The sequence below is a fragment of the Alosa alosa genome, chromosome 1 (assembly GCF_017589495.1).
Source record: "Alosa alosa isolate M-15738 ecotype Scorff River chromosome 1, AALO_Geno_1.1, whole genome shotgun sequence".
Taxonomy (NCBI): domain Eukaryota; kingdom Metazoa; phylum Chordata; class Actinopteri; order Clupeiformes; family Clupeidae; genus Alosa; species Alosa alosa.
In genome coordinates, this window is record NC_063189.1 from 8,204,856 (window position 1) to 8,321,011 (window position 116,156).

The following is a 116,156-nucleotide window of genomic DNA, read 5'->3' on the forward strand; positions in this document are numbered from 1 at the left end:
AACTTTGAGGTTCAGTTGAAACAGTTGAAATGAATTGTGAAAGACCATGCTTTCCAACCATCAGAATTACACCGTTTAATGTATAGGCCTACAGGTGAGATCAGAAATATATGGTCTTACCATATGATCCTGGTGTCACTGTAACATTTCCTGTGTACTTTTCAAAGGGCCAAGGCAAAGGAGGTTGAATCACAGAAACAAAAGGAACGACACATCTCTCTTAGATCCTGATCCTGAATCTGTTGGCCTCAGTAAAAGGGATTAACAGAATTAGTATTTAACCAAATGCTGCCAGATGTCACTAAGCTTGGAATTCCCAAAAGACGCTTTTTATGTTCATATGCTTATGCATACCGCGTATTGTGCCATCCAGCTTGCTATACTGAGAGATGCATGGGAGTCAAACTAGTCACTTCCACCCATGAAAGTAGTCTGTGAGTCAGACTCCTTTGATATTCTGTCAAATTCAGTGGTATTCTCTTCACAGTCCTCCAACTGTCGGTTTACACACTGTATAGTTCTGTAAAGTGTAAACAAACACAGACTCAGACCAACTCATAAACAAATTCAGCCAATCAACACGTTTCAGCAACACAGAAAGAATGAGTGTAATTTATTTGGCTGTTGTACTCAAAACACCCTTTCATCGGAATTGTGGACTACACTTTTAATAGTGGGCTTGTGGAGGTGAATAGGACGAGCTGCATTTTACATCCCTCATCAGTTATTTCAAGGAAAGTTTTGAAACAGGAAGGATTTCTGAAACATCTATCAAAATGAATTAAATGTGTGTGTGTGTGTGTGTGTGTGTGTGTGTGTGTATGTGTATTAACATACATATTTATTTATTTATGTAACTATTGGCACAGTGTGAAACATAACAGGCTCTTTGTGAATATTTGGATGCTGTGTTGTGTTTATCAGTACTGGTTACACCAAATAAAATAATCAATATTTCTCTAATAATATAATATATTTAAATTATTTCTCTCTCTCTCTCACACTATGTGTGTGTGTGTGTGTGTGTATTTGTAAGCAGCACATGAACCTCATGACACACTAAAACACATCGGGATGCAAATGAGGAGTTTGCAATTATAATTTTGTGGGTTTTTTGCCATCATCGGTAGAAGATGGACAGCAATGCACACATTCCCCTTCAGTTTCTTATTAGTGACCCCCAGCTCATTAAAATGTGCCCTTTTCTCAAAGCCTTGACCCAGAAAATAGTCGTCTCGGCCTGCTAATCAGAAACAGCCAAGAGCCTAGCCAGGCCTGGGCTCAGCTAACCCCATTCCCACCTGTTTTTTATAACTGGCTTATCTTCAGCGCTGCATACCTGTGCCAGACTCATGTAAAGGTAAACCACAAAAGACCACATCATGAGTGGGCACAGCATCTCCTCTGAATTAGGTCTGAAAGGATATTCAATCCATGGCTGAAACATCAACCTAATAGGCTGAAATATATCGTCACGACTGATTCTTGATTGCCTTGACGTTTTGACAGTGTGCTGTCACTTGTAAAGTGTATTGCATGAGTTAAATATATGCAAGTATGTGATAGAACATGGTAACCTATTAAACAATAAGTGTGTGAAATTTCTGTCCTTTGCTGGTTAGTATGGCCTATGAGATTACTGAGGCCAGGGCTGGATTTGAAGATACTCTCAGAGATGGCAATGTGCCTTGTTTCATTCTAAACCACAGGAAGCCTTGGCTCCACACACAGCCAGGGATATGTTGTTGATGTTGTTGTCGTTTAGCGCTTAACAGTGTTCGCTTACGAACGCCAACCAGTTTATTGATGAGCTGATGTTTTGATCAGTTTGGATCTGTGTTGCAGTTGCACTATTTTTCTTTTTCATACTTAGCTGCACTTTGTGAAATAGCTAGCAGCACCTGCAGTGTAACTTATCAAGGTGTGACGTCTTCTTTATACTTTGTGAGATGTTACAGTTGACAGAAGTTATTTTTTGTTGCTGTTCAACAGTTAGATACATTATAAGAAAGATATCAATCCAGGCACTCCCAATATGGTGACAGCGAAGAAGGGATGTGGATAATTTTAAAAAGCCTTTCTTGTAACTGGCTACTTCATATTATAAAGCCAACATCTTTCGACTTAACTCAGAGGTCTTAATCAGGGCTTAGTATTCACAACTGAGGGCAGAGAGTCTTTCTGGATACATCACGTAAATGTTATGGAGTATCCTGGTCTAAATACCTGTTGAGCTATGGTGTTTACTCTATGGGGAGGGCACCATGGTGTGATGCGTACCTTTAGAATCATGTATTAAGGTCATGTGACCTCATGTCACTAGGTGAGGCCTATGCCCTTATGAAGAACTCCATGTTGGCTTTTTAATATGACGTAGATTATCCATACCCTGCACTGTCACCGTATTTGGAGTGCCTGGATTGATATCTTTCTTATAATGGACTGATCCCCCTTATCCAAGAGCACCCAATACCGTAGATACGTCTACAACTAGAGCTACCAGCCATCTTTTCTGAATAGATATATACATGTTATAAAAACCATTCACATTGAAGCAATTTTTTGTTTCCTGTCTAAATGTGTCCTTCCACTGCAGCTACTCCAAAGTATAATTTGAATGTTTTAAGGATGAATGTATCCATTCTGAAACCTTTTGTAAACCCAGTATAAAAATGCACTGAAATGTTTACCATTCTATAAGGGGATGGGGATATAGATGACATTATAAATGTGGAAACACTTATTTATCTTTGCATCCAATCATGATTTTTTTTTTCTTGTGCCAGTGCCAGACAATGCAGTCTTGTTCAGGTCATGGTCCTCACCTGGTTCTCCAATAAGACATGGACAAGGCTTGCACAAATGAAGAAAACACGTGGTCTCCCTGAAACCCTACGGGCTCCCCACTTCCTTTTCCATCTTCCAACTGTTTTTGTGGTCGCTCGCTCGCCGTGTGCAGGCTCTGCGCTAGAATAGAGACACCCACCCTTACTTACGCTCCTTTGAAAGCGAATGCGAACTTCAACGGGAGAGAGTATACACGTCACCTAAATAGAAGTTTAGTTTTTAATTATAGCCTAGTATTTTTGTAGGTATCCATTTACTCCCTATTCTTCCAGGCTCCCCTTTTTCAAGTCCGGGAGGTCAAAGAAAGCGAATGCTTCAGGTGGGTGGCTGGCATCCATCTGTTTCCCCCTAAGTTTTTGGGACATTTTCTAAGGTGTGCCACTGCATGAACAAGGAGACAGTGGTCTGAGAGTGTATCTGCGCTCTTGTGACACTCTTGAGCCAATGCTATTGCTATGCAATAGATGTGACGACGGACCCAAGTGTCGCTCAGAAACGGTGCATCTCTGTGAAACACGATGAAAGGTAAGGGGTGACGCTGTTTATAAAATTATGCCAGTATCACTTACATTTTGAAAACAGGACTGAAAGTGCCTCACAACTCTGTTCAAACTAGTAGGTTTGTCAATGGAATACTCTTTTCTTTCTCTTGAGACATGAGTACAACTCCTGTGTGTGTGTGACATCTGGATGCGATTAAACGCTCGTGGGGACAAGGTTGTGGAATTGTTTGCATTTTTAATGGAGCTAGAAGACATTTTGAGGAAGAGAAGTTTAAAGGAACAAGTTAGCTTGTGCATAACAATTCTGGATTAAAAATGTTTGTGTTACTCCAAACATTTTTGCATTTGGAATTATTATCAAATCTCCGTATTGTTATGCCCTGAAAACTTAATTCTAGCCTAACTTACCTTGCAGTTGCTTACGCCTATTGTTAAATTGAACGTGCTTGTTCGCCGAAATATTTGTAACCGCGGAGTAGGCCTACGAGGCTATTTGAAATGCTTCGATACCGTTAGTTGTAGGATGAATTCAGAGAGACCAGAAGCGTAAGAGGTGCATGCGAAGGGCCGGGAAATATTGAGTCAGGATTATATAATTAAAAGAAAAGCTCCACTGTATTCACGACCTCTGATGCAAGTCTCGAAGATGCTGACACTGACATTTCCAAGTGAAGTTCGTCTGGTACAATTGGTCGATAGAAAAGTAGCCTTATGCTAAAAGAGCCATGATCTGACCTGAAACCTGAAGCCAAAAAGTGCATAATTTCCAAGCAAACTTTGATAGGTAGCGCGTAATGTTATCGAAAAATCCACGTGTAGACCTAAAGAGTTAAGTGTTAACCCCCACGCATGAAGATGAGACGACAGTGGAATTCGATTATTTCCATGTGGCATTCCAAGAAGGCTGACTTGGGTTGTGTTGTCCATTTTTAAGGAGTTGACAAACGAATAACATTCCCATCGCTCTGAAGTAAAAATATTATTGTGTGACCTAAATGGAAAGAATGTAATAATTTTCAAAATAACGCGTCACCCGACAACACACAGATAGGTTAAGTTTGTCTTCTTCCATAATGTTGGTAGATGTAGGCCTATGACTATGCTGCCATCTGGTGGAAAATGAAGTGTTTTTTTACCCAAGAAACATGGAATTTTAGCAAGTATTAAAATACCTTTACATTGTAATGGCACATTATACAGTAGGCCTATTTATTTGCTTCAAGTGTGATTCCTGCCTCAAAAAGCTCTCATTTTGTTATTTTTAATACTTTTAGATGATATACACATAAAGTTCAATAAAGACAAAACATGATGTGATTATCAGATGAGCATTCGCATACAGATGCGGTTGTAAATAATTGCCAGATAAAGTCATTTCTAACTTAGGAAAGAAGACAAAGAGCCTTGAAATGTCATTTGTCACCCAGGGATGAGTGCTGAAATAGGACTACCAAAATTAGTTTCAGATGGAGAACTACATTTAGTCAGCATTTCTTGTTTAAATTTCTCTCAAATGAGAGCAAATAATCTGTCTAAGATTATGATATAAGGATATATCAAAAAGAAAAGATATAGTTTTTATATATAAGTATATTTTTAGCAGTTGGAATTATGCATATATATCAGTAGCACAATATTTTAAGGCATGTCATAGGTCACCATGTTGCCTATAACCTACCTACTAACAACACTCTTGCATTAACCACAAAGTTTAATTTTCAAGTGATTATACTTAGTCTTACATCTGATAGGCAAGTAGCATTGTGATATTTCTAACTGATAAGGATAGACTTTATTAGTTACAGTAACTGAAAGTTGATTTCAAATGTTATGTTGGTGTACCCTCCAGTTCCCCTATACAGAAATGCATCTTGGTTGTACAACTGCTTGATGGCTTGATGGTTAATATGAATAGATCCTGTGACAAAAGCAACCTGGGAGTTAGTGCCTTGTTTAGAATTTTCCTGAAGAAACCTCTAAAGTACACATTCTTCTCAAAAGATCAAGATGGAAAGATTACAGACTCCATGAACAGAGCCAGATGGTGAGGAGAGAGAGTCCTGATTAATGCTAACATTATCCCTCCATTCCTTGGCCTTGGATCTCAACAAGCTCCTCAGAGCTCCTACAGTTTCCATTTCCAGAATCTTGCTGTTTGTTCTCGGTTGAGATGAACCTTAGAGCTTGTCTAGTTGGTGGGACAGCAAGACCTCTGGTCGGTCACTGTTGGGGTTCTCTCTGGTGCCGTGTACCCCCTCGGTTTAGTATTGGGGAGGGGGCTTGTATTGGCCTGGAACTTGAGAAACATGTGTGCTCTCTTTATTTTCTCTGGCCACGGACAATGACACATAAAACCTCCTGAAGTCACCCCTGTCCTTTCCCATGAGCTGCCTAGCCACATGAAAGGCGCCTATTGGCTGACAGCGAGGCCAAGAGATGGAGTCCCAAAAAGCAAGGAGCCTTGCTTTTCCTACAGAGGATGTGGTGATGCTGTGGTTTCGTTAACCTGCAGAGGGACAATGTCCACTCTTCTTAGTGTTATTTTGATCTGCAGAACTGTTACAAGCGACCACATGCGCGAACAAAGAATTATGACCTCTGAATAATAACATCCTGTACCATATATTTTGATAGTTTCCAGACTGCTGGCACCAACTGAAGACTCTGAAAACTTGCCCTGCAGTTAAACAACTCTTAAGTGAGATTGTAAAATCACAGTATTGATTTTTGACCATCTCTTGTCCCCAGTTCTTAAAATGATCCACAATACAGAGTTGCTTTCCGTTCAAAAAGTTATTATATGTCTTATATAACATGTGCTATTACAAACAATATTACTCAAATGTTTGCAAATTCGCAAAGACCATTTACTATTAGTAAGTAAGTAAGTCCCTATTTATATAGCATATTTTTTATGCACAGAGAGTGCAACCCAGAGTGCTCCAATGTATTTATTAAGGTATCTAACAGGCCTGTTACTGTCATCATTTTTACAGACGACTTTGCAGATGAGGAGGAAGTGCAGTCTTTTGGCTACAAGAGGTTTGGTGAGTAAACAGCTACGCAGACTGGGGACACAAAAGCACTTAAGCAGTATTGTTGATGACAACATATTGAACTTATTAGGAGAAAAAACAAAAGATTTATTATGCCAAAAGGATAGAACAGGCTAAAAGTAGCAAGAGGTCATGTCCTGACCACCATTGCAGCTGTTTGAAGGAGCACATGCTAACATCATCAGGGAGATAAGTGCGCCAAAGAATGAAGAAGGGATTTTACTCATGCATTTCTCTCTCCTGCTTTGTTTTGAATTTACCTCTAGCATTGTTCAGTTTGCGTTTACAACACTGACAGATTTATCTGCTGTGTGTGCGTGCCTATAACTTGAATTTACATCAAAGCAGTATGAAGTGCTTCTTTTGCCAGAGGTCTTAACACACACACTCAAGGGCCCAGGCCCTATTTGTCTCACCATGATGAAGAGTTGAAGCGCTGCAGTTTGCAGACTGTAGTCTGAATGAAGGCTTATCTTCAGACTGATCTCTCTAAGTCAGTGCTCTGTCCCACAGATAGCTGAAGCTGATTGTTTGGGCTAATCCTGGTTCTGGACAAAGTAACACCTGGCAAATGTGAAGAGTCTGATCCAATGAGACAGGCTTTAGCCTCAGCCAACTAGCTGCCTTGAGGTTGAACTTGTGAAGCAGAAAGCCATCCACAAATCTCTGTTTAAAACTGTTTCCTTATATGAAATTTCACACTCTGATGTTTTTCACACATCATTTGAATATCCTAGATTTTTTCACACACACACACACACACACACACACACACACACACACACACACACTGAATGGAATGAAGCGTCACTATGGCTTAACCAAACAAAATGTATGGTGGAAGCATACAACAGTTCAAAAATTCAAAAAGAACCATCAAAATATTCTGAGGTTTCTATAGCCCAATCATTAGTTTGGGGGTAACAATGCCATTGTCATTGACATTCCTGGTCAGTGAACAACAATAGTGGCCATTTCTGTACTTTTCTGAACTGTTTTCTGTTTGACTGAAAACTAAAACCACCAAACCAAAATCAACAGCTAAGTGAAAAAGGAAAGCAACACATGGCTTTGCTCATGTTTGAACTCAGCTTATTACAATACATGTGCCTGTTCTGCATGGATCCATGTTTTATTTCTTTCTTTCCTTATGGCCTGTTGACGTGCTCTGCTGAAATGGGGTGCAGGGTCCCTCTTGGTGTGCAGTTCTCCTAAGACTGAATTCATACAGTACCATGGCTGTGTGTGGCGCTTGATTATTTTGTTATTTTGTTATTTTTCTTAAAAGGCATTCAGAGTTGTGCTCATTCATGTCAACCCAGATCATAGTGAAGTTCCACAGAAGGAATGTTCATACACTGGCGCAAAACACACTACCACCTGGCGCAAAACACACCGACGGTCACCATTCAGAATGTCTTCTCAAAATAAAGACTTGTCTTTATCACTAGGTCTGTCATCCATGGCACAACAGCAATAATCAGAACCGCGTGTCTGGAAACACCTGTCATGCAAGCGCCTTAAAAACCCTGTCAACTAGTGGTGTGGACATGTATACACCCTTCATTTGCTCAGAGAGCACGTCAGGCAGCACCTCATTCACCTCGCACGTAACTGGCACTGCCTCCTCGCACATGCTCTGCACGATAGAAGAAGTCATGAGAGATTGCACCTCCGGGTTCTCCGATAGGTACGTTCCGCGAGTGAGGATATCACCGTCGTGCAGGGAGAGCTGCGTCTCTGTTCCCCAGCAGTGAAGAAGTGGGCTGAGTGTGAGCGGATGATGTCCATTTGGTGGGAAGACGAAGGGAGGGCCCAGTCTCAGGAGAGGCCAGATCTTGGAGGCCCAGCTGAGTCAGCACAGAGGCTGTGCGGAGAGGAAGTGGTGAGGCGAGGGGCGTCTGCCCGAAGGGTGGGTACCCTGCCAGTGGAAACAAGGTGTCCCATAGCACCTCTCGACTGCTACCCCCCTCCCACCACCACCACTACTACGCATGGTGTTGTGCAGGGCTATGAGAAAGTGGAATGGAAAAATTCAAATCCTGTTCTACTCAGGCAAAAAAAAAAAATCATAAAAAAAAAAAAAAAATCAAGGGAACTCTGGACAAACTTGTCATTCTAGTCAGCTCTTTTAGTTTTCCAGATTTCACTGTGTGCTCTGAGTTTAAAGTCTCACCACTGTGCCTGGCACGGAGAGGCTATAAGCAAGTGGATTTTGTGGTCGGGGGAGCTGGAACAGAGTGTACCTTTACAGCGTTTGGCTCCGGGGGTCTCGGCAAGTTTGATTGGAAAATGATTACGAAATGATTAGCAGATGAACGTGTGTGGGTGGAAGGCGTTAGCCGCAGGCCTTGTGATGGCCAGATAGGGGTTTGAGTTCCCTGGGGGTTCTGTTCCAGGCGACATCTCGGAGGCAGCTCTTGCACCGCGCTGCCATTTTTAGTCCGCCAGGGTCTGCCAGACAAACAAACAGCAAGTGGTTTTAATTTGAGACAAGTTTATTACTGGAGGAGAATGTTTTCAGAATGCTTATTGTACCACCCCCGGGCTCTTCATGCACTTTTGTGCTCAATCGTTCCGATGAAATACTACATGCTTGTGTTTTCAATATGGAGGGGAGACATAGGGAGATAGATTAAGAAGGAAAAAGATAGAGGAGAAAGACAGGCAGACAGAGAAAGAGAAAATGAGCAGAACATTCGTTTATCTCAAATGCCACCATGGTCCCCCAGGTTAAGCTCCCCATCTGTCTGAAGGGCTCTTTAGCCTTATCTGGGCCATCTGTCTTAATGATCAGGAGAGTGGTACTGGCGGGTCTGGGAGAGGACAGGGTGTTCTTTATGAACACAGATCCAGGCCCAGCCAGGGCACAAATCACAGCATCCCAGCAGGAGGTTTGCCGAGCAGACCATGAAGATTCTGGGGAGAATGTTAGAGGGAATGGCCAGGGTCAGAGCCAGGTCAAACTGGTGGAATTTGAGTCCTTAAAAGCCCATTTGAGCCAATGAGTGAAGGCTCATGAAAAAAGGGGGGGGGGAACAAATATTAGCCCCAACAAACAGATGTTTGGATCCTGGCTAAAGCAGGACTTCACGCTAACAACTGTAGGCTTTTCAGAAGACCTGAAAGAATGCAGGCTCAAAAGCAATAGGCCGCACAGATTCGTGCCGATGACCAGCTCTAACATCTGGCCACTTGACCAGAGAGAGACGCTCTAAGGCTCTGGTCACAGATACGGCTGAAGAGGGATCAGTTACACTAGTAGGTGGTCGTAATGCATCAGAGGCAACCCAAACGTCACTAAACATCTCATGTTAAGCTCACATCGGACGAGTATAAATACAGGCCATAAAGCGCCCCCATCTGTAACCCAGTATGTCCGTCGAGGATTACCAGGGCCGCCATCGGCTTGCCGGGCCACTGTAGTGTGGGGTGAAGGCAGTGTTTCCTTGACCGTTCCTCCACCGTGCATGCGCCCCCCAGGGGATGCTCTCACCCACAAACATCACCCCTGTAACAAGGCGTCATGCGATAGGGTGTCTTGCTCGCATGATGGATGTCCCGAGCACCTCTCCTGCTCAGCAGGACTTGGCTCCGGTTCAAGAACAACACACATGTTAGTGATGGAGCTAGGGCCTTTTTCTTTTTCGGCCGTACCAATAAAAGGCTGCCCCGAAAGTGCTGCACTGTGTCTGATATATTAATGAAAGTCTTTTGGCACACGAGACGTCCAAAATCAACTCTCTGCTTCCTGTGCTGAAAAAAAAAAAAAAAAAAAAACGGAGCAAAAGAAAGATGCGTATATGTATTTTTTCTTCCCTCTGTGCACTGCTCTGATTCAAAGCCCCTGCTGGCGATCACATTTTCGGAGCTGGCCAGCACAGAGGCATGGTGCCTTTGTCTCTGAAGCTTTGATTATTTTGGCTGTCAGTCAGGAGGCCTCACAGTATTTTTCTAGCTTGTGTTTTGTTTTTTCCCTATTGAAAGAGAAGTACATTAATGGAGGTGCAAGAGTGCGGAGAATAATTAGACCACACTCACGGTTTGTTTGTTCAGCTTTTGGAAGATCTACACAGTATGCATATCACCAGCATTTCATTTGTCAGGCCGCTCACTCGCATGCCTAGATACATAACAGACTGCAAGTCCAACGCTGGTCATTATCTTCATCACGTTCATTTGATATCCATTGACACCCCCCGAGTTCAAATGTCTGTAAGCCAGAGAGAGAGAGAATAATCAGACCTAAGCTTCAGTCACTAGTTTTATGTAGTTCTATCAAGACATTTGCGTTTGCGTGCCCGAGTTAGATAAGGGAAGTCCAAGCTCAACTCTGTCTTGATCTCTGCATCAGTGAATGGAGCTGGCCAGGGCTCTTGATTAGCCTCTGGGGGCTGTGCTTGTAATGATTTATTAAAGTGTCCCACTGTTTACATTAAGACTAAACTCCCTGTTTGGATGTTACATTCCAGTGACATCCAAAGCCCAGATGGAAAGGTTTTGTTTTGTACTCTTTTTCTGTACAGTCATCATTGGTGGTGTTTGTAAACTGAGATGGACATGGGCACTAGGGCTGGTAGATTAGCATGGTGCTCTGCCGCCAAGCTCTCGGTTAGGAGTCCTGTCTGTCTGTCTGTCTGTCTGTCTGAGGGAGAAGGGGAGAGGGAGAGGGAGAGAGAGAGGGAGAAGGGGAGAGGGAGAGAGAGAGGCTTAAGTCCTGTGGTTTTATTGGCTGCACGAGGTGATGATGCCTGGTGAGTGCTCTCTGGTGGCTCTGGCTTTTGTCAGGGTGGGCCTCTTCTACTCTCTCTCCCTCTCTCTCTCTCTCTCTCTCTCGCTCCATCTCCATCTTTCTCCATCTCTCCGTCTTCCTCTTGAAGACAGACCTCCAGCGAGATGGCTATTGATTGCGTCGGAACTCCGTCTCTGCGGTGGTGGGCCACCCACCAGCTGAGGCTCTGCTAGCCGCAGCACAGTCCCGCTCTGGCCCACAGCAGCTGGACCAAACACTGCCAGGCGGCGGCCAGCAAAGGGGCTCAAGGACTCCAAACACTATTGGTGGTTTTTAGCCTTAGATGTCAACAATGTATTGTGGAACTGGAACATATACACTTCTATTTTTTTTATTTTTTTTGGTCCCTGTAAAAATGTTTTATTTTCCGCAGCTGCTTTTTGGTTGCTGCAAGCAGCAGTGCTGTTTCCATTTGACTCGTGTGTAGAAACAACATTCATTTCAGTAATCGCACACCGCCGCCATGGTGTTTGTGTTCTTTAGTGTTTATGTGCAGTCGGGGAGAGGGCTGATGCAGCTTAGGGCAAATCCTCCTTCTCCACAGCACCAAACTTGAGACAAATAAAACAAATTTAGTTGAGAATAGCAGCCATGGTAACACAAAGCTTGCCAGTGTTTTTTTATTTTTTTATTTTTGTTCTGTGGTGATGGTTGTGGGGGTGTGAGGGATACATGAAAGTGCTTCAATTCAAAGTGACTCATGGTTAGCAGTTCCAGCGCTCTTACTGTAACAGGCCTGACCCTTTTGTGTTCCTGGTATGTGTTGGGCCAAGCCGAGCTGCAGGGTGTTAAACCAGATGTGGAAAACTGATCACTTAACGGTTACTTAACAAAGCCATCGATGGCGTAAAAGTCTATTGACAGAAAACATGATTTACTCCTATTAGTGAGCCCTCAGAGCTAGCTCATGCAACAGACGCCCCCTATTGTTGTCCTCTCTTGTGTAACGAAGCCCAATATGCTCCCTTTCGGTGAGGTAAGTTGAATTTTTCTTTGACTCAGTGTCAAAAATGAACTTTTACCCCCGACTCTGCAGAAGTGTGGCCTTCTTTTCTTACTTCGTAAGCTGTTGATGCTGGACTGACATAGCATGCTCTGTAAGGAGACCAGGTGCGAGCTTACAGTATTTGTATTTTGTCCAGTTTGAATGAAAGGAGCACATCGCTGGATGAAGCCTTTTAGTCCTCCCAGTGGAACCTGTGTAATTACGCCAGTATGCAACCCCGGCCTCATCAGCTCTCTAGTATGAGGTACCGTAGCCTCATTTATGTGTGTGTGTGTGTGGGGGGGGGTGCTGGGGGCAGGCATGTGTTCCTGCTTTCCTGGAAATGACCTCACTCTATACATGCCAGCCCTGAAAACACGCCGGGGTGGAGCCACTGCTGGCCCTGTTTCCTGCAGGCCAATAAAGTGAGTTTATGGCCCCGCACACTGTTGTTCGCAGTGCATGGAACGTGAATGATGGTGGCACGGCAGAGGATTTCTCATCGAGCAAACTCTCCCCGCCGAGGCCCTCGCTGCCTTCACCACGGCGGGGGGAGACGCGCGGGGGGCCTGGGGGTGCGTGGGCTGGGACGGGCGCCACGGCAGCACTGCCAAGCTGATCCCCCGCGCACCCTTTTGTTAGCGGTCGAGCATGGGGGTGTCATCAGCCGTCATCACATATTGCCGTTGCCTGTTATGTCTCTCTTTCTTTCTCTCTCTCTCTCTGGAGCCATTGAGGTCTCCAGCGATGACGAAAGCGCTGAGCTAGGCCATTGCGGAGTCCCCAGGGCCTGGTCCTGGCTTCCAGGCTGGTGCTAATGAGGGTATGAACTACTCTGATCTGCCCCTCACCCCCCCCCCCTCTCTTTCTCTATCGGCCAAAGTCAAAGAGGTCAAGATACAGGGGTCATGTGCTTACTCAACATCTCTCTCTAGCCTGGGCTGCGTTCAAATGCTTATCAGTAATGCACTCGAAGGACATCTGTTTGCGACTGGTAGTACTTGAGTATGACATAAGTGATAGCTAATAGTGGTATGTGGTTGTGTGTGTGCGTGTGCATGTTTGAGTGTTTGAAGAGTTTGTGTGTGTGTGTGTGTGTGTGTGTGTGTTTGTGTGCTTGCATGCACACTATTTGTTTGTATGTTTAGGTGCGTGTGCATGTGTTTATGTGTCTGTGTGTGTTTTATGCATCCCACTGTCAAGTCCGACTGTGCACCTCCGACTCTGTTGATGCAGGTGCTTGGAGAGCAGCGTTTAGCAACTGTGTTGTTTTGCAGTGTGTTGTCAACGTTGTGTGCTGTGTGAAATGGGCTCTTGAGTTGTGTTTGGGATTAACTTGGAATGTTCATTGTGTAATTGGCAAAGTATGTTTATTAGTGATCGTCATCAACAGCTCTGTGGGAGGCCTACTCCACACAAAGCTATGTGTGTAATCTGTGTGAACATTTGAAGCACTGCAGAGGATGTACACAGCCACATATAACAGTGTCATGTTTATGTGGATCATTCTAAATGTTTATGTATCTTGTCAATGCTCTTACCTTGTGTAGCCTCTATTTAGAGTGACATGTTTGTCCAACTTTGTGTATGTTTGTGCTTCACTTCTGCAGTCATAGCAACATAGAGAAAGTGTTCTGGTAGCTGCTGGTTGACTGCCACCCTCTCTCTCTCTCTCTCTCTCCTTCTGTCTGTCTTTTGCCAGATTTAGACAAATGATCCATTTGGTGCTTTTTGTCTTAAGATAACACGGGGCAGAGACACACAGTCCCCCTCCACTATGACTGCATCATATGTGGCCTCTTTGTCTGTCCAAACGGTTGTATCTGACACCAAGAGTCTTACAGAACCTCGCTCACTTTTGAACAGTTATCGAGCCTGAATGCCTGACGCCTGACACCGAATGCGTTTATCTCCCTTCCAAATGAACAAAGCCACTTTCAGCTGTCATGGTGCTGTTGTGGTTTCTCTGTGGATGGCCTGTCATGAACCCAAGAACTTTTAGCCGTCTGATTCCTAACAAGGATTTTTTTAAAGACTTCTTTCATTCTCGTTTTTTATTTTTTGGCGCATGGCCTCCTCTATCACATCATGAAACAATTGTAGCCTAAAACAGGCCACACGTGGGCCGGTGACTGTGCCAGGGTCCCTATTGCTACACACACGAGAGGCGGCTTTTATTTTTCCCCATCCGCCTGATGTCACCAGGAATAGTTGCAGGCTATGAGAGGGAGGGAGTGAGTGAGTGATGTTTGTGCAGTGGTGGTCTGACACGGTCCCACATCGGGGTTTGAATGAATACAAAAACGTTTTGTGGTGTTTAGCTGAAATGTTGAATACAAAAAGTCCATGTTTTTCATTCCTATCCACTAAAGCCTGTGTTTTCTTATATGCAATATGGGTTTGAGACTTAAGACATAACACTAAGAAAAAGCAACAAGATTGCTCATTGGAGTAGTTCAGTTCTACTAGACTACAGGAATAGAAGTTTGAAGTGTGCTGGTTAGTTATTATTATTATTATTATTACATTACATTTAGCAGACACTTCTTGACCAAAGTTGACCTAGTTAGTAACAGATCCATCTAAGCTATTTATGGCTATGTTTTGAAGTGGTCTAGAACCCACTTGCTGAGTCAATGTGCATTTCCACATCTTTCCATATTACCACAAGCATTTAGCTTACTCAGCTTCTGAACTAGCTCAGAGCCTCCATGGGAGACGACACACAGCATGCAAAAACAGGACTACAATAGAAAGAAGTCTCCTGACTAGACACAAGGTCATGCGCGTTATTAGTACCCCAAGCAACAGCGACCCCCTACCCCGTCTCCACAAATCTGGGTTTTTTCTGCATGCTGAGGAAGTCATTTCTACAAAGGCCCCATTAACCAAAGCATTCCCCCAGCATCCAAATTGTAAAACGAGCTGACATTTTAGATGTTTGTTCTTGCATGCCTGGCATAGAGGGTGATGTATCAAATGTTCTCATACACTCTTTGATTTCCCCCCTCCTTAATAAGCACCAGATGGGCCAGGGACCATGCCTATTTAAAGTGTCATAAACCTGTAAGCATGTAAAAAAAAAAAGATGTTAGCCTTGCATGCTATCCGTGCTCAGCAGTTTTGCAGACAGGGTTTTAGGAATGTGTTGTAATGTGGCTGTTTGCCTCTGTGACCTGTCTACCCCTCTGGGAGTGCTCACTTGTTAACATTCCTTGGAGACGTTGTTAATGGACGAGTTTGATTGGGCCCGTTAGGGTGAACTCTGTATGGGAGGTTGCATAGGGTGCTCGCGCTGCGTGTTACTTGTGTAACTGCGGCATCGCTCCATGAGGCACTCGAGGCTTATCCGCGAGTATCCCCGTATCCGCGGCTGATGTGGAGGTGCAACTGAATGAATGTTTTGGCAGCGTATGTGCCCTGTTTAATTTCACTCTGCTGCGTGAGCTCCCTGGGGAGAGGGTTTGTGTTTCTGTTCAACACGAGAGGGCGAAAAGGTCCTGTTGTTACTAAGCAACCCAGCTCATGAAAGGCCCTTGTGCTGATTTGTGCTGATACTGTGTCTCTGAACCCTGCTGGACTGTCCTGACTAATATCCACAGGCCTCGGATGCCAGGGAGGGTGTTTCATTTGCTTCTAGTTTATCTTCCACCACTGCTCAGGCCTCTCAGCTATTTGTGTTTGCATAGTCTTTGTCAGATCATCCTTCAAATCATCTCATCACTCCTCACTGATTGAACAGTCAAAATGGATGTATATGTTTCTCCATAGCTGTGCTTCATTAAACCCACTGCACTCTTCCTTAGTTTTTGCTCATTGGATTGTTTGTTCTGTTGAATGTTTTGGCAAGAAGTCATATAGTAGTTGCAGCTTTTGATGTAATTGGAACTTTTATAGTGTAATTACATCGGAGGTGGCCATAGATTTGAAACTATATCCATGAAGTTGTAAACAGGGGGGATTTGTAGCTTTTCTGTCATCTGCGACTGTGTGTCTGTTTATTCGGTGTGTCAGCTTGGAGTAATGCATTGCACTTTTTCGTCTGTATGCGTTCAGAGACACTGTCTATAAGTCATCCAGACTTTTTTATGAGCAAAAACTGTCCCTTGGTTGCCATGGAAATTTCCACCACCGGCGGTTTGTCCGACCTGGCCAGGCGAGAAAGGGTCTTATTCCAGGTACACGAAGAGACGAGGATGAAGAAAAAGCACAGAGGAGAAGTACAGGAATTTTCTTTGACCGACTTCCTGAGCTCCAAATGAAACACAGCTGTTTTACAGGCATCAGTGTTGGCCTCTGCTGAGCTGAGCTCCACTCCCCCCTGGCTGCTCACCCACTCACCCATCCCCACTCCCCTCTCCCCATCTCCCATGAGCCCAGCAGAGCTCTCTCCCTACCTCATCTCAAAATAACACCCCACATCAGGCAATGTTGAAAAATTTTTACACAATACACCCCCTTCCACCCCCCCACCCCCTGTTGTGCATACCACCCACCTACCCACAAACACCCACCCACACACACACACACACATAACAAACAAATATTATTAGAACGGTCCTAACCACAAACAGATACTTTCCCAAAATCCCTCCATTCTATCCGGGTCCAAAACTCTGTCTATTCGCTCTCCATCTGTTCTGTTTTTTTTTTTTTTTTTGTGTAGTCATGCGACAGTGAGTCAGTGAGTTGTGTTTCACCATAGCTCAGCTCCTTGGAGGCGCAGGACCTGTTTATTTACTCGCGGGGAACTTCCTGGCCTCAGCCCAGCCACTGCAAGCTGGTTGACTGGGACACCCTGGCAGCATTCCACCCTTGCCGTTGTTCAACTCCATGCCTCATTGTAAAAGGTTGAGGTATGACCGTCCACGGCAGGAGACCACATGTGGCTCTCTATGCAGGCTTTGTTTAATAGGTGAAGGCCATGAAATGTGTGTGTGTGTGTGTGTGTGTGTGTGTGTGAGAGAGAGAGAGAGAGAGAGAGAGAGTGTGAGATTCCTTTTAATTTTCTTACCTCTAATTAACTCTGAGGTTTAGTCAGTCACATAGAACACATACATTGCCACACAGCATTGTCACATATAGAATAGATTTTACCTCTTGTTTTCTGAGAAGTTCTGCTCAAATACATTTCCTTTCTCAGAATTTTGAGTACACGGAAAGCTTCTGGCTAAGTGGATTTGATGACTACTCTCTGCTGCCAAGAAAACCTATGTTGGAGTTGTGCACCATGACAGCTGGCTGATGTGTTATATCTCAACCATTATGGGGAGTATGTGCTTAGGAACCAACATTTGCTGCTTATTGATTAGATAAATGGTCACTAGACCCACAAACTTGACCGTTAATGTATCCCTGAAAAAAAGAAAGCAAAAAACGTATGGGCCTCAACTGAAGTAAACAATTACATCAGCACACAAATCTGATAATGAAGCCAAATTGGTTGATTTTTTTAGCGATTAAAGTTCTCTCTCTCTCTTTCTCTCTCTCTCGCTCTCTCTCTCTTTTAGCTAGATGAAAGCACACTGTACTTAACATGTATACAATTGCCCCGTAGCTTGAGGGCCACCCCTGCTTGTTTATGTCCTGTGTGTTTGGTTTTAAGCAGCATATAGATTAGTACCCCATGGTTTGGAGGTGGGAGTGGGTCTCTGAGCCCCCACATAGCTCCCCATGCTGACTAAGTTGGTGGAAACTAGGCTGCTGACTGCCCACCGCCAGTGTGCTGACTATAGGGGGGGGGGGGCATGTTCCATGTCCGGGGCTACGGCTGAGCCCTTTGAGGTGACTTGACCACGGTGTTTACACAGATGTGAAGGGTCCAAGGAGGGGCTCCCCTTCTGACCTGTCCCCTTCGATCCCCCTTTCTCCAACCCCCCATCTCTCCTGTGGCTTTCATTTGCGCCATGCTGGATACCATGACTGCCATAGCGGCCATCTGGTGATAAAGTCCCTGCAGCCTGATAAAGTTAGGTACGAGGAAGTCATGTGAGGATGTGATCCCAGCTGTGGAATGTCTGGCTCTCGTTCGGAAAGATAGTGGGGTCTGCTCGCGTTTGTTTACCAAATCCTAACCGAATTACCCACAGAGCCATGGGGGTACGTCTTTGCTCACTGCTGGATGGAGTCTCATTGGATTCAGCTGAAAGACATTTCAGTCCTGACCCGGAACAAAATGTCAGCCCCCAGGACCGTTCCAAGTTTTTCTCCTCACAAAACCAATTTTTCCATGCTCTCAGTCTTTTAAAAATAAACATTATTGAGTTTTTTTTCCCTATTGTGCATCGCAGCGCTTTTGGCAAATCAAGGCTGCAACCACCTTTTGTGCGTAGTGTAGGAGTAATACATAACTGGCTCAGTTCAAGTAGATGCACTGAAGTCATGGATGTTGGATTACTCTGCCATCACCATAGAGATCCCCTTGACTAAGCAAAACAAGTGAAGGGCCCCTTTACCGGAATCATTACACTATTTCACAAAAGAGAAGGAGAATGCTACTCAAAATGACCTCCTCTTAGTTTAGTGTAATTGCTGTTGCTATGTTGCCCCTCTGTCAAGTGCATTTTCAGCATGTTGTTTTGACTCTTCACACAATTGATAGCTGAAATGCAACTTAAGATACTAATAACAAAAAAATAAAAATTAAGACAAAGTTCCTGAATGTGTTTGTATGGGTGCTGTTTTGTTTTAGGAATCCAAGAAGGAACTGAATGCACTAAATGTAAAAATGACTGGGCCCTGAGGGCAGCGATTGCTCTTCTATACGTGCTGTGTGCTCTGCTTACCATCGCCGTAGCAGTGCTGGGATACAAAGGTAAGGACAGATAACCCATCAATCTTTCTTTTCTTTGTTTCTTCTCTTATGCTCCCTACGTTATCAATTAATCTGTCCTTTTCGACTTCAAAGTCTCGTAGAAATTCAACAATGAGGAGAATGTAAGCAAGAGACTGTGGCAGAAATGTTCCAGTGATTCGTGAAATGTTATGTTTTGATAGCAGAAGGAGAATGTGCTGTATGTTTATCCTCCGGCAGCTGATATGTATCGGAGATGAACTCTGGTTTGTCAGCAGAAGTGCTTTCTTAATGTCCGATTTCCACCCACTCATCCCTCTGCATGTTTGAGCCAGGACAACACAACATACAACAGAGTCACAAAGTATGTCTTACAACATACAACAGAGTCACAAAGTATGTAATTACAATGGCACAGTAGGATGTATTTTGACTTTAAAGGTTAAGCACATACACTATATATGTCCTCTAGAATTACAACACCTACAAACATGCTCCACATAACAACTGCATATCATATGTGTTGCATTGTGTGCTTGAGCAGAAGAAGATTCTCAGTCTGAAACATATTTAGACAGTGGTGCGTTCATCAGAAGGGAAGTCCACTCTCACACACTCTCTGTGATGTGATCACTTAACATTTCGACCAGGATTTCACTCTGTCTCTGAATCCATATGCTTTTGCCTAGAGATTATCAGCATTGAGCTCTGAGCTGAGCTCCACCGTCCACATCATGTCCTTGATTTAAATCCAACACACATGTTTCCAGTGGTTTCTGTAGGCCCTAATTTCTACCAGATGACCCAGTCAAACAGACTCAGTAAGCTCGGCATGGCAAACCCGCTGAAGTGCGGATTTTATGCCTTGGCAGCAATTTGTTGTCCCCAGGAACCACAGGTTGACTGACAAATGGGGCATCTGTCCAAGTGGTTTTGTGTAATCTGTTTTTTATGTGATCTGATGGTTGGCATATGCCCTTGTGTTCTCTGACTGAGATCTGAGACGGGATTTTTCAGATCATCACTGTCATCCTTGATACCCTCGGCTTTAGAGGAACTAGTGAGCATGCTAACATTAGACACGAGGTATTAGCGCTACATGTAGTATATGTGTCATGGATAGGCAATCACTGACATACATAAAATGTAGAAATAATAGACAAGGTGGTTATACATGACTGCTAATGGGTTGTGATTGCAATTGTGTAACTATGTATTGAGTTGGATTGTTTTGGCCTGATTGTTTTCTACACTCAACTCCCTTCCAAATACCACTTACTTTGTATTATAAAATGCTGTATTACTGAGAGAGAGAGGGCTGGGGGAGGTAGTCTCCCACTGTCTCTTCCCCAGGGGAAGGCTGAGCATCCAGTCTTTGAAATGTACCTCGGTGTTATGTTTCTCCTCACTGCATGTTATTATTGTTTTGTGTTTGGTTACACAAGTCTTGTCCAGAACAAAAACACTTGGGGCCTTGCTTGGATGTCTGTAATCACTGTCTGTATTTTCTAAAAAGATGTCAAAACAACAAAATGAGAGGACCAAGAGGAAATAGATTAGGGAATACATCTATTTAGACTTTGTGTAATGTCTTATAGAACATGATTGTCCGTAAGAGACTCTATCAAGGTACAGAAGGTGGCTTTAAGGTTCAGGAACGCCTGATATGTACAGTAGTGCATGCCTAAAGAGCTATTTTTAGTCTTGGGTCTTTGTGTTAGTAGAACCCAATACACTGATGTGCTAATCTTAGAATCAAAGTAAGAAACTCCACAGTTCTAGTGCCCTCTAGTGTTCATGTTATGGTGTTGTTATTTCCAATCAGTTAATAGCATACAGAAACATTTGTTCAGACTCATAGTGTCAGAGTTGAATCTTGCCTTGAACATCACAGCTGCAATCCATAAAAATAGAGCTGCTATCAGCAGAAAGGGCCTAAGAGCTGAAGTAACATTCCATCCTGTAGATTGCTTTGAGGTATGACTTCCATGTTGGCAGAAAAATGCATATAAAGCAGCGGTGGTGCCAGCAAGACTGGCGGGAATCACCACTGTGGGCTCAGGAGACAGGCAGACGGTCACAGACCCCTCAGGACCCACTCTGCATTCCAGAGGAAATGAAGTGTCGTCTATTTCCTGTGTGTGTGTGTGTGTGTGTGTGTGTGTGTGTGTGTGTGTGTGTGTGTGTCAGAGGTGTGTGCAAATGGACAAATCCTTTTCATTTTGGTATGAGCGCTTGCTCCTACTTTATTCTCCAACTATTTTGACTTAAATGATGATGCCTGTTCTCCTCAGTGGTGGAAAGGATGGACAACGTCACAGAAGGGATGAAGAGCTATGGAGGGAAGATTACAGATGTGGAGACAGACCTAAAGAAACTGGGTGAATATAATCAAACTGTCTACATAACACTGATGTTTTACATGCCTACGGTTTGGAACGTTTTTTTTTTTTTTTTTTTTCAAATGTGTTTTTTTTTTACCATTTTATTTATCCCCCAATCAGATGCCCAAACAGGTAAGAAATCTGAAAACGCCACCAGTGAATTAATGTCCTTTAAGTCGGACATTCAGATGTTGCAGCGCCAAGTGCATGACATTGCCAATAAGGCGAACATTAACCAGGCAGCTTTGGATGAACTACGGGAAGTGGGAGAGGACATGCATAGTGGCCACATCACCCTGCGGGGGCTGCTGGACAGCAATGCCAACACCATCCGCAGCGTGAACAGCACGCTGACCATGTACAGCACCCTGATCAATGGGCTGAAAGCAGACACGGAGCGTCTGCACTCGGGCTTGCTGGTCCAGACCACGGACCAGAGCCGCGCCTTGGTCAGCATCAGTGCCCTCAACATCACGCAGGCCCAGCAGCGGAACCTGATCGGCATCCTGCAGCGGTCGGTGGAGGACACCAGCCAGGCCGTGCAGAAGCTGAAGAACGACTACCAGGGCCTGCAGCAGACGGCCCGACAGACCAAGGCCGACGCCGACTGGCTGAGGGACAAGGTTCAGAACCTCCAAGTGCTGGCCGCCAATAACTCTGCCCTCGCACGATCCAACGGCGAGGCCCTGGATGACATGGGCTCACAACTCGGTACCTTGTCCGAGCAGGTGCAGAACGCCTCGTCTGTGTCTGAGGGTCACGACCAGAGCTTGCGCGAGCTCATGGACCGGCAGCGGGACCATGACAACGCCACTGCGGTCAAGTTCGACCGGCTGGAGGCACGCCTGGACGGCCTGGAGAGTGACATGGACCGCGTAACGGGCAACGTGAGCTTCACCACACAGCTGCTCGGCGCCATCAGCACGGATCTGAATGGCCTGAGGTCCTGCACCGAGACGGTCACCCGTCACTCGGACCTGCTGCTGGGGCTGAACAGCAGCGTGGCCGAAGCCAGGGCCGACGGCACCGAGCTCCGGACCCAGCAGGACGAGCTGGCGGCCAGGCTGGACAAGGAGGTGAGCAGTCTCTCCTTGGTCATGGAGGAGATGAAACTGGTGGACACCAAGCACTCGCAGATCATCACCAACTTCACCATTCTTCAAGGTGAGGAACGTGATGCCAGTTATGAGTATCTGAAATGTGTAATGTACATGTGAGATATAGTGGTATTCAGTAACTTTCATTTCATTCATTTCAGTAGTGTATTAAGCATACATATTTTTTTTTATTTCAGGGCCTCCTGGACCAAGGGGCCCTCGGGGTGATAAGGGACCCACAGGCCCAGCAGGGAAGCAAGGCCCTAAAGGTGACCCTGGGGACAAGGGAATGACAGGCGCACCCGGTGCCAAAGGAGAAAGAGGTCCCCCTGGACTTCCAGGGATACCAGGACTCAAAGGGTCGGCTGGATCCAGGGGATCGCCCGGATCCAAGGGTTCCAGAGGGTCAGGAGGTCGCGCTGGTCCACCTGGTGAGAAGGGTGAGCCGGGTGCACCGGGTCTGCCAGGGAGAGATGGACAGCCTGGCCCCCAGGGGCCACAAGGCCCACAGGGACCCAGGGGACCAGCTGGGGCTGAAGGTGCAGAAGGTCCACGCGGGCAGGTTGGCCCCATTGGCCCTCCTGGACCACCCGGGCTGCCAGGGTTACCTGGTCAGACAATAACAGGCCCGGTAGTACCGCAGCAAGTCAAGGCCCCAGAGCCCACACCATTCCCCGGTAAGAGTAGAAATAGGACTGGTGATTATGTAGCTCTTCATTACAACACTCAAGTCACAGTGCTGTAGTAGTTTTGGGCTATTTAGTGCTAGATTACTTATACATGTGCACATTGATTCCAGGTATTCTACCTGTGACCTAGTATTTACAGCTGCATCAAAGGATTATTTAGAGTTCTATAACTCTCTCATGAAGCTCAAGTTCTTCAACTTGCCTCATCCTCCTTATTACTTATGCAATCAAAGTAATGTGTGTATTGCTTAGCTCCAACTAATGTTCCACTTCTGCTCATTTTCTGAAATTGTCTCAAAAAACACCAGAAATGCATTTGTTAAAGCATTTATTGGAAAAAAAAAAGCATTTATTTACTTATTTATTATATTATTAATTCAAATGTATGTATTTATTTTTTCTTTTAAATGAGAGGGTTGCTATTACAACATCTCAACATTTGTTTGACTTATTTTGCTACTGAATACACAAAAGTCACTTCAGAACAACCAAGTGTAAAAAGCATCTATTTTTGACAGGTTGCCCACTACAGTGGAGGAACTTCGGAGACCAATGCTACTATTTCTCATCTGGAGCAGAGAGACTAAATTTTGATGAAACAAAAGAACTCTGCAGTAACAAGTCAGCCACCATGCTCATTATTAATGACAACACTGAGCAGGTACACCAAAACTCAACGTCAGATTGATGAATACATGATTAAATAATATGTTTATTTTAATAACGTTTATCAATAAGGTCTCTGACGTATGTAGACTCTTACACCATTGTGCAATAAACACACATTGTACCACATTTGGGCAATCATAAACATCTCATCTGTTTGCACACACGCAACTGTAACATTGGTGATACTCTCTTTTAGCAATGGATACGAAAGCAAATTGTAGGGAAAGGCTACTTTTGGCTCGGCTTGACTGACAGCGAAGAAGAAAACATCTGGAGATGGGTTGATGGGAGCCTGCCAGCTTTCACGTGAGTTATCATTACTGAGATCTGATCTGCCAGCTTTCACGTGAGTTATCATTACTGAGATCTGATCTGCCAGCTTTCACGTGAGTTATCATTACTGAGATCTGATCTGCCAGCTTTCACGTGAGTTATCATTACTGAGATCTGATCTGATAGTACTGATCAGTGAGTTATCATTACTGATATCTGATCTGCCAGCTTTCACGTGAGTTATCATTACTGATATCTGATCTGCCAGCTTTCACGTGAGTTATCATTACTGATATCTGATCTGCCAGCTTTCACGTGAGTTACTGAACATTACTGAGATCTGATCTGCCAGCTTTCACGTGAGTTATCATTACTGAGATCTGATCTGCCAGCTTTCACGTGAGTTATCATTACTGATATCTGATCTGCCAGCTTTCACGTGAGTTACTGAACATTACTGATATCTGATCTGACAGTACTGATCAGTGAGTTAACATTACTGATATCTGATCTGACAGCTTTCACGTGAGTTATTGAACATTACTGATATCTGATCTGCCAGCTTTCACGTGAGTTATCATTACTGATATCTGATCTGCCAGCTTTCACGTGAGTTACTGAACATTACTGATATCTGATCTGATAGTACTGATCAGTGAGTTAACATTACTGATATCTGATCTGATAGTACTGATCAGTGAGTTAACATTACTGATATCTGATCTGACAGTACTGATCAGTGAGTTAACATTACTGATATCTGATCTGACAGTACTGATCAGTGAGTTAACATTACTGATATCTGATCTGACAGTACTGATCAGTGAGTTAACATTACTGATATCTGATCTGACAGTACTGATCAGTGAGTTAACATTACTGATATCTGATCTGACAGTACTGATCAGTGAAAACAAGTTGCTTTATATAGCTTTCACTTGAGTTAACATTACTGATATCTGATCTGCTAGTACTGATCAGTGAAAACAAGTTGCTTTATATAGCTGTATTGGATTGCAGTTGTTATTACTTTGGATTTGAGAAGGTGTGAATTCAGTTGTTCCATTGGGCTATCCTGACATGTGATAATGACATTACATATACAAACATCTCCAGTGCACTCTGCATTGATATCATGTTTGTTGAATCTCATCTCCAGAAAATGGAAACCAGGCCAGCCTGACAACTGGAGCCATGGGCATGAGGAGGGAGAGGACTGCGCAGGGCTGATCCATGAAGCTAGTTGGAACGATTTCTTCTGCACTGACCGGATTGGCTTCATCTGTGAAAAGGGCATTGAGAGTAGGTTGTGTTAAATGATGGGGATAATAATGACACTGTTGTATAGCCTATGTTGTGGTGAACATCACTCAATATTATTGTCATGTGACACAATGACAGAAACACAAATGCCTCTTTTTCTTTCTTTCTTTCTTTATTCTTCCTCATCTTCTTCCTCTTATTGTTATTATTATTAAGGTAATATTTTAATAATTGGTTGCATAATTATTGGCATTGCAGGACTTATTTTGTTTTCATTTACTTTCCACAGCGGAAGTTCCCGTTTTATAGCATCTGTTCCAGAGTGAGGATGACATGGGATGTGGCAATTACAGAGACTGAATTCCCAAGATGTCTCTCATCACTTTCCTTCCAGAGCAAGTGCCAGTGTTACTGTGCCAAAAGACACTTTTAACCTGACAGACAGGATTGCGAGCACCTCAGCAAAACTCCTATATTTTTATATGTGCAGACAAAATGTATCATGCTGCCTGTCATAGGTACACTGACAACTAACTGGTCATGTAAAATGTTCAATTCATTTTAAAAGATTTTTAAAGTGAAAAAAAGCTGAAATGTACTGTAATCATATGAGTGTAAATACTTTACAAACATACAGTCTATCCTATTTCATAGGTATATCATATTTAGCAATCAGGTTTCACACTCCTGTGCAATAATGAGGCTTTGCAGTGTATTTAATGACATACATAAAGCTAAGCTGTTGATGCCATAAGCTATAAACCACCATGATTTCAACAATATAAATGTGATCTAATCAAGATGAGCAGACTTGCTGTTCTGCTGAAAGTAGGCTACATTGTTGATTTTTTGGAATTCAAGATGACATATAGTGGCCAAAGTAGGCCTTTTAAAATAACCATATCTCCTGACACATTTACCTACAGGCTTATATGTCACCATACTGAAAGGTTGTTTGTTTAATCTTAAATAGTTGTCATTTTCTCAATATTTTTCTATGTCTCTGATTTACAATATTTTGGTTTATGTAGCTCTAATTACTTTAGATAAGATGGTATAATTTACCTTTTCAAACCCTTCGATAATGTTGGCCTCAGGTACATTTCTGTGTGCTTTAGAGTTGTCCTTTTGTCAGAAGTTAATCAGGTACAAATGGATGAATTCATTCTACATCAGTTTATAAATAAAATGAAAACTGGTCTGGTCCTTGTGTTTTTACATTAATTCGCCGAAACCCATCAAACAGGGTAGAAAATGGACGGATACTCAAGTTTTTATAGCCTAATAGCAGAGCCCGTTTATTAGACATTCTCTGCTAATAGTAATGCAATTGTGTAAGCTAATACTTTGGCTAAGTGAGGACTATGTCATATGATCAGTCACCTGATTATCATGAGATTCTAGTTGTTATTTACCGTTCATCACAGGCCACGAGAAATGAGTAAATTAGATTAATAATAATAATAATAATAATAAGAGACATAATCACTGAGAGACTTGAATTAAGTACATTTTCCTACCACAATAGACTACAATATTCTACAATACACCCACATTTCCCAGGATACAGTGCTGTTTACTGCTGACGGAGTGACAGTGTTCGTGTTATCAGGGACAGGCTCTGGTGGTGCTGAAGATAGCTTTCCTCTGTGGATGTAGCGGCACTGTTATACTATGTAACTGTATGCATTTATTGTCAAGAACTGACGGTGAAAAGGCCACAGTAAGAACAGGATAAACTTGCTTGTTTTCATTTCGGCAATGCCTCTGTTCACGTCTAACCCCTTTGACCAAGATGTTGGTAAGTTCAGAGTTTGCTAGCCAGTTTGCTAACATAATGCTAAAATGCAATGGTAGATGCTTTCGACCCAGTGACGTTAACGTTATCTGAGTGAATAATGCTGTGTACATGCAAACTACATGTCAGACTATGTATGGTTTCCGGAACGATGGACTGGTCCTGTATAATTACACATTCAATGCAAAGCCTCTAACGCCATGCTAAGAATACGTATTTAGCCTGAGCTAACGTTAGCCTCAGTTGAAATACAAACACGTCAAGCTTGCTGTGTCTGAATTGTCTAGTGAGCCATTAAAGCACTTATTGAAATTTAATTAAAGGGAATTGTAAGGGTTTCTCTCCAGATGTTTATTTTTAGTCTCCAATAATCAATTCAGCCGCGTTTGAGTGAATTAGAAGTGCTAAAGCAGATGGACACAATGACGCTGCACTTGTCTCTATGAGACAACAAAGCTAGTTAGCATTAAGCTATCCTGTATTGGTACAGTCACCCTCTCAATCTATTAACTTGGGGAATTAACGATGACTAGTTCTAGGTGTCGTAGTGCAAAACCTATGTCTACCAGCGAACTAAGTGGTGGTGTCTGGCTTCAGTTGTCTATCCTACATTATGTCTCGTTGTAGTTAGCGGCGGCACAAGAAGGCATGATAACAGTAGCTTATAACTAGCTAGCCAACAAGCCAGCTGTTTAACGTTATGGTTTCATTATATCGTTCGCTTGGAGAAATCAGCAGATATATTTGATTATTTGATTGTACGTATAGTCTAACGTTACATTGTCCATTCAACAAACACTGCTATTTATCACGCAGAACATGGAATATGTGGAACTATGTATATCAACCATATATTGTAACGTTATATTGTCTATATGAAATGATAATAATATCACAATTTGATACATCATCATAGCTTCATAATTGCTTAATGTATGATTGCCCTCGTTCTCGCCCCAGAAATAGCTTTTTAATTTATCTTCATGGAGGACTGAGTCTGTGAAGGCAACAGTTATCTGTACCATGTTTTCATCTTATACATGGATTTTTTGAAAGAACGAGGCTATTTGTTTATTTTGTTAGCCTAATGTTCAGTAAAGTTTGATGAGCATGAGTGACGCCTCCTCTGCGAATCTGTCCCTTCTCCTGTTGCCTTATCAATTACAGTTTAAGTTAGAGTTTAAACTAAGCATGGTCCAATACCGAATGGATCTTTTCTCCTGCAGAGAAAGCAACCAGTGAGATGAACACAGCAGAGGACTGGGGTCTCATATTGGACATATGTGATAAGATCGGACAGTCGCGCACAGGGTAAGTATAGGGTCATGCAGTCAGCGTGCTAAATTGTAGGGATTCAGCACTGACTTCTTGTTCTCTCTGAAGGCCAAAAGAATGCCTGCGGTCTATAATGAGACGAGTCAACCACAAGGATCCTCATGTAGCCATGCAAGCATTGACGGTAATGAAACTGAAATATTACAGTAGTTGATAAAGCTTTTTGAGTCAGGATCATGCATTATTTATAGAGTCATGTTATCGCACAGACACAAACAATTAACATTCAGAGAGTGGTTTGAATTGTGTGTAATGAGACCACGTGGTGATTTAGTCAAGTAGTCTATAATGTCTTGTAATGGACATATCTCAGTAAATGGTACTATATTGTCCTGTTTGAGTAGACAAAAAGCTGCCCCTGCTAAGGAATTCATTTCAACATAGACAATAGGGTCTGTTATGGTTTATTTATTGTATTTACATTTTGTATATTGTCATCCTACTGTGTCTACAGAATATTTAAAATAACAAACCATGCATTTCCCACACAGCTACTAGGTGCGTGTGTGTCAAATTGTGGCAAAATATTCCACTTGGAGGTCTGCTCTAGGGAGTTTGCTAGTGAAGTCAGCAATGTCTTGAACAAGGTACGAATCTCTCTCTTTCTCTCTCACTCACTCACTCACTTACTCACTTACATGCACCAAATATTCACAGTTTTGTCATCAGTGGAACTGTTTTGCCACTTCTTCTGCAGGGCCACCCTAAGGTGTGTGAGAAGCTAAAGGCCCTCATGGTGGAGTGGGCGGAGGACTTCCGTAACGATCCTCAGCTCAGCCTGGTCTCAGCCATGATCAAGAACCTGAGGGAGCAGGGTGTCACCTTCCCTGCTGTGGGCTCACAGGTGAGAGGCTCATGCAATACCACAGTGAGCCTGTTGGCTTCCTGGATTCAGACTGGCTCTGTCTGTTTAGATGGTCATTTTAGATGCTAGATTGCAACTCGTATGATGAAATGGTCTTTATGGTAGTTACACTGATAAATCTGGGCTTGGCGGAAACGTGAAATCCCCTTCGTTAAAGTTGTGCTTTTGCATTTGTGTGGTTCTTTACTGAAGGCTGCGGAGCAAGCTAAAGCCAGCCCTGCATTAGTGGCCAAAGATCCTTCCACATCAACAAACAAAAAAGAGGAGGAGGACCTTGCTAAAGGTAAACGCTGCATGCAAACATTACTTAAGTACTAAATCAATCATGATGTTACCGGGAATGAAGGCACGAAAAATCAATTCCCTAACAACTTCCTGCAATGTAGTAACACGTCAGACTGTTTTTTTTACCCACGAATAAGCAGCTCAAGCATGTGTTATACAGAATGGACTTCCATAAATGGATATAATTGAGGTACAGCTGACATGACTTATGCTACCAGAGACTGTGTTTGGGTACCCTGGAAATCCAGAGTTCTCGTGAGAGCACAATGGTATTGTCTCTGCGAGACACTCTGGCAATGAGCAATGATGCACGTTACTTTTACCCCAACATTCCGGGGAACCAGCTAAACTGATGAAGACAGCGCTGCAACATTGGAGGACATTACACATTGGTCGTAGTGTTATCCAATTGTGTCGATGTCCGAAATCATTCAGAGTAAACATGGTCTAGTGTTCTCCAATTGCGTGCAGTGAGATTTTTAAATGCATGCTTGTTGCCGCCCCTCGAGTTGGGCCATTACATTGTTCTTGGCCAGACCCTTAATCTTTCTAGATTATCAGGGTCTGGATTTTCCAGGCTAGTGTTTGGGTCACATCGTTGCAAATTTCATATGATGATGATGCATCATTCCACAAAATGGTTTGTCTTCTATCATGAAGTAATTCAATAGGCTTAACAATAAACATTTAGCCTTAACTCCAAAAAACAGCTGTTAGGCTTATGTCATTTTGATCTGTAAAAAATGTCACATGCAGCCATGCCTAAATTCTGCTCACTGCACATTTAGTATAGGCTACTGTATTATAATATAATATTCAATATCCATTATTGAATGCTTAGCTGGAATGATTTTTTTCCCCTTTCATCCTACTTTTAAAGCAGGCCTACTTGTGGGCATGTAATTGGGCTACAGGTTTTCTACAGGAATAGCACGCACTGCACTAGTGGATATAATTGAGGAACAGCTGTTGAGCCTTATTCAGCCCCTCTTTTTGTTCATTTATGTGAAATAGCCATAGCCCACTCTAATGACTCACCTGCCCCTCTCAGCCATCGAGCTCTCCCTTAAGGAGCAGCGTCTGCAGACCCAGACGTCGCTCTCCAGCCTCTACCCCAGTGCCAGCAGCCTGCTCTCCTCCACCAGCAAGCCGGAGGGGCGCAAGGTGCGTGCCATCTATGACTTCGAGGCTGCCGAGGACAACGAGCTCACCTTCAAATCTGGAGAGATCATCACCATTTTGGATGACAGGTACTGACCTCGCACCATGGCTCGTCATGGTGTTTGTACAAAGGCTCAGTTTCCTTTACACATGTTTATCATCCCCACATTTAGCATGCCTATGCTATGGCAGTCCTATGTGACAAAAAGGTGCAACTGTTCTCTTGCATTTCTCAATAGGAGGCAGGTTGCCTCTCATTGCTTTTTTGGCACTCTTGAAAGTAAATGTAGCCTCTGATACTGAAAAGGAGCATGCAGTTTGGAGATCATGTCAAATTCATGTTCAGTAATGTCATTTTTCTTTCAACACAAATGGAGGCCTTGAGTTTGTAAGCTACCAAACTATGTTGTTGTCCAGGCATTATTTAACTACCAAGTCAGTAAGTCATACTTGGTCGCATTATTAACAAAACAAACAGAAAGGAGCTAATGCTATTACTAAACATCTTTTACACTATCCCTATGTGATGTGAATATGTAGTAATAGAACCTACTGTGTGTGAATGGGTGTGTGTATGGACCCTTTCAAGAGAGTTCCATTATCAGCATCATAATTGGCCCCACAAGACTTCCTTTTTAACATTCCATATGTTATCTTAATGCAGAGGAAGTAGATTGGGGCCCAAATAGAACGTTCAAGCATTGTTTTTGTTTTTATTGTTGAAAGGGTCTATATGTGTCAGGTTGGTTGAGCACTTACCTGCTGGTGGCTTGGTCTCCCTCCCTGCCAGGTGGCTCTGTATGTCTTAGTTCATATCTCGGCTCAAGCACTTAGTTGTTGGAGTTCAAATGTTTGTTATCTTGGTGGTGGAAATCTCAACAGTAGGCCTCCGCTGCCACACAGAGCCTAAGTAATTGTGTGTCATAATGACAGGGTGGTCTGCTTTTAGAAATTACTCACTGGAAGTGACATCACTGATGCCCTGCCTTATAGTCTGTGCTTTACCTACCTTGTGATCTAACCTACCCTACAACTGTGCTTTTTATTTCTATGCCGTAACTGTTTATTAATAAACCAATGAAAGAAACTTGAGGCTGCAAAGTTGAGTTGTCTCACTTTTGCGCTCCTATATTTCAAACGTCGTCAGTAATGAGCACCAAGACAAATGTGTGAAACCCCATTTTAACGAGCTCTCTCTGCCGTCTTCACCTCACAGCGACCCCAACTGGTGGAGGGGCGAGACGTACCAGGGAGTGGGCCTGTTCCCTTCCAACTTTGTGACCGCAGACCTGACGGCGGAGCCCGAAATGAGTTGAGTGGCAGATTTCTGTTCTCCTCCCTTTCGAACGCCTCTCTGTGTAAATCCTGTCTCCTCTCCCGTGCCCCTAACACACCCTTAAGCAATTTGCCTAAGTGTCTTGGCTTGGAAAAAGACGTGGAATCATGTTAGAGAATACATTGAGCTAATACGTTGGACATTGTCTGAAGTGCCCCACCTTTATTTGCGTGCTTGGTTTCATAATCATCATCTTTTCCGTCTTTGTGATCTCAGTGAAGACAGAGAAGAAGACGGTACAGTTCAGCGAGGACATCCAAGTAGAGACTATGGAGCCAGAGCCAGAACCAGTCTACATTGATGAGGTGAGCTAACAGTCGGCAGCATGGCACTACAGTCTACATTGATGAGGTGAGCTAACAGTCGGCAGCATGGCACTACAGTCTACATTGATGAGGTGAGCTAACAGTCGGCAGCATGGCACTACAGTCTACATTGATGAGGTGAGCTAACAGTCGGCAGCACCTGTGGTCCTTCAATGTGTGCATTGAAGGACCGCGGCAGCACCTGCAGTCCTTCAATGTGTGCAGCAAGCTCCTCAGGATGTTCTACCAGTCTGTTGTTGCCAGCGTCCTCTTCTATGCGGGGCAGCCGTGGCCTACTGGTTAGCACTTCGGACCTGTAACCGGAGGGTTGCCGGTTCGAACCCCGACCAGTAGGCACGGCTGAAGTGCCCTTGAGCAAGGCACCTAACCCCTTACTGCTCCCTGAGCGCCGCTGTTGCAGGCAGCTCACTGCGCCGGGATTAGTGTGTGCTTCACCTCACTGTGTGTACACTGTGTGCTTTCACTAATTCACGGATTGGGATAAATGCAGAGACCAAATTTCCCTCACGGGATCAAAAGAGTATATATACTTATACTTATACTTACTTAAATGGATTCTTGTGTAAAACCGCAGCCGTTTTAGGTGGCAGATGCAAAAGCAGTGTGCACAAGAGGACCTACGTGTCCAACTGTGTTATTGATGTTCAACTGTGCTTTCCAGGAGAAGATGGACCAGCTGTTGCAGATGATCCAGAGTGCAGATCCAACAGATAACCAGTCGGATCCTGTGGAGCTTCTGCAGCTGGAGGGTAAGAGAAAAAGCCTCCAGGCTCTCAATGGAGAAGTATAGTTTTTGTCAGAAATGAAAAGTGCTCCTGTAGGTATTTACTTTGTTCATCCATTCATTCAGCCCTGTGTATTGTTGTTTTTGTTTTACGTGTATGTTTATGACATGCTAAAGGTGACCTTTTTGCTTTGCTAGGTGCTTGTAACCAGATGGGGCCGCTTATTGATCAGAAACTGGAGGACATTGACAGGTGCTGTGTTCTAAGAGAGCAGAATTTGTAATCAGACATCACATCAATTGGAGTCAAAGTGCTATTGACATGACCGTGTTGACTGTGTTGTGGTGTGATTGTGTGTTTACAGGAAGCACTCTGAGCTGTCCGACCTGAACGTGAAGCTGATGGAGGCTCTGTCGCTGTACGCCAAACTCATGAATGAGGACCCAGTATACGCCATGTACGCTAAACTCCAGAGTCAACAGTACTACATGCAGCAGCCGGCCAATGCTTCCCAACAGGTACAAATACAGTGCCTAACAACCCAGTTTGATAATCTAGGTTTAGGCCCATCATTGATTGATAGAGGGCGGGCGTTCATTTGTCAAGAACTTTGCCAAAGTACAAAGTACTTGTTTGTAAAGTTTTTGCCCGCCAGTGACTACACTGAGCTGGTTATGCATTCCTGTGCTTTGTTTGCTATGTGTAGGTGTACCCAGGCCAGGCCCCAGCAGGCTCGTATGCCATGAGCGGCACAGCAGTGCAGGGCTACAGCGTGCCACTGGAACAGCACGCCTCCATGAACCAGGCCGGAGGCCCCATGCCAGGCCAGCCAAATCCCAGGTACTCGCCACGCCTCACCGCAGCCAGCCACAACTGAGCCAGTAAAGGGCCGTTCACACCAAGAACGATAATTATAAAGATAACTATAATAATAAAAGCGTCCACACTGACCAACGATAAGAAAAGTCCTTGTGTTGATCAACAATTTGATGGATTCTGATTGGCAAAATCGCACTAAAAGTGATTCCCAACGATATCGTTCTTTATGTCATTAATATTAGCTGAATGATACTTTTTTTTGTCGTTATCGCTGTGTACAGCCCTTAAATGTGCGTTTGCAGTCTGTGTTGCTGTTTGTTGCAAAAGTTGTATGTAGTTCTCCAGCAATTGACAAACTTTTGTTTTGTGTACTGCTTGTTTGGTGTACTGCACTTCTGTTGGCTTAAGACTATTTAGCAAAATGAACTTTAGCAAATTGCTGACAAAGGGTTTGGTATATTTTGTCACCATTCTATTTGTCCAGGGTTTCCCGCAGCATTTTGCAGTTAAGGCGGCCGCCTTAGCAAGAGACACCTGCTGCCTTAACTAGTCTATGTAGTCAAAAAAAATAAATAATAATAAATACAGTATATAGGTAGGCCTATACGAGCGATGTCCGCCGTGTTGAGCTAGGCTAGGCTACTGTTTTCTCCCTTTCATTTCAGACCGTGACCAACGCCAGTCTCCCTCTGCAGAACGCATACAAAACTAATAATAAAAAAACGTGCCATGAATTGGACATTTCTACAATTTTTAAATGCAGTAAATCCTCAAATTATGACAGGGTTCTATTATTTACTTAGGCTGCACAAAGCACAGGGCTTTATTTGGGGCAGGCTTAATCGGGGCAGGTCTTTATTTCTACGTTTTTGGAGCGGCATGCAGTGGTAGGCTATCAAAAGCATACGATTTTCGGTTTGGTTTGGGATTCAATTTACTTTTTTGGACTGTTTGATTATATTGCTAAATGTTGGGACTGATAGACACTGAAATCTGGGGGGTATTTGATGGTTGACTATTAAGTTTCATGTAGGCCTAGTTGAAAAAGTGTCGGGAATTCCACCCGCTGTGGATTTATTGCAGGACAGGCAGTCGCTTTAATTCGGTCGTAGAACGTGCGCTGCGCTGTGCTGTGCTGTGCTGTAATGGAAACCTTACTGTGTATAGCCAAGTAGGCCTGTAGCCTAAATTGAGTTATTTTTTTTTAATTGTGCATGATTTGGCCTACTTTTTTTATTTTATTAAATTCGTAGGCTGGAATGTCTCGGGGCAACAATTGTGTTTTAAATGTAGTGGCTTCAGCCTCTGGCAAGCTCAGAAGGGGAAGGCAAGCGACTGGTAGCTTGAGAGCGACGTGTTGAGACCCATTAGGACAACAACTTTTCATTGGCAACAGTATTAAACCAACCAACAATATAAAATATTAAGAAGAGCTCTTTAATTTCATTAAGTTAAATCGAAACAATGTCTTTTAGTGCTCGTGGACTGATAGCCATAGGCTACTGGCAATTATCATCCCGGCCATAATTTAAGGAATTTACGGGTAGGATATGCCTCCGAATCGTGTGATGCGTCCGAACAGCAACATCTGCTGGTTGAATGTCATTGCGCTATCTATCATTGTTCGCCAAACATTCTAATCAAAATTGTAAATCTTACACAAAAGTATAAAATACTCTCAGCTTCATTCACTCTCCGCTCTCCGGGTATAGATCAACACAGACTTGCGGAACAGGCTGCAGGGCAACAGTCTGACAGCCTGCATAAAAATAAGCATTTAATGGTCGGCTCTTGCAAAAGAGCGCAATTAGGCTTTGTTGTTTTGCACTTTCTTTTACACTTCAGTGTTGTATAGTTTGCATAGCCTAGTGTTCTAGTGTCCTAGTGTTGTTCTGTTGTTAAACACTTTTTAACACACATATTTGTATAGTGTTGTATAGGCCTATATGGTGTTTTATGCACATTGCAACAGTTATTTTGCTAAATAATTGTTAAACGTAATTTTATAAATAATTGTAATATGGCACAACCTGCTGGAATAGCTGTTGTCTTGTGCTATCATGTACCCAGAACAGTGACTGTAAACTGTGAAACAAAAACAGCAGTGCTGCCTTTGCCAATCTCCCTTCTTTTGGTTTCAGTGACGTGCACATGTACATGGGCCAGCCTGGCATCTACGGCCCCAACCAAGGAACCATGGGGCCCGGCGAGGTGCCCTCCTATCAGAACCCCTCCAGTGTGCCAGCCGGAATGGGCCAGCCCCCTAGCTACAATGCCCACACCACCCAGAGCCTTCCAGCCCCCTCCGAGGGACAGCAGGTCCCTTACCCTGCTGAGAAGGCCTTGCTCTAAGGCCGGCACAGACAGACTGAGACCCACCCGGCCCCCTTTTCCCCCGTTTCTGTCTGACACACAAGGCGCACATGTATATGCAGTCACATGCAAATTATGCAGATTCCCTAGCCCGGTTATGCACATAAATAGACTTACAAAATCTTTCAGAACACTAACTTTTAGTTCAACATACACATACATACAGTATGTTCACACTACACACACACACACACACACACACAGTCCAAATATGTAGGTGTATAGTTCTCTGACCGTTGTTACCACTGAGTTTACAGTCAGTGGTGAAGAGGCAATGAGCATCTTTTTACATTTTTCATTTCTTTTTAAGACTGGACATTTGTCAGAAAGGAGCACTCGGCCATTTCATGTGACGCATCTTTAATTTTTAGTATCACTAAAGACTGGAAACCAAGTTGAGGAAGGCTGAGAGGACAGTGCCAGATGAAGGAACAGGAATAAGCATGCATACTTTGTACATAGCATACTGCCTGCCTGCCTGCACAGGTGGCCGTAGCATCATGGCTGCTGTGGCAGAGCCCTGAAGGACAGCAGGGGCCCACTCCCTCCTACAGGGTCTACCAAACTCCTCAAAGTCCTCATAACGTAAGCTGCCTCCGAAGACCCGCGGAGGAGAGATCAAACACTCACACACACATAGACATGTATACACACACTCACACACACATAGACATACACACACACACACACACACACAGACATACATATATGCATACATATACATACATACATACATACATACACACATACACACACACATACATACCTACTCCGCTACAGGTGCTGGCTGGTGTTCTGGTCAGTGTCCCATGGTGTCTATAGGCATCAGTTTTGCTCAGTGTTAAATTTATACCATGCATTTTTTTTGTAGCGTGATTTTTAATTTATAATTTCTGAATTATTGTTATTGCTATTTTTAATGCACAGTTGTGTGTGTATAAGAGGAAACAAAAAAGGACAGAAATATTCTACCTGTTGTAAGAGGCTTGGGACTCCCCATTTTAGTTTGATTCTGTAGACTCAGAATGGCTGCCTGCTCTGAGAGATGGAGCCCGACACTGCACGTCAGGTAGTGATTATTACTGTACATCCATGCACTTTTGATTTTACCCTGACATCTCGGAATGTTTCTGTTTCAACACTAGAGACCACCCTGACTGAATCCTTAAAACTCCCAGAAATGCAAAACTGGTCCGCTCATCTCAAGCCAGACTAGATTTCAAAACTCTAAAGATGCACTCCTTAAAAGCAAACAAGAGATGGCTCTCATGATTTCAGTTGATTAACTGATCATTCATTCTTGAAGACAGAATATGAAGTCCATCTTAGAGATATAGGTCACTGGATAAATGGCAGGCCCCTGCTTACCAAAGCCAGAGTCTCTCCTGTGCTGGATGGTGCTCAGCTCAGATTGGAGACTAAATGTGCTTGTGGACGTGGATGCTGAGTGGGACTAGAGTGGTGGACACTGATATTCTCACTGGGTTTCATCCAGTGGTGGACTGAGTGACTGTCCTGCTCCAGTCTCTCCCTTTGATGCCCCACTGTGTAGATGAAATGTGAAGGATAGGAAACATGTTTTTGGGAAATTCTACCCTGGGACCACAAGCCAGTCTTAAATAAGCACTCCTTTTGCACATGGAGTTGGGAGGTAGATGTCCCAGATCGAAACTTTGTCCACAGGGAAACGTGACTGGTTTTATGTTTTGAAAAAAAAGTGGTCGATTCTTGTGTCAGTTTTGCGGTTATGTTCCAATGTAGCCAGCTGTTTGTATGTACAAATTTAATCATCTTAATTATAATTAGTATTCACAATAAAACTAGGTCAAATGTATATAACATTTTGCTTTGTCTTGTTCTTCCATGTCATAATTTGACATCAAGTTGTTTCAGTATTAGTGATAAGGCTTACCCTGTTCAGGTCATTCAGGTGTTGGAGGGAGCACTATAACACAATGGAAACAGGGGGAAGACATACATTTGTGGGCTGATCAGGTGTAGGGCCACAGCTGGGTAGTCAAACCAAAAATCATAATTTATCTGCCACTAGGTGGAGACGAGCTGTTAAGATTTAACCAGCTTAAAGACCTCTCTCCCTTTCTCCCTCCCTCTCCCTCGCAGTATTTGTGACTCGATCACTTGACTTGTTCTAAGCTCCCACAAAGTCCTTATTATTACCCTGGTTTCGCTTAGTTTTGTATTTTGTACAGCTGCTCAAATGATTCAAGGATTCATGGATTATTATTTGTCACATACATAGAGATATATACTGAAACAGATGTATACTTTTGTAAAACATGTAGTGAAATAGCATTTAGCTGCTCAACTTTCATGTACATAGATGTCTATTTATAAGCATAAAGAAAAAGATTTAGAAGAATTGAATAAATAGATTGAGAGAGAAGTGGGTAAAAGTGTGATGTGTGTGAGTGCAGTATGGCAAGTCCATGTAATGTAGTTTAAAGAGTTTTATGTGAGTCAATATGCGAATGGCTTAAGGAAAGAAACTCCTCAATCTTTCTGTTTAGTGGGAACAGGCATCTGCCTGACCTCAGTGGTTTAAACAGTCCATTTCCACAACACGTCCATTTAAACAGTCCATGGTGGCACAACACCAGTGAGCCAAGAGCAACAATATGTAGTTGACACACTACACAAGTACAACAGGCTTCAAGTTCTCATAAAGAGTGGCGTGACCACAGCATCAATGTAGCCATAAAAGTATACAGCGAGTGCGTTGTAAGCAAAGCCAGTGTTCAGAGTCCAGAGCAGGATGTGCTAAACCGTGTGAAGACCGTGTCAGTGGATGAGTGTGCTCTGTTCTGTCGCTCTCCACATTTGGAAGCCTTTCGAAGTCAGTCAGGATGCTGTCAGGGAAAACGATCAAACTTGTCCTTTTCGAGGTTGTCCAGTTTGCATGCCTCAGTGTGCCTCTGTTCGTGATCATGGAGCGGTTTGCCTCCCTGATGCGCCACGTCCGAGGAGGTGACCTGACGGCATATTGGCTGGTGGTGGCTGCCTCGATTGCCTATGTGACTACAGTGTCCTTACTGGTATGGGTGCCTCTGAAATACTTTATTCTGACGTCCAGGAGATTCATCTCTGAAATAACAGCTTGGTGAGTGTGGTGTGAAATTTTGCCTTAAGGCAACAAAGTGTAGAAACAATGGGAAACTAGTAGAGCTGGGTAAATGTTGCCCTGCTTAAATATTTAAGAAATGTGCTTTATTTGTACTATTTCAAGGATGAATACAGAAGCCACATGGCCATAAACATAATCTATAGACGTAAATTCCCAGTTGTGGTTTGCATATGAAAGATATTAGTTCAAATGCCAAGAAGGATTATCTTCACTAAATACAATGGCTTTGCAGCTGTCAATCTATGGTTGTCATGGGACCCATCTAGGGTCATAGGGTCAACGTTTGGAGGGCAAATGTTCAGTATGCTTTGATTGTGCATACAAACTCTTAAGTCAGACTTGAAATATGCTCTTTTCCAGGAGACCAATAACACTGGCTTACGTGATTGTGTGTCCATTGCCATGCTTTGGCATTCTCCTGGCTGGCAGCAAGGTACAAATAAGTAATGTACAACACATGTATGTCAATCATAATGTTAACTGGCTGCAAATGTTATGAAGCGGAAGAGCTGTAACAAATTGCTATGGTTTTAAACAGTATTACTGGCACAACTGCCCAGGGAAAGTCCAAATATCAGACCTGAGGTATTCAGTAACTCACCAAGAAGACAACAGATTGTCCATTAACCTGTAACCTGTGCTTAATGACAGGAATGCCAAGCCTGATGTGACAGGTTTTACTACTTTGATCATAAAAACAGATTAGACTTTGTCATATCCATCTGGTTTGTATCAAATCAGTCTAGGTGTTATCAATAATTCATATCTTAATAGTGCTTAAAGTACTAGACAATCCTGTCCTGTGTCACTTTTTACATTCTCAAAGGTGCAAGTAGATGGTGGTCACCGTTTGGATCGTTTCACAGAGTTGGCTGTGTCCTTGGTATTACTATCTCTGATCATTTTGGATGTTGTCGAAAGAATCCGGCCTCTCCGCCTCACTGGTCAAGGTAATGAGACCTTTGATCCAATCACCGTTATTTACATGGGTTCAATTTACCGGTGTGACCTTAAACTGGACAGTGTCTGAATCCTCTGTAGCTCAGTAGTATTCTTGTGATTATTCTTTTCACGTCTCCTGGTGACTGGAAGCTGAGGGTCTGGAGCTTGACTTCGAGCTGCCCACACCCGTCCTCACACACCTGGAGCAGGTGACCACGGTGTCGTCCCAGGTCGGCGCCGAGCGAGGCCAGAACGGCTCGGCACATCAGACAGAGTCAGGGAACGTCTCATCAGGGAGTCACTGGAGGGACAACGAGGGCTACAGCTCACGGGCCACCAGGAGGTCCTACCTGTACTCCTCGTCTAGCTCTTCTCGCTTCTTCTCGGGACGCCTGCACTCCATATGCGTCAGAGACCCGAGGGTGGACGCACTGGTGGAGAGCTTCCTCTTCTGGATGGACACCACAGAGATGGTCCGGGCGGCAGAGGTTTCCGCCGTGTATTACACAAACTGGGTCTTTCCCATCTATATACTGGCCTATCTCTCCACACTGCGGCTAGTCCTCACCCCCAGTAGCCCACTGCTGCCGTTTTTAGGGGTCGTCCTGCAGGACCTGCCCTTCCTGGTCATCAGGCTATGCCTGGTTGGTGTGTTTGGCTATGTCACACCCCTGTTGTATATCATGAAGAACCTATTTGTGTGCCTAACTTATGTTTATTTCATCTTCATGACCAAGCTTAAGGTCTTCAACAGGACAAGCATGTTTTGAGCACTATGGACACACTGTATGACATTAACAATCTTTGGATTGTCGAATATTCTGTAAGTGTGTGTGTGTGGGGGGGATGTGCTTACTGATACCTATACCTATACATGCTCCATTGGGACGTAATTATGGGGCGTGTTTCAACTGATACAGGGGGGGAATGCCTCTGCACTCAATTGGATAGACCTAACCAATCAGAGCAACCAAATAGCTTACTGTGAGGTGCAGGAAGTAAATACACGAACCATCCTTCTTCTCCTTTATCCCCTCCGTTTTTAAAAATAATTCTGTTGAACAGTGATATGCTACAAACATGTTAAACAGCTGGGAAAGGCTGTCGCAAATCTCTGGAACAGGTGGTCAATCAGAGATTTCAAACGAACGAGGGAACATGTCGCAATGCAACAGCGCTGTTTTCCCTTGATGAAAGTGAAACTACGAGTTTTCCCACATCTCAATTTTGGCCAAAGTTTTCAGAAATAATCGTTTTCAGTGATACAAACTCATTAAATAATATGAATTTTCCATATGGGGTCTTAAAAGCCATATATCCTTCTAGCCACAGCGTTTTTGTTTCAAACATAAGCCTAATCTAAGCGTGCTCAGATGATGTGACAGACCAGGCGCTGTTGCTCACCTGTCCATCATCGTAAAGCCTGATTTGATTGGTCCGCCAGACATATCCATATATACCACAATGGAGCAATGCCAGACCGAACTTCCCGACCTCAAATGTTGTGGGCGGGACTAAGTTCGGAATGGCACCCAGGCTAGAGCTTGGCATCAATATCTTAAATCCAGTGGACCATTGGAGTCATTGTCACACCAGCCACCTAGATCAATACAACTAGCACGAGACGCATGATATTTAGACCCATTGATTTGCTAGGCATGGGTAGAAAAACAGCTACCTACAAAAGCTTATTAGTACATCAGGAAATGTTTCTATAGGCCTATTCAGATCATTCATACTGACTGACCATATGAGTTGAAATGTATATTTTGTCACGTCTTGTTTCTTTGAGAGAGCTTTTATATGAGCTTTGCATATTTATAATACAGTGTACATACTGGAATATTTTGAAAATACCTATACCTGACACACGTTTGATTGTTGTAATATGGTTGTCTTTATTCAAAAGTTATGTTTACATTTTTGTATGTGTACACAGAGCATTTAGTGGCTAAATGGGGAAAAAATATTTTGGCCTGGTACAAATGACATGAAGGCAGATTTTTAGGCTTTTTTTGTCTCACTGTCAGTTGTGTGAGTAATACTTTTGATTCATCTACTGTGACACAGTTCACATCTTCCTTGTTTTGTTTTTTACTTCTACTTTTGTATTTATTTTTTAACCTAGCAACAGTTCCACTAATGTAAATAGAGTTTAACAAACAACGTAGTCCAAACAACAAAGACATAAAATGAACACTGCATTTAATGTTTTTTTTTGTCTCATCTTCAAAATTACACATGTAAGGGCATAGAGGCTTTTTTAAGTATTTGTCAACAAGAAAACTGCATATGGCATTCAACACGTCATGCGTCAAGTATTTGTCAACAAGAAAACTTCCTATGGCATTCAACATGTCATGTCATGCCACTATCAGATGATGGGTAATGCAAAAAATGTCTCAGATCTGAATCCACTGGTTCTGGGCCAGAGCAACTAATCTGCCAGGGCTTGACCAGTCAAAGCAGCAGAGATAACCATATGACCTCTAGTTTACCAGGAATTCAAGACACAGTGGTCGAGAAGTGTTGGTGTGCTATAGCATAAAACAGCTGCACAGCATAAAACAATATACAACACCAGCAAATGCAATTAATCAGTCGTGTTGCTATTACAGTACACAAATTAATATTATGAGTGCTGAATAGATAATGATCAGGATCCCATCTGCACGATTATATTATTCTGAGACCTCTGCAGCATCGTTTGGTTCCTCTTTGTGTTAAACCTGCGATGAATAATTTATGTGAACGCAACCTTGGAGCTTCTGGGTGCGAGATAGGAGCAGTCGGATTCAGATGAATGTTTGTGCGCTATCTCCAGTCGCCTGACAGCATGACACATCCAGCAAGAGTTATGCCCCCCAGGATGGTTGTTGTATGAAGTATTGCCCAAACCCACATAATAGGCACTGCAACAGAACTCACAGTGAATAACCTGAAATATATATATATCACAGTCCTCTCTGAGGTGGATTCCATTTATGTCTATTAATTAGTGAGAAACACTGTTTTTCATTTGGAAAATTCTTTTGACTTTGACTATATTCAAAGGAAGTGTTTACATTAATTTGTCTGTATATATATATATATATATATATATATATATATATATATATATATATATATATATATATATATTACATTAAGGGTAGGAAAGATGCAGATGCAGTTTGATTGTTTGCCTTAATTCGTTCAGATTTAGTTTCAGAACCAGCATATTAAGCAGGCTTTGTAAATTGAATTATACATGCTATCCTCTTCCTGGACACAAGGCAGCAATCACAAAGGAAAGGAGACAGAAAGGGCGCACACAAAGACAACCTGATAACAGGAGACAAAAGGATAGATTGATTATGGAGCAAGATAGATGGATAGATGGATAGGTTTCCACCACTGAGGGGGATTGATCTGTGTTTGAGATGTACGGTCTATACATGTCCATGTCTGAGACTGTATATGAGGAGGAGACGGACAGGAAGGGAGAATAATGTGGTTGAACCAGAGAAGCATATTTGAATTCTGGCAGGGAATATTTTGCGCCAGCGTCTCACTACCTGCCCTCGCATACAGAATAGCAAGCATGTGGGAGAGAGAGAGAGAGAGAGAGAGAGAGAGAGAGAGAAAGAAATAAAGAGAGAGATGGCAGACAGGCAGAAGAAACAGCTCCCCTCCCTCTGTTTACCCCATCCCCCCACCACTTCCCCCAGCAACACAGGAAGGACAGCAGTGACTCAGGTAATTAGTAGCAGTAGCACCCGTGACAGAACAGCACTCACACTCAAGGAGTGTGACAGGGAGCCAGGGATCAAAGCCTCCTTAACATGGGGTGGTGGGAGAGAGACAGAGAGAGAGAGAGAGAGAGAGAGAGAGAGAGACAGGGAGGAGCTCCAGGGAGAGGGAGCCGAGACAGACAGAAGCGGCGCACGCAGCGGCTGACTGAGCCAGCGAGGCTGGACCCTGCCTTCTGCCCGGTGTGGACTGGAGACAGGGAATGCACACACAGACGTGGCTCTCGCGCTGCTTTCTGATTGGACGCACCACGAGAGGGTTAAAAAAGAGAACGCTGACGCAGGAAGGAGTGCATGAGAGAAGAAAATGACATTTATGCTGTGTATCAATCCCACATTCTGGGCTCGTTGCTGAGCTTGGTGAAGGGAGGTGGGCGGGTGGAGGGGGGCGGTGGCTGTGGTAGTGCCGGTGGTGGTGGGGGGTGGTGATGGTAGTGGCGCGGGAGGTGCTGAACGGGGGAGAGAGCAGTAAATAAATAAAAAGCAGAGGAGGAGAGTAGGTGAAGTGCACCCCTGCAGGGATGGGGGAAACAATCGCACACCTGGAGGCGCCCGTGTGACAGAGCGCGCTGGAAGCACGGTTACGGGATTTTGTCTAATTTTGCTGGAGGGGGGTGGGACAGGGTGTGGGAGGGAATAGCAGCTGCTTCGTATGATTTTTTTGAAAGTCGCCTCACACAAAAAAACAAGAAGCCTTTTTCGTCTCTCTATGGCGCTCTCAGAGGACTCCGAACGTCTGCAAACTCGTGTGCAAAGTGCCAGTCCTGTGGCCGGGCGCTCCTATTGCACTGAGTGATTCTACAGGCTGCTGCCGCGACAGCTGCGGAGCGGTGGCGGACGCTCGGCCGCGGTGAGGTGATGGCTCGGCCAGGTTGAAGACAACCCCCGCGGCTCCCTCAACGCCTCTCCTCGGCTGCGCTCTGGACTCGACCCCCTGGATGTCCTCTTGATGTATTGCTGTGGGTTGGGACACTGGCGGAAAGTACAGTCCACCTATGTGAGTAGCCTATCACCATTAAATGTAGAATGTCAAGGAAATGAGACAGGTGAAGAGGAGGTGTGTTTGTGTATGGGGGTTTGAGGGACTGGACCAAGCAACTGTTACAGAAATCAAGATACATGTCATGTTAATGTGGCTGTATATAGATAGGTGTTTTTTATGTGTTAAATGTGTTTATGTGTTAATCTGTACCACCATGTGTAGAAAACAAATTGGTCACAGTAACCTTGACATTCTAGTTATACATGTATTTTTGTGTGGTCCCTTCCATAGCATAGGACACATCAATCAGGACAGTAATCCTCATTCTTGAATCTACTTCAGTTGTTACAGGTGTAACAGTTGTCTGTGGGGTCAAGATTGAGCTGCTCTTCCCCTCCTCTAGCCTCTACCTGTGGTTCTATCTGTTTTAGAGATATAGATTTCCTCATTAGCGATTTCCCTAATACTTGAATGCAGTGGTGTTTTGGGTGGCTTTATTTAGAGCCATGTATGTCCTGTTAAGTGGAACTGAATGAGTCCAGATGTTCTTCATCAGCTAAATCAATGTCACCTGATCAGGTTATCTGCAGTGGCAACAGCACACTTGCTGGGTAATTCACACTGTCCAATGAACAATAGCTAAGGGGTGTTTTCATCTCTCAGCGAGGGTTGTGAATTTGTACATGCTCCTGAACGGAGGCGAACATCTTACAGCTTTGTCACATAGAAAACATTCGACTTGGTTCTTGTGAGTTGTCTGTGTGTGTGTGTGTGTGTGTGTGTGTGTGTGTGTTCAAGCATTGCATGTGCAAGGAGGCAGAAAGATTGAAAGTGTCGGCTCGCCTTAAATGCTCCAAAATTGTCTCTCTACGGCCCTGTCCCTGGTGTAGCAGGTGAATGGATTCATGAAATACTCTAGCTATGTTTCACTGCTGCATCCGCTGCAGTCGAAAAGAACAGTATGACTCATCTGCTGTGGACATTCTGCTAAATTCTGTCACTGTAAAAACAAGATCATGGTCACAGTGTGGGGGCATCATCCCCTAACACTCTCACACACACACAAACACACACAATGATGTGAATCGAGCTCCTGGTGTGAGCACATCACTGCTGAGTCAGTGAGCACATGTGCACGTGCAAAAATAGGAGAGAGGAACAAAATATGAGTTGTAGTAAACGTGTCCTTGAGCATCTCTGTGCCCATACACACACACACTCTCACACACACACACACTCTCACACACAGACGCCGGGGATTCAACAGGTTCTCGGACGCTAACCTGTGAGTGCCTGGGTATCTGTGCGCATACATTTACATACAGCCCTGTCTCATTAGCATAATACAGTGCATGCAAATGACTAGGGAAGTGGCGGCCCAGAGCACTGCACATTTCTCAAGCAGTCATGGCTAATGCATTCATATTCCCCCACCCCGCACTGTCCTTCCCCCATCCACCCTCCTCTCTTAGCTAGTGTACCAAACGCCCTCTGAGAAGTCATTCATGAATGCACCCGAATAATCTATAAAGCTGTATGTGTGTGTGTGTGTGTGTGTGTGTGTGTGTGTGTGTTTCTCGAGGGTGGGTGGGATTTGATTGATTGACATTATGTGACCATTCTTTTTTGTAATGTGATTCTACATTTAGTGTTTGCTTTGTTGTCCTAAGCCTGCTGTTTTTATGTCCAGGTGCGTGTGTCAGGGTTCCATTCTACCCTATCATCATCCCTCCTATCACTACAGGTCCTGACTTCCTCTTTGGCTCTGGCTGACATTTAGCCACAGCACTGGTTGCTTTATGACCCTGTCGATTTTGCTGCCTCAGCTCATTTGTCTTTGGTGGATGTTACTGTTTGAACGGTTGTTAACAAGTCTTATGACAAGACAATAACATTTTCAGTGGGCAAGTAGGATATCAGTCTCACTTAAAAAAAAAAAACATTTTGTTGTCATACAAGCTATACAGTGTTTGTATTTAGATGGAAGTGGGGATATTTCAGCTGTTTTTGTCCAGGCCTCCTTTGGACTGTACTTTTGGCTGAGACATGGATTGAATTACATTAAGTGTCTTTCTGGCTTTTAATGGCTGGCCTTAGACTGAGTGCCCTATGGAGCTGAAGCTCTTTTAATGGCTGGCCTTAGACTGAGTGCCCTATGGAGCTGAAGCTCTTCAACCAGGAGGAAACTGGAGAAGGGCAGAGCTGCGTTGTGGAAATATCTCCCTACTCTTGACAGAACACGAACCCATCCTACACACAAACAAACAAACAAACAAACAAACAAACACACACACACACACACACACACACACACACACACACTTCTGCCACCCACTCTGTCCCCTTCAGAACATCTTTTTTCTTTATGGTGACTCAGATGACGTGATATTTTCAAAGACAATTTTATAGATAACATTGTATAGAATCTGGAGAATCTAATCAAATGTGTTGAGTCATTAAATTCTAAAACAAGTTCTGGAATATAGCCTAAATCTACTTAGCACCATTGTCAAAGTCATCAATGCGATTAGTTGTTTATCTAGAGAGACATAAATCAATTCCCAGGTCAAAATATCAGTTCATGAGTAGTAGACATGTTATAAGTATAAGTAAGTATATAAGTATATATACTCTTTTGATCCCGTGAGGGAAATTTGGTCTCTGCATTTATCCCAATCCATGAATTAGTGAAATACACACAGCACACAGTGACTACACAGTGAGGTGAAGCACACACTAATCCCGGCGCAGTGAGCTGCCTGCATCAACAGCGGCGCTCGGGGAGCAATGAGGGTTTAGGTGCCTTGCTCAAGGACACTTCAGCCGTGCCTACTGGTCAGGGTTCAAACCGGCAACCCTCCGGTTACAGGTCCGAAGTGCTAACCAGCAGGCCACGGCTGCCCCCAAATATATTATACCCCTCTCAGAAGTTAGATCCGATAGTGCTTCATTACCTTATAGACTTGTCATGTTACATGGATGTTTGATGGATGCTCATGAGCCGGTCAACAGGGGCTTGATCTGCCCATCAATACAGAATCATCCCCTCCTCCCACTCTCTTCTGCTGACCCTCCCTCTCCCTCTCTCTCTCTCTCTCTTGCTCGCTCTCATCTAAAGCTCTTCCTGCAGCTGTTGAGTGGGCAGGATTGGCCATTCGTTGGTGCCAGCCTCCAGCCTAATGTGGGGGGGAGGGGCATCAGCCAGATGTTGGGTTGTGTTCCCATGCAGGGTTTGAGTGCACGCTCGGTCCGCAAGAGAGTGCGAAACCAAGAGACGCTGTGAAGGGGGACTAACAGGGGGAGGGAGGAACAATGAGGGGAGGAGGAGGAAACTTTCTTCTCCTTCCCTGCCCACTGGTGACCCCGCGCTGAGGAGTGGACGTGAAGTGGCTTTGTGTGCGGCGCCCCGGGACGCTTGGCCGCTTGGGGGGGGTCCCCCGCATCGAGGCTAAGTGGATGGTAGTGGACGCGGAGCTGCTGATCTCCAGGCGAATGTGGGGTTTGAGCCGCTGACCCGGGGGAGTGGGGGCAGGACGCGTCAGAGGAAACCGCTTGCCGGGGCCACCGGTCCACCCTCATGGCCCTCGGGGGCAAGTAGTTGAACAGGAGTGAGCCGAGAGAGAGTGTGTTCGCCCAGAGAGTGTGTTCGCAGAGAGAGAGTGTGTGTGGAAGCCAGAGGAAAAAAAGGGAAGAGGAGGGACTTGTGCTCCTCCACCTAATCATGCCCAAATCCATCCCCAAGAACAAAAACGTCTCCTGGGTGAGTAGCAGCGAAAGCTGTGTGTGTGTGTGGGGGGGGGCAGAGTCGATCATTTTACAGGGGGAGGGGAGCCTGGCACACTGACAAGAGGTGCTGTTATGTAGGATATTTGATTTTATTAGTTTGTGGGTTTCTATGTTTTTGACCTCCTCGGGTTTTGTTTTGAAAAGCTCATGGGAGGTCTATTATATAGTGTGTCCACTGGGTCACTTCCGTCTCTTCCGTCTGTTGACTTTTCTTGTGAGTGATTGTACCCTCTTATCATTCTGCCCATTGTGTCCTGTCAGGAAGTTGCTCCAACCCCATAGTAGAACACAAACTCCTCTGAGGCAATGTGTGTCTTCCGAGGTTGCTCTGAGAGCAGAAGTAGTAACTCTTTGTTGTGACAGGCACCACAACAAATATGCCCCCCCCCCCCCACACACACATACAAATACCACATATAAAGTGTTGACTCTTTGAACAGTGTCCTCTCATGTCACGGAGTGGAGACCTACTTACCAACCTCAGATTAGGCGCTTTCTCTGTTGTCCTTGAGGGCTCTTAACAGATGTGCATCCCGGGAGGCTGTAAACCCTGCTCTGCCACTGCTGTACACATCCCTGTCCACATAATAACTGAGCCGCACGCTGCCACCACCGCTGCTGCTGCTGGAAATACGGATTACTCCAAACCCACCAAATGAAGCTTTCCTGGATGAAGCCGGGCTGGCGAAACACAAGAGCAAGGTGCAGCAACAACACATGGCTGCTGCTGCTGACGCCACTCTGCTCGGGCTTGGCCTATATGTCAGGCAGCCGGAGTGACCCTGCCACCTCCTGAGTGCAACATTTCCAAATGGGATGACATGTTGTCGGATAAGAGGAGGACAGGATTCGAAGAGAGAATCAGCCCAAGGGGATAAGCCATGGTAGAATTTGCCTGCTTTTCTCTGCGAGGGCTGGTATTATTTCTGGAACATTGTTTTTTTTTTTAGGTCAGGCAGATGTTTCTTTTCCAGCTGGCTTGTGTGTAGAGCAGAGGGATGTGATGTAGGGAAGGGTAGAGGAGAGGAGACAGAAGCAGCAACTCTGCCTGCAGCCTGCGTGCTTGCTTGCCTGCCCTACCTGTCTGCCTGCGCACCCAACTCCACTCACCACTGAGCAGGCTTTGTGCTGCGCATGCTTCTGCATAAGAGGCTTAAAGACAGATGTGTGTGTGTGTGTGTGTGTGTGTGTCTGTGTGTGTGATGTTGTGGGGGGAGGGGCTTATATGGGTGATTTGGTGTATGTTCAATCTGGTATATTCATGTTTGTTTCTTTGGCTTTAACCTACCATGTTCATGTGTGAGTCCATAGAACTGCATGTGTGTCCTCAATATCAGTCCATCTGTGTGTGCCTTACAGCAGAGTGGAGCAGTATATAGCCTAGTAGTTGCATCAAAGTGGGAGCACTCACAAACCCTCCTTTGCTGTTTTATGTATTATTAAAATAGCCTCTGATTTTAAAATCTGATTTTAACTAATGACAAACCATCATCATTAAATCAAAACCACTGCTACTCTATATGTAGATGTGACATGCAGTATTCACTTTTTTCTGTTTAATCTCTGTATCGTACCGGGAGGTGTCACTGCAAGTTTTCAATGTGCACCCGGTTTACTAAACTGTGTGCTAACTGTATTAAATTGTGTGCTCATTTTACTAAATTGTATCTCATTTTACTAGATTGTGCACTCATTTTAGTAAGTTGCGCTCATTTTACTAAATAGTGTGCTCGTTTTACTAAATTGTCCGCTCATTTTACGTTTTACTTAGCCTACTTGCATGCTCATTTTAGTCAATTAAAACATTTTTTATTAGGACTAGGCTAAAACGAGCAAACGGTTTACTAAATTAAACGCACAATTTAATATTAGCACACCACACCACCATGAGTGCACGATTTGGTAAAATGAGCACACGATTTATCGGTAGGCCTATAGCCTACAACATAAAAAAAAAAAAAAACTCTTAGTGCAGGCTCCGGCAATAAACATTTCCTCCTGAAGACTACGTCTGTTCCTTTAAATCAGATAAAGTTGCATAAACGTATTTTCATCGAGCTGGGAAGACGGCTTTTTTTGTTTTTGTAGCAAAGACTTGTTTCATCATGGTGGTGACATTAATAGTGTGATGATGTCCACCAGCCCGGTCTGAATAGGATATTAATAGTGATGAATAAAGGTTAGTGCTCCAGATGTTTCAGTCTGGCCAGAGTTCAGACGCCATGCTCCCCAGCCTCGGCTGCCACCCACCCCTCCCCCTCTCTTATGTAAGCTGCATGAGGCCGGATCGCTTTCCCTCTGCACCATCAGGGTCTCATTCTCATGAGACTTTTTAGTAGGCGTATAGTGACGGAAATACTCCCCCCCCCCTCCATCTGCTGTCCCCTGAGTGTCTGGGTGCGCAAACACTGAGCAGTGACGAGGCCGAGGGGTCCTCCGAATATCCGAATATCAAACTAACTTCACCTCGGTCTCATGTAAGCCCATATGCAATGCATATGTGCATGTGGCATGGACGGTCCGAATCATTTGAACTTAAGCATGCACCATCGTTTGAGAGCAATACCTGAGTTCCGCCTTGTCATTTCGCACACGGGCGTAGCAAGGGGTGTCCCAAAATGCTCCCAATTTTGTCATGATACAAAACAGTACAATAGGTCATCAATTACTTATTAAAAGACTCGCTACAGCCCTGCACATCCATGTGCGTTTAATGATTTATTATCTGGTTGATTTTGTAGTCTATTTAGAAAAAAAGACCTTAGGGTTTGTCCTCAATTACCATGGAAAATCGTGCACAGCATTGGCAGTTGAACCTGAAGAACTGCATGACGATGATAGCAGCTTTATTTATGTAGCTTTAGGTTACATCACTAAAACACTCATTTAGGCCTACCAATTATTCAACATTGTTGTTACTCCTTGTGTCCCCTGAGTGGTTAAAAATGGTTGTTACAGTGTAATGAGAAAACTGTTAAATGCAATGACATAACATGGCACTTATAAGTCAATAATCATCCCAGCCTACTCTATGGCTACAGCGTGACTTCCCGCTGTCCTCAAGCGAATCGAACGTATCGGTCGAAACAAGGGCAGTTTCGCTCTGCAATTATGCCAGGGGCAGTCTTTGCATTATTTCGTGAAATTAATTTGTTTAAAAAAGTTTTGTTATAAGACAGTTTATGTGAATGCGAGATCGTAGCCTAATGGCAGGTTGGAGGAGAGTGAGTCGAGCAACAGATGCCGCACTGTGAAATAAGCCCTTAATTCCGCTAAGTCTCAGGAGGGGTAACAACACAGTAATACAGACTGTGTGTGAGGACCAGTCGGATGAGCGCTTCGTTGCTGATGCCGTCACTAGTTTGCCTTCGAAGCTGACTATGCACGATCGTTGACAGTCCTGTCTGGGAGTTGGGAGGCACAGCCAATAGTCTACGTAAAAATAATAACGATGTAATTTCCACGCAATTTCGTCTTGATTTAGAAATCGACAACCAGGCATTTGACAGTCACCACAAGGATTTTTAACGGACCTGCGAATCTCCGTGACTCTTTTTGGACCGGTCAAATTAAACCTTTGATTTACTTAAGTAATTCCAGTCGTGGAGGGACGGAAGGCAATCCGACTTTGCCGGCATGCCGCCCAAGAAAAAGGTAAAATACCCTTCCAAATCTTCATTATGTGTATCTTTTGCGGATGCAACTTACGCGCATGTGTGTGTGTGTGCGCGCGTAGCCGCGCGTGTGTGTTTGTGTGTGTTTGGATAGGATGGTGCCATTGGAAGAGAGTGCCATCTGTTGCGTTGAGCTGTAATCCATGAGGTTGAGCCTTTCTGCCTCACTGCATTCGTTTATTGGACACTACACACAGCGGCGGACAATAATGGACTTTTCTATGTGGGTAGTAATTTTAGCCTTGGTAGAGAAGCAAAACATATTTCTCGTTTTATTAGAATATCCAATACTTGTTGCCTGTTCATGGGATCACCACATATCCTTGATTATGAAAGTACAGTTCAACCACTCTGCAACACAAGGATTGTTGTGCTCTCTGAAATATAGTATTGTGTGATAGGCCTATCGAAGAAAGTGTTTCTGATGCAGAATACTTTGGATTGCAGTTATGCACTGCACAAGCACAATCAGACAGGTTGCTCTTAACTGGGAAAGCTCCTTAGTTGCCAATATGATGTTGTTTCCTGTGCTATAGGCAAACTGGGGGGTGGGGCGTTCTAGCAATGGAACTTGCTAGAACATGTTAGAATCCAATTTAACTGGATTATTTCTCAGAAATTCTCCACCGCACTGTGAATGCACAGCCTCTAGGCCTACCATGAAAACCAAACATGAGTCTTGTCAATAATTAACGTTACCCATTTGCTTGTCTTGATTGCTGGACATAGTTACTGGAGGCATCACAGGATATGCAAAGAGCCAAACTGAACAATTGGCACTGGTTCATGTTGCAAGGTGTACTAGCAAAGAAGACACAGCTTGTGTGTTTTGTCCTAACATTGCTGACTGCCTAAAGGGAGTTTGCATTTGTCTCTTTTTCTCCAAATCCTGGATTGACGCATGCAGTCCTAATCTCCTTACAGAGAAGCAATCATGACCAAGAGCAATAGGACAGAGAGAGAGAGAGGGAGAGAGAGAGAGAGAGAGAGATAGGGTGAGAGTGAGAGTGTATACTTTTGTTGTTTGCTCTGTACCAAACATTTAATAGACGTTTCTCAGACTTCTGTAACATCATCAAACTCCCCCCTTTGATTAGACTGCACGGCTCATGTACTGTACTCCCCCCTTGACTGCATGGCCCATGCACTGTACTCCCCTATTTGATTAGACTGCATGGCCCATGCACTGTACTCCCCTATTTGATTAGACTGCATGGCCCATGCACTGTACTCCCCTATTTGATTAGACTGCATGGCCCATGCACTGTACTCCCCTATTTGATTAGACTGCATGGCCCATTCACTGTACTCCCCTATTTGATTAGACTGCATGGCCCATGCACTGTACTCCATCTTCTGTGTTTACCTCAAGGGTCTTGCTGTTGTGGCAGCCTATGGCTGCTCAAATGATTTATTGATTGAACCTTTCAAAAGCAGTCAGTGTAATGCAGTGCTGTAGACACAAGCTGATGAAAAGGTGTCGCAACCCGGTGCAGGTCTAATGACCACAGACATGGTTACTCTATAGAGAGTCCTGTCATGAGTCACATTGGGAGCACAGGAGGGCTCTCATCACTGCCATCAACTGCACTATTGTGTACCGGAAGTCTTTCAGTCAGGATACTATATTAACAGCCTCAAACGTTAAAAGGATATCCTTTGCTGAAAATAACTCAAGAAGGTCCACAGAAGACAGGTGGATGACATTGTCTGGATTGTCTGGTCCTAAATGATTTTGAATCTCAGAAGGAGACAGGATGCAAAAATGTGCCACTTTTTTGAAGCATGCTTGTATAAGCAACTGATATCATCCTTAAAGTGGAGGTTCAGTATTTTTGGATGATATTGAGTGTAAATTTTCATGTGTGACTAAAATGATGTTATTGGGAGTAGTTTTTAGTAAGATTGTATGCATTTGCAACTTCATTTAGCTCTGAGGAGGTATACCTAATGAAAACTAATTGTTAAATCAAACAAAACTTCTTTGTTGCTTTAATAGGAGAGGTGGGTAGGACACACAGTCATACAGGGACATTGACATTATGGAGAAATAGTGTAGGAACACCTTAGCTAAGGCCAGAGCACACTTAACTGCATACAGAGAATTAATCTTAATTAGATTACTGACCTGCTCCACATAGCATAGTGCTGATTCCTGAGTTCTAAAGAGGTTAATGTGCACTTAAGTCCTGCTTCTAGGTGTATCCATGTACAAACACGGAAAGAAAAGACTGACCTGCTGTTTAAAAATATGTACTGGTTGAGTGCACAAACGTCACAAGGGAAAAATATATTTCTACAAACCAACCTTTTCACTTCACTTACTTATGTTCAGTGATAGTCATTATATTGTAGACTGTGCTTTTAATACTTAATTAATAAATGTGTTTTATTTTATTGCATGCTTTATCAGGAGGTGAATACTGAAGTTCTGATAGTCATTGTATTGTAGACTGTCCTTTTAATACTTAATTAATAAATGTATTTTATTTTATTGCATGCTTTATCAGGAGGTGAATACTGAAGTTCTGATAGTCATTGTATTGTAGACTGTGCTTTTAATACTTAATAAATGTGTTTTATTTTATTGCATGCTTTATCAGGAGGTGAAAAGTATATACTTAATTTTAGACTTAGAATTAACTTGCAATGCTATTTATGTACCGGTACTTGCATTAACGTGTAAGGTAACTCTGAGAGGTTTGTCTGTTGGCTGTTATCATTCAGTTGTATGAGCAGCTCTGGGAACTCAGTACAGTGTCTGAGTCCCAGACCCTCCCTGTCAAAGTGCTGCCTGCTGGGGTAGCAAAAAGTGTAGGAGAACAAGACTTGACCCCATAATTGTGAAACGTTCTCTGGTGCAGTAAGTCAGTGGCTGTCCTTCTTGCATTGATTTCTAGCTGCTCTATACAACCAGGATTAAACTGGTTAATAGAGGCAAAAGTTCACTTTATTGCTGCTCGTAATTCTGTTCAGTTTGAACATTCTTTTAAAATGCATAAACACTATTCTTCTAGACAGGCAGAAGGATATTGTTCTGTATGTGTATTTCATCTGGAACCATCAGAATTGCACATATATTATATTACTATTTTACCCATACATACATCACATCTAGTGTGCAACATCCAGTTAAAACAACACAACTGTTTATCAGCCAATGGTTATGGTGTACCCTTTGACACCATTTCATGCCTTATCGACTCAGGGTGCAGATAAGGCCATCTCCAGGAAAAACTCATCCTCTTGTGTTCTATCCCATAACACGTGCTTGTCAATCAATGGTGTAAAACAGCTAGCCAACAATTCCTACCACCTGAATCCATTTCTTCAGAGCGCAATGCTATTAACCCTTGTCTACAGTAATCCAGCTTCCAGGGGTCACGATTTGCCTGGGTTTCTACTTAGTCTACTTAAACAGCCTGTAGTCTGCAACTTCCATAAAAACAGAGCACAGACTATGTAAAACACTGTTTGGCATTAAGTATTAAAGTCAGCCAAAAGCTATTAATTAGTCTTAGTTAAAGATCTCCAGATCAGTGATTTATGCATGATCTGACCCAGCCATTTACCATTCACACAAGCTGGTATTGTGTCTCCTGAATCCTTACATTCAGGCATTCAAATTAAATGTAATTAAATAACATTTAAATATTCTATCAGTGTATGATGCTTGCATGAGGGAAACATCCCAAAACAACGGCACCCATATAACTGCTGTTGTTTAGAGAAGTATTTCTCATACAAGCATCATGCAACAATGCAAAAACAATGAAACTATTGTAGGCCTAATTATATTTTACATTAGTAAAGCAGTACTCTGATGTGCATGTTTTTACAAACTTTTGTGAACAATCTTAGCACTTTAAACATTGACTGTTTTGAAGTGCATGTATAGCAATATAGTATACAAATAATAACAATTGTGATATCATTATGATAATTTAATGGGGGGTGGGAGGAGGGGGTGGGTTCATGTAGGTGGGCCCTATGACCCCAAAGTATGCCTTGACTGGGCCTCAGGTCAAAGAAGTTTGAGAAAGGCTCATGTAGACAACAAAGCAGCAAGGAGGCATCATATGATCATTTAAACAAGTTTTATGTCAAGGTCGGTGAGGATGGGAAAAATCGTACATTTGTGCAAACTTTGCCCGCACTTCAGTCACAGTCATTATTCATTTAATCATTAAATAAAATACAGTACACGTCTTGGTTCAATAGGTTACGTGCAGTCATTTTAATATGTTTTAATAAACATTGAACCAGTCCGGCCCTCAGCTTGTAGCAAATTTGTTTTTTTGGCCCTCTAATGTATTTGACTTTGACATCCCTGATCTAGAGAACACAGCTTCAATACTCTCTTCTCAGTGTGTAGAGAGAACACATTTCATATTCTCTTTCAGATTAAAACTCTGTCCTCATTAATTACTGATGAATACTGGTTCATTAATAAGATACGTTATGACAAGACACGCCCCTCTCCTGTTTGATCTCAATTTTTGTAATTTAGTCAAAATGATATTTTCCAAGTGTAATGCCACTTTAAAGACAACAGTGTTTCCCATTCTGTCTGAAAGTCAGCTAAATTTCCCCTGTGTGTACAGACCAAACAAAAATAAGTCCGGTACTCGGAGCAGGTTCTGCACATTCCCCACTGTACATGGCCTTTTTTTCACTAGAACCAGGAGCAGCTTTAATATGAGAATAAATCCCACATGAAGGGAATTTAATAATCATCCCGCAGGGCTTTTTCTTTTGTTCAACTGGGAATGTCAGAAACAGTCAAGATGAATGTTCCTAAGAGCCTCCGCAACCGAAAGGACAGCAGAGCAGATCAATGAATGCATTAGCTAACACAGCCAGTTTACTGTATTCTGTGGCAATATGAAATGACGGGATATAAATATATAAAGCTGTTTACAGGTAGTGCACTTTGCAAAATGCAGTTGAACTCATTGACCTGGTGGCTAGCGCTAACTTTAGCTACCCTGCTTGCCAGTTGGCTGTCTGAGGCATGAGTCACTGGCATGGTTGAATTTTTGTTATGGGAGCCCATCTCCCCGATCAGCAGCACTTTGTGTGTGGCATGGACGTTAAAGTGAGGCTGAGGCTACTGGCAAGAGATAAAAAGGCAGGTGCCTGTGCCAGTGCTTTGGAGGACTCGGTCTCCTTCAGGAAGGGCTGCTGCCTGGAACAGGCCTCTCAGCAGGGGTGGGGAGGGAATGGGACTTACTGCCTTCCACGTCATGACATAATCAAATTAATGCAACCATGTACCTTCAGAGGATGCCACTGGGATGGAGGAAAGGGGGATATTCATACTTTATACTGCCCATTATACACAAGATGTGTTTGTGTAAAGAAATTCAGTAAGATACATTGTTGATTTTACATGATGTGGCTAATATTTGTGTTGCCAAAACAAGCATAAGTGTAGCTCATTAGTTCAATGAAAAAAAGTGTGTTTGTTCCTGCCCTGGCAGGGTAATGTCTTGGTGTCTCTTAACATACATGGGGTCAATGGTTATAGGTGTATGTGAATATGTAAATGTGTAATGAAAAAAACAACAACATGTAGCAGTTATACTAGTGATTATAATCTGTAGAGCTTTAATGGTCAAATCTTAATGCAGCCCTCAGTGCTGACTGCATAGCTTGTGACTGGCTGTTGGTCAGTGTAGCCTATTGTTTATGAGTTCATCTGTGTGCTGGAGCTCTGTCAGTGGGACGCCGGCTTGCGGGATCTGGGCAAGGTGCTGGGGTAGCAGATGTCTGTGGTGCACTCACAAGGAAACTACATCAAGTGCCTGTGTGTTATTTATGGCACAAATCACACAGCCCACACACAGACCTGATGGCCACCACTTCCTGTCAGTGTCTTAGGAATTTGTTTTGTATGGCTTATGCACCATGCTTCAAACAGAGTATGGTAGCTATGGCTGCACAATTTATATATCGAATCATGCTTTTTCTGGCATCATTTTTGAAAGTCAAGCTTCTGTTAAAGAAACACCAGGCAAGCCTGATGCTTTTTCTCTACGAAACTCCCCCTCGCTCGGTCTGAAGCTCTTTTCCTTTTCTTTGCGTCTTCCGTCAAGGGTTTTCGCTGCTTTTTCGCCAGCTCTGCCATTATACACACATTTGCAACAATCGCTAGCGTTTCGTTTGCCTGCCTCTGCTGTGGATGCAGGATGTAAACTGATCCTGCTTCGGTCGGTGGGTACGATACACTGAACTTGCAAGCGGGATATTCTTCCTACAGGCAGTAGGGGCGGGCAAGAGAGTCTTCATTCACCCTGTAATGAGTCATTTAACCATATACCGACTTACGAAGATGAGTAATTAACACGAAAACGTTGCCTGGTGTCCCTTTAAATTTCTGTTTAATTCACTTCTGATTGGTGAGTATGCCTGAGAAACACAGCACTCCTGTCCTGTTGGGTGAGCTTGACTGTCTGTCAAGGAGGATGACATGAAAATAAAAAAATCATACAGTAGATGTGACAAAATTAACTTTTGTCACAAGAGTTGTGAGCTGCCTAATTACTGTAATTGCAGCCTTTGTGATTAGCTAAAAGTGTAGCTTACAAGAAAGTGTGGTTTGTGATATGTTTTATACAATCTTGAACAGAGTTCTGCTCATAAGGGGAACCCATGTGCAGCCTATGTTGTACTGAATGCTGCCAAGCCCTCGAGAGCTCTGCACACCAAGTGAATTGCTGGCATTGCACCGAATCCTTGGAATTGATATGATTTCTCAGACTTGGTGAAAAATGTGTTTCTTAAAAAAAAAATGATTGCCAAGGAGAATTGAATAGGTACTTTGTCACAATATTGAAATAACTGAACATGTTTGGAATTATTTTTGATATTGGTACATTGAGAGTATATGCTGCACTTAGCTAGCTGACAGTACATTTAAAATGAATTACCTTCAGGCCGTTCTCATTTCTCAGACAATTGACTGAAGGCAAAATTTGGTGAATCGATAATGTTTGTGGTTGTAAAGTGGGAGTGATGTATGTTGTGACATGTCTACTGTCATTGGGACATACACACCCCTGGGTTAGGTCAGGCATGATGACGATGCTGTGTCAAGGAAAAGTCAAGGAAGGGTCAGACAGTTCAACCTGGTGATACTTTTCAATGTGACTGTAGAGTTTACAAAAATATTTGTTTACAAAACTATGAGAATATATATTCACTAAATATTAACTAAAAATTAGTAGGTATAGGTATAGGTTTGGTTCTCTTAAAATGTATGTGTGTGTTTGTGGGGATGTGATGTGTGATGAACTAGATCATCTTGGTTGTCCTCTGGCAGAGATAATTGAGATTAGGGGTATGAAAGTGCTTAAAAATCAGTTTATCTCTCATTGGATTTGTCTGTGTACTGCTTTTTGGTTGTTTTCTCCTTTACTCCACCATGCTTGATTATTTTCTCCACATATTGAGGCTCAGGGCTTAAGGGACGTTTACACCAAGAACTATAACTATAGCGATAATATGAATGACAACGTCCACACATAAACTATAACGATAACAGCATGAAGAACGATATCGTCAGGGATCACTTTCAGGGGTGCGTTTCCCAAAACCAAAGTTGCTAACATGTTGGCAACTTTGTTGGTTGGCAATGGGAAATTGCATTGCAACCAACAAAGTTGCTAACTTAGTTAGCAACGGGAAGGGAAATGCGCCCCAGATCGATTTCGAGAACGATAAAAAGCTAACTCCATGAAATTCTAGCGATCTAATTCATCAACATGAGGAGAGACTTTCCTTATCTTTTGTCAGTGTGGATGCTTTTATCGTTATAGTTATTCACCTTATTCCGCCACGGCCATTTTAGAAATATATTTTCTTCCGCCTTGTGCTCAATATTCCTGACGGCTAGTTCCGGCTAATTAGCATCATATTGCCACTCATCTCGACAGAACTCTATCTCAATGTATCGCAATGGGTGTACTGCTCAACAGGAAGTTCGGACACAACGCAAGCAAAGATGGCGCCCCCCGTATTTGCGTGTGGAATAGTTATTAGGCGTGTCCGTCTTCAAGCAGATCTGTGCAGATCTGACTTGATGTGATGCATTCTGGGTTGAACACAATGGAGAGTTCTGTCTTCCTCTCTGATAGGCCATTTGCTAACTCTCTCTCCTCTCTGATAGGCCCTTTGCTAACTCTCTCTGTCTTCCTCTGTGTTAGGGTTCGGCGGACCGTCAGGACAACAACACTGAGGTGGAAAAAAATGCACAGGTGCAATTGGAAAAGGCAAAGGTAGGTACCCATAGATGTATTGTTTTGTAATGAGCTAATAATTACAATGATTGTTTTTAACCGACATTTCACCTCTTTACTACCAATTAAGAATAACATTTAGTGAAGCAAAGCAAATAAATTACAAGAACACTAATTGCTTTTAATGAGGAGGAGTTGGTATGTAGCTAACATAATGTCAGAATTGCTATGGACAGTGCAGCTTTAGTCATGGTTCAGCTCCCTCTGAAAATGAAATGAAATCCCCCGGCCCTGGTTAACATGCTCCCTTAGGTACAATCTAATTGAATTCCAAACAGACAACCGTTTTGTACTGGCCTGGCCTGTTTTCCCTGTGTCTGATCCTCAGACACAAAAGTGGAACAATTAGTGGCCTGATTGGCATGCTGCTGACGTTTGACTTTGTGGTAAAAATTGCATACTAAACCCATTGGAGCTCTTGGGCCTTTCATGCAGGCTCGTCCGTTGAGAGATGCAAATTTAGAACCGGGAATGACTAAATCGCTGTCATCTGTGCTGAAGGCATCGCATTGAGCTAACTTTCAAAACGGCAGACATTCACAAGAGACTTTTCAGACATCTGCCTCTTTCAAGACATTTTGAAAAATAACAGGCAAACTGAAAAATTGCTGAAAATTGCTCCTTGTGTGCCTAAGCCACACTAATGCTCCCCCTCTTTGAAGATTTCCCCCCAAATTTAGGGTGCTTGTTGCTTTTGCTAATCCCACTTCCATTTCAGCAGTTTTACTTCAGTCTGACTTCTGGTGTTTCAGTGATTAAAGCTCATCATTCTGTCTATTTAAAGCTATAGACATCTGCACTTTTGTATCTGGTGTATTGCTTGAAATACAAAGGCATGGATAAACACATATTCACAGACACAAGGGCACACACACACATACACACACACACACACATTCACATTCACACACATTTCAAGGAATCTTTAATAGGTACAGTCAACACAGTCATATTGGAAACTGTAATGCAACCATGTGAAATGAATTATGAACAAAATAAATGGATTTTTTTTTTTAATTAGAATTATTAGTGTTTGCTGTTGGCCATGAAGCACATGTGCTGTTGCTCAAGTGTTGGACTCAGCAGTGTTTCTGTCTCACTGCTTCCAGTGCAAAGTCACACAGCAGTCATAATGTAACACACACACACACACACACACACACACACACACACACACACACACACAAATCCAGATGCATGCATGTACACATACACAGCAATATATTGGCAAGACAAATTCATAAATTTCCTAGAAGCACTGTGGAGTAAATATTACATAACCTAACACATGCCAGTTGAGAAAGTTCCAGCTAAATTGCACACAGATGTCCTATATATAAGGCCTTAAAGCATTTTTTCTTATGTCTTTCATTGCCTTTTCAGTACAAACCTGTTGCGTTTGCTGTGCGTGCAAATTACACCTACACTCCTGCAGACGATGATAATGTGCCCATGCCTGGACATGGTGTGACCTTTGAGGCCAAAGACTTCCTGCATGTTAAAGAGGTGAGGGCGACATGGATAGTGCATCTTGCATAGGGAATAGCTGTATTACTTACAAACAAAGGTATTTACCAAAAACTGGCTTCTAAGATCATCTCGGGTTACGTAAATAACGATGATTCAATTAATTGAGTGTTCAGGGCTCAATTTCCAAACTTGACTTTTGTAATCATTAAAAGTCGTCTAAAATGTATTAGCTATTTTTCATTATAAAAATGAAGGAAATAGATTATTAAAATTGATGAGAACGGTGAGAAAGATGTTGTTATTGTCTCCAAGTCCAAGTGTCCAAGTCCATGTATATCCACTCTTCCCTCTACAGAAGTTTAACAATGAGTGGTGGATTGGTCGGCCAGTGAAGGAGGGTGGTGAGGTGGGCTTCATCCCTAGCCCTGTGAACTTGGAGACCATTCTGATCAGACGAGAAGTGCAAGCCCGCAAGGCTGCCAAGGCGCTAGCCAAGTACAAAGCCATCTCTTTCTGTCTAATCCTAACCCTAACCCCCAACCACACCACTGCAGCAAGTGCTGCCACCTGAAATCACCAGTGCAGTTATCATTCTTTTCTGATTTTGTCTATCAGTCACTTTGACCTGACTGCGACACGGTTTCTTCAAATGTATCTACTGTTGTTTTGCGACTTGTATATCCATCCAGCCATTTTCATTGCAATGGTAGTAGTCGGTGGCAGTGGTCATTGGAGCCAGATCATTAGTGAGTGCTGATGGCTAGCATGACATTAGTGAGTGCTGATGGCTAGCATGACTAATGCTAATATCTGTCGTTGTGCGTGCAGTAAATTAGCTGCGGCGGCGGCCACAGGGGACACATCAAAGAAACCTCCCCCTCCTCCTCCGGGTAAGTTGCCACATCCTCAAACACAGTCTGTTTAAGAAAGAGGTCAGAAATCCTCCACGACTCTAGGCAACAGATTAAATGTAATGTCATCACTAAAGAATTAGCCAACGTTTGATTAGACCATACCTGTAACACCTTTTAGTTCTTTGGCATAACTTCCAGGTCACTGAACCAAGCCTGCTGATGAAACTGTTGTTTCCTTAAAGGGGGAAAACAACAACTTTATGACTATCAAAGCCCTCAACAGGCCCTGAGTCTGTGTGTGTGTGTTTGTGTAGAAGTTGGTTTAGAGGGCTGTGAGCCTGAGCCGGGAGACTGCGAGCCTCGAGCCCTGGCCCACACTGCTAGGGTCAGTCCCACCCCAGTCCCGTCCCCCTTAGGCAAAGACAAAAGAGGGGCCTTCCTTAAGAAGGTAAAGGTGACAACCGAGCATGCTCCTCCCAGACTCTGTCCTCGGCCAAACTGCCTCCATACCTGCAGCTTTCACGCGGTTCTTTGGGGCTCCCGCTCCCTCTTTTTCTCTCTCTTTCAAACTCTTGGCAGGTCTGTCTGTCTTAATCTACTTTTCTCTTTCTGTTCCTTTTCTTGTTCTTTCTTTCTTTCTTTCTTTCTTTCTTTCTCTATCCATCTGCTGTATCTATTATTTTGCACACTGTGCATGAATGAGAAGTTAGGCATCACATGATCATTTCGCTAGCCTGCATGCCTTCACTGAATCTATCTTTTTCGCCTCTCCACCACAAACAGTCCAGCAGGTGAAGAAGAAGTCGGTAAGTTTGTGTTTGTGTGTAATAAATACACGTCCAGGTCATTTGTGTTTTTGTGTGAATAAATACATGTCCATGTCTTTTAAAACTGATGCCATCAGTGCAGCCATTGGCAGTGCCAACTGTCATCCTCTGTCTGTCACTGTACATAGCCCGCCCCATACCAGATAAGTAGCCTAGTTGTTATTGGTTCATAGGTTTTTGGTGACTCTGATGTTGGCTCCAATGGGAGAATTACCGGGGCAGTCTAAAGGGGTAGGCCAACGTTGAGAAAGTGTACCACCTATGTGAGGGTCTGAGGCTAATAGATAACCACCTAGATTTAACATTCCATTGACCTCCATTAATATTTCCGTCATTTACCAGATGAGTTACTGTGTTTCAGTCTGTTGTGCAACGTCAGGTCAGCTGAGATGAGAATCGCTCCGGTGTCAGCCAGGCTAATAGAAACACTAAAGAATACCGAAATGTATAAACACCTTACTCACTGACACATAATGGACACATTAATTTTGCATTATAATACAGATGTCTGACAGTGCCAAGCTAACAATCCCCTACAACTTGCTTAAAGGGCTATAAGCAATTACATAAATCCAATATTTCACTTTGCATGTTAAATCTTTATTGGTTTTCGGCATGCTTGTGTGTTGCTCTTTCATTTTTATTTGCTCCCACCAGCTATATTGTTGTGATGTGATCTGTTGTGTAATAACCACTAATATTTTCATTCAGTTCCTCGTTGCTGTGACTGTGATGTATGACCTCTTATTTCTAAAGCTGTGTTTACAGTGCTCTCAGTAGCACATAATAATTGATTTCCTCTGTAATATAGGGGGAGCAATTGGCTGCATATGATGTTGTGCCTTCCATGCGTCCTGTAGTTCTTATGGGCCCCTCACTGAAGGGTTATGAGGTAAGGTATCCATAAACTGCCATTCACAAGCTTTTTCCTTCCAAAAGCAGTCATGTTTTTATTTTGTAAACCTTCATACATAAATTCATTTTGCAGGTGACAGACATGATGCAAAAAGCTCTGTTTGACTTCCTGAAACATCGCTTTGAAGGGAGGTGAGGAGTTGGTTTTATTCATCCTCGTGGAAACTGCTGTATTATGTTGTACATTTATACTGGACCTTTACTATAATTGAAAGCATGACAACACTTCATATTAATTGTCCTGTAATTTATACTATGTAAGCCTGTTAATAAATGATGTGATGTTTTATTTTCAAAATATGTGTTTTAAGTATGCAAGTTTACTAATCAAAATATTGTTACAGTATGGTAATGTTTACGACTAATAAAAATGTAATGTACCAAGTGCGTTAATGTTATTAATATGCAGAACTTAAATTACAAGAATGGTATTGTGGCATATGTTAGTTAAAATGAGATGTCTTTGATTCCCTGGTCTCAGGATATCCATAACTCGGGTGACCGCTGACATCGCCCTTGCTAAACGTTCAATACTCAACAACCCAGGCAAACATGGCCTGATAGATCGCTCCAACACACGCTCAAGTTTAGGTAAGGTTTGATTTTCTATGGCCTTTCGCTGCCCAGCAGCAGTTTCTTAACTCACCTGAGAAATACATTCACTACAGCACCATGAGTCCCTGTGAAGTCAATTTGCAGCAGGGACTGTGCTGAATCCTACAACCATCCTGTATGTCACTGTCCTGGTTGTCTACTGTTTCCCAGTTTGTCTTTTCTTTAAAATATTTCTTTGGACCATAGGGTCAGTAAGTAAGGAACGAGTCAGGGAATTCCAAGGTTTTTTGTAAGCATGAAATTCCAATTTGCAGATGTCAGTAGATAAACCTTGTTACTGGACTCCTGAAGGCACTGCACTACATATGGTCTTCATTCAGTGAAATGACTGTGCTAATGAAAATGTGCTAATGTGAGGAATAACTATGTGGCGGCATTCCTCTGTCTACACAGAGGTAGTGAAAGAGGCTGATAAAATGCTGACACTAAATGCATTCATTTCACATGAATGCTGTGAGTGTAGCACAAGAAAAATATCTGATAGAATCATAATGGACTATTGACGCTATCAATATGTGTCATTCCACAATGCATCATAGCTTCAAATGTGTATCTTATCATTTACACACTGCCCACTTGGAGTCCAAAGTGATGGTCAATTTTTACTTCAAATGACATCTGAAATGACAACATTAGAAACGCCTCACATTAAGATTCTGTTTTCACATTCATATGCCATACATGACACTTTCATATGGGATACCTATGAATGAGTACTTCTGAATGTGTCCACACACACATAGGCTGACAAATGATAGATATCAAACATAGAAACATTGGCAGTATTCATTTGTCATTCATGTGGTGGTGTATTACACTTGAAGGTGTTGTGTATGGTTTCATTAGATTAGATTGAATGTGGTATGGAGTCTCAGTGTAAATGCAATCTATTTATTTTTATGATTTCTAAACTTAACCATGGACCATAATTGGTGTCAGGTTCATGGGACCTTGTTGAATAACATGACTTTGCACTGATTGCTCCCCAACACATGATATATAAGAAAGCGCCAACAACAGCATTTTTACTGTATGGCTGGAAACAGCTAACCTATAAAATACACACATAAAATTGTAAGGGGGGGAAATAGGAATTATTGCACACATTATATTATGATACATTTATATTTAAAAGCTGTAGGAATGTAATTGTAATTTTAGCTGTAGGAATTTTTTTTAATTATAAAATAACAGCAATCAAGGCAGAGTTATGCAGAACATGACGGCATGACACACTTTATATTATGTAAGCCAGTCATGTTGTCTAAATCAGGATGTTTAAGTGTGGAAGGTGCTTCTGCTTACAGTGGGCAGTTGTGCAGATACACTCACCCACACATACACACAGCTCAGTCCCTCTCCTCACACCAGCCCGTGTGAGGCTGTGTGGTGGCAGGGATCTGATTGTTCTGGTTCTTTCCACTCTGTCCCTGGCATTGCTCTCTTGCTCCAGACAACGCTGGTACGTATCTTGCATTACAGTAACAGTAGTAGACTGTCTGTGTGCCCCTAAACCCATCGCTGACTGAGTCGAGCCTCCTTTACTCCTCCAGTACCTCCATCACCCAGAAACCTTTCGGTGACTGCTGCTAGATAAAACATATGGGCTTTGGCTTGCCATCATTTTGTAATCCTCAGATTTTAGCCACTTGTCAGTGTTTCTCATGTATTCACTTCTCACTGAATACAAGCCAATGTTCTCTATGTTTGACAGAGTGGGAATCTAGTGAGGTCTTGTGAGTATGCTAAGAGTGTGCTGGTGAATAGTAGGATCATGATTTCTATGTTTATCCCCCTGAACATTTTTATATCTGTACATTTAGAAGCAGAGCATTTAGCGTGACTTATAAATCCAAAGTGAACTTATATTAAAAAAACATGCTGCTAAACCAAAAACTCATTAATAATATAAGTTATGTCTGACAAATCTATCATGTAATGATGTTTATAAGCTCAAACATAATAAGGTATTGCATGCTACCTCAGGGCTCAAGCCACAGTAGTAGGATTCCATTGGAACGCCATCCACAGGAAGTTATATGTGGGGCCAGATACAGTACGTATGATGAAGGGCCACTCCCACCAGGAATAATAACTATAAAGACAACCCTAACTAAAACGACACGAGCGCCCACACTGACCAACAATAAGGAAAGTCTCTCCTCATGTTGATGAATGTGATGGATTCGAATTGGCTGTCAGCTTTTTATCACTCTGAAAGCGACCCACAATGATATTGTTGTTCATAGCATCATTGTTATAGTATGCAGCAAGGGCATCATTATTCAAATGAACTGGAGCAATATTTAAAACTATTGTTGTTGCTGTTATCATTATAGTTATCGTGCCTGGTGTAAACAGCCCTTAAAGGGAGACTATTGTTATTGATGTAAATCGAGTAACACCTCACTGAGATGGCGCACTGCAGTTAGGATGGGAAGAGAGAGAGAGAGAGAGGGGGAGTGCTGTGATGGGCCTGTCCCCACATCCCCTGTTGTTGCTCATGCAGCCCAGATCCAGGGAGAGGTGGAGAGGATCTTTGAGCTGGCTCGCAGCCTGCAGCTGGTGGTGCTGGACGCGGACACTATCAACCACCCCATCCAGCTCAGCAAGACTTCCCTGGCTCCCATTTTGGTCTATGTGAAGATCTCCTCGCCTAAGGTAGGAGTTAGGCATCTATTTATAGTCCTTCTGGTGTTTACATTTTACCATTGGTCATTTTGCAGACACTTATATCCTAATTGACTGTCATAGTTGTACATATATCATTTATAGTGTAGTGGTTAAGGAGCTGAGCTGGCGTGCAGTAGTCTGAAAGTTGTGGGTTCAATTCCTAGCTTCCACTGTTGTGCCCTTGAGCAAGGCCCCTAACCCCAAGTTGCTCCAGGGACAATGTAATCCCTTGTAATATAGTTGACATATGTAAGTCACTTTGGACAACAGTGTCTGCTAAATGAATAAATGTAAATGTATCATTCATGTTCTTATCAGCTTGTGTTCTTCCTGGGCATCAAGCCCATAAGCGGGCTGTTAGCACAATTCTCAGTTGTGCCATAAGAACAAAAATAATTGCAAGAGTGTACAGTTTATCATCTCATGTCTGTCAATGTCTGTCTGTGGTCAATATACCCTCCCCCCTCTCTCTCTCTTTATTGCTCAGGTTCTGACAAGATTGATCAAGACCAGGGGGAAATCTCAGACCAAACACCTGAATGTCCAGATGGTGGCAGCTGACAAACTGGCCCAGTGTCCAAATGTAAGACAGCACCTGTTGTCTTTTCAATGTGAAATGTCCTTGCCAGGTCACTGTGTCCTTCTCTTCCTCTGAATATGGCAACATGCTCTCTGATACAATATGAGCAACACCTTTTTCATGAAGAACTGTAGTCCTTAGTTTGGCACTTTGAGTCCTCAGTTCCTTATTCTTTTTAGTCCTATTTTCTTTTTGTTAGCAGTAGCCTTTCTCATATGGGGTTGATTAGAAAAGCAGTGGATGTTGATAATATTGTTGTTTGGAGTGTTGGAGCTTCCAAAGTGACATTATCATTCTGTACACTAACCCAAACACAAACACATATCCTCATCACATCTCTCTCTCTCTCTCTCTCTCTCTCATCTCTCTCACACACACACACACACACACACACACACACATGCACACACGATTACACAAACTGCAGGAGATATTTGACGTCATCTTGGATGAGAACCAGCTGTCTGACGCCTGTGAGCACATAGCGGACTACCTTGAGTCGTACTGGAGGGCCACCCATCCCCCAGAGATGGAGCCTGCCAACCCCATGCTGGAGAAGCTGGCGGAGAACACCCTCCCCATCAGCCCAGCAAAGGTACTAGTAGTACTCACAATCCACAGCCCACTGGCACGCTCCCCACGGTGCACTTACTGCCTATACCAATGCACCATCACCACCACCATGGCCATGGCAAGAAGCCTTTTGGCTTATGACATCTCTCAACATTTCCAATTTTTTCCCCCGCTTTTGTTTAAAATAATCATCAGTTTGTTGTGTAATCGTGAAGATGAAAAACAAAAGGAGGCAAATACAGCAGGACTTCAAAACTGCCAGAGAATGTCAGAGAATGGACAAATTAGAGATTTCCTGTTGTAGTATCATGCCTCAGTTTTACAGAGCTATGCGAGCTTGCGTGTCAAGAGCCAGGCATTTTCAGGCTCTTGCATGAAACATATTATGTAACACCCAGTAGCTACAGTACAGTGATTCAACCTACATCAATGTAATTATTTACCCATTTCAACCTACATCAGTGTAATTATTTACCCATTTCAACCTACATCAGTGTAATTATTTACCCATTTTCTTTTTCCCACCCCCTGTCCATGTTACAGAGACGTGGAATGCGTGGATTAGTTTCTTTAGTTTCAGTGCTTACGCCGCTACAAGCCAGAAAACAATTACAATCTTCTGCTGAAAACATTTCTGATAAATGAATTAAGCTTCCATAGTTCCTCTTTGTTGCAGCGTTTATGTTTAATGACATTTCAAGTAGAACCGCTTGAATTTTGCGTGTTTGTAGACAAACTAACTTTCTACCGACAGGGCAGTGTAGATTCTAAGTGTGACTGTAGTTAGCACTGCATGGCATTTCCACTTCCTCCTCTGTCCCTAGGTGCTTTGTAGATGGCTGATTGTATCATAGCGATATTTCAAGTTATACCATCATTTTGTGTTTTCTCGCATTTTCCATCTGTCCCAACACCACATCTCACTAACATCGTCATGGAAATGCCTGAGAAGCCATGAGGTAACAGCAGCTCGGGTGAGTGAGTTGTAGTGACGGGCCACTAGGACACAATAGAGACCTGTGGCCAGCTGTGGAAGACTAGGAGCGTTTGTGTAGTGCTATGTGGGTTTTTTTTTTCCGGACTGTCTTTTGCCGTTCATTCTGGCATTAGTGGTGGTTTTGTGCAGTAGCACTGGTGTTAGCTAGCTGTAGCACTGTGTTTCAATGTTGATGGCAGAAAGAAAAACTCAGAAAGAATGTTACATTTTATACTGTATGTAACAAAAAACACACACAACATACACATCAGACCAAAGTAATGCTTTGAATTGGTTACTCCAGCAGTAGCAGCAGCCACTTGTATTTCTTGAGGCAAAGTCTTACCATGGCTACCCATATTTCCTGTCCATGGTAATGACTGGTGTCTGGTGTACGTGTATGTTACAGGACAACAAGGACGTCCTCAGTAGTGTTCATAGAGTCATGTAATGAAGTGTGTAAACTGACCTCTCATTGCAGCAGTAAATTCCGTTCTGTTAAGGACCACAAAACTGAAACCAGTGACTAGACTGAACCTTCTAAAACAAGGTCACTTGTGACTCCTTGGTCTGATGTGTTCTTTAACGCAGCAACAACCATGTTATAATCTACAACTTGTTGCATGCAAGGTATGTTTTGTCAGAAGGCATTCACTCAATGACATTTTGTTCTATGTGTGTTAATATGGGTGTTTTTGAGAGTTTAACTGTATGTGTGTGTGTAAGTGTGTGCGAGAGGTTAAGAGATAGGGAGAATGTGAGACAGAGAGAAGGAGATAAGTATTTGTCTTTGTTATGGGGATTGCGTTTGAAATGTTAAATTGTCTTAATCACAGGAAGAGCCCAAAAGTAAGAAAATGGTTGCCACCAAGCGGAAAGGATCCCAAGAGAACAGTCCTGACCAGCCACCCCCGGAACCACGAGAGGAGGAAGAGGAGGAGAGGCTGGACGAGGAGGAGGAGGACGACGAGCAGAGGCCGCTGAGAGGCGAGTCCAAGCGGCCTCAGCACGTCCACCATCACCACCACCACCGCCACCGCGCCGCCGGCACCGCTGCGGCCAGGCCTGAGCACCATAACCATCAGGCCCCGCAGCCGCTGGACGTAGAGCTGCTGCCGGGCCGCGAGTCCGTCTACTCCGAGTCGCGCCGGCGCTGCGTCCTCCTGGAGGAGGACGACGAGCCGGCCGGCGAGGTGTACCACAACACGGTCAGCCACAGGGACCACAACCACCACCACCACAACCACCAACACCACCGGCAGCACCACCACCACCACCACCGGGCCAGCGGTGGCGCCAGCGAAGCCCTGGTGATGGAGGACCACCACTACCAGGGCCGGGACTACGAGCTGGAGCACAACGAGCGCAACAGGCAGCACCGGCAGCACCCGAGCCAGCTCCGCTCACAGCACGAACACCACCACAGCCACCACAACCACTACCACTACCCGGGGAGGGACGGGGGCCGAGACAGGGACAGGGAGGTCAGGCGCGGAGACGCTGGGGAGTGGTCCAGAGAGATGTACATTCAACAGTGAGCGCAGCTGCATTTGCACAAAACTTTTGCTCTCAGGTTGGAGACTCGCATTTCCTCTCCCTCTTCCTTTGTTTTGTTTTGTTTCTCCTCATCCTCTTCTTCTCGTCTGTCTTGCTGTTTGTCAAGGTTTCATTCTACTGGTCAGGGGACAAAGGAGTTCTGACCCTACATTGTGCCAGTGTTTATGGATGTCACAGGATTTATGCTATGGAAACAAAGTCAGTCATTGAATGCTGTTGGAACATTATAGCCTAGTATAATCTGCAATAATCAGTGCAATTTCATTTCTACTGTTCTTACAAATCTATCAAATCAATTAAATAATTAGATCTGGTTTAGTATATCAAGCAGGAGTTGGGTAAGACATAAACCATCCACATATCAGAGATACAAAGGGATCACTATTGTAGTGCTCAAACATTGTCTCAACATTAAAACAGTGAATTCACCTCGGCTCACCTCAGACACTGATCCCTGAGCACAATTTGACTGATCAAGACTGCTGCAGCAAGTCCATTTTTTGATTTATAGGAATGATTAATGAATATTATTGGCTCTTGGTATTACAAAAAAATGACTATAGCTCTTGGCACTCATACACAGAAGTATCAAGTCTGAAATCATATAAATGGAAAGATTTGTAACGTTGCAGCCAAAAAGTATTTTACTGTATGTATTTCATCAACCATGCAGAAGAGGGTGCCTCATTGACCAAGTCCCCTTGGTCAGGTGCCAGTGACACGAAAACAAGATGTGATGTGATGACAGTGCCCTCTTGAGGGAGTACTGGTTTGTTGGCTTAGACTTGGGACTGAAAAATGTGTTTCTTCCATTAGACTTAGTTCTCCATTTTCTTTCATGTGAGCCAAACTCTCCACTCAATAGTTTTGAACTGTTCTGTATTGAAAACAAAGTAAATTAATGCACATGAAGGTGTGTTAGCTCTTACTGTATGCCATTGCATATATTATGCATTATGAATGCACACCACAATAGTAATATCATTGATTTGTATTAGACAAATGAAGAACACGCGTTGATTATGCTGTGTAACATTTAGTGCAGTGTTTAGCTTTCATAACGTCTGTTTTATATTTAACTTAATTTTAGCAATGGGTAATTCAAACTACCCAGTGTGCACGGAAGTGGTATTGATGCTTCAGTATACTAATGCAAACATCAACTCAAATGTTCACTTTTATTTTCATGATGATTCTGTTAGTGATGTGGCAATGTTTGCCTGTTGAGCTACCCTTAACACTATCCTTTAAAGCACCTATGCACGCAAAAGATCACATCAGCTACAGTGTCCAATGTCTCAGTATTGTCTCTAACTAATAACACGAAGAATGTGGGTGTGTGAGTGTAGTCATGTCAAGAATTTGATGTTCTATTGTGCCCTTTGTGTAATACCAAAAAGTATGTGCACGAGCCATTTACAAATCACATGGCAGGAAATAACATGGCTTGATCTACAGTAGCCTACCTTTCATTTTGGTCAAGACCACCCCTCTACACTCATAGTGTGGTTATAACAGACATAAAAGTGTGTGCTTCTGCAAATATGTTAATTTGCAATAGGTTTATTGTATGCCACAAATTTCCTCAAATAATGTTGAGCCCAGGTTCATTATTTATTTATTTATATTTGTGCCATTCAAAGTTAAAATAAATCCATTATGCACTGTTTATTAATGCCATTATTGCATTAATTGCATTCTGTCACAACACATTCAAATGTTGAAACGGATCTAATCACTCATGATGATTAATGACAGATGACTGTGTTTTCATGTTCACCTCATACTGTAGCAAGCATCCTAGCAACTGTGTTTCCATTTTAATCACAGTAAGACACTAGTACTGAAACTGATCTATGTAACTAACAAATGTGTGTGTGTACATGTATATATGTACACACACACACAAACATACACACACAACTATGTTGTTTGAGAGCTTCCTACTTTTATACAGGAAGAGTTCAAGCACTGGAACATGTACTATATGTATTAGGCTGTTATTTGGGAGCATGATTCCTATTTTTTTTAATCACATGGACACTGTGTTTAATCCTCTATGCATAAATTTGTGACAATATAGCTTGAATCCTATTTCTATGCATTTGTATATATGTCATAAATGCCTTTGTAGATATGGAAATCAGAGTGAGCACTGAAAGCACCTGTCTTAACTCCAAAACCAGAGGTATTTTCATTTATTCAGCAAGTATTGGAGAAGGAGAAAGTTCCGGATTAAATGTCTTTTAATGTACAATGCTGGCATGTGTTTTACTATGGAATAGTGTCTGTCTTTATTACCAATGCAAAAATGAAAGGTCTGTATATTTTTTCCACCGATTTTATGGTTGCTTTATGTAACAGATTTATTTTCCCTATAAAGCAACATTTCCAGAGTTTCAGTCACAACATGAGATTACTTTTGTTTGCAATTGCTTTTTTCATTGTGTGAGGATTGTGAATGGAAGACAGATTTAATGGAATCAGAGATCTACTTCATGAGACATCTCATTCCTTTCAACTCTCCTGTAGCCTATGTCAGGGCGCTTACGGATGTCCTCACCTCTCTACCTCAAGCTCTGCTGGGCTTTGAGTAGGTTACTCGACCATGTTAACTCATCATCAGAAGACTTCCTCTGGGCAATTCCATGGAAAATTACATTTTTTGTAACATCCAATAAAATGTAATGGTATGGTATGATGGGAATGATTACATGAAATGTGAGCATTTGCTATTTTTGGCTGAAGAATGTAAAGGAGGAAAAAAAATGAATGTTATCATTCACATCCTACAAATGCCAAGGCATTTCACTGGCGTTATGGATGTGACAAAAAGTCCATTTTCCGTGGGAATTGCCCCTCTACCTTTCTGTGCTCTACAGTGTTCTGTGTTCTATAGAGCTCAACACACCACACTACCACCATCCAGGTTCTCTTCAAGATAAACTCTTCAATTTAGTCTGACAATGTGAAGTATGAAACAAAATATTATTTCTGATTCTTGCTGAATGATTTATACACAAACAAGCACCATAATGTGATTTAAGGATAACCAAGGAAGGTTTGGCTACAGACAGATTTGTGGCTCCAGCATTGGATTATTTGCTGGGCTGAGATTTTCTCAGGTGTAGGCTTTCATACTTTGATATAGTTAAGGTTAATTAAGGTTTTCACAATATTAAAGACGGACTTCAGCAGTTTATCACACCCTTACATCTCTTCTCTGTTCCCAAAAGTATACATTATTTATTTTAATTTTTTCAGGGAAAAAATCCCCTTATGTCCTTCAAATGGCTTAAATGCAATGTTAAACCTTTGGGAATAGGGATCCAGCCTGGCCATCTCACCACACACTTTTTTAATTCACTAACCTTTGGGAATAGGGATACAAAGATAGGATACAAGGAGGTTTATTTGTCACATAGCAATACTAACGTAAAGCATGTAGTGAAATTTTGTTTGGTGTTCAGCTTTTTCTGTGCGAGTGTGAAGAAAGAAAGATCAAGAAATATTTTAATAAATAGCAAGAGAGAATAAAAAGTGCAGTGTGTGTACAGTCCATGTGCAAGTGTGTAAAAAAATCTATCCAGCCTGGCCATCTCACCACACACTATTCACCTGTTACTGGCTGCTGCAGCTGACACATTTCCTAGTTTGTCTACATCTTTATGAAAAATTGTCCCAACCCCAAGTAGTCAGTATTGGACCAGGAGACCTATGGCAGTGATAAGGATAGCAGATGGATTTTGCATACTGAGGCTGTGATTGGTCGTCCATAAGTCCGTAGCCGGAATCATCGGCCATGACATTGACTGCTTATTCTGCTTATGATATATCTTATAAAACATAGCAGACACCATGGACATTTTAACAACGTTAAAACTTGATTTTCTCAGGAGGAGTTCATCTTCATTCTCTCTTCATAAAAGAAAAGTGAGTAAAGCAGAGGACAGATAGACCCCAAATCTGGGCATTTCACACGCCATGGGCTATGGGAAAGGTTTTGTAGTTCACAAAAAACGCTTTATTTCAACAAAATTTTACAAACTAAAATAAAGCATCAGTGGATCCTTTCAAACATATGCTTACTTACGTACATTTTTGCTAGCAGTTAACAATAACTGTCAGGCTACACAGGCATTCACACTGACAGCCTTTTTTCACCTCCAAAACATGGGTATTCATTGGTGGAAACTGATTGAGTAGGCCTATATGTGATGTGATGATGTGTTATAGTTAGCTGAATAACTTGCTCCTGACTTAGCTATGAGAGGTAGCCAAGCCACGACCCAAACATTGAACTAGGCTATTTTCTAACTTTTTAGTTAAGCCTTAGAAGAAGTTCAGGACCTCACTTTTTTTTCTGCTTGCTCCTTGCCCAAATGTGAGGCACATCGCAATATTCAAGTTGCATGAATTCTTACACCTGGAGGTGAACACAGTGTGTCAGTGTACACAAATTATTCTAATTCAACATCATGTGTTAAATTCTTGTTATCTAGATCTGCTAGTGTTGACACCTTGAAGTATAGTGGGTTGTCAAAGTTAGGACGACTGGGCAGAGTTGGTCTATACCCTTTGTAGTACATATAGGCCGCAATTCCCAGCAAAATGACCACTGCAATAATGACCACAAGAACAACCATGGCAAAATTGCGATGAGTGTCTTGAGGACCGGGTTCTAAAAAAAGAAAGAACAAATGAGTAACAAATTACAATTATGCATGAGAACACATGTGTGCTTTGGACATACGTCTGTCAGCATTTACATTATTATTATTTTAGTACCATTTTGACATTATTAAATTCCCTGAGCATCAAAGCCTTGACCTGGCCATTGTTAGCGCCTTATTCTGTGAGTTCAGCTAGTGAACCATCTCTAGATTTAGAGGAGAAATATGGAAATTCTCCCTCAACAGTAATGATTCTGTGAATCCGACACAGAACATATTTGTGCTTTTACTCTGTGCGCTTTCAATCTTAGCAAGTCTTTAACAAGAGCCTTTACTTCAACTTTATTGTTCCCCAGTGGGGAAATTAATTTTGCAGCAAATAGTAGAAACACAGACATTCATACATACTGTACACACACACCTATCTAGCAGGCATACAGTAGTTCAAATAACAAGAAGCAATAAGTACACACATCATCATTGAGTTTAAAAACTCCTGAAATGCATAATCCTGAGATGATAGATAAATAAATAAATATAGATATGGGGTTGGGGGATTATCTATGTTTCCTTACTTTTGGTATTGATTTTGAATTATGGATAATGATTATTCTCCAATTTCACAGCCCAATTTTATTAAATTCATTGTAGAGAGTAACTTTTATGGCAAGGAGTTTTAAGGAGGCACAACACGGCCACTAGGAACACTCCTCACAGCAGAGGAGACAACCGCAATTATGTCCCGTTCCATGGACAAAAATCATGTTCCCTATCAGGACCTTGACTTATGCACCAGTATCATTGCACTCTGAAAACTATTATTATGAGCGTCGCTAGCGTCGCTACTGTAGCTGTCATATAGGGATTGTCAAAGAAACACAGAAATACCGGCGACATGAAACTTGGTGGTCAAAAGAAAAAATCAAGCTTTTTTGTGAATGTATCATGTATCGTAAATAAATAAATGTTATTATATAAATAAATGTCCTAACTTGTGCACAGCACTGTACATCCTAAATAGTAATAGTTTGTACAGTGGCCTGTGATTAAGCTTTATTTTTTATTTTCATAATTTGTAACTCAATCTGTCAATTTCTTTCGACAAAATCATCATTTAGGAGTAATTTTTTCAAAATCTTCTGGGGGGCTTCCTACGATCAACAGCACCGCTGCTGGAAAAAATTCTAGGGGAAACACTGTTCTGTATTGATATTGCCTTGGTATTCATTTTCTAAAACCACTTTAAATTAGACATTCAAAGCCAACAACTCTCAAAGCCATCCAATAAGTGTTCAGCAAATGGTACAGGAATCGATATGGGAATCGATAAGGAATTGCATCGATAAGCAGGTTCAACAATGGCATCGATATCGATAATTTCTTAACAATGCCCATCCCTAGTGTTGAGCGAAGGGTTGCTGGTAAAGGATGATGAGGATAGAAGCTATAAGGCAGGACTGTCTCACACATACTCTCTCTTACACACACACACACACATACACACACACACACACAAACATGCACGCATACATACACACGCACACGCACACGCACACGCACACGCACACACACACACACACACACGCACACGCACACACACACACACACACTCACGCACAGACACACACGCATGCACACACACACGCACAGACACACACACACACACACACATACATACGCACATAAACACACACATGAACACACACACACACACATACACTTGTAATTGTCATCTACTTACTTGCTGTGGAGTTGGCAGAAATAGGTACTGGAAAATAAAAACATTTAAAGTCATGTTAGTAAGAAGTAATCTCTGCTGGAAGGTCTGGTTATGTATATAGTTTGGGCTGGTCAATTTCTGTTTGTGTTACTTTACCTTTAGCATACAGTAAATTGTTATTTTAATAAATGAAAAAAATAAGTTGATATTGCATGCCTTTGGCAATTTTACAGATGTATGCTCTAGTTGAGTATCGATATGCATTTCTCCATTTAAAGTCTGATGTTGAGATGAATGCATAGTTGGAATCTTCTTCCCAGTCATCATTGTCCGCCCAGTTGCTATAGTCCAACACAGTCTTGTCCAGCCACTGCCACTGACCTGAGTGTAAAACGTATTGAATCATTTATGAAGGTGTATATCTGGATTCCATTGATTGACAAGGTGCAGTACATTGTCTATGATAGGAATTACCTCTGAGGTTTTTGTACAGGCCAATCCAGACAGAATCATATATGTCTTGTATCATCTCCAGCAAGCCGTTTATAAACTTAGCTTCCTCAGGATCCTCAATGCTGAGCAGAGATGCACCTGTCAAATAAAACATTTCCACCTCAGCAACCTTACCAAACTAAACCTAAACTAAACCACTGAGTCAGGCCATAGCATCTATTAAAAAATATTTAAGAGCATTCAATTGAAGAGATGACATTTTAAGTCCCCACCACTAGGGGGTTGAGGGTATGACCAGAGAATGTCTAATAAGGGGAGAACCGCCACTCTCGGGAAACTTCCGGTTTCTGAACTGGTTGCAGTTCCCGTTCTGGTTCCACGTGAGGGCGCTCACTAATAAGTACAGAATGAATGAAGGTCTATGGAGCGGTACCCCTCAAAATCCACTTTTCTTGGGATATAATTTTTTGCCCAGAAATTTGAATGTTGCATTCGAAAGAGGGGGCAGAGAAAATACACACCACTAAGTCACTTATTTGTTCTAAAAAGCCTTTCAAATGCGTCAATGACGTCATTCATTAGCAGAAAGCTAGTGTGTTGTGGGAAACCACGACCCAGCCTATAAGAAATCGAAAGGACGTGAGTACTCGTTCATTCAACTTTTGACCTATAATGCATATTGAGCTTGCAGAAACCACAATCAAATTTTCGATTTTTCAACGGCAACCAGGTGAAAGAGACAAATTTAGCTGTCTAGCTCCATAGACCCCCATTGTTTTTGCACTTATTCGTGATCGCCCCTAGTGGAACTGCAACAGATTGCAGGTACAATGGAGTTAATAGGGAGTGATCCGGCTCTCCGTAAACGGGGTCTGGTATCGTAATCCTGGTCCTCTTATACAGTATGACCTGGAATCTTTCTTTTTTACTTTTGTTATAGGGACCTGACCCATCTGGTTAATTCTGTGATTGCTTTATGACTTGTGACTTACCTCTCTGCATGCATGACATTGAGGCTATTGATAATATATCTTTGTCATGGATAATTGTATAGCAATAGCCCCTAAAAGGAGACCATGTTTCATCCTCTGAAGACTCTGGGCACACTCCAGGGTATTGGGTATCAGGAGTTGGTGCAATGTCTATCATAGTAAAGTTAGAATTATAATACTATAAAACACACAATAGAGTAGCAGTGTGAAGGACGGACCACAAATCACAACTGAAATGTTCTAACAGTACTTAGATCTACAACATATTATGCAATTATGCAACGCTGAGACATAGAGCCCTCAAATGGTTACATTTAATGTGTTTTTAAGGTGCAAATTGTGTATGTCATTTGCTTCAATAGGTTGACCACATCTTACCCATTGACGTTTTGCATACACTGGGTAGGGATTGATTACAAGGGCCAGTATTCCAGTATCCCTCCATGTCCACAGACACACAGGACAACTGGCCTCGGGGCTCTTGACGGTTCCAGCTTGCCATATTCAATGACCAGCCATCTGTCCATCTAAAGTAACCACCTGTCTGATGATTCAGAAATAATGTTTTGCACAAGAGAAATGGAAAAAAACATTTGCTAAAAATACATTACATTTAGCAGACACTTTTTGATCAAAGTGACTTACATATGTCGGCTATATTACAAGGGATCACATTGTCCCCAGAGCAACTTGGGGTTAAGTGCCTTGCTCAAGGGCACAACGGTGGAAGCCGGGAATTGAACCGACAACTTTCAGGCTACTGCACGCTAGCCCAGCTCCTTAACCACTACACTACCACCGCCCGGTAGGTAATAGGTAGGCATTGTACACTGTCTGGCTGTCAACACACACATACTGTACAGTAGTTGTACCATATTTTTATTGAGGCCAATCCACATGGGCTGCTTGAGTTTGCGGAGTTGCAGTTCTATGTAGGCTTGGGTGATGCTGTCCCGAATGCTGGCCAGCTGGGCTCCATCTGCCTCACACCTCTTCTTGGCCTCCCACCAGGTCAGATTGTTTGACTCCACCTTGAAGGAGTCGTTCCCAATCTTGATGTATGATTGGGGCAGAACTGTCGTCTGTGGGACAATGTGGCTGTCTATACAATGCACAGAGTAGTGACAGTTATTGTCATTATTACCCTGTTCATACAGTACAAAAATGTTTAATTTCTTATGCTTGTAGTTAGGGGACTTGCACACGGAGCACAACTCTCAACATCCTGTGCATTCCTTAATCTACCCACACAAGACTAGACCCTCTATTTAGCACAAACCCAGTTTACACCCAGGATACACACGACATGACACCTTAACGCATATGACATCTTGATGCTCACCAATGGCTCTTTTGCAGATGTATCCATTGGTGTCATTGCAAACTGCTGGCCTCCACTGCCCAGTCACAGCACTGGGAGAAAGCCTCATCTTATAACACAGTTTCTGATGAAAATCAAAAGACCATTTGAATATGACAATATGATTCAGAATGTTCATTGTGTGTGTGTTTGAAAGTTCTAGTTGACTAATTTGATCTAAATGGTTAGGTGTACCTACCAAATCATATTGGTGCCAAAAATAATTTTGTACCTTGACTTTTATTTCAAAAAGTATATAATTATATGAATGGTATTTGATAAACAGTTACCCCATGAAAACGATGCCATGACTGATACATGTCTGAAGAGTGCCTCCTTTTAAAGTTTGTAAAGGTCACAGATCTCCCATCTGACCACAAGACTGACAAGGAAGACTTCAGCCCGATCCATAAATCTCCAGGAGCATTCAACATCATAGTAGTCACAAAGGCTGAAAGGAAAGAATGAGAGTGAGAAAATGCTTCTGCTCAGTCATTTGTCACAGGCTAAAATATTGACCCTTATGCACCTACCACTCTTAAAATCCACTTGCACAGTTTTCACAAGGATTCTGACATTGGCCACTATTATTCTGACATTGGCCTTTATTATTATTATTATTATTATTATTATTATTATTATTATTATTATTATTATTATTATGTATTTCCATTTATTTATTATTTTTCTTTTTTTCGTCATTTAAATTGTATTTATTTTATTTCTGTGGGCACTTTGGGTCAATTGCATTGCGTTTAAGTGTGCTATATAAATAAATGTGATTTGACTTTTTTTTTTTACGGCGCCCTGGAGGTGACAAGAAAAAAAACTGAGAAAAGGAAAACACTGACTAGGTTTGCGAGATCTTGAGTTTGTTTTTGCGAGATCTTGACTTTCTTTTGCGAGATCTTGACTTTCTTTTGCGAGATCTCGAGTTTCTTTTGCGAGATATTGACTTTCTTTTGCGAGATCTCGAGTTTCCTTTGCGAGATCTTGACTTTCTTTTGCGAGATCTTGAGTTTGTTTTGTGAGATCTCGCAAATCCATTAATGCATATGAGAACCAGTAGAAATATTCCAGAGAGCTTTAGTCACTGAAATTAGGTTGCAGTTCCTTATTTTGCCTTTTGCGTTGGTCTGAAGTTGCGTTCCACACTGACTGACAAGCCAACCTAGTCAGGGTGCGATTTGTAAAATAATATGAGGGGGATGCGTCATCGCTCCTACACATCACTCCATCCTAAGCCTAGATTTCAATTGTCAATTTGATTTTGGAGGCTCTAAAAATATGAAGTTTCATTTCGTTTTCTTTAGCTGGATTCTCCAGTGCAGTGAACAAGCCGCTGCATTCTGCAGTGAGCCAAGACCAGAAGTTAACGTTACCACACACGCACAGGGATATAATCTTTTGATTTTAGACAGGGCCGGTCCTACTTTATTCTGGGCTGGGAGCAACATGCACGCACGCCCACGAACGCGACAGCCATATGGCCTAGGTATACGCACGCAGCACAGATGTCCCCAGTACATATCTTTTCTCAGTTTTGTTTTAACCTTCGTTTTTTTTTTCATGTCAACTCCAGGGCTCCGTAGTTTTCCTATGTGGGATTTATTTTTAGGTAAGAAAAAATAATCTACAGGTGGGTCTCAAAAAATTTGAATAAAAAGTTCATTTTACCCCCTAATTTAGTTGAAAGAGTGGATCTTTCATATATTCTAGATTCATTAGATACAAAGTGAAATATGTCAAGCCATTTTTTGTTGTAATCTTGATGATTACGACTTAAAGCTCATGAAAACCAAATTAGTATATCAAAATATTAGAATATGGAGGTTATAATACAGAAATATTGACTTTTTGAAAATAAATAAACTAATATGACTAATTTGACTAATCTAAAATAGTTAATTTATACACTCAATACTTGGTCCAGCTGCTTTTGCACAAATTACTTTATCAATGTGGCGTGGTATGGAGGCAATCAGCCTGTGGCACTGCTGAGGTGTAATGGAAGCCCATTACACCTAAGCATCCATCAGGCAAAGGATATTTAAATAAACGCCTGGTGTACTTACAAACTTTCCAATGCCTTGTTTTATGAGTAAAGAACATAGTTGTACTACTGTAGAAGTTTCATACCATACAAGATAAAAGTTGGTTCCATTACGCCTGCAGAAACTCATTCGTTTCTGACAGCGCTACTCGACCAGGGTTCGACCAAGGGAAAACAGGTTCTGGGAGGGTGTTTGGCTCAGGGTCATGATGCAAAGGACCCTAGGGTGAAATTACTTCGAACCATCGCTTTAAGCACAGTAATACCATGATGAGCAAACCAGTTACCTACAGTTTTGGCACTGTGGGCAGGTGTCCTGCTGGAAAAGGAAATCAGGATCTCCATAAAGCTTGTCAGCAGATAAAAGCATGAAGTGCACTAAAATTTCCTGATTGAAGGCTGCATTAACTCTGGACTTGATAAAACACAGTGGACCAACACCAGCAAATGACATGGCACCCCAATTCATCACTGACTGTGGAAACATCAAACTGGACTTCAAGCAACTTGGATTCTGTGCCTCTCCACTCTTCCTCCAGACTCCATCAACGGTCCAGTTCTGTCTTTTCTTAGCCCAGGTAAGACGCTCTATAACCTAGTCTCTGATTCGAGAGACTTGACACTAGGAATATGCCACTTGTAGCCCATTTCCTGAACATGTCTGTGCATGGTGGCTCCTGATGCAGACTCCAGCCTCAGTCCACTCTTTGTGAGTTCCCCAAGTTTTTTAATTGATTGTGCTTGACAATTCTTCAAGGCTGCTGTCATTCTTGTTGCTTGCACACCTTTTCCTACCACACATTTCCATTCTAGTCAACCTTCCATGAATATGCTTTCATACAGCACTCTGTGAACCCCCTGCCCACCTTCTGGGGCTTACCCTTCTTGTGAAGGGTGTCGATGAGTGCCCATGATTGTGGTTGTGTTTCCTGAACCAGACTAAAGGCTCATTCACACCAAGAACGATAACAATAACGATAACCATAACGATAAAAGCGTTCACACTGAACAACGATAAACAAAGTCTCTCCTTGTGTTAATGAATGTGACGGTTAAAATTCAATGGGTTCTGATTGGCTATTAGCTTTTTATCGTTCTGAAAATCGTTCTGAAAGTGATCCCCAACGATATCGTTCTTCATGTCGTTATCGTTATAATTTATGTGTGAACGTCGTCATTCATATTAACGAGAACGATATATATGTATAGTTATCGTTATCGTTCTTGGTGTGAATGGGCCTTTAGAGTGAAACAGACATTTCTGTATTATACTGTAACCCATACCTTCCAAGCTCAACCTGCGTCCGAGCAAAGATTCTAGAAACCCAGCGCAACTCCAAAAAGAAGGACAAATGATTGTCCGGTTTGAGGCTGCGCCGGACGCCCAACAGGGCTTTTAAAATCCGGACTATCCAGCCTAAATCCGGACTGAGTGCAACCCTATCGCTAACTGGCTTACCAACTCTTTCTCCCGCTCACTCTACCGCTCAAATAGGCTACCTCCGTATCTCTCAGGCCTCGGCTACAGGAAAACGACAGCCATATTTTTTCTTACCATTTTCACACCTCTGCAACCACTACACTTCCTCCAGTAGCCTTTTAGTCATGGGCAGACTGACAATCTTTGCGTTCTGGAAAAGTTCAGAACGGCCGTCCATCCGACGGCCGTCGACTGCCTGGCTCAGTGCCTCATCGGCCAAGTAGGACGACTGTCTAGCTCTCCACATATATATATATATGTCACTCAGGCTTAATCAAAGCTATCAGTATGTCTACGCTATCAGTTGTCATTGTCATCCAAAAAAGTAAACATTTGCGCCATCTTCAATGAATGACACTGGGCAAGATGATGCAGCCTTTATATTTCGCCCCTCTCTATGGTTCAGTCTTGCTCATAGCCTTGCGCTTCAAAAACGCGCTAGAATTGAATTCTGTGGGTGCAGAACAGGTGGTGAATGTCAGTTAGAGCCAGTCGTCATGGAAGAACTTGGGATAAACATAACATAAAACGGAGTGGGAGAACAGCGACATTTAGTTTTCCATTTATCAGTTTTCCACCAAAGGTAGGCTATGGTTCTGTCCCAATATTTAGAGTATTGACAAACTTTACCCCTCAAATCATTTATTGTATCCTCCTATCCTATCCATCTATTTTGCATTTGGTGTGACTTAATTTTCAAAATTTTCGTCACAGGGGAGCACTCCTCTGAACCCCACTAGCATTTGGGAAACCAAATTCTCCAGCAGCAAATAATTTGCATTTTTGTACATTGTGACCACCTATTTAATTTTTGAATCACAAAGTATGTGAGATGGCAAGGGACAAGGGTGTATGCGTGTGTACTGTGTATGGTAGTGGGCCTATTTGGAAGAAAGTCCAGGGCCTTTTTTTTAGTCCTAGTCCGTCCCTGCTTTTAGTTCTTGATCTACGGAATGCAGATGACACCCGCACAGAACAAATGCTTCACCCAAAAGGTACACCTAAATACAGACTCAGGTAAAACATCAGTCCTAGTGTTACTGGACCTTAGTGCAGCATTTGACACTGTTGATTACAATATTTTATTACACAGACTAGAACACTGGGTTGGATTTACAGGCATAGTTATCAACTGGCGGAAATCATATCTACAAGAAAGGAGCTTCTTAGTTGCCATTGGAAACTGTACCTCAACACCAACGTCCTTGACCTGTGGTGTTCCCCAGGGGTCGATCTTGGGGCCACTATTATTCAACCTCTATATGCTCCCACTTGGACAAATCATCCAGAATAATTTGATTGCATATCATAGCTATGCAGATGATACAGAAATTTACTTAGCTCTGTCACCAAACAAATATGGTCCCCTTGAATCTCTGTGTCAGCGTATAGAACAAATCAACACCTGGATGTCTCAAAATCCAGGTTCAGCTTTCTTCAGCTGAACAAAGAAAAAACTGAAGTAATTATATTTGGTAAAAAGGAGGAAAGACTTAGGGTTTCCACTGTCCTTGACACAAAAGGGTTGAAAGCAAAGGATACTGTTAAAAATCTTGGTATATTAATTGACAGTGATCTAAATTTCAACAGCCACATGAAAGCGATAACTAAATCAGCTTTTTACCACCTAAAAAAAATTGCCAAACTTAGAAGGCTGATGTCAAAAGATGATTTAGAAAAAACTCATTCATACATTTATCTCCAGCAGGGTTGATTACTGCAATGGACTTTTCACAGGCCTTCCTAAAAAGACTATCAAACAGCTTCAGGTGATACAAAATGCAGCAGCTAGGGTTCTCACAAAAACTAAAAGAACTGATATGACCATATTACTCCAATGCCCCTGCACTGGCTTCCAGTAAGTCACAGAATGGACTTTAAAGCACTACTGCTTGTTTATAAATCACTAAATGGAGCAGGACCTAAATACCATAGAAGGGGGTCACTTGCGCTTCAGCCTGATTGGTGCTTACGGAACAGGACGCAGAAGTCAAAAAGGGACCTTCAGGACCTAAATACCTTTCAGACATGCTTCAGCAGTACACACCCTCCAGACCTCTCAGGAGAAAAAGTTAGAACTAAACATGGTGAAGCAGCTTTTAGCTGCTATGCGGCTCAGCTCTGGAACCAACTTTTGGATGACATCAAAAAGGCCCCAACTGTAGCCAGTTTCTAGACTCTAGACTTAAGACAAAACTGTTCTCAGATGCTTTCTGCTAACTGCACTGAGTTACAAATTCTGAATCTGCCTTGAAAATTATTCTACCTTGTGTCTTTTATTTTGTCTTTTTAATTATTCTTTATTTTTAAATGATTTTACCTTGTGCGTTTTTTTTTTTTTTATTATTATTATTATTATTATTATTATTATTATTATTATTATTATTATTTTTTACCTTTTAAACTATTCTTTCACTATTGCCCTTTTATGTTTTTATTTGTAATTACTGTTTGCATTTGTTTATGTAAAGCACATTGAATGACCTCTGTGTATGAAATGCGCTATATAAATAAACTTGACTTGACTTGACTTGACTGCTTAGCTAGAATTATGTTGTTCCTATTATCATCCTATTTTAAAACAAGCCTACCTGTGGGCATGTGATTGGGCAATAGGTTTTCTACAGGAATAGGCATGTTTTGAATGGGCATTGCACAATTATCACAAATTACAGAATGAACAAAATGGACAGCTAAATATATGTTACAGATAGTACCTTGTTCCTCTTCGCTTTTTATAGATACCAGATTTCCACCTTCTTCTACACAGATGAGCTGAGCCTCTCTCCAGGTTTTTGAAGAAAATTCAGTCTTGTAGCACTGAGAGAGAAGTAAATATTTGTCAAAGGAAGACATAGGGCACTGATCAATCATGGTCAGTCAGTGAGCAGTGTCTTGTACATAAACAACTCATCATCATGAGTAGAAGGAGTAGAAAATGCATTGTTTCTGTTCATATAGTACAGACCTTTTAATGACATTTTGAGTCTGTTAAGAGCCAAAGTGTAGCATTGTAGCTGACTGGGAGTACTGGCCATGAGCTGCTGCTACTCCAGTTCGGTAGCACCGATTTTGGTCATTTCTTTTCCTATCGAGAGTACTCGGCGACGTCTAGCGATCAAGATCCATGTAAAAATGTACATTTACTTAAACTTCAGACTTTGCACTTTGCTTGTCAATTCATTTACTATACTAATTTACTATTTAAATTAGGGCCCCCACACTTCTATTAAAGGGGAACTATGCAGGTTTTTTAGCTTAATTTACCTTAACTCAATAGCTTCGGAGTCATTGGAATGGTTATATGACTTTCTTCAGATTGAATGGTGGGGGTCTCGCTTCCCCCTAGCACCTGTAAGCGGAAAAACCACCCTTGCAACTTTGGGCCGGGGCTGACGGCCTCAGTGTCAGGAAATAACGAGTGTAATGAATTGCTTTACTGCATACACACATACACGCCAGTGTAACAGAGGCGATCTGAGCTAGCGTGCTAGTTGCCCGTGTAAATCCTCACAGCCCTAACCTTCTAACCACTTCTAACCGAGTTGGAAGCCTGGGCTTTTAGCTCAGTGGTTAGAGCGTTCGACTCCAATACTGGTGTGTGTCGAGGTGGCGGGTTCGAGGGCCGGGAGTGGCGGACAAATTACGACCTCTGTCCACCAGTGAGAGAAAGTGGAATAGAACATTATGTCCAATATTCCAATATATGGTTTAATGTTCTGAATTATGTCCAATATTCCAATATGTGGTTTAATATTCTGCATTTCTCATTAGTGGGTCACTTTGATACTAAAAGTATGATTCTAGGTAATGACTGTATGATATCTGTACTGTCCCTGTGTATATCTGTGTGTGACTGTATTTAGAGATAAGCGGGAATATTATGTCTTTGCAGTGTTTCACTGTTCTACATGGCTGCATCAGTAGCTATCTGCTCCGGATTGCCAGGTTGCCACTAATCAGAGTCTGATTCAGTGTAGTCCACGTGATATGGGATGACCAACGCCATCTCCTGTCAGCCTGGAAAGATACTTAAACCCTAACTATTTCCTTGTCTAGTTGAGCAGCTGATGGATCTTTAGGTGAAGTCATGCTGTCTCTCCCTTGATGCACATCATTGTAAATAAACTCTGTTCCTGATTTTTCATACTATTGGTCTGACTGGGTCTCTATTAAATCTATGGTATCAAAATTACCATCACCAGGCACCGGCTAGAACAAGGTAGTGATGGAGTTTCTCAGACATTCGTCATGGCAGGGCCAGCAAAAACAAGCAGAAAGCGAGTAAACTGTTGTCGGAGGAACAGGGAAAGAGGACAAAGTAGACTGACCGAGCGAGGAGTGTCATAAATCATATACTCTGAAGCTGTAGGGGGAGCTCTGCAGAGAAACCTGCAAGCAAAAAGCGAGAAAACAGCGAAGAAATTGCCAAAACTGCACAGTTTCTCTTTAAAAGAACATTTTCCATGCAGTTTGATGGATTTCAGTAGACAGCGGAAAAATTCCCCCCCTTGACAAGTTTCCCCCACGATTCAGGAACTCATTTCCCCCACGATTCAGGAACTCATTTCCCCCACGATTCAGGAACTCATTTCTGCTTATATCCCAAGTGCCTCGGTGGCAAGGCTACATACAGTAAGGGCCAGACATGGGCCCCACATACAAATATTGGCTGAGATGACTGAAGCACTAAAAAAACAGAATGTATTTAAAGACAGTCTCATTTAAAGCTCTGAGACTGATGTTATCTGCTTATTACTGCTCATCTTTAAAGCTACATTGTGTAATTTTTTGAGTCGATTCTTAGCAAAAACACAGTTTTTCTTTCAAAAATATGTGTTCATTCATGGGTAATTACTGTACTTCCAACAATAAATTAAAGTATTCTCGTAAGCGTAGAATCTGCCACTCAGAATACATATGAGCGAGTCGCCTGTATGGAGGCAGCCATGTTTCGTCCTCCATCTTTAGAATACATTAGCCAAGGAGGGACATACCTAGCTCTGCCTTTCGCATTTGTCGGTCAGTTATCGAAAGACAGAGTTGTGCTCGCTACTGCCGCGAAACCGTTGAATCACTTGATGAGATAGAAGAAAAACTTGATGATGGAGATAGCATTCTCTTGAACTACGTATCTTGTACAGTATTGTCGAATAACGTTAGCACTGATAAGTTGCTCACTGAATATTTAGGCCAAAATAACAAATCTATAACAACTATTCCTCTTGCATAAAGTATAAGTATATACTCTTTTGATCCCGTGAGGGAAATTTAGTCTCTGCATTTATCCCAATCTGTGAATTAGTGAAACACACTCAGCACACAGTGAACACACAGTGAGGTGAAGCACACACTAATCCCAGCGCAGTGAGCTGCCTGCAACAACAGCGGCACTCGGGGAGCAGTGAGGGGTTAGGTGCCTTCCTCAAGGGCACTTCAGCCTTGGCTACTGGTCGGGGTTCGAACCTGCAACCCTCCGGTTACAAGTCAGAAGCGCTAACCAGTAGGCCACGGCTGCCCCAAAGTGAAGTAGGCTATATGAGATATACTTTCACGGACTAAATTACTAAATGGAATTTATTTTTTCTAAACTAACTAAGAAGGAATACTTGATAGAGTAGTGTATGACATCTTGTAACGTCAACTGGGACATCTAGGACACATCGTCCTTGCAGTGGGTGGGAGCTGGAGTCTGTTGCAATATACCACCTCACCACTAGATGGGAGAATTTTCCCCAAGAATTAACCCATGACATTACACAATTGTAGCTTTAATGATTCTGGATATTAAAAGGTTATATTGTAGGCCAATTTACCATGGTGCCTTAACATATTTGTTCATTCTAGATAAGCACACATTTACAAAATCACTGTTAACAGACACTGACAGACACTTTTAAAAATGCATGTCTATTCAGTTTAAGAATATGTACCACTCACATATTGTCTGTACTTGGTCCAGTCCGGGACACAGCCTCCTTCAAGAGCCTCAGTAGGAGCCAGAGTCGCATTTACAGGAGGAGTTTCATGACGCTCACAGATGAATCCACTTCCTCCATTACAAGACGCGACAGACCAGAGACCTGGATAAGAAACAAGACTATTACATAAAACTGCCACTGAAATTACTTTTTCAAAAAATATATCTTGCCGATGTTGAAACAACAACAACAATAACACTAGTTCAAGTCAGGGTACTTTAACTCACACAATGCTATATCTGGCCTACCCAGTAATATAGCCAAACAGTATTCAGAGAGAGTTCTGAACTTTTTATATTTGAAGTGTGGTCTAGTCTCTGGATAATCGTCAATCTGCAGACACAAACTTGATTTCTTACCGGTACTTAAAAAGTGATATATATTTGGATCAATCAGGCTGTCAGTCACTGTATTCGTTTTAAAGCTATGCTGCCTCTCAGAAATCACTTAGGACTGCACAATTACTAGACCTCTTGAATTACTAGAGAAATCTCTTGGAAATAAATTATGTCTGAGCTAAACTTGATGAAATGACTTTTATCTATATTCCAGTCGAGAACCAACTTCCTGTTGACTTCAAATATGCCCCAACTGTTGCCAGTTGCAAATGTCATAACCCAACTTTTTTCTGGTGCCTTTTAGCTGATTCAATGCCCTCTGCTGTTGCTAAGGTATTATGCCATGCTACATGGCTTAATATTTTACCATATTCGACATTCATTATCACACAGGTTTCGTCACTTATTTCATCTGGTGGTTGTTCTTCATTCCAACGGTCATAAATCACTTCAGTACCATCTATCCACCTTTGGAGGAGCAAAAAAGTTCCATATCTCAGAGGGTGGGAAACCTGGGGTGCAACTACAGTATACAACATCTGTCAAGTGGGTTTTTATACTTACTAAAAGAAACCTTCAAAGAACATCACCAACAATATTGTCAAAATACACTATTAGAAAGGTTTTATCAGTGACAATGGGCTGTTGGTGGTTTCTGCAAAATGTTACCATGATTTTAGGTAGTCTTGTTTGATAACTTCTGACCAAAACTCCATAATGCTACATTAATGGCATAATCATGGTCCCTGATTTAGCAATGATTCTAAATAATATTTGAACATCGTATTAGTTTTGTTCACTTACTGCATATTGAGATTGATATCAATTGTCATTCCAATATAAAATGAACCCCAATGCCTTAATATCTGCAATACAATAGATAGTATAGGGAAAATATTACAACCTCAGCACATCATTTTGATTCCATTCAAAGGGTTATCTGACTGAAAATAAAACGTCTAATTATGACATGATTGCTTTTCACTGAATATAAAGAATTCTAAATATTGCTTTAATGCCTTTACCAGTTTCCAGAGAAACAGCCTCTCTGGTTCAGTCTCTATTACAACAAGGTCACCATGGCCTTTCTTGCAGAATGTCCGAGCTTCATAAATGTCGTATTCATATGTTTCCTCATAAACGTAGTACTGGTGACCACTGAATTCGATCCATCCATCCTTAGTGACATTGTGTTCTGAATAACAGATGTTTTGTATAATTTAATTCACAAAGTAAAATTAGTAAAAATAATGATTCATAAGCAATACACAGACTATCAGTAGTTGCGTTTTATTTCTTACCAGGAATTGTAAAATTGGCAGGGTTCTTTGGAGTAACTCCTGCAAGAAAAACAGGGAATGTTGTAAGAGAGTGCTTGCTGGAGTTCTGTTAGCAAGCTCAGCTAATACCAGACAAAGAATTGAAAATTGGTCTGGGGATCCTTCATTCACTTCCTATTTTCAAGGGGCATAACCAGCAGTGAAATCAAACTTAAACTGGTACATTAAACTCTCAAAATATTTTTGGAAGTACAGCAAACACAAATTAGCAAGCGAAAACGTCTTGAAAGCAAAGGTTGTAAATGCAGTTTACATGTGGCAGGCCTGCGGGGGTGAGATGAGCGACTGCAGAGTGGCTCATAGCGTTCACAAAGAGTCACTATGCCCGGCCCAAGGACGCCTCCTGGCATCATTGGGGCATCATTGCCCGGCCCAAGGACACCTTCTGGCATCATTGGGGCATCATCCAACCTTTCTCTATAAGGTCAGACATAGTGAGTCACAGGTGGCCGTGAGTAGGCTATGAGAACACTAATGTCACGGCCCTGGACAAATACCGAGCACTTTGACTGTACAAAGAACAAGGTCAATGCCTGCCTCAGCTCTGTGAGTGTGGCAGACGAAGCTGAGGGGATGCAGTGTTCAGTATGACTGCCCCACACCTGCATATGCCCTCTCAGTGAGGGGCAGCGTTGTGGCATGGCTTTGTGTGGCATGGCTTTGTTTGTGTGGCATGGTTCCGACCGACATTGGCGCGGTCCAGCAAGTTGAGGAGCTTCTGGAGGAGGCGTAAATCAGTCTGCAATCAGAATCAAAAGCAAGAGCGCTCCAGATGGTGACCGCTGCATGTCAGGGAGCTGGGATCCTTTCACGGAGACTCACACAACATGTCGTGGAAGTACAGAATACGGGGGACTAGCTTAGCGCAGTGAGGGCAGATATCTGGTAGCTAAGAGCCGCCTTGGACTGCTACACAGCGGTTGAGCCTGTCCACTGTGGGGATAGCCCAGTCCATGGGTGGAGGGTATAGCTGGAACTCTGCTGCCATACCTGTTAGCCACCTGTCACCTGTTCAATAGCTTTTGGAAAATGGTGATGGAATATAGTGTGGGGAAATTTCCAGGAATTAAACACTTTAGATGTTAAATGTCTATTGGGGTTGTTGTTGTCCAACTGGCTACACTTTAAAGAAATGTAGACATTAAAAGGATGGTCTCAGTTATTTATTTGATATATTTTGGGTTTCTCATGTAATCCATCAAGAATAGCCTGTTTTAGTCCTATAAATACAGTAATGGTAAGACTTTGTCTACGACAGACTTGTTGCTCTCATGCTCGCCTAGGATGCTTGTGTGTTTGTAACCTATCTCCGGCATCGTGAATAAAGCTCTGTACTCTGCCGTATGGTCGGCTTGCCTTACTTTTTGCAATTCATTTTTACCACAATTATTTTTAGATAGCCTTTAAAGTCTGCCTTGGATAATATATTGCTTTCGGTTTTGCTGCAAAGAAAACGCAGAGTGAGGTGACACTGATAATGATGAGGTGACAGCTGACCATGACTCCTCACTGGCAGGATGGAGAGCTTGACTCAAAGCACTGGTTCATAGAGTTCTTCAAGGATCACTGAAGAATGAAAGACCGGTTGCTTGTGGAGCGCCTATTTACAAGAAGTAGCCCAGGAAAAAAATCTGTATGATGGGTGGTTGGAGATTAGTTCAGTTCGGTCCTGTTATTTGGGAGTGACTTCCCATTAGTCAACACTGAGTGAACTCCACGGAAAGAGAACACCTATGACAGAGTAAATGAGCCAGAAGAAACAGTTTGAAAATGACAGTTTGAGACTTTATCCCTTACCTTTATTTATTTCACAAATGAAGTTTTCCTTTACTTCACAGCTACGATCGTTCCATTTCATTGATAACATATCTGTCATTGCACAATTTTCCATATTATGTTTATTATCTGGTTCTCCAGATTCCCAGTTTGTATAGGAAGACTACAAATGAACAAATAAAGCATTGTTATTTTTTCACAACTATTTATTGAAATAGAAAGTACTGCAGTCCTCTTTCAGATAAGATAACATAAGATAAAATAATCCTTTAATTGTCTCACGGTGGAGACATTTGCATTGTTACAGCAGCAAAAGTGACAGCAAGAATAGAATTTACAGGTAGGATATGTAACTATACATGCACATAGACAAGCATATCAAGAATAACACACAACATCAGCAGGGTTGTCACTTCTGCACACCACGTGGACACACATATGGTGGTTGCTTTGCAAAATAAAGTGGTTGCTATGCTTGTTGCCAAGCTAATCATGTTGGTTGCTATTGTGGTTGCTAGGTTGACATTATAGTGGTGGTTGCTAGGTTGTTGCTAGGGTAATTCAGATGGTTGCTAGAGTGTTGCTAGAGTACATATGGTGGTTGCTATGCAAAATAAAGCAGTTGCTATGCTGGTTGCTAGGGTAATCATATTGGTTGCTATGGTGGTTGCTAGGTTGACATTATAATGGTGGTCGCTAAGTTGTTGATAGGGTACATATGGTGGTTGCTATGCAAAATAAAGCGGTTACTAGGGTAATCATGTTAGGTTGTCTAGGTTGACATTATAGTGGTGGTTGCTAGGTTGTTGCTAGGGTAATTACGGCTGCTAGGGTGTTACTAGGGTTGTTGTGGTGGTTGCTAAAGTAACTCAAGTGGTTGCTAGGCTGGTTGCTAAGGTAATCATATTGGTTGCTATGTTGGTTGCTAGGTTGTCATCGCGGTTGATACATGTAGGTTGTTGCTGGGGTATTTCAGGTGGTTGGTAGGCTGTTGCTAGATTAGTTGTGGTGGTCGCTATGCTGGTTGCTACATTGATCCCTAGGTTGTAACTGTGGGAGTGGTTGCTAGGCCGTTGCTAGGGTATACAACATGGTTGCTAGGTTGTTGCTAGGGTACTTGAGGTGGTTGCTAGGCTGTTGCTGGGGTAGTTATGGTGATTGTTATGGTGATTGCTAGGTTAATCATGTTGGTTGTTCAAGTACCCTAGCGGCTGTTGCTAGGGTACTTGAGGTCATTGCTAGGTTGTTGCTAGGGTATCCATGGTGGCTACTATCAGAAATAAAGGAGTTGTTATAGAGGTTTGCTAGATTAATCATGTTGGTTGCTATGGAAATTGACATAAATGCCTTTATTTCAATGGTTGCTATGTTGGTTGCTAGGTAGGTGGTGGTTTAATAAAGTTGGCTGGAGGCATAGTTGATGATACCTGACAGTTGGAATGGCTGAACAATTAAATAGTTGAGTAATGAGGACTTTTATTTTAAAACAGTTGACAGAGGAAACAGTTGAACAAGATCTGTAGTCTTAAGGGGGTTTCAAACCAAAGATTTGTGATGAGATGAGCTGAAACGTTTTAAAACCTTCCAACTGTGACTAGACATGGTGAATGCTTTGTGACGGCTTGCAACAGCTGGCAACGACGTGCAACATTTAATTCACACTGCTGCAACTCCTTCTGCAATGGTCGCGGATCTCATCGCGGATCTTTGGTGTGAATTGGGCCTTAAAAGAGCCAGATTGTATGCTTAAAGCCTGAGACAGTGAGAGTTGCTGCAGGTGGCCTGAACACCTGGCACATAATTCTAAAGTTAAGTCTATTGTAAAAAAATAAGCTTGGTTTTTGTTAATATCTCAAAAAGTATAGAGTTTACAAATATGAAAAGTCATAGCAACCTGGTCCCCGTTACACCTACCTGGACCTACGTTACAAAGTTTGAACGAAGTTTCTAAATTAAATGGTTCAAGTGAAATAGCTTACGGAAAAAGTAGCGGAATAAGAAGAAGAAGCCTAAGAACAGTACAGTGCAATTTCATGTATTTCTAGAGTGGCGTAAACATATGTGACCCTGCAAGGCGAAACCAGTGGTAAAATTTACTAAATTTATTGTGCTCACATGAACGGCCATAAACTAAGCTTTCAAACGATATGTATATCGAGGGTATTGCAAAAAAGTATCGCTAGATAATCGCATCCCAAGTTGGCATGGTTCTCCCGTCACGATACGCCAGAAGAGGAGAAAATCACCTTTTTAAGAAAATTTTCACGTGAGAGTGCGAGGGCACAGTTATTATTAGCCTTACGGTAGCGTGACTTTGAAGCGGCTGACAGACTATGTGCAGTTCAACATGGACGAATTAAGACAAACACTTAGGGCTATATCTTGCACTTTAGCGCAATTGACTTTGCGCAAATCGCTTTGTGGGCGGATCTTGGGCGCTGTTTCTATTTTACCGACGGGATCATGACTGTTGCGCCCGACGCAAATCTAAAATGGGGTGGTCTGAAGTAGCTACATTAATCATGGGTGTGGTTTGGGCGTAACGTGCAATAAACCAATCAGAGCGTAATCTCACATTCCCTTTAACAACAGGCACGCTTGTTCCATAGCGGATTGCTATTATGATGGCGGAATTGCCAGGAGCAGCCAGGAACGGTTCACAGCGCTTTAGTCAGTTGGGAACAGTTTGCTATTGATTTTTCCTCTTGACAAAATGTAATACAGAAATGTCACTTTCCGATGTTTTGGGATCACTCTCACTGAATCACGAGGTTATGAATGCATGGTGATATTTTTGCAATGTAATCTACCTCACTATAGAGTATAGACAATGCAGATCTGTCAGATAAGCTCTCCTCTACCGTGTTGCTGCTGGGGCATTTGGGTTAAATGGCATTGGCATGCAGTTCAACTTCACGTCTCATTAAGTCCTCTAATATTTCCTAATTTATGTCATCAACACATCCGTGATTCGTGGAAATGTGAACACTAGATTTATACCTATTTTTTCACATCGGACACCACACTGATTTTCCTCGTGTAGCAATATTTGTCCTTGTAATTATGTATGGTTTGGAGAAATGGGAACTGCGTCGTATAGATGAGAGGAGCAAAGTGCATTGCGCAACACAGGCGCCCAAGCAAGCGCTCCTGCAGGTGTAAGCTACGGCTGTACCTACCATCAGGCAACAGAAACAGTTTCTAAGTTGACCTTTCCAACTCTGCACAGTATCACATTAACTGCATGACAATAGGCTATTTACAATATTTTATGTAAAGTAGAGTTTGTAAACACGTAATCATCAACTTAATGCACGCACAACTTTTTTTTTGAGCAGGAGAGAAATAACAATGAATGGACGCAGCAACTACAGAAATTGTAGCCAAGGCTACTTGCTGCTTTCTTTTACTGTCTATGGTTACTGGTTAACAGCACATAATAAGCTTATTTAAGCGAATTCACAAACTCAAGACTTCAAGGCCATCATGGATATAAAACGTTTTTATAACGAAAGGATGGTATAAGTATAAGTATACTCTTTTGATCCCGTGAGGGAAATTTGGTCTCTGCATTTATCCCAATCCGTGAATTAGTGAAACACACTCAGCACACAGTGAACACAAAGTGAGGTGAAGCACACACTAATCCCAGCACAGTGAGCTGCCTGCAATGACAGCGGTGCTCCAGGAGCAGTGAGGGGGTTAGGTGCCTTGCTCAAGGGCACTTCAGCCGTGCCTACTGGTCGGGGTTCGAACCAGCAACCCTCCGGTTACAAGTCCGAAGCGCTAACCTGTAGGCCACGGTGTGTGTGTGTGTGTGTGTGTGTGTGTGTGTGTGTGTGTGTGTGTGTGTGTGTGTGTGTGTGTGTGTGTGTGTGTGTGTGTGTGTGTGTGTGTGTGTGTGTGTGTGTGTGTGTGTGTGTGTGTGTGTGTGTGTGTGTGTGTGTGTGTGTGTGTGTGTGTGTGTGTGTGTGTGTGTGTGTGTGTGTGTGTGTGAGTGTGTGACCAGTAGGCCACGGCTGCCCCACTTTGTTTTGCTTTGTTCCCTCACATTTGAAGGGAACAAAGCAAAGCTTGGAGTTATTTCAGATGGGCTACAACAAGGTAGGCAAAGTTGTAGTGCTTGTCAAAACCTTAGCGCAGCTGGAATAATGCTTATAGGCTGATGTTAAAGCGCACACGATGTTTAAAGCCATACACAACGGTAAATTGAAACAAAACTAAAGGTAACTTTAGCCTTTATAGGGCTGTATAAAGTTGTCCAAATTAATAGGTCGTAATTAGGCGTTGTTGTTGTAAAGATATTGCATGTAGATGTACTATATAGGCTACTTAAATTTTTAGTTGACGAATGCACAAACAAAACCGGGAAATGGATAAATATTATCAAGGCTTTGAATGTTTCCATCTGTGCACAGGGTGTCTGTAGATCGGTGTGCATAGCATTCATTTCTGCAGGCCTGTGGCCATGCATGCGCCCTTAAAATAGCATCTAAATTTGCGCCACTGACTTTAGGGGCTGTATTTTGGGCACCAGCGCATGGCGTAAAAACTCGTTTTTCACCAGCGGAAAGTTTAATTTGGTATTTTGCACGTTTATTTTTTTTTAACATTGCGCTCAGGGGTGTGGCAATTAACAACCTAGGGAGGGGCCTGGCGCATTGTCTAAAAATCGCTATCGTACACCACCTAAACCTGGTCAGAAGTCAATGGCGAGTTGTTCATATGCTATTTTAAGAGCGCATGTCAACAGTCATATTGGCAGGTGCACGCACCATCCTTCTATCATTCATGAACGCACACCAGCGCACGTCCATGCAAAGCTTTACAAATTGCACGATTACAATGGGAAACATAATTAGAATAAAGATATTACGAAATACTGTACATCTCCTGATGAGTAGTTATTCACCATCATGTGCAAATTGGTAATGACGGTTAAAAGTGATTAGGGGAGAGGCGAGAGACACGTATGGAGCACAGCTGAAGACGCACTGTCACGAGATATAAGCAACTCCTCTGCAGGATAAATGTTGTTTTATTCAGTCATTTGAGCAATGTTAGGGTAAGTGTTGCTTTTTCCAGCCTATGTTTTCGGTGGTAATTGTCAGTCAATAGTGAAACAAATAGGCTGACACCAGACAAAATTTCACTGCATTTCTTACTTCCAGTAACTATATGCATGTGACAATAAACTTCCTTGTAAACTTCCTTGAAAAAGTAACTGCATATAACTGTCTTGTCGTTGACTGACTCCTTGGTGAAGTTAGTTTCACTTTGCCAATGAGTTCAAATAATAGACGAGTGCAAATGCGTGAAGGCTATGCTAGGTTTTAGTAAAGCATGGTTTAAGAATGACTATCCCATACGGTCTTGCAAGCAGCCTCCTTCAAATGCGCCGTTGAATGCCAAAATACCGATGCATTTATTTGACATATCGCCGTTAGCGCCAAAAAGGGAATGACAGATGTCATTCTCATTGGTTTAAAATGATGTTACGCCCCAAACACACCCATATGACTGATTAAAAAACCTAGGAACACCTTGTTGTGTAAAAGTGTATCCACTTTTGATAACGAAACCCCTCCCAATCTGAACTGGACATCCTACTAAATCTATTTTTTTTTAAAGTATATTTTTTTGGCCTTTTTATGCCTTTAATGATAGTGACAGTGGAGAGTGACAGGAAGCGGATGGGAAAAAGAGAGAGGGAGAGTCGGGTGGGATCCGGAAAGGACCACGGGACAGGAACCGAACCCGGGTCGCTGGCATACGGTGCAGGTGCCCCAGCCAGTTGCGCCACGGCTGGGGCCAAATTTGAATAGACTTTTGACGAGTGACGATGCACTTTAGAATGTCATGATAGGGCCCTAGACCATGAGGTTCCTGGTCTGTGGCGGAATTGTTTTCTGAAACTGCAAAATATCAACAGGGACCGTTTGCGCCGGAACACGCCCTCTCTTTTCGCTGAAACGCCCCCGTGGGTGCACATGTACCTGTGGAGGGAAAATTCCAATATGCGCTGACTGCAAAATAGGAAAGACAAATGCGCGAGTATACAAAGTCAATTGCGCTGGTGTGCATGATAGAGCCCTTAGTGTTCATAGTGTTCTGCCCCCTAGTTAATACCTGGGACTAGCCTGACGAGCCAGACCCACATTAAAATGTAGGGTCTGGGCACTCACCGTTCGCAGTGCTCAGTCCGAGGGGCGGGATAATCAGTTGTCTTTCACATTCCCTCTGCACGCAATAGGACAGCGGCAGCGCTATGAGTCCCATGCGTTTCCCACCAGCGGAGCTAGTTGGCTAGTTTAAACGTTTGACAACTTAATAAAAGCTTAACTCGCGTCACACTGTTCGCCAACAGCAACATCCATCTTATTTGTTTTCAAGTAGCAGGGAATTCAAGCCAAACCGTTGCAACTCTGCCATCAATCATTATGTTAAGCCCACCTAACGACTCTATACACGATTTCAATGGCCTTATTAAGTTTCGATTTCTGGAGCTCACAAGCCAACGGAGAGTTGCTAGACTAGCCCTGGCTGCCGCTAAGGGCGCGTCTAGATTTCTAGGCTACTACATCAATGAAAAACTTTTCCAGGATATTTCCAGAGGTTTGTGCTTTTGACCGTTCGTGCCCTGAAAGGCAAGTCTTTCACATTTATATTCGGTTACATTTGCCAAGAACGATATAGAGCTGACACATTGAGTACATGTTAACTCTACCGTAAAACCGTCAGTCAAAACGTATGTTTTTCCGTGAAATTTGTTCAAAATATGAAAGTGTAGACTGTATATTGTCGAATTATGCGAAAACATGATATTCAACATTTTAACCTGTACGTTTGTTTATCGTGGATTTTCTCAAAATAGCACCGTGCGCAAAGCGACTGGTTTCGCCTTGCAGGGTAACATATTGAAGCCTTTATACAGGCCCAGATATGATGAACAGCGGGCGGACTTCTTGTTGAGCACATTGGAGCGGAACGCAAAAAGGGAGGTGGCACTGTTGGCCACGACTGACCGGAACACTTATGGCAAGATTCTGAATGCTCTAGCAAAGCTGTATGGGGCCAGCAAACGGTTGCCCTGCTACGAGTAGTTCTTCCACTGCAAGCAGGAACTTGGAGAGGATGTGGGCACATTCACTCTCTGGCTACGGGAGCTGCATCATAGTTGGAGCAGGATCAGACGATGAACTACTGTGCACTCAGTTTACTATGGGCCTGAGGCCTGGATTAGCGAAACAAGAACTGCAGAGACAACTTCGAAGAATCACAACGTTCACATTTGCCTAGGCCTGTCAGGAGGCTAAATCATTGGAGCGGGAACTAGGCCACACCGAAGAAGCCCAAGTTTGTCCAACTGTTGCTATAACATACAGGGAGCCCTCTACTGCTACCCCAGATTGGCAGCAAATGGAGGAAGCCATTCGAGCCAAGTTGCGTCAGGAGTTGACAGAGCAGGTGAACCTCCTAAGCAAATCCATCATTGAAGAACTGCAAGTTCACTTGAAAATCGCGCCAGCCAACCCTGCTACAACGCCACAGGCCACAGATACCACTTCCCAACAGTCCTCGCGTCCATCACTGAGTGGCCTTTGATGACAGCGCCAAGGATCTGCCCCCCCAGGTCAGTCGTCGTACCAATGGGATGCCCGAGGGAGAGCCAACTGCCGTGACTGAGGAGAAGTTGGGCATATCCAAAGGTTTTGCCCACAGCGACGCCCTGCACAAATGGATGTTCGGTACCCCGGGTCACAGCAGGGCGAGTGAACCGGGAGGGGCCCCCGACCGCACCCCCACAAAGGCCCTCAATGGTGGGCAAATGCCCTGAAGTAGAAGTGTTTTTCCAAGGACAACAGGTCCTATGCATGTGTACTTGACACCGGCTCACAAGTCACAATGTTCAGCCAGATACTGTTCCAGCGTTATTTTGGGGGGAGTGCATACAAGATCCTAGCAGTATACCATGGCTAACCTTGAAAGCGGCCAATGGGCTTTGTATTCCCTATGTGGGTCATGCGGTTATTGTGCGTGACGATTGCATCAATACTGAATATGGGTTCTTGGGAATGAATGTGGTGGCTGATTGTTGGGCAGAGGTATTCCATGATGGGCAACGAGGAGTCACTGCTTTTAAATCGGTGTTCTCTCCCCATGCAGAGAAGGCTTGGGATGCAGCTAGGGAGCTGAGGACCTTGTTGCAGGGCATGCTGGACTGTGGTGTGGTAAAAGAAAGTTCAAGTCCCTGGGCAGCTCCAGGGGTTCTGGCAAAAAAGAAAGACGGGTCGTGGAGATTCTGTGTGGACTACCGCAAACTCAATGCGGTGACTCACAAAGACTCCTTGCCCCTGCCACACATTGAGGAATCCCAATCCAAATGGTACTCCACACAGGACATGACGAGTGGATATTGGCAGGTGGATGTCTCACCAGAGGACCAGGAAAAGACCACGTTCCCCACTCCTTTCGGCCTACCACTTTGAATGTATGCCGTCTGGACTCTGCAACGTGCCAGCTACGTTCAGGTAGTTAATGCCAGTGTTTCCCACAGAATTGAATTCTATTTGTGGTTGTCACTATGTTCACGAACAACAACCCTTTGGTTAATTTGGAGAATGCACGACTGGGTGCAACAGAACAATGTTGGGTGGCCCAATTGGCCAACAACTTCTATGAGGTACACTACCAACCAGGGACGGCCAACCGAAATGCAGATATCTTGTCACGACTTCCAAGAGAGACCATCGGCACCATCATACACTGCCATGACATGCACCACTTCAGTAGAACCTTGCCCTAGTTCAGAGCTATGGGAGAAGCGTCAAATGGATGACCCAGACCTGCGACTCCTCCAGGCCTGGAGGATAGAAGCAGAGCCCCAAGGCACCAATACCCTTGCTGCCTTGTCCCCTCAACTCCGTCACCTACTTCGAGAATGGGACTAGCTGGTGCTACAAGATGGAGTCTTGGTGAGGCATGTCACTGAACCTGACACTGGCGCCCCGGTAAAATAAATTGTTGTCCCGCAGGCCCAAGCCCAATCGCTAAGGGAGGAGTACCACAAGGCGGCAGGCCATGCTCATGGTAACAAGATGATGTCCTTGCTTAGGAGGGGGTTCTTTTGGGTGGGAATGACTGCAAGCACCCGGCATGGACCACCGAATGTACCACATCTATGGAAAGCTGGGGCAACAACCAAAAGCCCCTCTATGCCCCATTCCTTCCTAGCCTGATGTAGTCTAGCCTAATCTAAGCGTGCTCAGATAGACCAGGCGCTGTTGCTCACCTGTCCATCATCGTAAAGCCCGATTTGATTGGTCCGATCTAGGGCGAGCATACTTGCTCCACAATGGAGCAATGCCAGACCGAACTTCCCGACCTCAAATGTTGTGGGCGGGACTAAGTTCGAAATGGCACCCAGGCTAATTCCTTCCAGCTTTCCGTTCAAAACTGTGACCCTAGACTTTCTATCACTTGGCCATTACAGATATGTTCTCGCGCTACCAGCTCGAATGCCAACGGCCTCCACAGCGACCCCACCTCCAGCCATTGCTCCAGTCACCACATCTCATGACGGGTCGGGTTTGGACAAATATTTAGAAATTATAGTTGGGTTCGGTTCGGTTTGGTTATTATGTTGGGTAACCAACAGGTCTGCTTTACATGATGCAAACGTTTGTTTTTTGAGAATAAAGTAAAATGTAAAAAAGACCTAACAGCTTTCTTCCTGTATGCAAGATTTGTTTATGTAGCCTAGCCGTGACAACGCATGTGCATTTCAGGCGGTATGTCTTGGGTGACGTAAAAAAAAAAAGTTGTTAGCCTATCAGGAGATTTTAAGATTATTTGCGTTGCATACTGTGGTAAAGACATAGGCTACCGGTAGGCTATAAGGTCGTCTCGTTCAACTGGATGAGGATTTCCTCGAGTTGCCCCAATTAACGTCGATGCTGCATATGGATCAGTGACAAGGCACTGTAGTTTCAAATACTGTTGCAGTTCATTTCAAGAGTTTTCGTCAATGGTAAGACTAGAATTCTATTTCAATAGGCTATGCTTGCTTGGGCCTCTTGTGTTAATGTGCGCTGTGTGTGACCCGAGTGCGTGCACGCTGATCTGATTCTGTAGTAGACAATTCCATTTGTTGTTTGTTCCGTTTAATGGGCTAAAAAGACAAGCTATCCACAAACGTGAATGTTTAATCACTAGCATGGGAATAACTGAGGCATCATCTGCGTCGGGCTTGCGTTGGGTTCGGACATAAAAATGAAAATGCCTGTCGGGTTCGGACGCAACTCTGTTGGACGCGGGCCGGGTTAGGACAGAAATTTGCGGCCTGAACTGCACTCTAGTAGGAACTATACTTTTAGATCACGGCCGAATCCCAGAACATTACCAAAACCTGGAGCGTGCCCCTAGTCTATATCCGGCCCGCAATCGTGGTAACCCTCCTGCACGTTACCAACCTTGAAGGTCGCAACAGACTGTGCAACAAAACAAACAATGGGACATTACACCCGTAAATGACGTTAGAGATATCTGTTTTGCTATGCAAATTAGGCCTGCATCCCACTTTAGGCGGGAGCAGAGCATGTTGTTGTTCAAATCATCAAATCACATAGCACCTGTTAACTGTTAACTTGTAATTAGCACTGATCAGATAGATAGATAGATACATAGATAGATAGATAGATACTTTATTGATCCCCAAGGGGAAATTCAGGACAATTCAGATTAGCACCATGTCGGAGCAGCCAGAGGGCAAAGGAGTTTTTAACCGTCTTTTTAATGCTGCAGCCCGTGCAAGACAGGAGCTAGCGGCAAGAATTGATGATTAAATGTTGCTTTGATTTTTTCGATTACAGCCAACACCATTGTTATGAATGGAGTTTCCTGTAGATGGCGCTGGTGGATTTAGTAGGCCTACACATTTATGTACGAAACAGAGATCAATCCAGTTGATAACGTGAGAGTCTAATAAACCACACAGTGTTCAGAAGTCCCTGAGACATTTACTAACCTCCCTGCCTAGTCTTATCTTTTATATACCTTGTTGTCTCTGTTGTTGGTGTACCTCAAGGGTCAATAGTAAAATTCCTGTTCCCGTTACAGAGGATTTTCAGATCCTTTCAAGTTTTATACATTTTGTTGTTTCAGACTCATCTTAAAATTGATTCAATGAATACATTTTTTTCTCATCAATGTACTCATAATACTCAAATGCTCCACAAAAAAAGCAGGTGTCTGGAGTGTTTTGTAAATATAATATAATATATATATATATATATATAAAAATAATAAACGACTGAAATATACCATTTACATAAGTATTCAGACCCTTTGTTATGACGTTTGCAATTGAGCTCGGGTGTATCCTACAGTACTTCTATCAATGGTCCTATCATTGGGCATTATTAAGAGAGGCACACATCTGTCCTTATAAGGTCTCACAGTTGATTGTGTATGTCAGAGTGAAAACTAAGCCACAAGGTTGAGAGAACTCTCCGTAGACCTGTGAGATAGGATTGAGTCAATACACAAATCTGGGGAAGGATACAATAACATTTCTGCAGCATTGAAACTGCCCAAGAGCAGGGTAGCCTCCATCATTCTCAAATAGAAAAGTTTGGAACAACCAACAATGGTCGCTCAGCCAAACTGGGTAATCTGGGATGAAGGGCCTTGGTCAGACAGGTAACCAATGACCCAATGGTCACTCTTTAGTAATATGCCCTTGGCATATTATGCACTATGCACTTGGCCTAGTTGTAGCACGTGTAAAAAAACTGAAAAAATTAAGTTGTTGTTTTTCACTCACCGCTGTCCCATCTGCCCATGTGTAGCCAACACTGGGATCTTGAGCACTGTAGCCAATCCAAGCATCAAATCTGTAGCTGTCATGTAAAACAGTTAAAGCTATACAGTGTAGTTCTTCAAACTTAAAATGACAGCTTAGAACTCATTTTGATGCTGCGTTGACTTGAGAATGGAGTCTCTGACATTGTGAATGTGTGCCCAGAAGGCCTGGTATTATTTATATCAAATGTTGTCTACACATGAACTCGAGCATTGAGAACATTGTTTATGTACACAGATTACTAAAAAGAAACTCACTTGTTTTTTTAGTCAACTCTGTGTACACAAACCATGTTCTCAATGCTCCAGTTCATGTGTAGAGACCCTGGTGATACTTCAATCAAAGTTTCATGTTGTGTCGAGCCTTCTTAGTGTTTTAAAAATAGTGATTTTTATGCGATCATTCATCAGAATAGTAGTGGCCCTAGCACTCCCATTCAAAAGGCCATTTGACCCGAAAACGACAATATGGTCACTCTTAAAAGTGCCGCTTTCAACGTAATTATGCTTTTAAACGAAAGTTTGAATCAGGTACATTCACAAAAAGACCCTTGGTTGCATTTTGGTGAGAGTTACGCTTTAAGGAATTGGCTACACAATTGAGTGTTAAATTCATCATTATGAAATTACTCCTGATTTGACAATATGCCCACTGGTACAGTATATTCCACTTATATCCATTGTTGTGTCTGTAAGAAATACAGAGGATAGTTCTTACCCTCCTCCAGTTAAGAAATTGTCGAAATGATTATGAATACTGATCAAATCCCCACCAATGGATCTGCAGAAATCCAACGCTTGAAACCAGGTCTTCTTCTCGTAATAATCCATGTCATAAAACTAGGAAGGTCAGAAAAAGTCTGTTACACTGGTTTGTTTACTGAATGCTGGTAGTTAACATGTACTGTAATGTCCCTAGCAGTGCTGAACCTTGTAACAGAAGTGTCTGACTCCCAGGGGTTTCCATCCCTCTGCACAGCTGGGAGCGGGTGAGGTAGGTGGGGCTGGGGTGGTCACCACTCCCTGGGCCTGGTGCTTGCAGATGTACTTCTCCTTGTTGGAGCAGCTCAGCACATCCCACAGTCCGGCCAAAGTCCCAGTCGTCATGGCCACACAACCCTGCTTTTGGCCTATTTTGACAAAAAAAAAAGAACACTTAAAATCTTATTTCTTAATTGATTTAATATATATTTCATGAACACACTGTTAATAAAACATACACACCTGGCATACGTGTATTCCAGTGAGTGTAGGGGACATTCCGTGAGTTGGACCATTCAAATGTGTAACGGTCTCTTTGGTTAGACAACCCAATCCAGAAGTGCTTCTCTGGTCTGGCTCCCACCAGGCTGATGAGGAAGGCATTCTCTGCACTGGGCAGGCAAAAGAGCACATTTTATACATGTGAGGTTTATACATTAATTTAGCAAAATTACTATGAGATCAATACACAGGGGCAGGCTATCAATGATAATTTAATGTGGTTGATACACAATGTTTGTTTGTTTTTTTTGTCCCATTCTTACCTGTTTTGTACATCTACCAAATAGGCACTACTCCTTTTGCAAATTTCTTTTGCTTCTTCAAATGTGTTTGTTTGTGCGCCAACAAAGTAGCAGTTATAGCCATGCCTGATCCATCCCTACAGAGAGACCCACCCACCACACACACACGCAATACATTCATACATGCATACATACATACATTTAGGACCTTAGGACAGTGCCGGTATACAAACACATAAATGTGTTTTTTAAATGTACATATAGTAAGTTTTTATTTTTAATAAACACACCGTTTTACAGCCTCCACTTTGGGCATCGTTGTGTGTGTCTGATGTGGAGTCCCCTGTCTTCTTACAGATGAAGCCATACTTGCTCGCACAGACTTCATCACTCCACTGCCCATCCTAATTACAAGGATATGAAAACTCATAAAGTATAAAGTACTTATAAAGTATGTCAAAACTCGTAAAGAATTATGAAGGAATTAATGAGTGAATTAATAATAATTAATAATGAAATGAGGACAATTTCAAAACATTGCAATCAATATCAAACCTAATCAAAACTCTCACTCTTATCACTATCTCATACTGACAAAAAAATAAACAACCATCCTCTTTCCTGTCACACAAGCCACCATCTTGTCAGGTCTTAAACAAGGTGTAATTTCACCATTATACCTTTCATTGACATCAGAGTTTACTGTTTTACTTTTGTATTTCTGATGACGTACTTTGCCCCCCATCAGGACGCAGTCCTCCAGTACAGAGTGGTGGTGAGATGGCTCCTCAGTGTCCCATGTGGTGAACGTGACGGGAGACTGATCGCTCCACTCAAACAGCAGCTGTGTCTTTTGGTCATTCAGACCGATCCACAGCTTATCTGTCTCCACTGCAGAGGGAACGACCAGAAGGCAGGAGACACTGATTTGTATTTGGAACTGTTCTAATTGATAATGTTTTGGATGAAATTAAGGAGTGACATTTGAATGAACAACTTGAATGAACATATGTGTGTGAAGAAGTGTCCATTTGCATTTATAGCAGTCGCACATATTCTTATAATATCTACTCTCAATATAGTATAGCTGAATAAATGCCTGTTGTATGGTGGCCAGGAAGTGCAAAACAAATTTACATTCTATCTATAATTTACAGGAACGTCTGTCTGTCTTTTATTCGCATATCTCTCCAACTGTTCATCCGATTCATTTCAAACTTGGCAGATGTCTTGCTACGGGCATGACTAAGTGCAGTCATTGTAGACGTTGTGTGGATAAGAAATGCAAAAGATATCGTTAAATATAACAGCACACGTTGGTTTTTGCTGCTCTAACCACTGGCCACTCCCTCTCTCACAGCACAACACAAGACCAAAGAGAATAGAAGTGGAGCTTTGGTAGCACTGAATCAGTGCACAATAGTCAAGATTCAAGATGTTTGGATGATTAGCATGTTAGCAATAAATAATGCCTCTATATGGTAGAGTAGGTCAAAGCAGTGCCGTGCAAAACAACGTAAAAAAATATATGCAATTAACTGGCACTTTGAATAGCCCAGGCTATTTTGGATTGTCTTTAGACTTTGAAACAAACAACAATTTCAACTGCAAGGTCCCAAATTTAAACGAGAAATAATAGTCCCGAATTCAAGAAGTTTTCAGAATGCCAGACACATGCAAAGCATGACCAGCTACAGACAATGAGTGGCAGATAGACACTGTTTTTGAGTCACATCGTTGCACATTTCATAATGATTCATCATTCTACAAAATGGTTTGTCTTAGGCCTTCATCATTAGGTTATTCAATAGGCTACATATTTCGCCTTAACTCAAAGCTTTAGTCTTGACGAGTGGTAGATAGCGTGATGTCACTTATAGGCTACCAAAGATTGTTTTTGAAATGTCATGCAGCCATGCTTAAATTCTGCTCACTGCATTTATTATAATGTATTATAATAACATATTCAGTTTTCATTATTGAATGCTTAGCTGGAATGATGTTTTCCCCTATCATCTTATTTTTAAAGCAGGCCTACCTGTGGGCATGTAATTAGGCTACAGCTTTTTTTTTTACCGAAATAGCATGTTTGAACAGGCACTGCACTAGTGTAAAATAAATCTACAACCCTGTGAACACTTTAACCACGGGATGTTAGGTTTTAGGTAAAAAAAAATGCAATGGTAAAATATAAATTTACAAGGTGCTTCACATTTACAATACAAGTTTCAATACAAATTTACAAACAGTAGAAACTGTTACACGGAATGTACATGCGTAACACCTTAAACATTTGTATTTTACCATTGTATTTTGTTTTATGCCTAAACGTAATTTTAGCCTGTGGTAAAAGTGTTCACAGGTTTGTGCATTTGTTTTAGATTTGTTTTAGATTTGTAAATTTGGGCCCACAAGCGTAAAGTTTTGCACTTACTGGCCACTGTACTGTTGACATCAATACAGCAATGTTTATTGCCAATGATATATTTCAGGTTGGAAGGGCCCCAACTTAAAAGATGGTATAGGTTGCATATCCGTATAAGGTAATGTAAATGATCAAAATAGAAATTAGAGCCACCAAAGTTAAAGTAATGTCAATGTTGATAAAAGAAATCTGTAGAATTGTACAGGTATCAATGTAATAATGCATGTCAATCTCTGACTCACTGTATCCCAGCTGTGAGAGCACAAAGCTTTGCTCCTCTATGTCATGAATGCTCACTAAATGTCCACCGGCATTCAAACACTGAGTGTTAGAATTCTTCCATGTGTTCTTTGTACGATTCAGAAAATAGCAGTGACCTGCATATGGAATCCATGGAGCACTGCAAGAAACCTGGAGGCCTGTTTACCAAAAGGGAAAAATTTGACAATGGCAAAGGAAAATGATTATTAAAAGAATAGACAAAATCACTAACTGTTTAAAAATATTTACTTATTTACTTCTTACCTGGAGGGCTAGTGGGTTTTGGAGTTCCTTTCTGGCAAATATAGCCAAGCTTTTTTGAGCACAATTTATTTTGCCAGCTATAAGTTTCCATGGTGCTAAGAGCGCCACAGGACCATCCATGTTCTCTGTTAGGCTGCCCTGAAACAATACAATAACACAAGAACAGAGCGTCAATGTCTTAAAACGCAGGCATTATTACTTTAGGTTTGACATAATCAAGATTAAAAACATTACTGAAAGCCTTTTCTTCTGTCAATTATCCAGACAAACAACCAGTCAAACTACCTGAGCCCCATCTCAAATAACGGAACGGCTCTCCATTGGTCCATTGCCATCCTTTCTCGGTATTTAATCTGTTCAGTCCAATCCAAAATATTGTTTTAAACGCACCTGTGATGCCTGTGTATTGAGAAGTCACTGTCATACTGAGAAAATACAGGTGTCTTATTGCTATACTGCAATGGGTAATAAAGCCCTCTGATTACGGAGGGAAAAAATCACTTTGAGTCACCTGATATGAAGGTTTGCTCCTGGGGCTCAGTTATACTCAGCAGGTCTGAGTCCTGCTGCTGGCAGCTCCTCCTGGCTTGGTGCCAAGTGAGGGCGGAGTTTTCATTGACCTGGTACAAGACGCCAGTCAGTGGATTTGTATTCCAGCGTTCTGATGCTGGAATGAAAAGAAAAAGAAAAGCCGATCATCACTAAAGCGGTACAAAGCATACACACAACTTGTTACAGAACAATGATAAAAGTGTGGTCAGATATAATTTTAAAGGAATTATAATTGATGATGCCCTGTTTCTAAGAACGTTGGGATGCTGTGTAAAATGTAAATAAAAACAAAGCTGCGTGCCTGCCTGCTTTCAGCGCAATTCATTATTAAGCAGAGCTAAGTGGGGGGGCTAAAAACTAGTAGGTTACGCTCATGGTTACGCTAGTCCAGATTGCTGCGCAATTGATCAAGGAACCGCGGACCGACAGAAAAAGAAAACAAACGTTTCTGCAATCAGTAGGAAATACTGGCTAATTTGGTGTCATCAAACATAGAGGCATACAATTAAATGGTGGTATGAGCGTTCATTCAATGCGCGAGAGAAACTGAAACTTGATACCGTTGGTAGCAAAGCTCCAATTCATCCTATTGGAAGGCTATTTAATTATGAAACTACATTTAATAGAACAATGTGGATTTATGCAACTTCCATAAAAACAGAGCACAGACTATAATACACTATCTAGAGTATTGTATAGTCATTTCAATAACGTGGCCAAAAGCTTGTGGCATAATTAAATAAGTCAATATTCTTTCCATTTGCCTACCAGTGTATGATGCTTGCATGAGGGAAACATCCCAAAACAATGACACCCTTATAATTGCTGTTGTTTTGAGAAGTATTTATCATGCAACCATGCAAAAGCAATGGAACTATTGTAATTACATTTTACATTAGTAAAGCAGTCCTCTGATGTGCATGTTTTCACAAACTTTTTGTGAACAATGTTAGCACTTTAAACACTGGCTGCTTTGAAGTGCATGTATAACAATATAGCGTAACAATAATAATTATAATGTGATATAATGATAATTCGATGAGGGGTGGGTTCATGTAGGTGGGCCCTATGACCCCAAAGTATGTCATGACCGGGCCTCAGGTCAAAGAAGTTGTCTCTGTCCATGGCAACACTGGCATACAAATAAAGTCTATCAAAGGTCTGACAAAGGCCTGACATAAGGTAGCATTTTAAATGGGTGTTTTTTTTTAATAGGCCTACATATTGTTTTTGAACAGTTTACTTACAGTAATACAGCTTCTAACAAAAGTAGGGTGATATATATTTTACGTTTTCCCTTTAGTTGAGTTAAAAATAAAACGGACACAACAAAATAACAAACACTTGATTTTTAAAAAAATTAGTCGTTTAGATTAGTCGACTAATCGAAAAATTAGTCAAAAGATTAGTCGTTAGAAAATTAGTCATTAGTGGCAGCACTACTACTATTGTCTGATGCTCCATCCAAAAATATTGGTTAAACTCTACCATGCAAAGAAATACTGCTGCCTTGGGCCCGCCCGAGCTCATTTGAGATGGACTGAGGCAAAGTAAAAAACTGTACTGTGGTGGCTAGACCAATCGAGATTCAATGTATATATGAAAGTAAAGAAGAGGAGGAGTACAGAGGAGAGGGACCATCCAACTTGTTATTGTCTGCCTGCAATCCAGACCTGCCACTTTGGGTACATCATGCAATGAAACACAATTATGAAGACCCCAGACTTTTGAGCAGATTAAATGTTAGATTGGGCAAGAATGGGATAAAATGTAATCACAAAGCTCCTGTACCAACTTTTTGAGATGTGTTGCTGTGAGTCAAAGTGGTGCGCAGAGTCAAAGTGGTGCGCAGAGTCAAAGTATGTCAAAGTGGTGACACTTTTTCCTTACTCTTACCTTACCTTAAAAAGCTGCACCTGCAAAAAAAATCTACCAAGGTGTGCAGGCCCTTTCTGACTTTGTGGCATCAACTGAGTTGAATTGAATCAATTTAAAATTATCATGTATTGTAAAAAAAAAAAGATTTCTGTTTCAAAAATATGAATAATATGCTGTCATTATTTCCACTAAAGTAGCCTAAGCTATAGGGTTTACATGAATCAAATCATTATTTTATTTGTAAACATTTTACACAGCATCCCATTTTTTTTTGGAAACTGGGCTAGGCTACTTATGGTATAAGAAGGACCTTACATTTAGTGGGGCAGTACCCCCAATTTTGCTGATAGTCTCTGTCAGTCGAACACCACAGACGATTAGTTGATTTCTTGGTAATACAGTCCGAGTACCATTTCCCCTCGTATCGGAAAGGAAAGTGGCATGGCCGACCAAAGGCGTTCCCCTTGATTGTGTACAGCTCTGTTAGATAATATAGCATAATATTAAAACATCATGTAGGCCTACATGATGACCTCCATTAACAGGAGCGACATTACATTAGGCCTACATGAAAAGTGTAGGCTACAGTACCTTTCAACCTGCAAGATGTGGCAAAAGTTTTGTTAAATACTTGCAACTCATGAGAATCCCAGCTAGCTTATGCATAGTACATGTACGTTACTAAAAAATAAACGAGCGGAAGTGATTTTATTTCATCTTACACTTTCTGCTTTTGATTAAGTTTGTATGGTGAATAGCCTACATTTTCCGCAGCCTTTCAGCATCAAAACAATACTGCAAACAAAAACGAAACCCTGTTTTTCTCTGGAAATACTCTCTGGCATATTTCGTTTGGTCCTTGCCCATAAAAAATACAATGTTTACGTCAGATTAGCAGCAAACTTATGGTTGATTTGTGGTAAACAAATATTGCCAGATTTGTGGTAGAAAATATTGCCAGAAGTTAGTGTTGACCGCTAAGCTTCCAGCAAAATGCTGGCAACAATGAGAAGTTTATCACTAGTGGCAAATGTGTTCGCCAGTGATTTGCCACCACACTTAGTCAATAATGGCAAACTTCCAGTGAACTTCTGGTGACAAACCTAATTTTCATGTCACAAATGTGCTAGACTGTTTGCCAGAAACCTAATTTACATGTAAAAATATGACCTTATATGTAGACTAGCCTACAGTTTTTTGCACAAAAGCGTCTGCTAATAATTCTAAACATAAACACAAACAAACGCGACTTTCTGCGAAATCCACGCCTTTATATCAGTGCATTATTGCTGCCTCACCCACATACCTTGGTATGGCTGTGAGCAAAGGCCCTCTGCAGTGCCATGTATTAACCACTGACTAGCAGCTCCAATGTCTTGGGTGAGTTTCAGAACTGTGTTTTCATCTTGAGATAAGAAAAGATTTGTTCCCTTCAGATTTAACAGTGTGCCATTCTTGCACTCCCACTTTTGGAGATCACTTGTTTCATCACAGATGTACCACTGCAGGCCTGAGCCGTCCGCTTTGCTCCCAGCTCCCAGACATCTGCTCATCTGAACATTAAGGATGCGGTCGTTGGATGTCCAGCGGAACTGTTGATTCAGTTGGTTGGAATCACAGTAGAACAGCTTTAGAGGCTGATAGCCTTTTAGGCATTTGTTTACATTTTTGTCGTAAATCAAGAAATTACTCCCTGGTGGCAAACAAGCAAGGTATGAAATTAAAAAAGGAAGTTGATCAGAAACCAGTCTAATTTAATGTAATTTAAATTCCTTAACATCACTTAAAAATTTATTTTTCTCTAGAAACAAAAAAATGTCACTGCTACTACTATTACAGTACTAGGCTACCACTACTACTACTAGTACTGATAATGATAATGATAATGATAATAACAATAATACAATAGTCTTATAAAACATCATGTAGATCGCACCATTCAGATCGCACATTTTCACTTACTTACCTAACAGTGCAAAACAGAATGAGACTTGAAAGAAGATAAAAGTAACAAGACCAGTTGATCTTGGCAACATCTTAGCGCATTAAATGCAAAATCTCGTGGCCTCTCTTTAGAATGTCCTACAGTAGGAGGGGTGTGTGTGTCTTTGACAAATCTTTGTCATCACTTCTATTCACTGGTGCCAACTTCAGGTTAACATAGGGGAGTCACAATATTTTCTTGTGCCATTAGTGTTACACTAAAACAACCAATGGTGACACTATCTCTTAAAGTCCATGTACCTCATATATCCGTGATGATGCACGGGTCAGCCCGAACCAGGTATGTTTGGTCAAAATCGCTGAATGACCTCATTCTATGTAAGTATGTATTTGCAGAACTGCGTATAGGCTATATGCGATTTCACAACTTTGCGAAGTACCGTGACTGGGAAAGGCTGGCAAGCAAGCCGACAGATCGGGGGTTTTACAATATTTCAGTCAAGCTTTAGTTGGTTTATAGCCTACAACTGTACGTAGCCTACGCAAAAGGGAAAGTAGCATTGATTCGCTGTGCTGCATGTGCAACTTTTGGCCTATATTCTGAAGTATTAAAATGATTGTTTAAAATAGTCTACATTTGAAAAAAATATTGAAGGGAATCGGGGAGCCAGTTCAGTAGCCTATGCCTTTGGCAAGTAGCTAACTAACTACAGACACACAGGTGAAGAACAGTTAGACAGTAGGCTACTACAACCAGAATAACTGCATTATAGGCCTACTTCCAAGTGTCAAACTGCAGATTTCTGAGTATCAAAACCGCAGTTTTGGAGGAAATACTTGTATTTGCAGTTTTTTGCAGGACATGCAGTATCTTGGACACAAAAAACTGCATTGTACTGCATAGTACTTTACTTGACTAAAGAAATGCAGTATTTTTGACATGACAGTAGCCTAGTGTAGCCATAGGCTACACTGCAGTTATTTTTTGTATGAGGAAGATGTACAGCAAGCATCAAAAGCAAACAGCCCAGACCCTAAAACTGGGCATTTATAGCTGTGAAGGCGATTCACACACAATTATTTTTCTTCCTCCTAGTCCTTTATGGGGGAAAAACACTTATTAAACACATATTTGATGATATGATACTGTAAACACATTTTGGCCCTCAGAGTTCAGGTAGGATGGCCCCTTGGCAGGATTTTGCTATGGCCCCATGGAGGTCTCAACCGGCATTGACACTACACATGAAGATATAGGCCTCTCTCAT

At 42.4% G+C, this 116,156-nt stretch overlaps 4 protein-coding genes across 12 annotated transcripts; 3 read left to right on the forward strand and 1 right to left on the reverse strand.

The window, feature by feature from the left end:
• Positions 1-2,927: 2,927 nt before the first annotated feature.
• LOC125295918 (collectin-12-like) lies at positions 2,928-38,213 on the forward strand. Of its 2 annotated transcripts, XM_048245511.1 has the most exons (23): positions 2,928-3,372; positions 6,347-6,397; positions 18,875-18,997; positions 21,271-21,357; positions 21,481-22,524; positions 22,655-23,134; positions 23,665-23,807; positions 24,012-24,121; positions 25,248-25,330; positions 27,069-27,152; positions 28,376-28,460; positions 28,533-28,608; positions 28,976-29,071; positions 29,182-29,328; positions 29,542-29,632; positions 30,686-30,884; positions 32,012-32,106; positions 32,348-32,436; positions 33,119-33,206; positions 33,380-33,434; positions 33,547-33,700; positions 33,889-34,022; positions 36,143-38,213. In XM_048245511.1, the coding sequence occupies exons 1-23, from the start codon at positions 3,366-3,368 to the stop codon at positions 36,351-36,353; spliced, it is 3,732 nt and encodes a 1,243-aa protein (XP_048101468.1). In that variant the 5' UTR covers positions 2,928-3,365; the 3' UTR covers positions 36,354-38,213. The 2 variants fall into 2 exon arrangements, with proteins under 2 accessions (XP_048101468.1, XP_048101464.1); XM_048245507.1 differs by lacking the exons at positions 27,069-27,152; positions 28,376-28,460; positions 28,533-28,608; ... (9 more) ...; positions 33,889-34,022; positions 36,143-38,213 and adding an exon at positions 25,641-26,556 and having other exon boundaries at positions 25,248-25,390.
• Positions 38,214-39,141: 928 nt separating this feature from the next.
• On the forward strand, positions 39,142-41,535 carry tmem236 (transmembrane protein 236). The gene is made up of 4 exons (XM_048251808.1): positions 39,142-39,492; positions 39,877-39,949; positions 40,343-40,466; positions 40,609-41,535. The coding sequence occupies exons 1-4, from the start codon at positions 39,239-39,241 to the stop codon at positions 41,226-41,228; spliced, it is 1,071 nt and encodes a 356-aa protein (XP_048107765.1). The 5' UTR covers positions 39,142-39,238; the 3' UTR covers positions 41,229-41,535.
• Positions 41,536-44,695: 3,160 nt separating this feature from the next.
• On the forward strand, positions 44,696-74,288 carry cacnb2b (calcium channel, voltage-dependent, beta 2b). 6 transcript variants are annotated; one of them, XM_048251821.1, is made up of 14 exons: positions 44,696-45,246; positions 60,899-60,970; positions 62,375-62,497; positions 62,817-62,956; positions 63,290-63,351; positions 63,630-63,763; positions 64,954-65,034; positions 65,131-65,189; positions 65,539-65,648; positions 67,126-67,134; positions 68,182-68,333; positions 68,833-68,928; positions 69,353-69,520; positions 71,311-74,288. In XM_048251821.1, the coding sequence occupies exons 1-14, from the start codon at positions 45,199-45,201 to the stop codon at positions 72,010-72,012; spliced, it is 1,956 nt and encodes a 651-aa protein (XP_048107778.1). In that variant the 5' UTR covers positions 44,696-45,198; the 3' UTR covers positions 72,013-74,288. The 6 variants fall into 6 exon arrangements, with proteins under 6 accessions (XP_048107778.1, XP_048107818.1, XP_048107788.1 ...); XM_048251861.1 differs by lacking the exon at positions 63,630-63,763 and adding an exon at positions 64,099-64,121 and having other exon boundaries at positions 44,697-45,246; XM_048251841.1 differs by lacking the exon at positions 44,696-45,246 and adding an exon at positions 48,541-48,991.
• Positions 74,289-76,038: 1,750 nt separating this feature from the next.
• On the reverse strand, positions 76,039-115,142 carry LOC125300185 (macrophage mannose receptor 1-like). Of its 3 annotated transcripts, none has more exons than XM_048251887.1 (30): positions 114,911-115,142; positions 114,251-114,637; positions 113,260-113,424; positions 111,026-111,181; positions 110,800-110,913; positions 110,515-110,652; positions 110,232-110,408; positions 108,298-108,455; positions 107,855-107,968; positions 107,586-107,701; positions 107,284-107,432; positions 106,990-107,189; positions 106,778-106,899; positions 106,022-106,091; positions 94,219-94,360; positions 92,383-92,421; positions 92,107-92,276; positions 91,886-91,947; positions 91,449-91,549; positions 90,703-90,845; positions 87,480-87,582; positions 81,520-81,680; positions 81,212-81,314; positions 80,742-80,971; positions 80,248-80,413; positions 79,870-80,019; positions 78,899-79,015; positions 78,641-78,805; positions 78,446-78,472; positions 76,039-76,712 (listed from the first exon to the last, which is right to left on the reverse strand). In XM_048251887.1, exons 1-30 carry the CDS (start codon positions 114,978-114,980, stop codon positions 76,492-76,494), a joined length of 4,236 nt encoding a protein of 1,411 aa, XP_048107844.1. In that variant the 5' UTR covers positions 114,981-115,142; the 3' UTR covers positions 76,039-76,491. The 3 variants fall into 3 exon arrangements, with proteins under 3 accessions (XP_048107844.1, XP_048107834.1, XP_048107854.1); XM_048251877.1 differs by having other exon boundaries at positions 106,022-106,097; positions 114,911-115,141; XM_048251897.1 differs by having other exon boundaries at positions 106,022-106,097; positions 114,251-114,536; positions 114,911-114,955.
• Positions 115,143-116,156: the final 1,014 nt, after the last annotated feature.

Excerpts from the sequence above, each read along its gene's own strand:
- LOC125295918 (XM_048245511.1), top strand. Across the intron at positions 6,398-18,874 it reads TTTTGGCTACAAGAGGTTTG|GAATCCAAGAAGGAACTGAA; the intron begins GTGAGTAAACAG and ends GTTTTGTTTTAG. Across the intron at positions 33,701-33,888 it reads CGGCCAATGCTTCCCAACAG|GTGTACCCAGGCCAGGCCCC; the intron begins GTACAAATACAG and ends TGCTATGTGTAG.
- tmem236 (XM_048251808.1), top strand. The coding sequence starts at position 39,239 with ATGCTGTCAGGGAAAACGATCAAACTTGTCCTTTTCGAGGTTGTCCAG. Across the intron at positions 39,493-39,876 it reads ATCTCTGAAATAACAGCTTG|GAGACCAATAACACTGGCTT; the intron begins GTGAGTGTGGTG and ends GCTCTTTTCCAG. Across the intron at positions 40,467-40,608 it reads TCTCCGCCTCACTGGTCAAG|CTGAGGGTCTGGAGCTTGAC; the intron begins GTAATGAGACCT and ends GGTGACTGGAAG.
- cacnb2b (XM_048251821.1), top strand. The coding sequence starts at position 45,199 with ATGTATTGCTGTGGGTTGGGACACTGGCGGAAAGTACAGTCCACCTAT. Across the intron at positions 68,929-69,352 it reads AACTGGCCCAGTGTCCAAAT|GAGATATTTGACGTCATCTT; the intron begins GTAAGACAGCAC and ends CACAAACTGCAG. Across the intron at positions 69,521-71,310 it reads TCCCCATCAGCCCAGCAAAG|GAAGAGCCCAAAAGTAAGAA; the intron begins GTACTAGTAGTA and ends TCTTAATCACAG.
- LOC125300185 (XM_048251877.1), bottom strand. The coding sequence starts at position 114,980 with ATGTTGCCAAGATCAACTGGTCTTGTTACTTTTATCTTCTTTCAAGTC. Across the intron at positions 108,456-110,231 it reads GCTCTCACAGCTGGGATACA|TGGAGACAGATAAGCTGTGG; the intron begins GTGAGTCAGAGA and ends TTCCCTCTGCAG. Across the intron at positions 92,422-94,218 it reads CATTTGTGAAATAAATAAAG|GAGTTACTCCAAAGAACCCT; the intron begins GTAAGGGATAAA and ends TTTTTCTTGCAG.